Source organism: Lepisosteus oculatus, chromosome 2, assembly GCF_040954835.1.
Source record: "Lepisosteus oculatus isolate fLepOcu1 chromosome 2, fLepOcu1.hap2, whole genome shotgun sequence".
NCBI classification, from domain to species: domain Eukaryota; kingdom Metazoa; phylum Chordata; class Actinopteri; order Semionotiformes; family Lepisosteidae; genus Lepisosteus; species Lepisosteus oculatus.
Window position 1 is genome coordinate 60,596,593 of NC_090697.1, and position 144,179 is coordinate 60,740,771.

General features: G+C 35.3%; 1 protein-coding gene and 1 long non-coding RNA gene across 5 annotated transcripts; one reads left to right on the forward strand and one right to left on the reverse strand.

Moving 5' to 3' along the window:
* Positions 1-26,250: 26,250 nt before the first annotated feature.
* Positions 26,251-44,220, reverse strand: LOC102686516 (vascular endothelial growth factor A-A). Of its 3 annotated transcripts, XM_006625702.3 has the most exons (8): positions 43,584-44,220; positions 41,259-41,301; positions 38,473-38,669; positions 36,558-36,634; positions 36,426-36,458; positions 33,432-33,497; positions 31,562-31,693; positions 26,251-30,549 (listed from the first exon to the last, which is right to left on the reverse strand). In XM_006625702.3, the coding sequence occupies exons 1-8, from the start codon at positions 43,647-43,649 to the stop codon at positions 30,528-30,530; spliced, it is 636 nt and encodes a 211-aa protein (XP_006625765.1). In that variant the 5' UTR covers positions 43,650-44,220; the 3' UTR covers positions 26,251-30,527. The 3 variants fall into 3 exon arrangements, with proteins under 3 accessions (XP_006625765.1, XP_006625764.1, XP_015200906.1); XM_006625701.3 differs by lacking the exon at positions 33,432-33,497 and having other exon boundaries at positions 43,584-44,216; XM_015345420.2 differs by lacking the exons at positions 31,562-31,693; positions 33,432-33,497.
* Positions 44,221-44,256: 36 nt separating this feature from the next.
* LOC107077146 (uncharacterized) lies at positions 44,257-57,996 on the forward strand. Of its 2 annotated transcripts, XR_001478250.2 has the most exons (4): positions 44,257-44,334; positions 44,630-44,664; positions 56,350-56,462; positions 57,875-57,996. It is a non-coding gene; the product is annotated as an uncharacterized lncRNA (long non-coding RNA). The 2 variants fall into 2 exon arrangements; XR_011182312.1 differs by lacking the exons at positions 44,257-44,334; positions 44,630-44,664 and adding an exon at positions 45,477-45,683.
* The last annotated feature ends 86,183 nt before the right edge of the window (positions 57,997-144,179 follow it).

The window sequence follows — 144,179 nt, forward strand, 5'->3', positions numbered from 1 at the left end:
TTATCCTATTAAAAGCAGGCTGAGTGGGCTTGGGAGCCGTCTGGAAGGAATTAGAGCAAGCTACATCACTTGCACCTACCTGGGATTGGACCTGGGACCTTCTAGCCAGTAGCAGGACACCCTTGCCATCTGAGCTACAGTACCATGGCTCCCAGTACATCCACGCACTTTGCATAAAAAGCAGAATTCCTTCTGAATTGTTGAAAATTGGTCAGTGAGAATGCTATAGCATCTTCGGATTGCTTAACTTTAGTAAAAGAAAGAATTGTGATTCCTGCAAACTATCATAATAATCTGTGTATGGCCTCCCAAATATATAGAACTGTATAATTTGCCTTGGTACAATAAAAAATTTTATGTTAGTTGCTCAAATATTTCTGTCCCAGATCAGGGGGAATATTACTGATGTTCACTTTTTCTCCTGATCAGATCCTTTGAAGAGCTGTTTGATGTTAGTGATCTGCAAATGTCTGTGAAACATGGCAGCTACTGTATATAAAGATAATGTATTTTATGCTATAAAGAGGTTAAAAATAAAACAAAAAGTTAAAAAACATTTAAGAAATATTTTGCACATTACAAAGAAATTTTAGATTTAAGAATTAAAAAATAACAGATTGCATGTTTTTGTTATTTGTTTTTTTAGTTTAAAATGTTTAATTTTCAGTGCATATATAACTGTATACTGAGCCTGATGATGCTTAATATAAGCCATCCATACTGTAAAATTTGAACTTAATAGTATAAGAATATACAAATACAGTCATGTAGAGCATATCCTCAATAATTAATCTTTTAAAGAATACAGACGTTGAGCCCATAAATGTTTGAGTTGTTTTTTTGGTTTTGTTTGTATCGATTGCATTATGTATTTGTATTATGAGACATTTGTCTCAGAAATCTGACCTCCAGTTTTTGTCTTTGTTTAGCTCCTTGCCATTTTACAAACTAGGTTTTATTCGTTTTTAAACTTTTGAAAGAAAACACAATGCAGTGAAGCACAAAAAATTAAATGAATGAAGCACATATTATTTAAAATATTTGCTATTATTAAGATTTGGAATTTCAACTTTTTAGCTAGGCTGTTGCTTCTAAATTGTCCCTGTGTGCTTGGGAGCAAGTACGTGCCTTACATCAGGCTTGTCTTCTATCCTGGGTCTCATCTTGTATCCTATGCTTTCAGGATAAGCTCTAATTGCTTTACAAGGATTAAGAGATTTTCTGTTAACAGACAGATGTATAGTGTTTATTATGATTATGGAAAATACAAGCGAGAATGACACATTTTGATCAATATCACAAAGAAACAACACAATAAAGATGGACTTTAAGACAATAAAGATTAAAGAATAATAATATGCCTTTTTTGTTGCCGACCATGTTAAACATAACATAAATGACTCACATAAATGACTCACACCCATTTGTGCAGTATCATACAATATTTCATTTCATTTTTTAAATGTGAGAGGCTAGCTTGTGAGGGGTTAATACAGAACATTCAAATGCCATTGTACTGTATGTTATAGAAAGCAAGGTGGCTTTTCAGCAAGCCCATCTCATTGTGATGTATTAGGTTACACATATACTCTATGTTTTCATCTGTTTTATAAAGAGCCTTTGTACTGTATATAATTTTAGGGCTGAGTTCAAAGGCTATAATGGCCTACGGCTTTCGCATTTTAATAGATCTTTGCCTTTTGTATGAAGAAGTGAAAACAGATCATTTTTTTATTTTTATGTAAAGAGTCAATTTCCCACGAAAAAAATCTCAAATTTAAAACACTGACTTCATCCTATAGTGCTGAAAGCAACTCCAGGAATGCCATTTAAGCCATGAAATATTTTCATCTGTGCATACACAGCTATTTTCTTTAACTCCTGTAAATTCGATGGTGCATAACACTGGTCTTAGCTAAGACAGTTTCAAAGAATCTGAGAACTCCCCAATCTCAGCCAAGTCTACAAGCTTCAGAGGTGTAGAGATGTTAAGAGATCAATTACTATTTCTAAATTTGTTATTTGTAAACAGATTTTGTATTTATTTTCATTTTCTCAAACACAGAAAAATACAGTGCAGTACAAAATGAAAATAATATTATATAATTATATAATATAATAAGTCTTGAAAAATGTTATCAACCTGTTCAGGTTTGACAGAGTTAATTATTTTTACCTTTACCACTTCAATAAAAGCTAAATGATTGCTTTGTGTTGTTCTTAGTGCATGTAACCTTAGTTTGTGTACTGAAATTGTGAGTAAATAACCTCTAAGGAATTTGAACATTTCTTGTTTAAAAATTTTAGAATTACTTTTATTAGCCAATGTCAACAAAAATTTCACTTGTTACATTCATTTCAGGTTTGTCATATCGTTAAAAGAAGAAATATTTCAATTGAATTGACAACATTTTGGAAAAGAACATAGATACCATATGTCTTTATGTGCACCTATCATCTGGTTATTACAAACACATAATTCAATCATATCAGGTCATGTCATTTGCCAAACCGCTTTACACCATAAGGTTATTCTAAATCATATGTGACAATATTGATTCAGTCATTAAAAAAAAAACTACTAAAAACATGGAAAGCTTATAAGTATCTTTGTCAAAATAGTCACATTCATGCTTTATAATACATCTAAGTAATAAATATATTAATTTTCAGAAAACATTGTTGCAAATCAGTGACTAGTCTGGAATAATCAACCTCAGACGTCAACTGAAATCAACAGGGAATATAAATAAATTGTGCTAATAAGGTTAAAATGAAGGAAAGTGGGCCCTTATACTAGCTTTCCTAGCAAGTACTGTACATTTATAGAAGTTAAAGAAATAGGCCCTGATACCAGTACATTTATAGAAGTTAAAAGGCTTTGCCTTACTCAGGAAAAGTCACGTTAGGTCAAGTTGGTCCACAAAAAATAAATAGGTCCGCAAATATAAAAAACAACCACTTTTTTTCTAAATTTAAAGTGGGTTTCGATTACCTTGTACTGTAGGTTTCAATCATTCAACGACAAGGCTTAAGGTGTTGTTGCTTTTCTCACAGGGGGTAAGAATGAGTGATGATGGCTAAATTTGTGATATGTTCAGTTGATCTCCTGGATCTGCCATTTACCTCTCATCTAGATATTTAATTACTATATTATTATAGTGTATTCATTACCATAGTCACACAGTGTCCATATTTTCATACATCCCACTCAAACGTTGAGGCGTAGCATACTTAGCCGAATGTAACATCACTCCAAATTATCATGTCTAGACTAAACTAAAATGGTCTTGTAATTGAACTTTGTGGTAAACGTAATATTCATGGACTGCACAATAATCCATATATGTGTCCTTAATACCCCTGTGGCACATATCAAGGTTCTTGTTTAATTGGAGGAGCATTTAGTAAACTTTGGCTTTACATTTTGTGCATGACATACACAGGTAAATGAAAACTGTAAGAGAAAAATGTGCTACTGTAGCAAGCCCATGAGAGTGATGCAACATCACAACCCGATCACGATAATTCCATAATGCAGAAACAGAGGTGTTTTTATGTTTATGAAAAATTACAATCATTCTTAGGCTCTGTAGAAGACAAAATACAGCCAATAAAACCAACTAGACTTCATGAGAATATGAATGAGTATCAGCAGAATATAACGGGAATATGTTTTATAAATAGCGTCTTTTGATCATTGTACTGTATACTCATGCATTATCTAAGAAAGAGAAGTTCCAAAATTAGGTAAATTTTAAGTTTCACTTATAACACAGATATTAAAATTGTCCCCGGCAGCTGCCTTAGTTAGGGTTGTACTGTATTTTTACAGATATAGGAGACTAGGAAGTGTCTCTAGATAATGTGTGTAACATCTGACGGTATAAACAGTTCTGGCTTTAAAGCAGATAGATTCTTGCTGAAATGTAGGAGGTCCCAATCCTGTGATTAAAAACATTTGTTAAGTTTACCTGGGTTAACCTAGTTAATTACGTTGTGGGTAAAAGAGCAGTGCATAAACACACCATATAAGTTCACATTAAGACCACAGAGAAGCAGGAGAAAAAAAGAGAGGAAAAGAAAGGTCAGACCAGATGACAGAGGAGTCAGAAGCAGTTAGAACTTGAAGATTGCAACAGGCCAGATACCCTACTACAGTACATGATCATCCAGGCAAAACCTGATGGGGGCTAAGTATTTGAACCTTGCTGGAGAGAGCTTGCTATTCTATGTTTTAGGGAACTTGGATTTCCAGAGTATAAGATACATGGGTTAGAGATAGTCTTTCCTGCTTTTAAGTACATTTTTAGAATAGGGAGATAGGCTCCCATTTATTTTGTGGCATCTGGGTTTGCAGAGAGAGAGATTTAACTGCAGGTTACATTCCAATTTATTTTGGAAGACAACATATCTCTTCTTTTGCCTCTATTGGCATTATTTAAGAGTTGAACGCTTGGTAGCAGTCTGGGGTTTTCTGGGTGATTAGGAACACCTTGTCTATGCAGTACATATTGTATGAAACTAGTGTGTTGTATGTTTTTGTTGTGTGTTGTATAGTATGTGTATTGCCATTGTTAATAACTAATCATTTAACCAAATATTTATTATTACTATGGTATGGAAGATCCCCCTCTTAGATAGTGTGGCAAGGGGTCTCCACATGAACTGTAACTGTATCTTCACTGGATAGCAGTAGTAATAACCTCTCTCAGTTGATTACGGTTGGCCAGGTACACTCATTAACCAGCATCCCGACCCAGAAAACAACCGAGGCTTCTACCAGTTTTATCCTGTTATAAGTCTTCTCTGACTTGTAGTGCTTAACAAAACAATTATCTCTTAATTGTCTATTTGGAAACTCACTGTCTTACTAAACCAGGACAGTCTGTGAAAAGACAACCACCAAACTGCTTTTATAGGTAGCTAAAGTTACCAGGTGCAGCCAATTCAGTGATTTCCCCATGAGAATCCGAAGAATGTGATTCTCCTAAATGAGATGACCCCGGCCCTGGGGAATTCACCCATGTTTCCAACTGTTGCTTTGCTACATATGGATTATAACTCTTTTCACCAAAGCTGTGCCAGAGAACAAAGGAAAAATTAATTGGCCTTTAACTATACCAACAGCTTGAGTATATTCTGGAGAAATCACTTACAGGTTGGGGGTGATGAATATTTATTTTACTTATTGACTAAGCCACTCAGTCAATTCCTGATATTCAATATTTAAATAACCCCTTCATTTGTAACACTATTTTAATATACATTATTAATTTACTAATATGATGAAATTCTGATGTGGTTGTCTTGCCACATGTATAAGACAACCAATAAATGGCTCTTCCAATAAATGGCGATTAGTCCATGTAACATACTGTAGTCTGAATTTATCATTATCATGAGTATCATGCCACTCACAGCCCACAGTCTTTCCAGCAACGCAAGTTTCTTTTCAGTGTTTTGTCTGACATATGATGATATTTTTTTCATGGTACCTGGGATTTTTGTTATTTCGTAACTCAAGGACCAGACTCCCAGCCTTTGGTGACACCCTAAACTTCACAGGATGGTAGGAGAAGGTATGTTTTCCACAACCGAGTTATGACAATAATCTCCAACCATCAACTGCAAACCATAAAGTACTGTATAACTCTAACTGTTAAACTTTACTACTAACCATAAGCCTTTCATCTCTTTAACCATAAACCAATAACAAAAATGGTAAACCATCTGACCATACTTTATATGGTATATAAAAGAACAGATGTTTCTCTTTTTTGTGTACCCCCCTCTGGGATTATAGTTCCCTTCCCAGGGAAAAATCTAAGTCCTGCAGTGAGACAGGATTTCTTTTCTGGAAGGAATGCTGCCAGGATACCACCTACATGCAACCTTAGGGCTTATGAAATCCAGTATTCCTAAACAACTGCAATCACCACATTTACACTCAATGGAAATCTAAAAGCTACCTTATTATATATGTGGAAAAACACTATACGGACAAAATTTTTCTTGCATGGACATCCACGAGTTCTGGGATTTGTACAACATATAACCTTAAACAAATAACTCCCTTTCAGAGGAGAGAAAACTCAACCCTATCTTAAAACTAACCTTTCACCAGTTGTATAAATTCAACCATAAATAACCATAACTAGCATTAGCTCAGCCTTATCTGATCCTGATTCTTATCCTGTTTGGCTAGAGAAGCTAACCATAACTCAAACCTGTGCCACTGGTACTGCAGCAGTCAGGGCTGCTACTACTTTATCTTTTTTTGGATTGTTTAAGAACCCTTCTGCCCAATCCAGTGGGTAACAACACGGATTTCACCCAAGACCCACACCTTCCTTCTAACCATAGGGCAAGACTTGAACTGCTTACTTTTAGAATAAATCCAATGGGGAGGACTAAACATGTTAAATCCCTCCGGTCTTCCTTCCAATGACATGGAGCAAACCTGCTCTTCAGAGCTTGCCCTCGGTGGCTATTAAACATATCCCTACGGAAAGACTACCATGCTTCCCTTTTTAATCTAACCATCTGTGTCAATTCCCATTTAATCTTCACACCCAACAGTATAATTTAACATGCACTTCACAGAGGAGTAATGTTTTGGCAAAGGTATTGCTGATTAATTTCATTATGTAATCCAGTCTGTAAGAATTTTAGTATCTTGTGAAGTTGTTTATGCAGCCAGCATGCAAACTAAATGAAATCTTTCTCTTACCCTTGAGTGCCATCTTCTTTTAACCAATGTGTATTAACTATAGTGAATGGTGAATTAGTCCTTTGGACAGTTTTACCTGGTAAATCCTCTATCTTAATTTTGGAGTTGGTATACTGTACTACTTCCTTAATCCCACTTTTTAGTACCAAATTATATACTTGCATTTTGGGCAATAATTGACAATTAACAATCATTACAATTGTAAAATGATTTGCCAAGGCTGAAACAGACTTAGTAAAATGCAATCAATATGTGCATATGTTGAAAAACATCTAAACAAGAGATCAGGGGTTGGATAATTTACAACAGGCCAAATTGTGTGGGATCAAAGTAACCCTGAGGAACACTAAAATATACTTAAATTATGATCCTTTCAGAAAACAGTTCTTTCCGGTCCCTATGCGGACAACACGATCCGAAAGGTGAAGAAACAATAGGGAAAAATATCATGCAGGAGTCAGTCAGGAGACAGTGGGGCATCTCCGAGGTGAGCAGGTGTCCAGGGGAAGTGAGTCTGGGGCAAACAATCCAAGCATAAATCCAAAAAGGGAAATCCAGAACGGGAAGCGAAGTCCAACACCAGGGTATCCATCCAAAATAACTAAATACCAGAACCGGATCCTGACCGGCGGGACAGGGAATCAGGAACAGGAAACTAAAACCATAACGGAACCAGACGCAGCAGGACCCTTGGCTCTCACGAAACGGGATTAAATGAGAAGCCCCGAGCAATCGCCTGCCTCTGGCTTTAAAGGTGGAACTAAAGAGGGGCTGGAATAAGAAACAGGTGTGGGGAATGGATCAGAACGAGGAAGGGCTGGAGCGCCCTTAAGAGGAGGAGTAACGATCGTGACAGATCCTTACACTTATATAGTGCTTTTCTTGACATTCTTCTCAAAGCTCTTTACAGGTAATGGGAACTTTCCACGATCAACAATGAGTAGCACCACCTGGGTGATACAACAGCAGCCAGAGGGTGACAGTACACTCACCACACACCAGCTAGTGGGAAGGAGAACATAGTGATGAAGCCAGTTCATACAGTATATGGGGACTATTAGGAGGCCATGGTTGGTAAAGGCCAAGGGTAAATTTGGCCAGGAGACCAAGGTAAAACCTTTGCTCTTTTTTGACATGCCCTAGGATTTTTAATGACCACGGACTTTCAGAACCCAAGTTTTGTCTCATCTGAAAGACGGCACCCTTTTTGCAGTATAATGTCCCCATCACTATACAGGGGCATTGGGACCCCCACAGACTGCAGGGTGAGAGCTCCCTACTAGTCCTGTTAACAACTCTTCCAGCAGCAACCTTAGCTTTCCCAGGAGTTCTCCCATCAAGGTAGTGACTCACACCTATCTGTGTTCTTAAATGCTTACACCTGATAGAAATTTAAGGAATAAAATGTGAGAACCTGAGGCTGCTGCATTCACATATATAACATTCACACATATGATGTTACAGGAATACTGGAGATATGTCCAGGGTAGAGTAAGTTACATTGCAAGTAGAGTTACATGGGAATAAATCTAAAATAATTGAGTCCATGTTTCTTTCAGAAAGGGAGAGAGGCTATGTAGAACTTAGGTAGAAGGCATGATCAATTTAGACAAAATAAATATCTGCAAGAGAGGGAAATAAAGCAAGAGTACAATTTAAGTTTGACCTGTTTAACAGGAAAATTTTCATTTGGGGACAGCGGATGTATACAATAGACAAGTGACAATAGACAAGTGATTCACAGACACAACTGTCACAACTGCCTTGCAGTATAATGAGATTTCAAAAGATAAATTGCAAAGGTGATTCCCACACATAAATTGTTGCATGCAGTAACATCTATCCATGCATTACAAAGTGAGCTTTTGTCTTGGGTTGTATCGAATATGATCTATAGAATATAACCATATACAGTTTATAGATGTACAATATTCTATAATATATGCTTTATATATAGTCAAGATCATTTTTATCGTTCTTATGTGATGGATATGTATTTTATACTGCATTTGATCTCAAATCATCCTATTCACTTTGCTATGGAGGTATATACCAAATAGAAGTTTCAATTATACTAACTAGTGCTCTAGTTCTCAGGGGAACCTGAGAGCTTGATGGAAAGTGAATAGTTAAAAAAAGAAAAAAGAGCAATCAGCTTTTTTATGACCTATTTGCCATCCGGTCATATGTTAAACAATAACAAATCCTACCCAGTAAAAACATGAATGAAAAGTGAAAATCCTTTTTTTCTAATGCGCTGGTAATTAGTGTAATCTGGTTTCACACGTCCCATGTGAGCCCTCAGTCGCTCGATATTGAAACCTTCCCATTCAGTATTGATAGCCAAGCTAATGCAGTTTCATGTGTCTGCAGAGATTTTTGCTTATCTACTTAGGGTTAGGCAGGCTTAAGAAGTGGATTCTCTCGCTCAACAAGCAGGTTTTTACTTAAAATGTCAGTATCCCAGGCTTTGCATGGAGACACAAAAGAACACACAGACAAGGGAACTGGACATCAATGTTTTTTTGGAAAATGAATGTTTTCTGGCTCTCCTGGTCTAGTAAAATGTCACAGAACTGTACTATGCTGAAGGCCTTGTTTGGCAAAATCTTTAAATATTGTAATATCCTAATTCTAGTTTTCAAGCAATTTCAGATGTCTGGGATATCTAAAGTACTTTTTCACAGATTTATATTAAAGCAAAAGTAAACATTTACATTACATACAATGTTTGAACTAACAGGTCTGTTTTAAAAAGAAAACAATGTGCATGCAATGATTTCCTGTTATTTGTTTGCATATGATTCTCAAAATCAACTGTTTCTCTTTTTTTAAAAAGGTTTTTTTATACAGATTATTTGGAAGAATAAAGTCTGATAAGGACTGACGTCTGTAAGGAACCAATGCTTTCTAAAAGCCTACAGCTGCAAGTTGAAAAGCCCCAACGATCTGGTGACAGTGACCCCAGTGACATCTTGGGTTATTCAAATCTACCATCAAGAGTTTTGAAAGCATGGTAAACACAAACGTTAAGCAGGTTTAAGCTACGGTAATGTGTCAAAATGAAATAATAACAATTCCTTTCCATCTTGCTCCACTCTCTATGTCCACTATCCATTAATTTTAACTTTACAATAAGTATTCAATCTCCTGTCTTCTCCAGATAACTCTTACAGTGCCAACAATTAACACGGGACATAGACATGCATTTAAACGCAATGCACCTCCCACTCATTTAAATCTGACCAATCAATTTTTTGTAACTTGTATTTTTTGTTATTTGTTTGTTACTATTTGAATCTCAGACATGTACACATTAACAGCACAACACTCACACACCTGATCACAATTTTACTGGTATGCCAAACCGGATGTTTGTGGAAGAGGACAGTGGGATTCAGAAACCAGGTAAGTATATATTTATGTTGTCTAAATATGTTAAATAATTAATAACTCTATCAGAGCGTTTAATAATGGATTTGTCACATCAGTCTCAGCTCCAGCGCTACGGGAGGGGCTGATGTTACCATGGTAGGTGATGTTGACAGAAGCTGAGAGTAGACTAGAGCCTGATCACCTGTGTGCCATTATCAGCACCTCAACCTTAGATGGTGCAGGCTACTTATGGCCAGGTCAGACTTCACTCGGTGCTCTGGCAAAAGAATTGTGTGATCTGTTCCTAAACCTTGTTCTCCAGATCTTGTGATCCCAAGATCCTGTATTCCCCAGTTCTTGGTTCCCGATTGCCACCTCAGTTCCTCTGCTCCTGTGCACCTGAATGTCCCAGTTCCTGTCTCCAGTTCCTGTGTTTACTGACCTGTGCCATGAGTGGATTCCTGACCTGTACCATCCAGACTTGATCTCCCCATCTTGATGCCCCCTAACCGTGTTGATGGTTTCCTCGCTGTTTCCTTGGTTCACACCCTATCTGTTTCTGCGACTACTACTAATGTTACTCCTTTCGGATTTCCTCTTGGTGTTTTAGACAGTGTTCAGTTTGATTTCTCTAATTTTGACTCCCACTGGCACGACCAGGACTGGTTCAGCCCTAACTGCACAGCAGTCTCTCTGTTTGATCCAACCCCATAGTCTGTATTCACCTTCCACCCAAACCTCCTCCTGTCCGCCATTATTTCTCCATTCCTCTCTGTATTCCTCCTCAGCTGTCTCTGGTCATTCCTGAGCTCTCCAACTTTAGCGTTCTCTGCCAGCCTCCAGAGATCACCAAATCACTGCATTTGGATTGAAGCCTGTCACTAACCTGTGGCTGTAAGCATAAAATAATTAGGAAAATATGTAAAAGGGGACATGATCATCATGAGAGACTTTAATTTTGCTATCATGGAATGAGGTATACCTTGAAAGTCTATGCTGTAGGTACTGTACAGTGATCCAGGACATGTTTCAAGGAAAACATTTTATGAAGCATCGAAACCAGAGTTCACGAGGAGCAGATTGGGACAAAATTGATATTGTATTAGTACAAAATAGATGACAAAATTGATATATTCTGTTCCAGGTTTAAATGAGAATCATCACACAATTAAAACAACATCAAGTGGCAGGTGGCACCAATTGGCTTTATAAAGTAATTATAAAAAATAATGGGGGAAAGAAAATATGCTAAATATTATTTAAAAATCCCATCAATTTGAAATGAATATTATGAATTGAATGTAAAAAATGTTAAATTGTACAATGTATTTGTAAGATTTAATTAAGAATTTTGTACATAGTTTTGCCTACGTCATTATAGAAATTAAATTGCTCCTCTTTCCTTTTAAAGAATGTCTTGCAGTGAGGGACTAAAAGAACTGAATATTTTTTTTCTACAAGAAAGGGGGCGATGGGACTGATTAAGTGTTCAAAATCCACAAAGCCTCTGAGAAGCTCAACACAATAGACAAGAATGCAAACCAGAGGATGCAATTTGAAATTACGTGGAAGTATATTTAAAACAGAATTGGATTAAGCTACCCAGTTATTTTATCTAAGTTTATGTCCCAGCTTTTCTCAGGAAACAGCTGGATGACCACCTTGGAACAATTTGTTGTAGACAAACACGTTAGATAGTCCAAATTATTTACTCTTATTTAACCTTTTTATGTTCTTAGCGTATGTACAGTACAGTATGTGCTCATATTCACATTTGCTCATTGTCACCTTATGGCATTTGAGTTCCAACATTGCAATATCAGGGTCAGAGAGAAAATTGTCCTGATACACATCAGTATAATCACCACTGTGGAATATATCTGATCATAATCGATTGAACTAAACTGCCATCATCACATTGTAAATATTTTTACAATTGCAAAAAATTGAAATTAACTTATAGACTCAAGTGGGTTTAAGAAAAGTCTATATATTTCCAGTTACTTTGAGAGGATATCAAATTAAGGTGTTTTTAGACAGATATTTCATATTATTTGTAAAACATTATTTGGAAAAAAATGTGTCACTTAAAAATCCAATTTTGTCTTATTTGTATATAATAACTTATTAACATATATACATAAGTAAGTTATTATACATATCATAATTTATTAACTTATCAATGTCTATTTTCTTTTTTTAAAATATTGTTTTCTCTAAGTTATGAATGGACAATATCAGGTCTAAAGAATGGTAAGTGAGATTTCACAAAAAACATTAAATATGAAATTATCCGTTATTGCTTTAGGTCATTTATGGCTGGGAAAGTAATGCCAGGAAGAAGGTGTTTATATTAATACTTTTTTAAATAAAAAGAGATGATAGAATTACTATAGAAAACATTCTTACAATATGTCAGAGATGTTACATTAGCTTTGTGAATAATCATACTGAAAATGTAGTAATCCAAGACCTACTGTTCCTTGAGGCGTATGCAACGGTTTAATGGAAAAGCAATAAACTTTAAAATACTGAATAAATGTTGTTACAATAAATAAATAAAAGGATATTATTAAGAAGATTGGCAGATTCTTCAAAAAAGTAAAGGATCTTTGACAGGGCAACCATTTTAATGACATGCATATGTCCTTTGATAGAACAGTATAGTACAGTATAGTACTCTATATCCTGTTTTATATTATTTAAAATAAGTATTATTTTAAAATGAGTTTTGAATTCCCATGTTTGTTAATTCTGATTATTTTAGTTTGATCCTTTTATAAAATCTGGGATCAAGATTAATAGTAAGGAGCACCAATTCACTATTTTACCAGTTAATACCCTAAAATGTTTCTGACCATTTTAATAAGGTCTGACAAAAGAGTGATTTCTTCTGTTCTGAAAGGTAGTTGTGTTCCACATTTCTGATGTTTAACACAGTCATATCCACGTGGATTATAGCCAGTGGCTCTATTGCAATTGTAAATAGTAACAGTGAGAGAGGACAACCTTTTATGTCTTTTTATGTCTGAATGGAGTGAAAAGGATACTGGTTTATCTTGCATCATGAGAAGAGATGCCTGCAATGATGGTGAGGCAATGAGGGACAAACAAAAATTATTTATAGCAATTGTAATGGTAATGAAATGTGAAATGTCTGACATAATACACATAATCCAGACATTTGCATAATAATGCATATATGCAATATATATATATATGCAATAATGCATGTATAATGCATATAAGACCCCTATCACACAATAATATAATAATTGAGGAAATCTCCAATTGTCACGGGAATGCTTTATTGTCCTCAAAATATAAATAAATAAAAAAAATTATAAAATATAACTCAAATCCATTAAAGGCTGGCAGAAGGAAAAAGTATACATGATCTAGTATTGAAACTGAATTGAAAAGTCTGCAATTGAAACTTGTTGACTGTGTTATCTAATTTAGTCTTTATAATAATAAAAATAATAACATTTATCATTACAGTACCATTCAAATATTCATTTAATATTCTAAGAGGGATTAAATATTCTACAAATAAGTATGAGATCCAATACCACTTGTTGCATTTTAATGCATCTCAGTTTATTTAACATCTTTAGTGACTGCTTTTTTTTTAGCTGAAAAATATAGAATCCATAAAAACATACAGTATAGAAATATTCCTCAGGTCTGTCACAAATGTACCACTTTTTGATTTAATTTGATTTTATGTATTTAACTATTGGCTTGTCGCATTTACAAGTTTGTCTCCCAACTTATTAATGATTTAGCTTAATTTTGTATCAATTTTTTGCTGTGCTGGTAAGAAAATACAAATTTATTTTTCAATTCATATGCCCTATAACATTGTTCTAGTTTAGATAAAATCTAAGACTAGAGTCTTTGCTTCTTTGAAGAGGGTTTGTACGAGATTATATGACCCCACCCCCACTCCCTCACCTTGAAAGCTTCCCATAGGGTAGACCCTGGAATGTCCAAGGTATCATGTGTTTCTAGAAAGACAAAATCATTGAAGACGTGTGTTGATTAAATTCCATATCTGCAAGCACAGAAGTGTTCAATTGTGACTCGTCAATTTTACTTGTGCCACATCTTTGGGAGATATTTGGGTGCCACAGTTTATTAAGACATGATCTATGATTAGAATATGTTGGTGCGGTTGATCTTGTGAAGAGAAACCTATGTGCAGTACAATTATTCTTCAGTCTGTCTTTATACATGTCTGTTAATAATAGGTACTTCTTGACTGCTGTTAGTATATCTGGAGTAAATCCTAACAATTTCATGTAGCAGCATTCCTAGGCTGCATTACTTCCACCTTGCCGCGACATTGCTGTGTTTTGAATAAAGCCAGTGAACCTGTGTATTGTTTGTGCATCTTGCATATTTTTCATATGTGTGTTGTCATTCACGTGGGTTTCCTCCACTGCTCAAGTTTCGTTCCACGGCCAAAAGATATATTGGGAGGTTAAGTGAGTGTGTGTTAGTTATAGCTTATGTACTTTCACAAAAGTCAATTTGTTTTAAGCCCTCTGACCAGCAATACAGCTTGTGTAGCGAGGCATTGCAACTTGCCAATCATACAAAAACTCATTAGGTGCACTTTTACCCAACGAGGTCCAGGTGGAACACTAATCTGGTCACCTTTAAAAAGGCCTTAATTCAAAGCTTAGGTCACTACAAGAAAAAAGCCACACTTAGTTTTCTGTGCATTCCATAATGCCTCGAATGTCACCAGAAGCAAGGGAGATGGCCATTGGCATGCTGCAGGCAGTCAAGTTACTGTATGTGCCAACAGTCCCAGACACTATGGACTAAGCCAGTCCACTGTGTCCCAACTGCAGAGAAGATTTTAGTAGACCGGCAGGACAGATGACCGTCCAAGATCCGGTCGCCCTCGAGTTACCACATCAGAGCTGGACCAAAACATCAGTCTGGTCCATCTGAGAGATTGTTTCAGATCTGCTACCCATACTCCTGCTGAAACCACCAGCAGATACAATGCCTGCATCAGTGACAGGACAGTGAGGCTCAGTGCTGCTGGCCTTAGAGCAAGGCAACCTGTCAGAGGCCCTCTGCTCACACCTCCTAGACGTCACACCCAACTGGCTTGGGCCTGACAGAGCCTGCGATTGACTCGTCAGCAGTGGCATCAGGTCCTCTTCACAGATGAGTAACTCTTCAGCCTGAACCATGCAGACAGGAGAGCCAGAGTGTGGAGGAGGAGGTGTTGCGTTTCTTTTTTCCAACAGTATATATTATTTAGCTATTTTTGTCTTAAATACAATACATCCTCTACAAGTGCATTGAATAAGATATTGAGAATTGAAATTTTCACCTAAAGTACTTTAACATAATCCTTTTCTTATTTTAGCAGTAATTAAATAATCATTTTTGTTTCAACCTTTAAATTTCATTACCTTATTGCTCTATAGTTAATTGAGGAAACAATTAATTTTCATTGGAACAAGTAAAAGGTTTATTCCATGCTGAAAAGAGAAGAAAGGAAACACAACACTTTGGCTGTGAGGCCTTTTCTTAGGGGGCGGAGGGTTGGCTCTTTGGCTAAGGATCTGCACCTGTGGCTGGAAGGCTGCCGATTCAAATCCTGTGGCCAGCAGAGGAATCCTACTCTGTTGGGCCCCTGAGCGAGGCCCTTAACCCCAGCTCCTCCAGGGGTGCCGTATAAATAGTTGACCTTGCGATCTGACCCCAAGCTTCTCTCTCCCCGTCTGTGTGTCTGTGTGTCTCACGGAGAGCAAGCCGGGGTATGCAAAAAAACTAATTCCTAATGCAAGAAATTGTGAATGGCTAATAACGTGATCTTATCTTATCTTCTTAGCTTGGGAAGACAGTGATTAAAATCAACACACCTCATACACAAAAATCTACATTTCAAATTCATAAAGAAAAGCATATGACAATTAATTTGTTATTAGGCATGTCAAGTGAGAAGCATTACAATTAGAAACTAAACTAATTCAAAATGGGAGAAAAGGAAAAGAACTGTGTAGCAGTTGAGCTGTTTGTTAACTAACAATCTTTTCCAGATAAAGCCATTCTCTTATTTGGATACTAATATACAGTATAGCACTGTCCTAACCAGAAATAGGACTTTTTCCACTACCATTTCTTCGTTTGTCTGGGTGATGGCCTTACAGATACTGATCAAGGAGTAAATATAGGCCACACAGCTGTAACTGCTGAGTGCAGTCATGTGCTACATAGGTACGTGTAAGTGGACAGATACTACATGTCTAATTCCTTTTAAGGTTGAATGATTCATAGCATTAGGGTGTGCTGAATAAGTAAGACAATATAGGAACAAAGGTAAAGGAAAAGACAAACAAAACTTTCCAGCTCAACCATTTATTGGAACTACTATTGCATGTAGGTATAAATCATGAAGTCAACAAAAACATATATTTTAATATTTTATATATTATTTAATCAATTTTAGATGTGTCAAAAAAATTTAGGTCTTAAAAGTCTCACAGTTATACTTGCTATACGTAAGCAGGAAATTGCAAGTAATGATCATAATTTACAAGCCCAGATCTCTATGTAATGACTAAGAGGAAAAAGTTCAATTTCCAATAATGGTAGTGAAATTGATAACAAGTACAGCATTTTATATGTGATCTTTACCAGGAATTTTATTTTAATTTGTAGCAATTTACATCTGAGGACCCTACAGTACCTTAAAATAAGACCATGTTTTATAGTGTGAAGGATAGCTGAAAACTGTTCCAGTTCATAATCTAGGATTCCAAACTACAAGATCTATGTGTATGTTTCTTACTGTAAAATGCATTCAACACTCTCAGAAACCAAGATATAAACTCACAAGAGTGAGAGACAGTTAAGGGTTAAACTATCGTCTGTCTTAATTAATTTAACATCTGATCGTGTACAGTACATTACTGTCTTTACAGAAAAGAGTTCCCATACTGGCAGGTGAAGAAAAGAGTAATTATTCCCTTACATATCATTTATCCTCTTGTGTTATCTTAGGCAGCGCGTGCTATTTTAACAGCTTACCACATTACAACATGACGTGGAGACTCTACCTGAGAAGCAGCACGTCTGCTAGCAGGAGCGTGAGAAAACTGTGTCAGTGCTGCATCTTAAAGCTGCGGAACACATTCCCTTTTACTGCATAGCGTCTAGATTAGACTAAGGCAGGAGTGCCATAAGACGAATCATTGCACAGGCTTGTAGTCAATGATCCAGCTCATATAACGCCTAGATAACCCGCATCATACAATATCTTTTCAGATATGAAGCATTAAATCCAAAAATTTCCCTCAGGCTTATATTTCTCCAATTTCAATTTCAAGATTAAGGGAGGTCTAACTCTCACTACTGTCTATTTTATTTTATCAGCCCATAAACTAGTAATACATACAGTACATTTTGCACCTTTTAAAAAATGTTAATTGTTCTTTTTACTTATTGTAAACTGAAGCAGTTTTTGCTAACACATTTGATTACAAATTTATGAAAAGTGCCTATTGTACAAAGTGAGTGCATCTTTGCACAAAGTGAGGGGCCTTTATTAACCCACCCACGGCAGCAAGTTTAACAATTTTGAATAGGTTATTTTTTTACTGTAATACTTGCCTGTAATTCAACATATTGCATCACTTTACACAAAGGTGATGCCTGTTGGGTGTAATTTATTTTTTTAGTATGTCTTTCCAAGTTTCAAGAAAAGATTAAATAAAATATAACATTTGAAACATATTTCAGCTTGATAATCTGGTGTATTGATTTATTATGTATGCCATTACTCATTAAATTCTGGTCACTTGTAAAACAGTGACTTCACTTCACTGGGGATTGTCACAAACTTTCTGATTCTAAAAATTAGTAGCAAGAGAGTCCACATTGGTTACACAGTGTCTTACTGATACTTTACCACTCCAAGATTAGAACTGTCTGTACATTGAATCATTGGCCATCGAAATCTGCACTCAGTGTTCAACTTTATGATGATGATTTTTAAGTAATGACACATAAGGACAATGACAGAGACAATGATGATACATGTAAAGCAAGTATTTTTGTCGTAAAAGACGTTGTGCAATGTTTGATAACGTGTGGGAAACCAGAATCATGTCTGTTCTTCAATAACATGCACTAATCTTGAATAACACGTAAGTGCAAGGAAAAAAGCCTTATTAAGTCTCTACCTCTATGACATATTTAAGTGGCAGGATAATGATCTTTATTTTATAGTTTATGTAAAAAAATAAAATTCTTTATATTTTATACATTAAGCAATAATACTTTATTATTAGTTTAGTAACAATTAAATGTTACTTAAAGATAGCAAATTTTAATTTAAGTCATTTAACCATGATTAATAGTTGAATATTTCTATTTTACATTTAATTGAATCACATACATAAGCTATTGCCTTATTTTTAATATCATTTTGTATACATAATTGCAAAGTGGTTAATACGATGATTTATGTATTTAATACAATGGATCCTTAAAATCCTTATATCTGGCAAAGTACTCACAAATATGTAGAAGGTTCACATATTTTGTAAGTGGGTATTGCACTTCTAGTTGCAAAATCTCATTTAGCAACACCAGTGCAGGAATATCTTGCCAGATGATTAAAATACAATATCTCCTACTTAAACCCCATCTGTTAGGCAAGTTACAGAGAATGCAAAGTGAGTTTAGAACTATTTTACACAATGACTTCTTTCAGGCTGAGACATTTTTGATAACAGCCATCCAAGAATCAGGCCCTAAGTACATTACTTTGTAAAGAATGGGTACTGTATATCAATCAAATTACTGCTTAACAGGTTTAGATTAAACATCTGTGATTGAGAAGGAAAGACAAAAACAACTTATTGTTTTATATATTCATATTATATATATGGCTTTCATTAGAAAATTTTCCCTTTTCAAAATAAAATAATAAAATAGTACCAATTAAAAGTTTTCAAAATAGTAACATCAGGTCAGGTCCACAGAGATTTTACATAAATTCAGGCTAACATTCTCAACTCTTTCATTAAAGACTTTAAGATACCAGATTAATATTTGTGAATGAAAAAGGAACCGTCTTATGTTGAATCACAATGTTTAAAGTACACTGCATTATCTATAACAAAAACACTGAGTGTAAAAGATTCCACACCCTTTAAAACTGGATGTAACAAGAGAGGTCATATGGTCTGCATATACAAATGTTAATTCAAGGTTAGAACTAATTTTTCCATTTGCCCAGTTTGTTATTGTTATGTTGTCCATTCTTTTTTTATTTTTACATTGTTGATTTTGACACTACTATATCTTGGCATCCAATTTACCAAGTGTCCCTCTCAATACCAGTAACACCAGAAAATTATGTTAAAAATTCTGAACAAAATAAAATAATGGATGCTAGGAAAATGTGACTGTAACACAAAACTATTTAAAATACGTTTTTTCACAAGTCTTAAGAAAAATTGTAATCGTTGTATTTTCCTATACATCAACCATCGTGACTTTAATTCAATTAAAAACTTTAATGTTCTTCTAAGGACAATTAGATCTATATATATATAAATGCATGTTCTGACAAAGAATACTAAATAGAAAATACAGTATTTCCAGACTTCATATAATTAAAGATAACCACAATTTGTTCGTTGTAATGTTTGTATTATCATATGCCAATGTAAGACACATTCCAGAGGTAAAATGTCATCCCTAATCAGAGAAAAAACAGTTTTTCAATTATGTGGTTTCAGTCTGCTCTTATTTTCATTGTTATAGGCTGTCAATTCAAAACCAGAAGAAGTAGTAAAATGTACAACATTCTCAGAAATTACTGAAAATTTTCACCTTTGCTGTCAGGAAACTGGTTACTGTGCTTTGAGTTCCTGGATTTCCTAAAAGTACAAAACCTAAGCTTTACAAGCAGCTTACCAGGAGTAAGGGTTAGAAAATGATGATGATAGTTTATTATAATAGAGGATGCCAGCACACATGACCTGTAACAGAGAGACAGTTTACAATGCGGACATAGTTGTGTCTAATTTAGGCCCAAATATATACTATAAAATAAATTATTATTGTAAACACTGCTGGCCCACAAAACTGGGCTCAATTCCAGACCTGGGGTGTCATCTGTGCAGAGTTTGCTCTCCCCAAGCTCTCCTAGTGTATGCTCTCCCCATGTTCACGTGTGCTTCCTCTGGGTGTTCCAGTTTCCTCCCGCACTCCAGAAACATGCTGGTACTGTAGGTTGCCTTATGGGAAAAGTGGTCCAGGTATGAGTGTGTTTATGTCTGTATGTGCCTGTGATGGACTGGCATCCAATCCAAGGCATGTCCCACCTTGTACCCTTTGCTTGCCAGGAAAGGCTCCTGTCCCCCCCCATCACCCTGTATTGGATAAAGTGGCTAGAAAATGGATACATGGATTATTATTGCATTTGCTTTATTTGTATTTACCTTTTTGATTATATATTTATATTGATATAAAACATAGTATACAAAAGTATATGACCTTTGTTTGTAAGTATTTATGTACATACATTATTTGGATATTCCTGCAGATTCCTAAACAATAAACATAATAAATATTTATTTAGAAATTGTAGTCATCCCAATCTGATTAATAGCATCCTACAAAGATTCATATCATTCAGAAATTAAACCTTTTGTTGCAAAACTGAGATTGAAGTCCATTGCAGACAATTCTGTTAGTTTGCATAGGGCAAAATAAGCTTCTTCCCTTGAATTCCATTTTAATCAGAGATTAAATTATTTACAGCATTCTTGCTGTATTTATAACTGAGGGTGGCAAGATTTAAACAAGATTAGAATGTATTTTATGTATAGTTTAATCTACCATGTTAAAGTGATTTCACACAATTTCTTAATGCTAAAAACATTAGATGTACACAGAGGAGGTGAACAGCGTAAAAGCATTATTTTATTACTAAAGTCTCATTAGTATTTGTGTACTATATTATCTTACAGAGCTCATGGTTGTGGAATTATAGATAAACCATGAATATACTGTACTTCAGGTATATTATACTGAAGTTGCCTAAAGACCATTAATATATGTCGAACAAAGTTCTCATTTAGAGTTATGCTAATTATTTTGAAAGCTGTGGATTTCAGCATAAAGAAAAACCGAAGGTTTTATAATCTGAGTTCTTAAAAGCCTTTCCTGGCTTTCTTAGCTAGTCATACAAAGTTCATCCACTCATCCAGTGAGATCAAGTTCACTCATGTTCTCTAGACATAGTGGATTTTCAGTATATGGTTTAACAAAATCAAATTCTTTAAAAAAGGCCTTTCAAGGAGACGTAACTTGAGACTCATCAGCTTAATCTATTAGTGAATAGAGCATGATATTTGAATACATCGTTTTTATTACATTTATGGAGGCTTACAAGGAGCATAATGAAATAAGCTATAATGTCTGATTTTTACATGCAATGTCTTACATAAGCATTATATAAGAACTGTATATGTAAGAAACCTCTAAGAAAGGCACTCCACAAATATTTTTTTAGCTTTTTAGAGATTTCATATTGAATAATATAATCACAATGCTCAAGACATATTTCAACAAAGCATGTTCAACTCGGCTGATATTTTTTATCCAGTGTTATTACATCTCTACATCCAATATAATTCGTCTTTTTCAAACTACTAAGCAGCTAATCAAACAAAATATCAAAGTCATTTGACGTTAGGACACCACTACGTTAGGACACCAACAGATGAATGTCCTAACATAGCTAAAAAAATTGAAATTTATTAAATAGGTATTAACGTATAATTTATTACATTGATATGCATTATGTGGTCTAAAAAGTACTGAGCTACAGGTGTGTTTTTTTTTCTTCATTTTTTCAAAGCCATCACACTGCACCAGCTCCTAGAGCACTGGTTACATTGAGAAAGTTTTAAACTTGTACCCCATTTACATTGAAGTGTGCCGAATGCTGAACAGCAAATAATGGGGACTATTTTAAAAGCTACTAGGTTTTATGTTGGAAAAATTGTTATTGACAAAATGTGTCTATAAACGATATGTATATCTCCCTATCTACAGTATGTTGATGTCTCAAAGAGGACAGTGTATGTTGGCTTACCATTAGGTGGAAGATGATGGCAGTAAGCTCTGACATTGTAAAAAAATGGGCATTTTTAAACCCAAAGAGACAAAAAAGGCCTAGCTGCTACCCAAATGAAGGACTATCTTAAATTATATATGGGTCCTACTGTATACAAAGACAATTCCTTTATGACCCCCTTCAAAATATGGTGTAAATTAGTTTCAGTTTAGTAGTAACAAAGCCAAATGCCAAGGAATAGTATACATGCCCATTCATTCAGGATATCCAAGATACAATATATGGCTTTTTTAAAAGCATATGAAATATAGACAAGTATTTTAATGTGCCACTATCTATGACAATTTGCCAAAGTTAATCCTCACATACTGTATCAAACCTATTTTAAATTTAAATGTGAGTGGACAAAAAACACTTCCAAATGACGAAATAACCATTTATAGAAATTACTTAAATAATAAAATGTTATTTATTCATGTTCTCCAAAAGGTTCAAAGAACTGTTCAACATTACAAGTGTTCTACACAAAAAGGAAGTCAAGAAAATGTACACCAAATGAACCGAAAAAACAAGAGTGAAACTAAACTGTACGTTTAAAGCTATTAGGAAAATGAAGGCTTTTAAAAAATGTCAACAGCAGCAGAGTCTCTAATTGATTTGGGGTTTCCAAAGTCCATCCACTCATCCTCACCATACCACATGGACAGTACGAAGTACAGGAGGACTTCTTCAGTGGGTCCACTTTGAATACCGTGAAAGCCTGTTAGGATTCCTGGATCCTCCATACTCAGCAAATGGGACTCTGGATGCTACATTCACAACAGGAGGTGGAAGAAGATGCACCACCTGAAAGAGCTTGATGACTATTCTGGCAGATGAAGGCTTCACCTTCAGTCTCTATGGCATTAGATCAAGGTCACGTTTTTGTCAAGATACTGTATGTGTCTAAGCACTTTTGGTACAAACAAAAATCATGCAGAGGCATCTTAGATTCCCAGCATGTTCCCAATAAGTCCTTCAGCAACCAGCTAATATTGATAACAGCAGGAGAGTGAGATCTGGAAACTCCTAGTCATGATTTGGCACAGAGGTGGCTGTAACAGGATGGCCGTCAAGCACTTGGGTTGAAACAGTAGTGCATTTTGGCAGCTGTAACTATGACTGAGCCACTTTTTAGGATCTGCTCTACTAACCCTTTTTTTGAGAGGGGATTAGAACAGGCACCCTAAATTTAGTATGCCTCATCACTATTACATTTCCCAGAGGGATCACCTTATTAAAGTTGAAAAATCATTCAAATGAAATGCTTGACATGTTGCATTTAATATTATAAATCACAAAAGCTGTGTGCAGGCTGTTGAGTGCCAACCATATTTGTGACCAATTCCTCGAGGGTATGACTTTGCTGAAACTACACATTCCCAATAGGAAACGTTGCCAGACATATAGCTTGGTAAGAGAGATTGCAGCACTGAATGTAGAAATGGGGATGGCGCTACAATGGGATAAACTACGCTGAAAACAGCAGCAAGAGGACAACAATGGTAGTGGTGCCTGAATCTGGTACACATTCTCCAAGTTCAATCACTTTCCGTATGCCATGGGAATACTCTAGAAGAGTTTTGGAATGCCATCAGGAGAACAGCTATGTTTTTACTGACTCCAAAAATGTAATTTTCACTCATGGGGTACCTAATTCTTCCCATCGTGATAACTCACCTGCTATAGACTCTTCCACCTTCTTATTTATGGGCTTAAAACATGATTGCTCAGCCACTTAGCTGGCTCACCAAAGTCATTTGTCTTGATTATTTTAACTTCTGAAAGCTTTATTTTCAGATTTATATAAAGGCATTATATTTGTTTTATTATAACAAACAGTACAAAATGCCCACAAAATATTTGCACTGTGAAGCTTTGAAATTCAATTTAGTGCTCATTCGTTTTGCACATACAGTACTGTAGATAAAAAATTCTAAGGCATAATTATACAATTTGAGGCACGCATTTAGAAAGTGTATAGAGGATGTCACTCTCAGCATCTAGAAAACGTACAGACACAATAAAAAGCCAAATGCTAAGCTACATAGCAGAGTGTAGACAGAAAAGAGGTTATATTGACATTTTACAATGCACTACTTAGATTTTATTTGGAATACTGCATACAGATCTGGTCTCCACTTTACAAAAGTGATTACAAAATGTTAGAGAAAGTACAGACAAGACAGATTTTAAGGTTTAGGGAGATGAGTTATGAGGACTAGTTCAAAGAACTTGATCATTTCAGTCTCGACACAAGACTTCTGGAAAAAAAAAAAACACGATACCATAATTGTTCAGTCCATCAATTTAAACGGGAATTTTAAAGGAGCTCAATAAGGTTGATTCCAACAGGTATTTCACATTTTCAAATTTCAAGTTTTGTGAATAGAAAAAAGGGATTGGCAATTGGCAATTTGTTGATTTTGTACTATTAGAAAACACTTTTCAAAATTACTAATAATTAATGGAATGGAATACCAGGACACTTTGTAGAAGCAAACAAACTGAGTACTCTCAGATCTAGGCTTGATAATGCAATAAAACTACTTTTCAATAGAAAAATGATAAACCTGTTCTTGCTGAAAAACAGTTCCTGCTTGATAACCCTCTTTAAAGTCTGCTGAATTACTGGCACTGAGGACAGGGCTCACTGGTGTATGGCTCTTTTACAATGCAAACTCAAGGTAGCAACACATCTACCGTTGTCCTGACCATCATCAAAATCACTGTGCAGTTTAATAAAATCCAAGCCTCAGAACATGTGTTCAATGCTGTCGCATGTGCTCAAGCTGAGACGTTCCACAAGCAAGTTCCAAAATCACATCAGTACAAATCACACTTTGTCCCAGCTATAAGCTTGATAATCTGTGTGTAATCTAGTGCTTTGCCCAGTCTGGCCCTGTGTGTCACAAAGTTCACAAAAGCAGTAAACATTCCTCCAGCTAGTATGTCTGTTTTTCAAGTCAAAGAAGCTATAAAAAAGTGTAGAAGGTACAGTACATTTCATATATTTTAATTAACAGATTTTTGGTTTTATGTATTATTTTCCTACAGTCTTTCAAACAAAGCTTGGAAGGTTTTAACTGTGGTGTTGCATAAATCTGATTGCTAAACATCAGAACGTAAGAATGGTTGCCAAGGGGGGATAGCCATTCAGCCCATCTAGTAGAGTGAAATTGATTGTGATAAAATATTTATTGAGAGTTAATGAAAGTGATTTGCTGTGGTGCCATATTATTTTCACTTTTGCCAGACATGAATGGAAAAAGCAAACTCTCCTATACTATAAGTACTATAGGTAGTGGAAGGGAAAAATAACAGACCAGTGCTTTAAAGATGAAATTGAAAGGAGCGTGCTTATTAAGAAAAAAAGTGGAAAGTCTAAAAAACAGGGACCTTGAAAGCAAGTGTAAAGATGAGGTTTCTAAAATAGTACAAGGTGCACTGATGGGCGACACCTAAGGGCATAGGCTATACTGGAAATAAAATAATCCTAAAATATTTCTGACATGCATTACAAGGACAAACCCTATTTCACACTGAAGGAAAGCAAATGAGTGCAAAATCCCTAGGATAAATTCTCCTTGGGAAGATACATATTTTCAAGATGTTAAATGGAAACATTAGAAATTAATATCCCATTTTGAAACTCGTTCAATATTTCCATTCACAAGAACACAGCCAAATTCCACAATAGACTCAGAAATGTGTCATGTGAAATGGAATAAATGACTTAACTGCTGCCTTTAAATCCTCAATGATTAGTTGGGAATACTCAGGTATCTCCACAAGTAAAAATCACATTTACTCAGATCAGATGACATGGGTGGCCTAGTCAGCACTGCACCATAGACATCATGGAAACTATTTGAAAGAACTTATGTCCAATGTTTTGTGTAGAACACTGTCAGTGTATCATAAACATTAACTTTATGTACTGTAAGCGTTAAGTCACTATAGATTCCAAGTCCTGTTCATAACAAAAACTTTTTATTCATCTTCTTGAATTACAGCAGTTGATAAGATAGCCACATCTTCAAAAGTAAGATTCTCATCCTGTTGTTTACCTCGTGAAATATCTGTTCCTTTCTTAATATACAAGGTTTTCAATGTTTCTAACATGGTCCAACCAATAAAAAACTATTATTTCATAGCATGCAATTTCCAACTCAGTTTTCCCTTGAGTTTATTTTTTATGGGATATTGTTAAGTTCACTGAATTCATCTAAACCTGTGTTACAGATACTTCATCAGGCCGATTAGTGTCAAAGTTACTGGGGATTGCTCAATTTCCAAGACCATCACACAGCTGCCTGTAGTATTCCTCATTGAGAGGCACAAAAAATACACAGTGCAGCTAAAGCAGAAGGAAACGCACCTTTAGAAATAAACAACATTGCACGAGTAAGCATTTTACTTCTTTGGGAAGGTTCCAAGCCAGAACAAACCAGATCATAAGTCAAAGAGCACTGCTACACATGATGGAACCTTTTGAGACTGATTCTGTAGCCTATTTTAATTTTATGTTTATTTTTATCCTTGTTCAAATAAACATTGGTCTCTTTTCAGTTTTCAACCTTTAGCATTTTAACCAAACCATCTCCTTTCCTTTCAACTTCAATAAGATGATCAGTAGCGAGCAAAAGCCATGATGACCTCAGATGTGTGACAATATATGGACAGGTTGCTAAAATATAAAAAATATGAAAATATTTTAACATCTGATATAGTGCTTTATAGTCTTAAGGTTACCATGGATACCGACGCATTCATATAATTTCTAGAGAATGCATTAAAGAACTAGTACTGTACATCTCCAACATTGTGTGCAACTATAGAATATAAAAATATATACCTAAGAAAACAGCCAAATTTTACTTCTCTTAAATGAAAAAAAACTATACTGAACAGGGGCTCACTTTCATAGTCCTGTGGCATAGGACAAATTTCACCTGTTCATCAGCTATTAATGTTCCATTGAAGATTTATAACTTACGAAAGGTCATAGACAAGAGGAGTCCTATCTTCTTTGTTTGGTTGTTAGTGGCTAAATGATCAAAATAACATCAAGCCATTTTTATAAGGATACCACAGAATCAGCTTCAGGCTAATGTTGAGTACTGTATGTCTGTTCCAGACTATCACAATCCTGTGTACAAATGTCTCCTAATTTTCGTCATAAACCCTAAAACTTCAACCTGTGAGCATTTCCATATCTTATGTGAAAATAAATGTGATGTAAAGATTCTTTTTTAATTATATGGCTAATTAAGTAATTTTGTAAGTAATGTGACACGAAACACTACATCATATGTGAATAAGCACTTCTCACAATTAAATTATTCATCTTGTTCATGATATTTGTCTATTAAATAGGTTTCCCATCTTCTATGGTCAATCAAGACAAATTTCAAATAAAATTTACACTGTTGTATGAAAAGATTTAACAGCCCCTTAGTATGGAGTAAGCTACACACTGTACCCAAAGAATGCATAATATATGCACTGGTTTAAAAGACAGGCTTTCAAACTGAAATCAACTTTTTCTTCTTTAATAAAAAACAATATAATTTCAAAATAAATATGTTTATACTAGTTTACACTAAAACAGATGTTAATATTTAAACTTACCACTTTACAGCACCAATAAATATATTAATGTGACAAAATATACTAAAAATGTGGCTGTACAGAATAGGTACAGAAAGCATTTCTTGCAGTTTAATACAAATAGAATGTAATATTTACTCTGAGGTGCCAATCAAGAATCCTAGGCTCTCTTATGCGTCTGATACATACTTTCGTTACAAGTTAGTAAAAAAGCATGCAGTTTGATGACAGGCACTACAGCGTACAAGGTCACTGGTAGAACGAGAAACTGTATACATAGTACACAATTTCGTCAATTGCTGTGAATTCATTCAGTGTCACCTCTGGCTATTTTAGTAAGTAGTACAGGACATAGGCTCATGATCTTTAGGTTAAGCATGCAAGACTCATAAGAGAACCTGGGCTCTGTCTTTAAAGGTAGCAAATAATTTATTCAGTTGACTAATTTTATTACACAAAAAAGCTTTCAGGAAAAAAAAAATCAGGTATTGACTTTTATGAACAGAATTTCATTTTTTGTGCTTTACCTTAAAAGCAAAATATGGTTTGGGAATGTTGAAGTATTTCTTTCTTATAAAAAGTCAAAAAGCCATCAGTGATTTTTGTGTATTTCAGGGAGACGGGCTGATTGGCATCAACAACGTTTACAGCAAACAAATAGCAAAACATCTGAACGTAACACTGCATATAAATAGATAAAATTAAATACACAAAGAATACTGAAAATATTCTAAAAATTTAAATTAACTGTATTACATCATCTCGAAAGGGATATTAAGTATGTATATACAGATATTGTTTTTTTAATGTTTCTCATTGTGGTGTGTGCAATGCTCTCTTTGGAAAAAAAATAATTTAATAATAAATGGAGGCTTCAAAGGAGGCCTTACAGTGTTCCGTTGAATGCCAATGAACCTTGGCAAAATATGGAATCAAGTAATTAATTATATTTCCATATATACCTACAATTAATATCCCTTTTAAATTTATGCTTTCCGAGTCCTACTGGATGTTAGTCATTACAGTCGCCTTCTTGACACTCACCCAGAGGCCATATAATTGGGACCTCACAGAAGCAGGAAGTGAAATGATAAAGGGAGTTCTGTGGTCCAAATCGAGTGTTGGAACATTTGTCTCATCCCTTCAGAAAGTGTCTTGGTACTGTATATTTTCTTTATTCCCCCATACAAAAGCAGCCGTTTGTCCTGAAGGATTGAAGTACTCCATCATAAGTCCTGGTTCATGTACCTCTTATAATCATATTTTCTCATCGTTATCCACAGCAGACCCAAATCCAGTGAATATAATATAAAGTTCATTGTTTTTTTAAAAAAAAGAATCCCAGACATCTCATGCACCAGCATAGCTGGTGGCTTTAGCAGCAATACATATTCATCACTTTCTTTATATATTAATATTTCGAAAATATACAACAGGATGATTTCTTTAAAAAAAACAATCATTCCAGGGAATGCATCTCCAGAGAAAAATATCAGAATTCAAAGTGCTGTGCTATGTACAGGTAGTGGACAGAAAAATGGAAACAACTTGGTAAATGAGGGGCTTACATTGAAAGCCAGCGCTTCCATATAGGTGTGGCTTATTCTAACCACATCCTAATGCTTAGGGTCATTTATAATAATGCTGGACAGTACTGGCTGCCTATCATTATGGTTAGCACAGCTACCAGAGCTTACCTCAATGACTTTTAAATAGGGGTGATTGTTGAAGCACATTTGCAAATTTGAACCTGTGGTGCGAGTAGCCTTTATCAACTGTTTCACCAATAACTCCACAGAGTTGGACACCTTATTTGGGCTGCAGTGGACAAACCACTCATCACACATTTGTTTGTGAGTCCAGTGGTGCAAAGAGCACAGGCAACTGGCTATCGAGCAGTCAAGGTGGCAGTCACGGGCTCGGCCCCCGTACGGGCCAGCAGTTCCACTTTTCACTTTCCAAAACTAAGCAGTCAAGAAATGCGATATGATCAGATGGATCATCCTTCACCATGTTAGAAATAAATGGATGGATGCATTTGGGGCGCCAACCTAAAGAATTCTACAGTCCTGACTGCTTGGTTCCAGTAGTGGTGGTTGTATAATGTTGTCGGCTGCATTTTCCTTGCAATATTTGGGTGCACTCATTCCCTTAGAAGGCAAGTTCAATGCTTATTGTTACTTAATGTTACTGAGTGATCATCTTCACCCCATGTTGCAGCTTTTCCTTCTTGCTGGGAGGTGTCTATTCCAAGATGAAAATGGCCCCCATCCATAGAGCACGTGTGGTCGCCCAGTAGTTTGATGATCTTAACACCGATGTTATCCATATGCCATGGCCTTCTCAGTTACACATTTAAACCCAATTGAGCATTTAAGGCATATTCTAGATCGACGCCAGAGACAGCGGTTTCCACCTCCCTTCAACCAGGCGCGAGATGACAGACTTTCACTTGGAAGAATGGTGTCGCATCCCTCTTGCAGAATTTCAGACGTTGACTGACTCAAAGCCACGGTACTTACAGGCCGTTCAGGCCGGACATGGTGGCCCAACGCCCTGATAAGTGACCTTACTTTGGGGTTTCCATTTTTTTGTCCACTACCTGTATATCCTTCATTTCAAAGTCCATTTCACCTCCCCTCATCTTCTTGGCTTATCACACCTATAAAACAGAAAAGAATTACAGAGGTAAGTGAACACTGTGTAAAAATCAAAACCATGCTGGTGTTCCTCTCAATTCCTCAAAAGTTATTTTTTTAACCTTCACCTTTTATCATTATTACCCAGAAATCTAGCATAATAGATGCACTAAGCACTGAGAAGCAAGCATTAAAAACACAAAAAAAAGCTTTCACTTTGAGCCCCCAAGAAAATTCAAATCAAATGAAAAGTCCATGCTCAGATATTCTAGAATAAAAAGCATCCACTTCTTTTACTGAAGTATACCACATAGCCTAGACTGAATATTTTCAGTTTCAGACAAAAATCTTTTTAAAACTACATTAGCAGCACTATCTGAGTACAGATATCACCACTGTGTTCTATGTAGCAGGTGTGAAAACCTAACATTCTGAGAATGAATGGATTTATGCCAAGTTTTCACAAACCAATTTACTTAATGTCAGAATCTGCCTCCAGATAACATTTTGTGTACTAGCAGTGAGATTCTGTTAGATAAGAGCCCTACAAACAGTCATTTATGTTACAGGAAGAGCTTGGAAACTCTTGCTTATATGAGAACACTACTTTGCTGCAGGCAATCAAATGCACTCAAATTCAGTTTAAATATCTGTACAACCATCTAATTGAACAGCTACTTCTATCCCTATGACAGAAATTCCTTGTTCAATCTAGATGTTTCTAAACGTACAGGAAATACATTTTAGTATGGCAATGTGTACATTTTCAGTGATATCAAACACTGAAAAGTCTTTTAAGTCCTGTATTATTGAAAAGCAGAGCAAGCATTAAGGGTAAGGAATGCAGAATGCAAATGCTTGCAATAGCAGGGACAACAGAAAATAAAGCTGATGGCATATTCATTTAAGGCATATTCCTGGCATATCTCTTTTCTTCATTAAAAGCAAAATCAAAAAGCACTAGAATCCAGCAAGAAGCATACTTTTTATCACTAATATATTTACATATATTTTTTATTTTAATTTTAAACAAACCTGCAAGTTCTTTCGTTTAACTCAAGTTGCCTGGACTTGCAATGTAATTGAGAAAATTTGCAGGAACATTTACAGGTGTGTGGATCCTGTACAAACAAGCGTTTTCTTCTCTCTGAGCAAGGCTCACAGTGGCTGCAAAAAGGCAAAAGAGGAAAAAAAAAAGATATCTAAGCTACAGAGCTTTAGCAGAGAGAGAAATAACATGCACCAACCCTAAAACAACAAGCATACCTTCCAAAAAGAAAAGCTATGGAGAATATTTCTCCACTGATGTAGGTAACAAAGCTGCTGGACTTTAAACAGAGTGACTCCACATCATTGCTCTTTAGCTTTTTTGTTTGTTTTCTTATTTGTAAGAAATTATGTTGTTTATATCTAGGTCTACATTCAAATAGGTATACTGTTCCAGGTGGTGGAACAGCTATGGTGATTTTGCACAGTTTGTTAAAAGAGATCTTAGGAAATCAAGTTTCTAGCAGAGCAGCAGCTTATACACAACATTTAAATCAGCATGCATAAAGCAAGGTCAGTTTAAAGGTCTGAGTCAACAATGTAGTTGTGCGTATTTGTTCTTTGAAAAGCTAAAGTGCATGATGTGAACCATGTGACCTCTCACATCATTATAACTGTCTGGCAAATGCAAAGCATCCAGTTCTTGATAAATTAGTAACAAATACTTTTAAAGCTTGTGCATAGCTGTATTCCAGAAGCAGCAAGAACAAACACACCCCATCCGAAAAAACACGCGTACACTTTCTCCGTTTATTCTAGAAAATAATAATAATAAAGTTTTACTAAAAAAAGAACTACAAGCTTTCCCTTTTAATTTGTAAAAACATAATTCTGCAATCAAAATCTAGCTATGAAAGTTTATTTCTAATGCACAACTGTAGTCAAACTGAAAAATGTAGAGTCATATTACAACTTTCAGTGTAATCAAATCAATCATTGCAATTTCCTTTGTTATTTACATAAAGATCACCATGCTCATGATTAAATAAAACTCAAATATCTTTTTCTTAAAGATGCAGTATCTTTTATTAGGATTAATTGTTCACAGTTTTGAATATTAAGTAAGGAACTGGGAATTACAACTGTGGGGAAAAAACAAAGCAACACGAGCTATGAATAATTACAATTCAATTTGTTTTAAATAATCATTACTACTGGGCAGTACTTGTCTACTGCATATCAATGTAACAATGTCAATTGTCATGTGAAACAACATTTGACCAGAATGGACACTCAGAATACGCTTCAGAGTGTAGTGTACACATCATATGGATCAGCACTGTAATGTTATCAGATACATGGAAATGGTTGGTTAACCATATTCTTTATCAGAAATCTAACCGACACCTACTCTGCACCAACAGTGCCACACCATTACACCAAAACTATATAGTTCAATAAACCAAAAGGAGAGACCTAAACAAACCACAAATCAACACAAACCAGCCTGCAAGCAGTGAACCACAACAGCAAAAATAATTTTAAAATATAACTCCTAATGTTTTATTTGAAACCAAATTTTCAGAGACCTCAACTGTGGGGTTTAAAAAGACACCGTAGCACCTAGGCTGAACAATGCATCAGCTAATGTGATTTTGCATGTCTGTGATTAGTATCATTGTCTAAAAGCCATGCGTAGTGATGCCATTACCTTTCCTAATTCGTTTTTGTGGACCAAGAGCCACACCATTGCTCTAGTGGATTACAGAAAGATGTGTCGTAACCAAGTGAAAAAAGCCTCATGCCAAGTTCAGAGTCAATTTATACAACATAAAGAACTTCCTCCCAAATTAACTTAACAATCAAGAGTGAAATGCTCAAATGCAGTTGTGGCGTGGAAAATGCACAGCTGACATACGAGTTGAGCTTTTTGTCTCTGTTTTTCTTTCTTTTTCTCTTAAGGCCTTTGCCCTTCCTGGATTTTCTGGAAAATAAAGGAAGAAAAAAAAAACATCGCAAACATCTAAATTTCCTGGGACAGTAGTATAGAAACTTTATGGTCTGTTTATAAAATGAAAACTGCACTCTCAATGGAGGTGATAAAAAATAACACTTTCTCGCCAAATACAGTAAACAAGCTTTTTGGTTTTAGTCATGTTGAAATGACAAATGTTCCCAACACACTGCAAAAGTGAAGATTTATGCTACAGCTTGCATTCACCAAGGAATTCAGACAACATTTTTCATTTCCCACGCCACTTCCATCAAACATTAAAAACTCAGAAAATATTAATGTTATCCAACACAAAACCAATAACAAAATTAACTAAATGATGCATTAAGCTGTAAGCTTCTTAATCAGATGATCTGCAAGCCTATGGTGTATTAGTAAAGCAGTAGTAATGTACATGTCTCATAACCAGTTGTCCCAAGGTTCATGAGTTTCCAAATTGAAAGCACAGACAGGTTTAAAGGTGCCAGAACAGGAAACTGTAGTTGCATTCAAGAGCTTCAAACTTAAAAAAATGGCTTTCTTGGTCAGACACATCATGGATATAAGATGGATACATTTTGGATATCTATTAGCTTAAAGAAAAACAGTATTCCCCAAATATCAGCTTGATGTTACAAGATGTTTCGTAAAGAAGGGTAAAGTTTATTTAAACGGACTATCTGAACAATCTTCTCTTAGTCTTAAAGGTGTTTTCTTTGTGCCCACCCTCATATAAAATCCTATAATAATGTATATCCATTTTGTATTTCACTAATAAAGCAAAAATCACAAATTCAATAGCAACATGTCTTAAAGGTATCACTCAGCTTTAAGATGGTAAGACAAGTACTGCTTCCTTCATATTTATATATATATACAAATATACATATAATTGCAACCATGTACAGTAAAATATATCATTAAATTTTTTAGGTACAAAATAACAAACATCATATTTATAGTTCTAGATTCTGTATACATTTACAATGCAAAGGTATAGTCATTTAAGTAAAAGTAGATTTGCCTTCATCATAAATACTGAAATATTAGTTTTATTTTTTGGGAGTGCAGACAAAGTGCATAGTTAACACCTGCTCTTCATGGTAAAACTGACAAGTAGTTAATGTTGAACTAGGACATCCTAAAGTGCAAATGCATGGCTGTCTGAAAAGCATGGAATGCAAGTTCTGGGTTATAAAACATGAATTCTACTTAGGTACATACATAATAGAGAAAAGGCAGATTCAATCCAAAACTGAAAAAACCCTGTACATTCACTTCTATCATGACATTTTACAATGTCAGCTCTTACTATATGAACGACAATGAAAATCTAGACCAGCTCGAATGTATAACAATATCTACATGACAGAGGACATAGCAGACAAATACTGTTTGAAGTCAAGCAACACATTATTTCTAAGGATTTTTTTTGTTTAGAACAAAACAAAAGATACTGCACCTTCAACAACACAAGAAACCTGAACAGCTATCATGACAAGTGTCGTGCTTGCTGCTTCTCATCTCTGTAACATTTCTGAGTGCATGATAGCACAACAGATAATGGGAAAGGTCAGACTTAATTGGGTTTCAAGCTCTCCATATTCACCAAACCATTGCCTTTCAGCCTTCTGTGCAAATTGTTCATTTAATGTCATGCTAATGTGAAATATTCCATTCCTAGATCTGCCCAAACACCACATTTCTTGGTAAAAAAAACCAGACACATTGCTTTTTATCTGATCATGCAATGAAGTCTGGTCCCAGGGTAGCAGCAGGAGATTTTGCATGCTAGAGTGCTTTATGATCATGCCTGAGTGAGATGCACCTCAGGAGTGTTGTCTCTCTGCCTCAGTGTGAAAGAAGACTGATGAGTACAGCAGGTGCCACAGCTGTGCTGCTGAGAGGTGACAGAAACCAAAGCCTGTCATACTCTGTGAGGCAAAGGAATCGTGTTTTCTTTTTTGGTGTTTAAAATATGTACTTTTCTCCTTTTACTCTTAAAAACATGAAAATATTATTTGGCCCAACTCACTCACAACAGGAATTAAGGGAACACCTGTTCTCTACCCCCTTTTGTCCTCTGAAGCAGGGGCATATAGGACTTTAAAGTACTGTTAAAGAGCTGAAAACAATAGGTTAAGAATGATTTAATAATCTGAATACAAGCTTTAAACAGTAAAAAAACAGACACTTAGAGGACACTAAACATCTATTCTTGATGTTTCTGCATTTCTGTCCATGATATCGCTCAAAAGTTAGGCAGCTGACTCAGTATGACTATTCTAATCTTTATGACCACAAAACTTTCTCCATTTGAATAAGATCTGTTTATGATGTGACAGCAATTCTTTGTGAACAAGAACTTAGGGAACATAAAAAAATAATTCAGTTGCCATTCAGCCATCTTGGGACTTCTGGCTGCAAGTGGCTTGTTGTTCCTGAAATACCATCAGGCTGCTCTGTGAAGGACCCTGGCTTCAACAACATAGCTGGATAGCCTTTCCCAGAAAAGACTATCAAGTTTTTGTTGTTGTCCTTTCTACATGAGTTTAACTTTGTTTTGGATTTGTCAATGGCTTGGTTTCTGAATACTTGTATGAGTTTCTCACTTTTGAAATCTCATGACCTGTATGTGAATTTAACCTGTTCATCTAAAGAGCTGGACATCTTGGGCAGATTAATATATAAATTTCCTTTGTTTTAAATACATTAATACATTAAATTTAAATACACATAAAATGACATTAATAAAGAAAATTTCAGAGAAGCAAAGGAGATTTCCCCACAGAAGAAGCACAGGCAGTGTTTTTGTTAAATATGGAGGCTATGTCTTATCTCTAATTCATGTGGTAAATTATGTGACAAGAAATAATTCTCCCAAGTCTCCCATGGTAATGTCACAATATTTGTACTTACTTTTCTTTTTTTTCTTTAACATCGTTCTTTGGTCTGCAAAGATGAAGAAAATAATTATTTAGCATGATTTAACTATCAATTCTTTATGCTTAAAAGGCTGCCATGCTATTGTTATTTAAAATATATTCTTACCTGCATTCACATCTTCTGTGTTCTGTAAAACTCATTTGTACTGTATGATCAAAATGATGGGGCTTGATTTTCTTGACCTATTAAAAGGAAAAACATGCTGTTTACAAAACAAGTAATTGTAGTAAAACCTAATTGTAATACTGTGATCACTATCTTACTTTGCAGGTGGTAGCTTTATAAACTTTATATGCTGTAACATGCATGAGATACAAAAATTACTTCAATATTTAATTTTCAGGTTGAGTGCATGTTGTAATCTATATAGCCAGTTCTTATACTATGTGGAATATGTTTTTTGGTTGAGCAAAGTCCTTTGTAAATATGGATGGAGAATTAAAAAAACTGGCCAAATTGCAAAGGATGCAGACAATTTCAGCAGTCATTAGCTATTGTAAACAAAACCAGACAGCTCTGTCTCAATGCAGGATTTCACTTGTGACTTATATAAGGCAATGCCTCCAAATATTATGATGAAACTCTTTTGACACAACAGCATTGCATAACACTCGGTGCATGAAGTTTAGTTATAGAAAGCTCACAGAGCACAGATTGAGGGTGATGATTATAGTGAACAGTAGATCTGATGATCAACAACTTTTCATAATGCTCATTCTAATGGACAACAGCATCAAACATTGCTTATACATAATGATGCTGAATTGGAAGTTTATCATTAGATTTTTTATCTTACATGCTGGACTAAAGGTTAACACATAAGTACAATGCATAACGTTTCAATAAAAAGGACATCAGATGATGTCACTTGTTATACCCCCAGAATTTTTTTCCAATTAAAGTGAAATAGTCCAATTTATGAAGTGTACCTTATGGCGTACATACAAAATCCTGTAAGAAATTTAGTAACATTAAGGTACAACTCCTATTATTTTCCTAGCCCTCCGACAACCTTTGTCAAGGTTACAAATAATTACAAATATACAGTTGACCTCCGACAGTACACACATGGCAGTTTTACCTCAGTTTGACCTTAGTTTGTTTTTGACACTACTGATCACAAGATACTGGAACATTCTCAGCTCTGCGTACGTGCAGCGGTAACAGAACTAAATTGGTCTGTGTTACCTAAGATGGATGGCCAAATCCACACTGAACAAAACTACAGAGCACTACATTACAAAACTCTTAAGATTATACAATGACAGAAACACTTCAGACTCTTATGAAAGCAGACATCTATACAAGTCACAATGTTGAAGCAGCTACACAAACTTGTCAAAAAAATATCATGCTGTGATTGCTTAGTAAAATGTCAGGCTCAAATGGACAAAAGAGCCTATTCTGGATTTTTTTTTCTGTTCTTACATTAGGATGCAATAATGTGGACGCTATTGATGAATGCTGTTGATGAAGGATGCTTGTGATGAAAGGCCTGTTCTTTTAGAAAGTTATAAGTCGAAGGCCGATATTTATCTGCAAAACAATTCTGCAGGAAACTAGACAATTTCACTATGTTGAGGATTGCAGTTGCAATTGAAATGATTCTGTTTGGCAGCATGGAGTGAGTGTCCATTTTTGTGAGAATAACAAAGTTTATGTCAATTACAGACATTCCTAGAAGTAACTTAAATCCTTCAGTCAATTAACCACCTCATAATTTTAGATTGGCTGAAAGGCGTCTTCTTGTTTGTAACCACTCTTATGTTCTGAAGTCAGAAGTTATTTTAGAACTGTATTACTTTTATGTATTTTTTAGATGTAGACTTTTCTGAACCAGACTAAAATGTTTTTTTTTAAATAATTTTGGTCCTCTTACTGTACTCTAATGTGAACCAAGTGCTTGATAAATGATTCATTGGAAATTATTACTTGCATCCTCAATTATTTTGACATTTGGATTTTAAAAAAGTTATTGGAAGATTCCGCAAGAGAAAATGTTTAAAAGGTACGCCCTTACCACCATTGTAATGTTGTAAGTTTCATTTGGAACACACTCGAAGCTTTCATCGCTGCAGCAGCCCGCACATCTCATGAGTGGGACACATGAAGGTGCGAATATATATTCAATTTCATCAGGATACTCCTGGAAGATGTCTACTAAGGTTTCTCTCGTTTTACAGTAGCTCCTGTTGTACACTTCCAAAAACGGTATAACTGTAAATCATAATGAAAAAATAACAGATCAGTGCTGATGCATTACATTACATTGGCCCTGTCTTGAGCCAAACAGAAACATAACATGCCCCATTTATTAGTCTACTCTTGCGAAACAAATGCCAAAAGCATCTAAAGTAGAGATGCCCAATTCCGGTCCACAAGGGCTTCTGTCCAACTGCTTTTACATGGCTCCTTAAATCTCCAGGTTCTTAAGAACAAAGAAAGGTTTCAACTTGTCCAATTAAGCAAATAGTGAGATCAACTAGGTAATTAATGGTTCAAAAAGAAAGAAAACCAGAAACCTTCTGACTTACCCCTGGTCTTAAGGTAATATACATGTGCTAAAAAATAGCCTCGCTGTTGCAAATGGTATCTTAACAGTGTAATTGTATTTCTAAAGGAAAACTGTAATTTTGTTTGTGGTTTATTATAAAGATAATGATAGAAAAGAAAGCAGGTTGATTTATAGGACACAGATTTTACCTTTTAACTAGAGTTGGACACAAAACGGACGTTCTTTCTGTTATATCATTATAAAACCAACACATCTCCCTACCGTTGTCAAGGTAGACCACTTAACTAAAAACAAAAATATGTAGTATAGAATCAGGCTTAATAAATTGCTTAGTATTTGGTAATTTGTTAATGTTAAAAGGAAAGGAGCTAGCAGACTATGAGAACTTTCGAACTGTAAGATTTAGGGGTATAAAACAATTCTCAAAACCTTATGACAGGACAAATAAATTTGCCAACCAGACATACAATATGCCAAATGCCAATCCCAAATATAACACAACCCTCAAAAGTTTGGTTTAAATAAGATAGACAGGACCTTTTTATCTAAAAAGGCTCTACTGTGTCAGAGCCTTTAGGCATTTTAACTCTGATCCTAGGCTGAAGCAACCTGTTTGTATTCAGTGTTTTGTAGTTTGTACCCTATAGTTAAACATATGCAGCACAAAGTACTTAAAAAAGTGGAAAAGAATAGATGATCAACATTGGCATAATAACCCCTTTCAAAATAACCTTGCAACAGTCAAAAACAGAACACAGGTGACCTCCACTTTAGCAAGGTGTAGCTACCATTCTCATATTCAACAGCTATGGACAAAACCATAGTTTTGAGCAGTCCCTGGAAGAATAAGCTGGGGTTGTTCATAATTAGATAAAAGTATGTATGCATGTTTTGTCTCTGCATGGCAGACATTTCCTGTATAATAATGGATCACAAATGAAAGCATAGCTGATATCCAGTACTGTTGATCTAAAAGAAAAATCACAAAGCAATCTTTTGTACAGGCTGTCTTTATATATTCGGTTACATATTCACTTGCATGTCAAAGCTAGTTTCCGGTTCCCTCTCTTCATCTAAACAAAAACAGCATCATCAAATCATGACAAGGGTATTGGTCTTGGTCCTTGATCAAAACGTATGCAAAAGCTTTAAGAGAATAGTCTAGTCTTTCATAATTACTAAATAATTTTATTTACCTAAATAGCCATAAAATCCACCATTGTAACAACTGCAGTTTTTTCAGAAATTTTTTCACCTGAACAGAATTTAGACTAATCCTCAATTTATTCATTCTACAATAACAACCTGAATGTGTTTCTTAAACAGCTATAGAACTTGAGCACTTTCTTAAAATAAATAAGCATTGGCAATGGATATTAGAAGTACATAAGTTTGACTGATCAGGGATGTTTTTGTGATAAAAACATGAAACCTGATTCCATACTTTTCTTATCTCCTACAAAACTCACTTGACAACAATGTTAAAGCAGGGAAAATTAATTTCAATAATTTTATGTGTTAACAAAGGTTGGCATTCAAAAGCCAAACATCAAAGAAGTAATCTGAAGACTATCATAGAATCACATGATATAGACCTAACATTTAACATCACTGAAGAAGCAAACAAGTACCCATTCCCTGATAAAAGATAATTTATTGTTTTTTTACGTAAGTGGTTGATAAGCACAATTAGGCAGAACAGATGGTATTTGTTGACATATCACATTGCCATTAAACAAATAAAGATCTGAAGCTGAAGGTTACTGACTTAACTAAGTGTTCAAAACCAGTACTGTACTAGGATAAGTGTTTAGTTTATTCCATATCTGGATATTATAAATTTTAACCAACTAACAGAAACTACAAATGCATTTTTGGAGTGATTCCTGACTGAAAAAATCTGTGATTTCTAACAACAGATACTGTTTCACAATAGCATTTATTTTCCTGCAGGTGCATGTAATTGTAACTTAAATTCTGTTTGGGAAACTCAGAATTACCTATGATAAACATAAATAAGCGTGGTATACACTAAACTCTCACTAGGAGACTATAGAGCTTTTTAGCATTAACTAAGCTTCCCAAAACATTTCTATGAAAACCGGCCACAATTGGTCGTCGTTTAAGGTCATTTTGTACCATGAAATGTCTACAGAAACAGGACACAGCTCTAATCAGATTTGTTCCACAAGATGGCAGCACAACAACGTCTCTCTCCAGAAAAAATGCACTTCCCCCAATAAAACACTTAATTCCCATAACTCCTCATTGTCTTGCTGTAAACCACCTACCTTCATTTGGACTTCTCTCCCCATCTACAGGTATGTGAGCAGTCTATGGGAAATAAAAAGATACTGTGGCAATTAAAATGGCCATTGACATTAAAACTTGATACTTTAAAAATATTTTACACTTCAAAATGGACTATTTGTTTTATCGTTTAAAAGGAAGCATCATGTGGCAAGGGAAAAATCAATAATGATGAAATCACTTAACATATCACATCATACAGACACGCCTTCATTTCTTAAGAAGATACTCTTTTTAAGGGATCTCGTTTAGAATACATGGAAGTATCGATTTCAGGATATCCAAGATACGCATATGGTTTCCATCACTCCCATGAATATGACAAGGTTGTGTCGTGTTTAAAATGTTAGGCTTTAGTTTCACAAATCTGTAATTTTCGGAGCCGTTCTTTGCTTTTGGGGTGAAGCGGTATTAAACATGTAAATGCATATTTTAAATAAGGAAAGTCATGAAATCATGCCTCGAATAAACGTTCGTTTCACAATGTCTCCAAAGTTGTCATGAACCCAGACGTCTCTGAATGTCTCTTGCACACACGTTTTCAATATGTTTCAAAGAACTGAGTCTGAAACTGGCTGCACGCTCACTCCGACTGATGACGAATTTAACGCCTCAAGAGATTTCTATAATTCAGGTGATCATGTTTACTAATTAACGAATGACTTATTGAATCTTCCCGTGGAAACAAAGGGTAAAAACAGTCTAAATTCCAACAAATTTAAGCAAAGACTTATAATACTTATGAAAAGCATTGCAAATGTTTGAACATCCCCTAAACTGTAAATACCACGGAATTTATTGCATGCCTTCTGTATAATATTTGCATGTACCTCCACATTAGCCAAAAAGTTGCACAATACTACAGTAAATAGTTTTAAGACTAACACTGAGCAATATTAAGATTCTGCAAACGTCTACTTTATTGCATTTTTAAAAGAAAATGTAGCAAGCAAAAAAGACACTATAATTTTAGAGACGTTCTCTTTCAGGAAAAACGCCAACTTCAGAGGGTTTTTTTTTTCCTGGTCAGTGCTCCCAAGTCCCCACCCCGTTATGGTGTGATAAGTTTACACCCAGACGCTTTAAATGACACAGTTAAACGTTTTAAAAAAGTAATAATAAAGAGGGGGTATGATTTTCTAAAACGCCGACACATTTTACGAAATTATATAATTGGGACTGGAGTTACAGTGTTATCTATCGAGTCACTACATTCATTATGTATGATTGCAAATAAAAAAACGCAAGCACCGGTTCCTGGCACTCGAAGACTATGCAGATACAGCAGCCAGTGCCAGCGAGCTCAGAGTACTTGGGGACTGTTCTTTCGAACAATGGGTTTCTGTGCGCCGCCGGGTTTTGGATTAAGCGTGAATTAGAAAACTTCCGCATTGCCTTGAAATTGGGGGAAAAAAAGTTATTTTTTTTAGTGGAATTAACCGCTTACCGCGGTGTACATCTTGAATTTACAGATTTTGTCCTATATTAATGTAACCGACATTGGCTTTCCTTACATCTAACTACACCGCGTGTGTAATTTGACTTTAAAATGAATTATTCACCGGGGTCTTTTTCCGATTCTCGTTAATATAAAATGACATTTAACTTAATCGAGGTAATTTGAAATGTCATACCTAATGTAAAAGGTTGAGGCATATAGAATTCAGTTTTAGCTCTTTGTCACTGTCTCAGCAATATAAACTGAATATATATGAATGTTATAAATGCGGAAATATCGACAAATAAAAATACACCGCTGAAGGCAAAAAGTCATTTTTTTTCTAATAAAATCTTGAATATACTAGTCCATAATTCAAGTGCGTTAACCATTTAAGAGCAGAACGGCAATGCTTTCCACATTTTCTAAGAGGAAACACATTTCCATAAATCGCAACTACTCCGGCTTAACTACACTGAGCTCCTGGGTAGAGTTTAGGCTTGTCAGATGTAGACCTGAACTCCGAACTTCAATCTAAAATTGTTACTGTACCTTTAACTTAAGCGTCATAATTGTATGTGGCTGAGAAGGCCGTGCTGTATAGATGTGAAAGTTCACCACGTTTTCAAACGCAAACAAAAAGAAATAAGAACCAGAAATTTCACTTCAGATGACTAAAACCACAATTAAGCAATATCAAATGTAGCTAGACGGCTGCCTGTCTAAAAAAGCAATCTACCAATTCTGAGCGTTCGAAAATGAAGAATGACCTAGTAGGAGGTCTACAAGGACAATCTTTTCATTAATGAGAAATCAAGACCTTTCGGTTTATAAATGACTCTTTCTTCAAAATATGAAGAGAGCTTACCTTTACAGTTGATAAATATAGAAGTGCCGCCAAAACAATATTTATTATACTGAGAATAAAGTTCATGGTTGTATTCCAAGGGTGAATTTCGAAGTTCAGAATCTTTAGATAAAATGCTAATTTCTTCAATCATTTGCCGGTTGAAATTCTCTATTTCCCCCGCGAAGGCTATAGTGACATTGGTTCCATTTCCAACCCAGCACGATTTTGAGACGAACCACCTCAGTGAAACCCCTCAGAATTAATTTGGGCTAGTTTGTCAGTACTGAATCTGTTGGTATCCACAGAAACAAAAATGATCGCAAAGCTTACAGAAGTTCGCCTTATTTTGTAACAGTCCTCCTTCTTTAGAGTTAACTGCAATCCTCAACTAAGTGAAATCCCATGGTTCTGAGGAATATCTCCGTCGATTTAATGGGTGCTTGAAAACTTCATGAGACTTCCAACTTCACAGTGCTTGCTCTGTTAAAAATAATTACGTTGAAATAAATAATCTTTTCCAGTATAATAAGCCAGCAATTGCGTCCTTTAACGTGCAGAATACGTGTCCACTTATTTTCGTAAAAAAAGTGGGATCAAAGTCAGGACTATCCAGACACAGTGAACGGCAATCTTAATAGCTCAGCTCTTTTCCAGTGTAGCGTGCACTCTGACTTAAGATCTTTTTTCCAGATTCTCATTGGACCAACGACTGCAGGGGGGCTGGCTTGTGGTTCACAGAGGTCTTTCTAAACGCTCGATGAAGAAGAGGGTAAAAAATAGGAGACGTCTACGTGGGAATAAATTAATAGTTCAAAATTCTACATCTGTGCACTGTGGGATTCTAGAAACCGACTTTAAACCGAAATACATTAACTACAATAACCTGCTTGCTCATATAGGATTATTTGCAAATTTAATACAACGCGTTCTACACCCTTATTAATCACGGTGCACGATCCCAAGTCAACATAACATGTTAATACGTTTGATTAGGTTATACAAATAATAAATTTATTTTACATTACAATGTTTTGATTGCTTTTGTTTTCTTTTTTATCCCCTAGAGTGTTTATGAAATCAAACGCCGCAGGAAAAAAAGGTACCCTAGCTCATTGAAACATAATTTTAATATTCTTATGATCGGTTTCGTCATAAATTCTATTTCTACACTAGTCAAAATCTTGAGAAAAAAGCATCCAGCAGTTCCTGAATAGCACACAGTAGGGAGAGAGCACACGCAAGCATTACATCAACGAAGATGCGTGTGTAAAGAGGGAAACTATGAGCACATTCAGAAGACTACAAAGCAGACGTATGACTGTGATCGCCTGATAGCATTTTGTATCATACTTTTTTCCATTTAATAAAATAAAACTTTATTTCAAAATAAAAAGCGTACTTTGGCATAAGTCGTTACGTTTTCGTATTCGGTACCATTGTGCGAATCTAATAAATTGGAACTGAACAGGAGCCGTACACCGTAGCTACCTGCTACTATGGATATTGTAGAAATAAGACTCAGACGGAGATGTTTTAAGAGATTTGAGGTCGTGGTACGGATCTGTATTCACTGTCTTCTGATAACCGTGAAGACAAACACCCAGTGCTTTAGATTCTCAAAACACCGATAATATTATTGAAACCTGCGATTTAAACAACGGGAATTGTATTGAATTTAATGTCGACGTAATATCTGTTACCAGTGTTCTAAATATATACTCATCAAACTGAAATATACTTAGTTTAATTATAGAATATTACTGAGTGAATAAATATTCTTTGTTTTTAACGTGTTAACGTGAAATCATTCCCCTACCGGTTACTGGGCTATTTCCAAGCAAATTAAGCTCTAAATCTCTGTACAAACCGATAGCGCTTCGTGCGGAGACTCCACCCACATGAGGCAGTAGCTGCAAAGGACTCTGGAACCGTTTCTTTTTTTTTTGCAGTTGTTGAGCTGAGGCTACTGTGTCATATGCTTCATATTCCATGTGGATATGTACTTGCTCACGTACAGTATGTGATAGCCATTCAGCTGTGTGCGCTGCCACTGCTATCCTTCTCCTTGATATGGACAACACAGAGGATGATTACTGTAGGCGGTCCGACAGACGTCAGGTGCGTGAAGGGATATGGAATATAGGCACATGGCTAGCTTGTAATCTTCAGGTGTTCTGGTAATGGTATAGTCAAATAGTTTTGGTGCTGCCTGTGACTGTAGAAGAGGAATGGCTTTGTTTTGTAGCAAAGGTATGTAAGTCTCTAGCTAGATTTTTAGGCATCCAGAGATTAGGATGGTGTTCAGGACGAGGAGGTGGATAACAGGATTGTAAACCCTTAGGTGGGTGTAATACAGTAAATTGGGCAGTGCACTCTTACCATACTGTCTAGCTAGGATATAAAATAGAAGATTATGTAACCTGCACCATCTATATGTAAACATGTACCAGACAGGGGGTGATAGACATGTATCACCCTGGAAGTGAAGAGTTGGAATAAACAGAAACAACACTTAATGGTGTGGTACCATTTTATTATGTTGTAGTGCTCTATGTTTGGTTCATTTGGCTTCTACTATCCAGCCTTTAATATAAAGTGGCAGTAACAGTGTCTTGTGCATCAATCACGTATATGGTACACATTTTTAATTTGTGTATAGTTTCTATTTTTTCTCTAAAGAGCCCTTTGTTTAACTTAAATTAAACTAACTGAATTATATAGTTTCAGTATTGAGAGTGAAACAAAAAAAAGAGATTTAATTAACTGCCAATTTTTTTCACCATGTATAGTGGAGCTGTGGAACCTTAAAAGATGTAACTGAGTGATGAGCTTTGCTTAATTTATTTAATATAAGGATTTTGAACAAGAGCAAACTTGTGTTTTGTCACGGTAACTTTGATTTGCCTGCTTACCTATTGTTTGTCCTATTTTACTAGAGGTCATTAATTAAAACATTCATTTTATTTAATTGAGGATCAATTAATGTCATTGATACAGCCATCACAAAAAATCTCTTTTGATGTACATATAAGGTATAAAGACATAAACAGGAACACATTCCTTTCTGCCCTCTAATAGTCTAGATTTTGGTTGCTATTGAATGTTCTATTGTAACCAATGAACCGTTTTTGTAGTTATAAATCTTAATGTACTCTTAAGAGAAAGAAAGACCTGCTTGAAAAGCAATCACTTGTGAAGTACATTTTGTCCTAGAAGAGTCAAAAGGATGTTAGTTAGAAAGTACACACACTCACTATTTATTCATCTGTCTTTTAACGTCTTGTTCTGTTTACCTCAGTAGATCTTTGATATGAAATATGATTTTCATATTATGATAACACTATCATTTTTCCAGTGCCCTGTAAAAGTATTTGTTACCTTGCAGTTTTCCACTATTTTGTTTGACACTTTCAAGTAGTACTTTATTATTTAGATTCAACACATTGTGCTTCAAACTGATATTTTGCTAATTTTATGTAAATTGATGCACTTTTTAAAGAAGAAGCAATCAAGTACTCAAACCCTTCAGAAGTATTCAAAGCCTTTGCTACAGGAACCCAAAATTTGTTCACGTGCAAACAAATAGCTTGAAACATTGCACAATTCATTTAATGGTCTCTGTTCATGTGTAATGAAAGTGCCTTAATGTGACTTTAAAATAAATGCATATCTAAGTTTTCTGAGACAGACATCAAATTGCAAGCCTTAAATCACATAAAAAATCAACCATGAAAACAAAGTAGCTATTAAAACAAATCAAGCATTGCATAGTAGGGGCAAGATCAGGAAAATATTACTGATCTCATTGAGTTCATTCATCATTAAAAAGTGAAATATGCATCGTTCCAGGCAGATATTACCTAGATTAGGTCACTTTTCTAAATTCTGCTCCTGGGTAAGCAGGAAACTGATTAAAGATGCTACTGTAAAATAAACATTGACTTTGTAAAGTTTTGTTTTTGTGATTGGAGTCAATGTTCATAGATTGACAATATCCTGGTCCCTACACAAAACTGATCGGTGTGGAAGAATGGCAAGAAAGAAGTCTTTAATGAAAAAAGGCTCATCTTAAGATTTCCCCAAGATATTTTGAAGAATGTTTTATGGTCCAATATGACAAATATGGATTTTTTTAGTCTAAAAAAGCTCTTCAGGATAAAGGACAAAATGTAAGGTGCAAAATTCAGGCAAATTCTATGGAAAACCCGACTTGAATCTATCACAAATCAAAAATTAAGTCAAAAATTCACTTTTCAGCATCACAATGAACTTAAAAAGAACCCCAAATGACAATGAAGAAAGTGAATGCCTTTGAGTAGCCCAGTTCAAGTTCTGACTTATATGCAATAAAACATTTATGGTGCAGTTCAACACTTGCAGGCCCCAATTGATACTGTAAGGGAATTGTCATAACTGTAGCAATTTTGCCAGGAAGAATAAACATAACTTCATCATCAGTGTGCAGAGCAGGTAGAGACCTATCCAAAACTACTGACAGCAGCCAATTACTGCCAATGGATTTTCCATTCAGTATTGACTTAGAGGGTTGAATACTTATGCAATCAATAAATTGATTGTTTTATGTATTTGCAGGTTTTGCTGTTATTTAACACTCTCTACATGTAACACTCTCTACACGTGTTTAATACCCTCATATAACAATATACAGTATGGGCACAAAACACTATACTGTCATTAATGTAAAAAAATAAATTAATAATAGGTGAAATTAATATTATGAGTAGTATACAAAACTAATATATAGAAGAACAATCATTTTAATCGTTTTTCTGAAACAACATTCTAGCAGGATTCATGTTTTATTCTTTAAGAATAGTTTTTCTTATGTTTTAGGAAAATCTATCCAAATTTTATAGTGGACCATAATTTAATATGATGCTTGTAACTGCTTTAGACTTTTTGGATCATGTTTTAAACACTTCTGTTACTTGTAAGCTACACCACTCCAAACAGCCCTCCCACCCAATTAATAAAACTGTCTCCAAGACAATGTTGTCTTTATTTCTAGTCATCATTTTGTCAATAGACAAAAAGACAAAGGCGTATCTGAACTGCATTGGAGTAGGATTTGTTTCGGAGACTAAAGTGATTTAAACCAAATGACTTAGCAGAGAGTTTGCATTTCTTTGTAAGAAATGTGAGGACATCTTTTTCAAAACTGGAAGGTAGAGAAACTTTCAATAAAGCTTAAAGCTTGAACATGAATCAAAGCTTGGTGAAATCTTAGTACTGTATGTTCCGAAGTGTTCCTACTGTTGTGCTGGTAAAACTCATGGTATCAAAGAAATTATCAATCACTCCTTAATAACGTAAAATCTGTCCTTCTCAGTCCTATCCTTTGTCTGTTAATAACATGTTCTTTTTCATTTATTATCAATCATTGTCTTATAGAGATAAGTACACATAAATATACAGTATAACGATAAGTAGGGTCCTTATGTACTACAGTACATGCCATAAAATGTAGGTTTAAGCTACAGTCTCACTGTTTCAACCATAATCATAGCAGTTGCCTGTGAGAAATGCAGTGCCCACATTCTCTCAGACCTTTTGGTGCCACAAGCTGGTCTGAATTAATCTGTGTGAAAAATTGGCAAACATGAATAGAAAACCTTTTATGAATGACCATAAAATTTTGTGTAGAAACATACTGACTCAAAGATTCAAGAAGAATCTAAAGAATCAAAAAGAGCAAATAGTGTTACAATGACTTCAGATAACAAACTCTCCCTCATAACTAATCTATACTGAAACACTTTAGGAATGCACTCCCTGATTCAAGATAAACATTTGATGTTTTAATTTTATGTTTATTCTACGCATTTGTGCTGTAATATTATTTCATCATTTTTAAACAGGTTTCTGACAAGAAAGCTACAAAATCACATGTGTCACAGGGCATATGGTTCATTCAACTCATCAACCCCTGTATACTGTAAGTGCTCAAACATGGTGTATCTACCTTTTGCTCAAACACATGCAATTGATCAGGGTGCCATAGATATAAATACAGAGTACAGGGCTGTTCCTCTATTCACTCTGTAAAGTAACTATCAGATCAATATCACTTGATGATTGTTAATATTGATGTAGCTAGTCTGTCTCACATATGCTTGACAGGATAGACATCTGGCAATACACTAGGACAGTCCTTGATGTCAATCCCTGTTTCATAAGTCATAAGCGACTTGCCAAGTGGGGACCAGCATTATTTTATTTAAAGATTAAGAGATTTTCTTGACATTTGTTTTGCTCTAATAGTGGGTGAAACATGTCTCATAATACTGTCAACCTAATGCTATGCAGTGAGATTACAACTGACAACAAGCTGACTCTTCAGGTTGGTGTTAATGGAACACCAAACCATTACAATACTACCACAGAAAAGAATGTTGTCCTTTAAACAAACATGCCTGAACCTGTTGTGATATTAATTTATACACTTGCTCTGTCATTTCCATATGAAATACAGAACTGGGAATCATTGCAAAAAAACATCCTTTGTCAACATCCTAATTCACATGTTTTACAGTATATTATGTCTAATTGTTAGTAGCCACGGTTGTTTTGATTTAATTCCTTAGGAGGTACCTTCAGACCTGATTGTTGTGTTGTAGTATCATTATACTGTACACAGTTCACTGGGTTTGGGTAATGATGCTAGGGTCTGGATGATGGTGGATGGAAAGTCTAAGAATAACCATGCAGCTTAACATTACAACATTTTTAACAGCAAACAATTCAGAGCACCTATCTCCTGTCTTTCAATGAGGTGGTGAAATATGATTATACATAATACTGTTAATACTTGATTTTAATTTAAATAAATATGTTTTAAATTAATAAAATATGATAGATTCTTTATTACTCTTCATGATCACAAGCTCAAATAATTTTTCAATTTTTAATAAAGTCTTTGTGTGGAGCATTTTGTAGTAGAAATAACACTGAATTAAATTTAATACATTTAATACATTAAATTTGTGATGTACTGAAATCACCACATGTTGTATGCATTTTAGTATGTCTGTCACTTAAATCCAGACAATCAGTATTGTTAGTTACATGACTGTTTTTGTGCATTTATAGTGGCTTTGTTTGTCTAAGAATACTTTTCCATTGTTGAACAATTAAAGGATATATTACACCCTGCAGAAAGCTGACAGAAGTGTTGAGTTGCTTTATTTTCCCGTGTATGAGAAGGACAATATCTCTGTGTTGCACAAAAATAGCCTATACTATAACCCAACTAACATACTAAAATATTAATTAACTAGATTAATATCCACGTTTCTTGATCCAGCATTTTAAAATAAATGATATAAAATGTAGGCTGAAATTAGTAACAGTGAAACGCTTTAGTAATTCAGTATCAGTAACAAAATTATTTTACATTTTAAGGTACTGTATTAAGGACAAAAAACCCCAAAAGAATAAAGAGTCATGTGAAAGGTTTAAATTTCAATTTCAATCATGATGACACTGGACCTACCACGTTACCCTTCATCATGATATATGAAATCTTGAAATCATTTCATTCAGAGTCTAAAGACAGGGAAATAAACTGCATAACCCATTTGGCATTCTCAAAATTATTTTAACAGCTTATGGATTAAAATAGTTATCTAAACAGTTATGCGAAATGTGTGAGGAAAAGCTAGTCAGCATAGTGTAATTGCATTCATGGGCATTAACTTAATGTGCACAAAGTGAAGATTGGAGCACACTTAATATTTACAGCTGAACTAGAAACAGGAATGCTTTGAAGTCCAATAGAAATGGAAGGATTTTTATGGCACCTTAGTAATCTTTAACATTCTTAACTCTTTGTATCACTCTCAGAATCTTTGTGAATTATACAACTTACACTGATGAAAAAAAACTTATGTTTAGATGATGTTATCAAGTATGTTAAATATAGACTTCAGACAAAATAGCAGAAAATACAGCTACAGGAATCATGCTACATTTTCTGTACATTAAATGCTACACTGTCAAAATGAAAACACATTAAACAAGTTACGGCTTTAACACAACCCTGGCAACATTGATACACAGACCTGAGCAGCCACTAGATGGACTGTTCTGGAATATTCAGCCACTCTTCCTGTACAGCTGCAACCAGCTGCATGCATGTCTGCCTTTTCAGGGAAGTACCTGTGGTGAGTCTGGAGTGCCCCACGGTCTTCTCAGGAGTGGAAGGGTCAGAAATTCATGCCTGGAGACTAGTTGCCAATTAACAGAGAGGAAATGTGGGAGGTGCACAACACAAACCTTACTGTGCCCTGAGCTCGTGAGTTATGAGCCCGACTTAGTAGGAGAGCTCCTACAGAGGAAGAAAGGAGGAGAGCTGAACAGGGAAAGGAGCCCAGCCGATGGAGCAGCTGAGCTTACGTGACCAGGGGGGGTTACAGCTCTGCAGGCCCACATGTTCTCCAGCTGTTCAGACCAAGTAACTGAGATCCAGCAGCTGTGAACCAGAGCTTGGTGCTTGCAGAAACAGTTGGAAATTGAGCATGATGGTGTATTGGAACTGTTGCAGGCAGAAAACGCATTTGTTTGAGACTGCCTCCACTCTAATGTCAGACAGAGAGACACCAAGGTGCAGAGCTGGGAAAGCTATAGCAAGAGTGCACCAAATTGACATGTGAGCTGAGCAAGAGGAGTGAAGTCCAACAGGGTCACGAAAAGATAGGAAAGAGCCCGAAGTCCATGCTGGCTGCCTGTGAGACACAATTAGCCAGCTGCACCACTTACTGTTCAGTCAGGCAGAGAGTGAACGCTTACTTTGGAAGTAATTGAAAGAAATGAGCAATGAGCTGGAAAATTCTTAGAGGAGTGGCAGCAGCCTCCAGGCAGAGCTACCATCTCCATAGTAGCAGCATAAGTGAAGGACCAGGGGACTGGAGAATAGTTTTAGGCAGGCTGTTGCTGATAAGAGACATTTGGAGATCCTGTCTGGAGAGGTCCTGCTGGAGACTAGCCAAAAGGAAGAAAAAGGAAAAACCAAGGCACAATCTACAAATGGAAGAAGAAATTCGGGAACAAAATTCCAAATACTTGTTGTTTTGATGGAATGCTTAAAAACCATCAATACACCTCTGCTGATAAGAAGTCCAAAGAGAAATTAAGTTCTGCTAAAGCCACAGATGGTGTTGTGGAACAGCAGCAGGTTAGATTATTCAAGAGGGAGACAAGGGTTGCTCTTCAGATGTCTCTCTCTCATTCCTTCAATGCAGAACAGAAAAAAATGAGCTCAGGAATTCAAACAGAAATTGCAAGACATTGTCATCCAGTCCACTAGAGAAATTAGGCACCAGCTCAAGGAGGCAGAGGAGTCTCAGAAAACCTTATAAGAAGAGGCTTAGTAGTATGGAAGTGTGCTACCTACAACCAAAGGTATGCTGGAGGACCTTTAGATAAGCTTTGAGCAAAGGGAGCTGGTGTGGAGAACAAAGATGGGAGATTATCAGAGCTATCTGAAAATGGCCAAGCTTGAAACCCAGGAATCTGAGTGAGATACTAGAATACTAGCTTTGGTCAGGTAGGAAGCAAGTAAGTAGGAGCTAATTGTGCCCCAAGGCTCCCAAAAGGAGAGAGTCCCAATACATGAGGGAGGTACATCTCTTGTTGCCAGGAGCAAAGGAAGGAGAAGCACCCTGGACTGAGTCTCCAGAGAAGGGAAAAGGGAGTTATCATTCCTGTTCTGGTTTGAGCCTCCAGAGGACCATGGGAATAACAGCCTACTACCTTTTGCTGTTGTCACCTTGGCTTAAATACCCTGAAGAAGGGAAAGCTGTAAAAAGGGTCTCAGGTATCCACTGCAACCACTACAGAATAAGTAAAGTGACATTGTGAGTCAGTGCAGGGCAGGTCAGGGCAGAACTTTAAGTTTAGTAATTTCAGTAAAGGGAACTTTTCTGTTGTTGTAGCCAATTGTACTCTATATGGCTAAAAAAGCGATCTTATCTAGTGTCTTTGATTCACTGGAGTCTACTAATAATACTGCACTGAAACCTCCAGCATCATATAGTCTTGTCATTGACATTTTCTACATGTTCAGAACCTTGGAGACACTTCACTTAGGGATGAGACCTGTCACACAATGCTATTGGAATTACTTTCTGAAAAAGTTCAACTGAACTGTTGCATCATACCTTCAGTGATAGCCAGTGATTTACCTTTCCAGCCATGTTTTTGTGAAAAATGTACATAGTTCATAGGTCCCATTCGGTCAATTAAAACTTATTTAACAAAGTCTAATACAAAGACATGTCATTCAACCCAAACGAAATAAATCAAACACTTAATGTAGTTTGTAGCTGATAAATATCCACACAATCAGTAGATGGAACACATTCAAGTGTTCTGCTATAACTGCTAATTCTCTTTTGCAAGCACATTTGCTGCCCTCTGCCTCGAAGTGCTGAGAGTTGTTTTAGGCTATTAACACACATTGTAATAAACAGCATGAGTATTCATACACTTTATAGATATTTATTAAAACTTAACAAGATAACATTTTAATTTTCAAAGGCTGTTACAGGCCAAATATCAATCTTGAGTAATCACTGAGTTTATTAATAAAAAAAAATGATTGTGAAGCAAAACTATTACCCAAAAAAGTATTCAAACTATTTTCTTCATGATGAATTATAGCATGTGTTATTCAAATATCCTCTATTAAATAACTATAAAATGTATAACAATCATGATGGTCTAAAAATAATTACCAGGAGGAACAGACAAATCCAACAAGTACTTCAAAAAAATGCGAATAACAATGTTCAGTGTGGATTTCTGCCAGGTTCATACTGGAAGGTTAACTGGCCTCTGTACAAATTTGACCCTGGTGTGAGTGTGTTTGTGTTTGTGGCTGTGTGTACCCTACGATGGACTAGTGCCCTGCCCAGTGTGTATCCCGCCTTGTGCCCTTTGTTGCTGGGTTAGGCTTCGACTCCCCCATGACCCTGTTCTGGATAAACTGATTAGAAAATAGATGGATAAATAACCTGTGGCATAAGTTCCTAGGAGTCAAATACACACAAACACATGAAAGTGTTCTATTTATATTTTTTAATGTAAAAACGTAAGACTAATATCTGTAAAACTTGCAGCTGATTTTCTATGTATGATCTATGTAGAGGAAATGTAAAGGAATTCAATACAAGTGCAAAAAAAAGCAACAATATAACTTCAGGTTGTCGAGATTGAGCAAAGAATAGGCAAATCTGAGAAGAAACCTGCTTTGGTCTGCCAAACAATTAAAACAAGGACAGTGACTCAAAACACAAGGCAAAAGTGAAGCTATTGTGACTTAATAAGAAGGGATTAAATGTCTTGAGAGGCCCAGTCAGAGTCTTGACTTAAACATAAAATCTGTAGCAAGAGTTGAAAATTGCATCAACAATCTGTAGCCAAGACCTTGAGGAAAATGGGATAAATTGCCCAGTGTGCAAAGTAAGTAGAGACATCTTAAAAAACTCACAGCAATAATTTCTCTCAAAGGTGCTTGCACCAGGTAGTGACACAGGGGGGTGGATATTTATGTAATTCACATTTTAGTTAGTGATTTTCCTTTGCAGTTTTTGCTGACATTTACAGTACTTCTTTTAATTTAACACAGATTACATTAAGATTCCTCTAACCTTCTTTTCTGACAAGGGTTCATGCTCTTCAATCAAGATTTGATTATTTTAATTGATACAGAATAATTTTTATACAAGTTATACAAGGACAATGAAAAGAAACTGATTTGTTTAACAATTCAATTCAATTGAGATAATTTTTTATAAGCAAGGAGAACATATTGAATATAATTATTTTAATAAATGAATATATATGTACAGTATGATGTTTTAATCATTTATTAGGTCAAGCATCTGAATAGTTCTGGTGTGTAAACTAGTGTCAATGTAATAAATCATCTAACATGATATGGAAAATCCTTTTATATACATTTGAACCATAGTTCCACAGTTACAAACACAAAGGTATAGGTATTAATATTTTCACTTGTTAGCAGCAAATACTTAACATGTTGGATGCAATATGATATAAAGTGACCAGCTATGAAACTGACACTAAGTAAAAAACTCATTGGACTTTAGGGGGTGCTGTAAAAACATTTGGTATTTAAATGTACAGACAGAATTTTGTAGCTTTTACTGGTTTATGCTGTGAAATTCCAATAATAAAAAGTTTCTGTTTTTTTATTTACTGTGAGACTTCTGTCTTGTTTTGTGGAATTCAAAGATTGTAGTGTAGAAATATTGTTCAATATTACCCTCTTCAATCTGTGAAAAACTCAAATTGTGCACTAACGAGTAGTTTCAATAATACAGGAACAAGTAAAGATTTATTCCATGCTGAGAAGAATGGAAAAGAGACACACCTTTTGGCTGTGGAGCCCTCTTCAGGTGTGGATTTCAATAATACACTAAAACACAGATTCAACTGTTATGCCTTGGTGCAGAAAGGAAACTAAATTTTCATTGACAAAACGAAGGACTACTGTAAGTGAACACGTACAAAATATAGGTTATATTAGGTACAGTTTTTAGGAAAATCCAACTACTGTGTTCATGATTCTAGTCAATTCTGAACCAATTACTGAAGCAGTAATGCATCAGTGTAGATATCAGTATGTTCTATTTAATGTTTATTATTATCCTTATCATGACATTATCAGCCCCAGCTGTTCCACAGAATTCCTTCTTCATGTTGAATATTGTATTTAGAACTTTACTGCATTTCTTTTCAGATATGGATGTGTTCCATCATGACAGTCATCATCTCCAGGGTGTATCCTGCCTTGAACCCATAGCTTGCTGGGATAGGTCTAGAAAACTGATGAAAGCATTTCAAAAGTAATCAGTAAGTTCATTGAGTTGCAACTTGTGAATATTAATTTTGGTAAATCGATTTCTATTTATATATTGAGTTGTAACTATATCAAAAGACTAAAATATACTGTATAAAACAGTGTTAAAAAGTTAAAATAATGAGGAGGCCATTGGGCCCATGATAGTCAACTCAATTCCTGTAGATCATCAGTTCTCAGCCTGAAGCTTGTAGGTTGTGCTTGGCCTAAATGATATGCTCCAAATAAAATGTAAAGATTGCCACATGGTTTGTCGAGTGATACATTCAAACAATTGAACAGAGAGCGCCAGCAGCTGAACAAGATAGATGAGAAAAAATTGCTTCAGGAATCAATGAAAGTAAATATGAACATGACTGAAAAGAAGCATCACAGTTTGGCAGTAGAAAGTAGCATTGTACAGGATGACTGGAAGATGCTTGTGGTTGTACAAAGTGCCTGAAAGCCATTTTGTTTATTATGTTGAACAGCTCTCATTGTTTACAAACCACACAAAATACAGAGACATTTCGAGACAAAACATCAAGATTTTTAAGCGAAGTCCCCAAACAAATCTCAAGACAGAGGATTAAAAATTACTCATCTTTGGTAACTGAGTAGAAAGTGCGTGACCTGTTTATTGGAGCAGGCACTTTGGCACTTGCATCTTACAAAATTTTGTGGAAGCTTGCCAAATACCAGAAGCATTTACTAGTAAACTAGTAAGAACTAGTAAAAGCTAGTTTTAGAATCCATACTCTGTTACTCTTTAATGAGAAACAAAAGTGAAATAATACAAAGAATAAAAGAACACAATAATGCAGAGTGCCAACAGATCTCTGATCTTTCAGAAAATCTGATTACTCATCTTGAATAAATGATTTGCTTTAAAACTTCCACTTTAACAGCTAAATTTAGCAGTCAATAAATCAGACTCAGGAGACTTAAGTACTGTACAATTAAGTGTTTGTAGTTGTATTTATAAAATTTTTTGGATGCTTGCCAAATACTGGAAGCATTTACTTGTAAAAGCTAGTTTTAGAATCTCTACTCTATCTCTTTAATGTTTTGAGAAACAAAAATTAAGTAATATGAAAAATAAAAAACACCAAAATGCAGTGTGCCAACAGATCTCTGATCTTTTAGAAAATCTGACTACTCATCTTGAACAGAAGATTGGCTCTAAAACATCTGCTTTAATAGCTAAATATGGCAGTTAATAAATTACACCCAGGACAGTAAGTACAACTTTGTGTTTGTATTTGTATTTACATTGATACTGCCAACTTTGAAATGACCAAATATTTGCTTTCATTCCAGTGACTACATGTTCATTCTTGTAAAGATGATTTGCCATACACTGCTGTTCTCCAATCCTGTAGTGAAATGAACAGTCTGCTAAATTCAATTGTTTATTTTCCAACAGGTAGATCAATGACAACTTGGAGTAAGTAGCTTAAATGACAAAGGATCGGGCCATTTTTTTGGTATTTTACCATATTGTGCAGCATCAGGCTTTGTATAACATGTGTGAAGACAACGACATAAAGGGAATAATGGACGTTGTTGTTAAAGTAATTAAATTAATTCAAGCAAGACCTTTACTACATTGCCACTTTCTTTTTCTTGCAGCAAGACATTGAGTCTTCATATGGTGATTAACTGTGTGCTTTCCAAGGATAGAAATCTGGAATTAAAACATGACAGATGGAAGAAAGATTTCGCATTCCTTGCCAATCTCACTAGACATCTAAACAAACTCATTTTACAACCACAGAATTCAGAAAAATTTATAGATGAGTTAGTGTATAGAGTCCAGTTTTAGGAATAGGAATTAACTGCAAAAGAGGGAGTAAATTGTTTCCAACATACAGGGGGCTTGATACTAGAGATATAAGATATAACTGTACTAAATACTGTATGCTGAATGAATATTGTACCAAGTTTTACAATCCAAGATGTCAAGAACATGCTTCATGTCATAGCACTATCAATATTGGATCATCTTAACTGGCACTCAGGTTTTAGAGATAAAAATCAATAATGCTGTTTATACCTCTCTAGTACTGCTTCTGGGCCTAGTTTAGTGTATGCTTCTAGTATTTGTTCGGTTAATTAATTTAGAACATAAGAAAGGTTTCAAATGAAAGATCAAATGGCAAATCTAAATTTAGGTGCACAAATTTACCTTAATTTAATGAATTAACTAGTTGAGTGGCTTTTGTGTGCAATGATAGTGTTTCACATTATTTTAAATTAAAAACAACTATCTCTGTAAGGTCACTCAGTTACATGGTACATTTCTAGAAAAGATTAAAATATGCAGACAAAACATATCAAGTTATATAAGGGCACAGATCAGGTAAAGTTTATAAAACCATTTCAAAGACCCTCAATATCTCTATGAGTTTGGTGAAGTTGGTCGTTAAGAAGTGAAAGGCACCCAGTCACTTCTTAATCAGGAGGTCCCTGCCAGAGCAGCCAGAAAAAGGAGAAATCTGGTTACAAAGTTCAGTGACTGAGATGAGAGGAAATGTTCAACGGTCAGCAATATCCCAGTCACACCTCAAAGGGAGCTTGGATTGAACTAAAAAATCTCAATTCCTGAATGGAGTTTGTAACAAGACACTAAAGTGATGTAAACATGTGGTAAAGTGTTATTAGTCAGAATTTTAGGTGTAAATGCAAAGCATTACATCTGACACAAGACCAACATAGTGCATCACTTAGTCAACATCATCCCTACTGTCAACAATTGTAGAAGTATTGTGTTATACTTCTGTTTCTCATCAGCAGGGACTTGAAAGCCTATCAGAACTACATAGTGAACAAAGTACAGGCAAATCCTGGAGGAAAACCTGCTTCAAATCTAAAATTAGGACACAAATTCATCTTTCAGCAGGACAATGGTCTAAAATACATAAAAATAAAGGTGAAATAAAGGTGAAAGCTACACTGGAGTGGCATAAGAAGAAGAAAGTTGTCCTTGAGTGTCCTTGTCCTTGATGAGTTCTGACTTGAATCCTTTGCAAAGATTTGAAAACTGCTGTCCATAACCAATCCTTAAGGTCTTGAGAGACTTTAAGTAAAAAAAGTGAGCAAAATTATATCAAACGTGTGCAAAATTGTTGTTGAAGGTGCTTTCACAAAGTTGAGTTCACGCTTTAATTTTTTTTTACATTTGCTGTAACTTATCTTGCCCTTAGTCTTTAGTTTGACCATGCTTGTTTTAAAAAAAATTAAAGAAATATGAAAGCCTTGTAATTTCACAATATGAGACAACATAGGAAGGATCTGAATACTTTTGAATGGCAATATATGCAGTTTCAAATTCCATTCAGTGTGCATTGCTTGGATGGGAATTCTTTAAAACACATGGAACTATTATTGGTGCATAAGAATAATAATAGTAATAATAAGTCTCAGAGTAATCAAATGTTAAAAATATCAGCGTATTTCATTGTCTGGGACATTACACCTGAAAATTCATAGTGATTTTCTCAAGGAAGTGCAGTGGAACATTGCATCACTGTCTGGTCTTTCCTCAGAAGAACTTAAGGGTATATACAGTACATTGTAAACTGCCAACACATTTCAGTCAGGAAGTGGGCAGTGTCTCATTTCACCTCAGTGACTCATTAGATCTTACCCATTCCTCAGAAACAGGTACAAGAATTATAATTCAGTTTGCTGGGAGTTTTTACAGGCAAATCTTGTTTTTAGGGTTTTCTTAGTTCTTCACTTCAAAACACAAAACTGTTCTTAGATATGCATCATTGTTTTCTCATGATACAGCAAATATTATGTAAAGCTTTTTAAAGCTTATTTACTGTAGCAGTGGTTTGTATGTAAGGACATGCTAAATGTAACATGTCAGTTATTTGCATTATTCACTTGTAATTTTCTGTAATTCCAGTCAACTATAAAGTCAACTTTATTTGCATTTGGTGTCAATGGGAGGACTTCTCATCTTTTACTGTAAGAATGAGTTGGAGAAACTGGTATTTCTGGTCATACTGGTATTGATCCTCATGTATTGTTCTGTCATCGGACTGAACTCCTTTCCAGTTGTGTCTAGAACTTCAAGCCTATTATTTGTGTTTCTCAGTATGTTTCAGATAAACGTGTTCTATGTTTGGGTTGTATTCAGACCTTCTGGAAATAGCGTCTAGTAAGAATACTGTTTCCAACACTTTAATTCCTACCACAACCAGTTTGTATGTCAAGAGGTTGTCACTAAAAAGTTTGCTGGTTTCCACGGCTACATTTACACTAATAAATTGTTGTGAGAAAAAAAATACTTTTGACCACTTTCCAAATTTACCACCCTCATAACTTACCTTGTATCTGTATGTCAATCTAGTATTTTTTATGATCTCATAAATGAAAATCACATTCTAGTTTATTTTAGTGTAAAGAGTCAGTTTGCAGTAATGCATCTAATGCATGAAATAATAATTTCAATATCTGGAAGTCCACAGGCATCACCTGTCTCACTTGTAAACAACACTTGGATCACATTGCTTTTAGACTGATTGAGAGCAGATAGCCTTGATTCTCTTGTTGGGTGCACCTTATTAGTGCATCAGATATGTCTGATATAACTGTGTACTGGCAAATCCAGCTGCAAAACGAGTACAAAGTGAAGACCGTATTCATAACTAGTGATCTATGCATTACTTTGATATTATGTGAAATTAAACTAATTGTCCTTTTTTTCCTTAAAAATAGTTGGTTGAATAATATCAAGCTGTGAAAATGTCTTTCTCTTTAGTGATCTGGAATCATTCACTCCTTTTTCTATGTTATTTTTACTTAATACAGAATTTGTCTTTCTTTAGGCTGAGGCATGTCAATTTCTTCCTTGGTGAATGCCTGAGAGATTGCAATCATCTAACTGTCAGCCATTTCTTTTCCATAGTCTAGAACTCAGATGAGAGCTTTCCAATCCAGATGAGAGCTTTCTTCACCCACTGTATACTTTACCACCAGTCGTATTTGTGCTAAAAGGAATGAACATTGTTATGTTTCTTATATTTTATGTTCCTGAACTGTCTGTCGATAACAAAAAATACATTTACTGGGAAAAAGCCCTCCTATACTTTATGAATATGTACAAGGAAAATTTGTAAAGGTAGAAGTGGTAATTGTGAGAGGTTATTGTGAGGATAACATTTAAAGGATGTCAGCAGCTAAAACTGAAATGGTAGACTAGGCAAAGGTTGCTTCCTCACTCATTGTTGTCAAAAACTACCTCTTTGCTTTATTAAGTATTCCAAAGCTATTGATAGCTTTTAATAGCTGAAAAAGCAGGCAAGAGCTGGCAAAACATTTTTAATAAATAATATGTATTTTCCACTTCTGATTTACAATAGTAGTTATGAACAATTTACAGTTCCAGTACCAAATGCCATCAAAGCTACGCTAAGGAACATCAGCAATCTAGAGCCTAGAGATGTGTATTATATGTAAATATACCTAGAGCAAATATGTAAATACAATTTGAAATAAACACTGTATTCTATATTTACAAAATTCTGTAGGTTGAGTTGGGATTTCAAATAAATATAACAAAAAGAACATTGTAAAAATATAAGTATAAAAATAGTTATAAACCTCAATTAGACCTATTTCGTACAAGCACAGAAGGCAGTAAACTTTAACAGAAGTAACTGTCAACCTTTGCAAACAACATGCTGTAAAGACATCTCATCCAGATTGTTTTTTATTTCTTCTGGGATTTGCTTCATTTACTTAATCAAAAATGTACCCCTAACTACAGCTATAATCCCTTAAAGCTGACCTATTTTTGTTGTTTAAACAACCTAAATCCTCTTTCTAATCCTAGAGTGTCGTTTTTGGTTTGGATCTGAAGCTTGTAAGACCTCTCACATGCTTTCTGTGAAAATATTTAGTCTGGGCCTCAGGTACTGGGAAGTCATAATGATAACATGTGCATTGGCAGATCAAGGCATGACTGGGAAACCCATCAAAATGTACATTTCCCACTGCAACCCCCTTGTATGTGTCCCTCCAGTTGTGATGTAACCCAAGGAGGGTAATGAAAAGAAATCTTGAAGGAGAAAGTTTCAGGCTCTGGAGGAAGATACTCCTTTGTCTTCTAGTTTCAGAGTTAATTGAAAAATAACAAGGAAGTGCATCCGTTACACACAGTTTTGCTGATACAATGAAATCCTTCAACAAGGTCATTGCAAGTTTGTTGGCTTAATAAAATTTTGTGTCCTCCTTCAGGAATTAACACCTGGAGGACACTCACCCAAGACAGTTGCACACCACATCAATTATCTACAGTGCACAACAGACGGTGAACTCGGACAAAATACAGTGTATGTTCTGTAGTTTTATATATCTCAAGTATTTTAATATTTTAAGAACACAATGCATGTGTTCATACTGTATATACTGTATGTTAACAAGATTATAAATAAACTATATACTTTATACTTTAAAGTATAAAATGCTGACTGTAGTCTAACCACTTAACCTGCTGTTTATTATTGACAGTGGATTTATAAAACAGAACATATTTATGATGAATTAGTGACATTTTTTTTCTCCAGCAAACATTTGAGCAACATATCAGCTCCCAAATTAAAAAGAGTGACAGACCCAATTTGGTCTAACCTAATACTGTATCGATACATTGTGTTACTTCTAATAAAGAATACATACAATATATAATATATAATGCATGTTCTTAGATTTGGAGAAAAAAACTTCTTGTTACTTGATGCTGTAATGGAATAAGAACATCAGAAGGGGCACAACTGCATCAATTGTGGTGGTCTTGAAGAAATCTTGAATAAGGACAGTAGATCTGAGAAGGATATGAAGGAACCATTCCATTGTTGATCAACATCACATTGCTATGCTGTAGAGTTGCCTCTGGACAGACTGTTACTGCAGCTGAGCTTCAAGCTTTTTACAGCATATCATCACTTTACAACCTACACAGAAAAACATGAATGAGATGCCAAACATTAGTTCACGAAGTAGTACAGTATAGACATGACGATTGCAGCTTAAGAAACTATACCCTGAACCATCAACACACATATGAAAGATAATCAGGGGTTTTCATGCATCCAAAAAGATAAAACACAAACATTTCTATACAGTTAAAAGGGAACACAGAACCTCAAAGCAGAGGAAGAACAGGTTACAGCAGGTATTCAACTCCTTTGTATTGGCTGGAAATGAAATGAAATCAGTGACTATCCGTTTTGTTTATTGTTGAAAATAAATTCTGGATGACAATAAATTATGGAGGCAAAGATAAAACAGATAAACAGCAAAAGATTTAACAAGTCTTTACTATGGTGCCTTTAATATATCATCTACCAAGCTATTATTCCAATTAGCAAATGACAATTTCCTCTTCTATAAAAACAAAACACAATCACATTGGGGAAACCTAATCCTGGATTGGCTTTGGCTGCCAGTATAATCTAGTTTGACTGGCCATTATGTTTCACCAGATTTAAACGTGATTATTTGCTTGTGCGGCCAGAGGCGAGACACTTGGCATAATTCATCAAACCACCACGTGACCCAGTTGAGTTATGAATTACTGTTATAAAAGAATGCAGCAACCCTGGCTTATGTACTGAGGCATGGGTAGAGTATAAAGTGTTGTTGCCAGGTTGTCATGGACACATGAAATGCTAACTGTTTCATTGTTATTTTCAGAGTCCTCAAATGCCTTCTTTGGTGTTTGTAAATGTAACATCACATGATGTATTTCTTTTATGCAGGGTTAATGTCTATACATTTTGTTATTTATATAAATAACATTATCTTCCTGAATTCAACTATTTCCCAAATAAACTGATGAAAACACAGATTTTGAAATATAAATGAAGAATTATGAACAGGTTTATTATTTTTTAGTTTTTTTCTAAAAAAATAAACCTGTTTATAATTGTTCATTATAACATATAACATTTTTTCAGAAGTTACAGTGACTCAAATTGCAAAAACTTTCTCAGAGGTCCCAAACCCACTGCCCATTTTTAACATCATTTGTTTATTTCAGTCCTTCAACTACAGCTCCAAGGAGGACTCATTTGCCAAGAGGCCAGCACCTCTTTCCTGTCCACAAAAAATAAAATTAAAAGAGGAAGAAAGTACAGTATTCCCATACCATATACAATAACTTGGAAGTGATGTTTACAACCACAATTTTCTTCAGTTGACAAACTTGCTCTGCAAGCATCCAAACAAAAACTGTGATAATACAAAGTAATACAAAATAATAATTTCAAAAATTCTATTGACTCAACTGAAGGATATAGCTCTGTTGATTTTACATTTACTGAAGGATGACAGAGGAGATGTTCACATTAAAAGTTTAGATAACACATAAAAGTTATGAAAGTTGCTGTATTGTACTGAAGAAAAAAGCATCATACCAAAACCTTTAAATTACAGTACTTCACTTCATTGATCAACAGCTCATCCTTCAGGTAGCCATAAATTTAGATGTACCACCTTAGCATCATGGAGGTACTTCTGTTCTTTATGTTTTTTTCTACTCTCACCGTGCAGTGCAGAAAACGTTTCACCTAGGTGCATAATCTTAGAATACGATTTATTTTGCTTTACTTATCCAACCTGAAGATCACTCACAGTTGACAACACAAATTGTTTAGCATGGCATACAAGCACTTGGGTCTATAGAAGTTAAATAATTGAATAATTACAGATATAAAATATTAAATATGTATAATCTGTTGTATTTTGGAGCCAGCTTAAAGTAGTGGATAAGTCTTTGCCCTCATTAGTGGTAGGTTGTGGGTTCAAGATCCCACTGCAGACATGGCTGTTGCACCCTTGAGTATTCAGCTATATAAATGGGGATCAGCATTGCAGGAAGGTAATCCTGGTGATGGACCAGCATTCCATTCAGGGGTAGAGTCACATGCTCTCTAGTCTGCTTAATGCAATGGAAAACAGAATACACTCTTTCCTAAAAGGCTGCTGTTGCTCTTTTATGGAATTAAGCTCTTTTACCTTATTATCTTATTTTACCTAAAGTATTTCTCTGTTAATTGCCACTGATGTTTTTTGTGTTGATGTGCTAAGTTTCCAAGATGTGCATAGTTCTCCACTGCTCTCCTTAACCTCCTTAATTACTTCTTCTAGGTTTAATAGTCCACATTACATCCTGCAATGTGTGGCACTCACCCATCAAAGCTAAATGTTTAAACTTTTGAGAACTGTATGGACGAGTATTAAACTAGTCTGACATCTGTTAGTTTATGTAAAAATAAATATAAAGTCATTTCTCATTATTGAATAAAACAAAGGAAGTAGTTCTAGCAGTTGAAAGGAGAAAGCTGTTGGTCTGTAGGATCAGCTGAAATCCACCAGCTTGTTAAGGATATAAGCCATTTCTGTCATACAACCATATGAACACAAGAATGGTTACAAACTACTGGAGGCCTTTTGGCCCATATACAGTAGCCTGTAGTTAATAGCTAATTGATCCGTGGATCTCGACATAGATTTAATCCATGTTGAGAGGTGTTTTTTGAAGGAAGCCAGATTATCAGCTTCAACAACATACTGTAGCTGGGTAGATTGTTCTGTACTCTCACAACCCTATGGGTAGATTCCACATAATTTCCACATAATGGAAAGTCCAGCTGTAGAAAACATAAGCCTGTTAATGCTATCATTAAATTGTATTTTCAGAAGGTATACTCATAAATGTACAGATGCGTTAGACTTATACTGTAGGTGACAGCATACAGTATATACAGTATATGTACATTGAACATATAAACATAAATTTGTATTATTTTAGCTGAATTATCTAATGTTTCTATTTCATGTTGTACAAAAGTTTTTTGTAAACAAAACACTAATCACCAACAACCCTATACTCTTTTTAGAGGGATGGTGGGAAAAAAATAGTAATACAGAATATGGAATATGAAATGAATGTAATGAGGAATTTTGCTAACACTTGTGGTCTGGAAGCTTGTAACTTGCATTCAAAGACTATGAGACAGCCATTTTAACCTTTGCACATTATATATATGAGCTGTTTAGCTAGCATTTACATTACAGTATGTAAAAGAACAAGAAATAGGTTTATTCCATGCTGAAAAGAGAAGAAAGAAAACACAACGTTGCGGCTGTGGAGCCTTCTTCAGGTGTCAAAGCTCCATGGCCGAAGTGATGTGTTTTCTCTCTTCTCTTTTCAGCATGGAATAAACCTATTACCTGTTCCTTTGCAGCCTACGCATGCTGACGCAGCTTCCCACCTGAATTACAGTATGTAGCTGCTTATTTCCTAGTAAGCTTTTCTCATGCTATTCAGTGTGACATAAAGAAGTATCTGGAAATTCAATTAGAATGAATTCAGTGTCAGCAAGGTTGAAATATATACATTTCTCTGAGCCATCTGACAGTCATGCCTAAATATTTAACTTAAGTCACCTGCTCTATTCAGTCATTCAGTTTACTACAATTTCCTTTCATTGAGCTTTATATCAGAACAGTTTTACTACATTTTAGATCGATCATCTTTGAGACTTTCAAAAAGTGTGTGAATTTTTCCTTTGTTAGCCCAAGCACAATCTTATATTTAAACTTTATGCTGTTAAAACATACTGATCCACTGGAATTAAAGACTGTATAAGTCACTTTTCTCTTCTTTTCACTTCTTCGTATAACTTGATATAACTGAAACTGAGTTCTAATTTTTACGCAGAGTTTAAAGAAATATAAAGAACATCGAAAGGAACATCACCTTATTAATGCATTTACAGTATGTTTTATTTAAATATATTTATTTTTGTATATTGATTACAGCATATGTTGAAATATACAGTACCTGAATAATCTTGTTGCATAAGCACTAAATCATTTCATTATTGAAAGAGTTGATTGGGCTTAGGTGATTGAATCTGTTCAATATCAAGCTTATCTTGAAAATAAAGGATAAAAATTATAGAAATAAACCAAAATACCATGCTTAATAAACATTACCTTTGTGCCACTGGTAAGCTGAAATAACACTTCAGGTGGAACGAAGTCCCCTGTGGCAATGAATCAAGGTCTTGTTTAAACCACCATGATTGACATCAGCAATTGTGTTGCTGACATGCAGAGAGATATGCTAATTGTTGCATACAGCAGACTGATGGGAAGTTACATATGTGATGGTCTGGGTAAGTATAGTTAATAATTGAAACGTGACGGCAGAGTGCTGCATAGAAAATAGCTGGTGACTTCACTTCCTACACGCTCATTCTGACATGACCCTATTCCAGCAAGACAATGCACAGACTCTTGCTAGTCACGTACAGTAACAACAACTTGACATGAAATGACATCAGTTATCCCATGGATGCAATACTCAACAGACTTAAGCCATATTTAATGGTCGTGGTATCAGCTAGAATGATGTGTGTACCTAATTGATGAGCTGGCATATTCTTTTCTTGGTTCTACAGGATTTGTGGGGCAGAATTCTACAAGATACAGTAGTATTGACAACTTGTTATATATGTTATATTAAACGAATATTTCTTGCATGTTCTTGTATTTTCAATAAAATATCAGTGCACAGCAACAAAAAAGTTTTTTTTTCTGGTAACAGATTTCTGATTTGTTTGAGTTACGATATTAGATATATTTTATATTATTGTAATAAACTGTAATATACTGTATAATTTAAATTCACATTCTTCCAATAATGTTTAAGACCACTACTTAAAAAGGGCAGTCAATTTATTATACATATATTAAATTTAAAAGTTTTGAGTAATTCTCTCTTGGGTTTCCATTTTTCACTCTAAAGGATTCATTCTTGGGATGACGTGATGACACAATGGTTAGCATTGCTGCTTCACAGCACTGGGGCTCTGGGTTCAATTCAAAACCTGGAGTGCTACCTGTATAGAATTAGTATGTTCTCCCTGTGTCCTCTGAGTGTTCCAGTTTCCTCCCACAGTACCAAGACATAGTGGTAATTACTTGGCTTCTGGGAAATCATAGGCATGATATGAGTGTTTGTATCTGTGTGTGTTTTGCCATAAGCCTGTGGCTGCTGGGATAGGCTCTGGCTACTCCATGACCCTGTATTAGATAAAGAGGTTAGAAAATAGGCGGATAGATATATTCTCATTAGCAATAAGAGTTTTGTACTATGACCCATTTTAATTTTCATTTAACATTAATTAAAGCATTAATGAAAATGAAGAAAATGTTTATTAAAGAGCAGAATCAACATAATATCAGGCATTACTAGACAATACCTTGTTAGACAAAGTGTTGTAAGGAAAAAATAAACTTATTCAAAAGCAGTCACCAGCTGTGGTGAGATGACAGGCTGAAATCCCAGAGTTCCAAGAGATAATTGGTGGAAGTGAGACTGTGAGCGTTGAATAGATAGAGTAAGCAGGCAGGGTGAATGTTTGAGGGAGTTTAGATAGATGTGGAAGCTGGTTGAGGGCTGTCCAGAGAAAAAGACATGAAGTCCAGCAGGAGAGAAACCACCAAGCTTGTGGCAGTGGAGTGTTAGAGTGGAGGCGCTGTAGGGAGACAGACAGTGGGACCAGCTGGAAAATAGGCAAAGACCTGCGGATTATGACCTCAGAGGGCTGTCAAAAGCTTGTCCAGAAGAAGACAAATCTCTGCTGCATCAGTGATTGAAAAAAGATTGTGGAAAAGGCTTTTATATATGGCTAGAATGAGAGGATGCTTTTGCTCTGGAAGCTTAATGCTGGAGCACTGTTCTAGAGGAGATAGCTACCTAAATAGCCAGCCTAAGAAGATAATTTGGAGTTAGATTGGGTTCCCTAATTAGACGACAGGCAGTCTAATAGAAACATGGATTGATCTCATTTGCACAGGGTCGGATGAAGGCTGAGAACTGATGCAAATGTTTGGTTTGTCCCTGGCAACAGCAGAATTTGAGCCGCTCCCAGCCCAGGCCTAACAAAAACATAGTGTGAATATTATGTAAAATAAGGTCATTGACATAAGTACTATTTCATTGGAGCCAGTACAGAGGGAACATGGTCTGCACATACTTTCCTTCAAGAAGTTCACTGGAAAGGTACTTGCCATTTAGCCTTGCTTGGCCAGATTTTGTACTGCCACCTGGGGAATACTACTAACAGTTATCTGATTACACAAGCCTGGTTTGAACAGGAAACACTTGGATTTTCAACTCAACTGTTTTTGCCTCTTATTCTGCTAATATCTGTCCCTTTTTAAACCTACTGTATGAATTATATCAAATTAAATACAGTGTAAAAGGTCATGATCATGGTCATATAACAAACAAAACACATAACAATTTAGCTATAAACCAGTATACTGTATACTGTAGTAAAATAGTATGAAGAATATTTAAATCTTCCTTGAAAAACTGATATCGTGCATGTACTGTAAAACAGTATTGAATCACCAGTATTATTACACATCCTATCCTACTTGCTACCAACAGCAAGCAACTCTCTTTATTGCTCTGGAAGAGTTGTCAGCATGTGTCCTATGATATTGTTCACTATTCATCATCAATACAAATGATACAAGTCATAGTTTCTTTCAGGTCCATCTACAGCATTCCAGCTGGACTTTTTACATGAATTAATTGGCCAAATGATCACTATAGTAATTTTACTTTTTAGAAATGTTGTTTTTTAATCAGATCACTGGTGTGCTGAAATGTGAAGACACATTCAGTGAATCTGCAGCCAATATATGTCATTTCAGTCAGAACAATGTTTTGATTCTTTGCTGCATATGTTTCCTTCTGTGACACAATCCCTGATGGATACACCACAAATGACAGCAGAAATGACTTTATGAACCCCCCTTATTACTCTAATTTGAGTTATGTTGCTGATTGGAAGGTCTATCAATTTTTTACGCAATTTTCAGATAGTTCTTTTTCCATGTTTATTTTGACATCTTGTATTTAGGTAGATTTTTTTTATTTACAGACTTCAAAACAACTTAACTACAGTATTACAATAACTACTCTATTGACCTCAAAACAATTTAACTGTATTATTACTTTCACAGGTTTTTTTTACAGTACCTTAGCAATTGAATTAGCCCTTGATGATTAAAAAAAAACTGCTAGTGACCATTTCCTGCTTTACCCTCCAGTGCTTTAATTTAAATTTACTTTTATCACAGTATTTGTTGGTAATATAAACAGTTTTAAATATTCTATACACAAGGAAACAATGAAAACTATTTAGATTGCACTCAGCATTTTAATAGAGTAGCCATCCTTCAGTCAAAGAGAAAGAGAAGATCTTGACAAGATTTACTACAAACCTTTTCCCCGTATAATTTTTACATACTTATAAGCTATTTTTATTGTTGATAACATTTTTTAAAACCACCATTACCAACATTACCTCAATTCCTGGAAATTGAGGAATTGTGGAGTGAAAAAAAATTTAGTAAAGTAATGATTTATTTACCCTGTAAGAATTTAGTGGACTTTAAGGGCATGGGCAAAGATAAGGTTAGTCTCACACCTTTACAAAGCCTATATGAATGACTAAAGCTATTTAAGAGAACAGGATGCTCACTGTTTGACATTTTTTCTCTATAGGCAACCAGCCCTATTAGCTCAGCTGTGTGCACTTCATAAAATTATTTACTAGGAAGGACATTGTTAATTTTGTAGTCATTTTGTTTTCTAGACAGTAAAAAGTGTTCACCTTTTAGTGACATGAATTTTAGGTTTTGTATTGGAAAAGCAATTTATTTTTTAAAACAAATGGTAAACAGGAATTAAGTTAGTTTTATTTTAGCTTTACTCTGAAGGGAGTGAAAAAGCCCAACACGATTTTTAAAACATCATATTTCACTGGTAGCAGAAAACTGAAAATGCAAATAGTTTCTTCAACTATTGCAGCATCTGTCTGTTAGACACAGAAGGCTCCCCCACTGGATACTAAGCTGAACAGAAATGTATGTACTATATCTAACAACACCTACAGTAAGTGAGTCCTAATCATCCAAAGCATTGATCTACAGGCTGTGCTGGCCTTTTTACGTACTTTAACATGATTTAAGATCAAATAAATTATGAATGTACTTTCAATTATTTTGATTAATTCTTAATAGGAACACTTTAACACTTTTCCAATGGTATTAATAAGATGAAGCTTTTAAGAAACTTGAAACAGCCAGAATGTGGACCTCATGGACCAGAGAATAAAAGGTCCAAGAAGATTTTGTTTGGATTATGACTTCTGTCAATAAGGTTGTATAAAATTCTAAATTCCTGCTTCTATTTTATGCGGATGGCAATTTCCTCTGCATTTGCTTTGAGGGAGACATTTATAATACTTTAATCTTCTTTCATAGCATAGTTTGTGGTGACTTGTCAGAATTGCAATTTACAAAAAAGAATAGTATTTTAGCACTGGAATTTTGCTCCCTCTTAGGGTGGTCTAGAGGTGTCATTAACCTTTTCAGCATTGTACATTTATACTAAAAGAAATAGCCTCTGCTCCCAATTTGCTCTTGCATAACTGGGGTATTAAAATGCACTCTTCAAAACATTAGTTCCTCCCTGGAGCTCTTGCTGATTTTTTTGCTCACTCATTCTAAGAAGCCCAGCCAAATACAAGGTCATGAGTGCAGACTGAGCCAAGTAATCCCCAAGCACACTCCACCCCACCCAGCTTTGCCAGCTGTTATCCCATTATTGGACTACACATGTCATTTCCAAACACTCTTGGAAAATGTAATAACCTTTATTAAATCAGTCAATTTCAGTATGTATCCTGCATTTGGAGTCAAAGCATTCAATTCTAAAATACAAAAATACTTAATGATGATGACTCCCCATCTAAGACTCCAAATCAGATGAAGTAATTTTACTTTGCAGCCCTAAAACCTGTCTACTTTTGGCTAATAAACTCCAAATTAATTTTCATCTATTAAATAAGATGACATTATGGTTCTGACAATTTGTACTTTGGGCTATGATTTATTTATTCAAATAACTGTACTTCATTATCCATTCCTCCCTCTTGCCAAATCTCTGGAAATTAAATGTTTTGTTTTTATTAAATTCAGTTCGTTACGAAGAATTGTTGATTCACACAATACAGACATACAGGTGTGATACAAACTGCACATATCTTTATATCTTTTGCCGTTTCCACTGTTATGCCATTGCTTTACAAATTGCGAGCCAACAGCACAAACAGTACAACTGAGGTGTGACAGAGGCGACTGAATCAGTTCCCACTAATAATACTGCAGCCACAACTCCACAAGCAAACACTTTTGTGTGGCAGGTTGAAGAAAACATGAACAAATTCAAACACTCAACCTGGTTATACTCAACTTATTTTGCACTGCCCCTTGGATTATCCCCTGGGCAGCTAGTGACGTAAATCTGACTCACACAAACAACCTGTGGACAATAGGGCACAATTTGTGCTCAGAAGTGTTTAAGTAAAAAAAAAAAGTGGAAAAGATCTTTGTGTGCAATGGAAAATGGCATCTTTCCAGAAAAAAATATGAATATGAAAGTTACAATGGCTCAATTATGAGAAATCCAAAATAATGAGCTATTTCAATAATGTAATACAATGACAACACACTATGATTGAGCGTGAATATGAAAACATTATTTAACATTTGAGATTTGTATGAAGATTACCTTCATCATTATTGGCTTTTGTCTTCAATTATGATGAAATGCTTTTATTGTCCATCAATAATCACTCATTGATTTGGGGATGTACAGTATGTGATCAACTTAACTTATTTGCAGAATGTATGTATTCATTTTTGTATGATGAATGCTAATTTATTTTTTATTTTAATGTGTTTTAAAGAAGGTTGCTGGACCACCACATATTTCCTTCTAAATAGATAATGCAGAATTGGTTGTGTTATGTGAACACTTTAGACAAATGTAATTTATTTTCAATATCTAGAAATTGTTAAAAATTGTTTTGTGGATTGTCTTTAGGTATCTGGAGGAATTTGAAAATAAAAGCTTATTAACAATTCACAAATTGAAGAGTTTCTTAAACCTAAGCTAGGTGATACCTATACAGACATAAGATGCATTTTATTTTTTAAATCTTAACATATTTTAACATACATAATTACTTTGTATATTTACACATGTACATTATAAATATATCACACATTTAAAATACAATTTGTTAAACTTTGTTGATGACAAGAACTTCATTCCCAAGTATTTCCCCATTTTATTCGGAGACAGAAAGAACAGACAATGACTTCCTGTTGGTTTTGAGCCAGAACTGATACATTGTATGTCTACCCAAACACAGTCATGGAACTCTCTACCCAAGAGATTAATTATGCACAAGCTGCACATATTTTTAACCACTGAAAAGACGTAAAAGAGAATATGATTAATCATGACTATGGATTGTGACTGAAATCATTTTGTATTTTAAAGAGATAACACTAAAATGTGTGATGAATAAGTAGCCAAGTAAATAACAATTAAACAACTTAATGCAAAACATAAACTGCAGTGTATAAAACACAAAATATTGACTTTGAATCTTAATAAAAACATTATGTTTTTTGTAAAAATGCAGTTTTTCATAGTCATACAGTACATTATAATTTCATTATGTTTTGCTTTGCCCATTAATTTTGACAAGAGGTACTGTACAGCTCCGCAAAATATTGTGTAATATATTTGTTGTATCAATTGCTATTCTAGAGCCATTCAAATTAAATTTTGAAATAACATTAAAATTGAGTCTATTGAGAGAAGGTCATTTTGGATTGTGCTGGGTTGTTCTATAACTCAGTATTACAAGGATCTTCTGTTAGGAATTAGCAGTGAGGACCCTATGCAGAAAACCAGGGTGATCTCCAGAGGCGTAGTCAAAAGAGCAATCCGAGGTCCAAAAGCCGAAGGTAGACAAGCCAGTAGAAAACCACAAATGATTAGGACATTTGTTCCAGACACCTAAAACTCTAGGTTTTTAGATAAATTGAACTTCTATTTAATAGGTGGATGCTGCACATTGGTGGTGGTGGAGGGGAGTCCCCATTACCTGTAAAGCACTTTGAGTGGAGTGTCCAGAAAAGCGCTATATAAGTGTAAGCAATTATTATTATTATTATTGTTAATAATTTAAGTATTTTGAATTTCTGGTTGAATTTCATTATTAAATGCAGACCCAATATTGGCAAATCCTTTTAATATTTTTGAATATTACATATATTTGAATCACAATGATATGAATCACATATGTATTTTTATGTGCCACCTGCTCAAATTGAAAAAATTACCAATTGCTTGTACAGTATCTTGACTTTAAGGCTACAATATCTATACTGTACAGCAAGAATTAGGACCAGTGAATACACCCTTAAATCATGCCAAATCCATCAATTCATCTATCCATTCATGCAGTTTCTAAATAATTTATCCAAAACAGGGTCTCGGAGTAGCCCCAGTTGCTTAACAGGATACACCCTGGATGGGACAGCAGTCTATCACAGTGCATACATAGACACAAACATGCACACAATCGCACCAGGACCAATTTTGCCAGAAGCCAATTAACCTACCAGTATGACTTAGAACTGTGAGAGGAAACCAGAGCACCCAAATTATAAAACTATTTTTTGACACACACAGTACACTACAGGTCAGATATCACATATTGAAGAAGAGGTACATTACTTAGTGACATAACTTCAACTACAGGTGTCCTATAGGGTCCAGGAGGTACTGTTATGGCACAAACTGGTAATGGTATGGATTAGGCATGAGCAGACACATCTGGACTATAGGCCTCAATCTACTATAATTTCTGATCAAGTACCTCTACAAGTTCATTCTCTCTAGAACTCCAAATCCTTTGAGGATTTTTACTGTCCTTTAATGAAATCGTAAATATGCTATAATTTTCAAGTTAGTTATGTATTGGTTTCTTTAATTCATTTTCAGTGTAAAAACCTTTTATATAACAGTAATAATTTTATATAATGAAAAAAACTAAATTTATTAATTTGACCTTATAAGTGAACATTCAAACAAAAGCCTGACTAATGTTGGACTAATGTTATTATATTTTATTTACGAATGTGTTATATAGGGAAAAGTCTTAAGGGAGAAGAAACATGTAGATTATTTGCTGACCCCTAAAGGTGAATATTTGTGTAGACATGACCCAATGAAATAACAGCTTCATAAAATCTGTGTTTTCTCGATGTCTCTTTTTTATGCATCAAAGTTAAAACCAGCTCCAGTGAAAGAGGAATATCTGTGTGTTACCAAGGAATAACTCACCAATCCTTCTGGCCACCAAAGTGAGTCATGTCTATGTCTCTAAAGGACACAACCACAATTAATATGTGGACATCATTTCCCAAAGATTAAATGGCTTCTAGCCAAGGAAGTGACTAGATACATACAGTCTGATGGCAAACATACTAAACTTTCCTGGGTCACAGAACTATAATACCAAGACTTTGACCAATGCTATGTATTATGGTGGAAGTCTTGTAGTGTAAAACTACAAGAATGTAGACGAACCAAGAAGAAGAGGAGCTGTTGCCAAAATAATTAATTCCAAAGGACATAAGGTTTTCCAGATAGATTTTATCAGAGCAGTGTAAAAACCTTATTGAGTTAATTAAAAGTCCAAAGAATTTGTATTAATGAGAAGTTCAGAGCAGTGGAAACAGGAAATGGAACCTGTAATGAATGATCTTTGCTGATATACTGTACAACTCCATGTCTGTCAGGATTAGAACAATATCAGTTTAGTGAAAGAGGTTGATGGTGTGGGTTGCGCTTCATGCTCATGTCAAAATATAACCTATTGTACCAGGTAATCTAACTGCCCAAAGCGAAGTGGATGGGATCACAAAATGATCAGAGCAGATCTCCCTCCTGGTGCATGATGGATACAGACAGCTCATTTCCTTACAAAATAACAAAAGACCTCAGGCCTACATACCACAGTTAAGGTGGTATTCCTCAAATGAATACAGTGCTGAAGTGTTGAAATTCCTTCTTAACACGAATGTACTGTAACTGAGCTATTTTACATGTCTGACTAAGAAATCCAATTTGTAACTCAAAACGTCTTAAATACTGGCACTTGAGGATGTACCACAAAAATTTCATTTATTTAATTTACTGTAAGTATGTTTAGACTAAAGATAAAATCTGTATGTGTGCTATAAGTTTTTATAAGAGATTAATTTAAGACTTTAGAAGAGTAAGACATTTTAAAAATGAAGTGCAAAATGAATTCTTCACGCAAAATTTAAACAATTACTTTTCCTATGGTGTCCAAGTTTGTAAAATTACAAAATGATGAATACACATTTTTTAAACTTAATATTTTATTCACAACCTACATGATCAAATTGATGACTTCAAGGATAAGATAAGCTACAGTGAATGTCAGCAAAAAAGAAAGTGAAATACTTAAATACTGTATGTTGACTGAATACAGTACGTATTCAGACCCACAAACTCAATACTTGGTTATTTGGCAGCATATTTGGCAGCAATTACAGCTTTAATTAGTCTTCTGGGGTAAGCCTCTATCAACATTACACACCAGCTTTGCACAATTTTTGCCCACTCTTCTTGGCAGATTTGCTTAAGCTTCCTCAAATCAACCTTCACAGTTGAATCTTTGCTTGAAATTCAGTATCTGACTGAGGGACCTTACAAAGATAGTGGTTCACATCATTTTGGAATAAATACACCTACTATCCCACACAGAGAGAGCTCACTCAACTAATTAGGTGTTTCAATAAGTTAATTTCGTACACCTTCTGTAAATTAATTCTGGTTTGACACTGTAAATATACTTATACTTAAGCAATTATGGTTTTTGCATTTTTCTTTCATAAAAAGGGTCTATTTACTTGTTGTTTCTTGCTTTGTATTTTTGGAGCAAGTTGAGCATGTAGTAAATATTATATGCAACTGCAAATTGTCATGACTGCAAGCTACAAAGCAACAAAATATGAAAACTGGGGAGTGAATGAAGGAATGAATACTATTGCTAAACACTGTATGTTGTCTTGTGTCCGTCTATTTATAAGAAGCAATTGTATAACTGCAGGCATTAATGAGTACAATGGGCTGTTGTGCATTACTTGTAAAGAATCTAAAAGTACCACTTAAAGCTTTCCTCATATTTGTCACAAAAAATGAAGACAGTCAAGTTTAATTTGAAAGAACATTATGGTCACAAAATGTGCATAAAGTCTAGCAGTTAGAATAGCCTCTCCATAAAACTTGCTTAATACAATTAGAAGCTTTAGATTAGAAGGATAAAGGAGCTTTGAAGTGAATACAGTTTTATTCTAGAATTTACATTTTATGAAAAATCTGCACTGACTTCAAATTTAGAAGAAGCCAGAAACTGGACTACTACAGTATACCACTTAGAAATGCTAGGAAGAATCAGGAAACAAAATTAAGAATCTTATAACCTTTGGTGGGGCAGGCTGAATGTACTTTAAAAATTAAATAAATGAACTTTTAGTTAACAACAATTAGAACTACAGCATAATATTAGATTTTTTATAACATTACGGTCTGTAAAACACATTTTGTTTGCTGGTCACCTCAGCCAGGATGAGTCTGCACACTGGCAGTGTTCATATTGAAATTGCCCCACTAATGACTCTCTAGACTGTATCACTGGTCAGGTTGCTAGGTTGTCATGTCATTCAACAATGTTACACAAAAGTCCAACTTGACTTGGTTTTTCAGACTCTGTAATTTTCCCGTTCAAACTAAAAAAAAATGTTTCAATGGTTATTCCTTATACAATTAATAAATTGTGACAAAAAACCCAAAAGTGAACAACTTGGGGACTATATCCTATCATACATATAAGGTACTAGATATCGACTGTAGTCCATGCTGCAGTCCCATCTCCAACCCTCAGGGGATTATAATTGCTATGCTACCACCTTCTGTCTTGGAGGCATTCCACATTGCCATGAGAACCTATTGTTCCTTGTCCTTCTATCAGGCCTAATCTATGAATACTATTTCTTCAGTTATGGCCTTTTACCTCAGTTGGTGAAGACACATCCCATTAAACTCAAATAAAATGAGTTACTGTACAATAACAATGACCTGTGCTTCAAACATTCCTGCAGTTCCTGTACATGCAGCATACTATTCCGTTCCTTGTGTCTTGTGTGGGATACAGTCAGATTTTACATCCCTGGAGTGAGTGCTTTGGTGCCACAGGAAATTCCAAGGCCTACAAGTCAACCTACAAGACCGCCATGCTGTCAGATTAAGCTTTTCCAGAATCCCGTCCTTGCGTCCTTCAACCAGGTTTCTCAATTTGTGAAGAACCACAAGGAACATTCTCACTTGTGTGCAGCAACAAAAAATAATAACTGACTTAGTTTTGGTATATTATAATATTAATACCTTCTTTTTTGCAAGAGTTTTATGAGGAATAAGGATAAAATAACACAGAGCAGCAAGGCGGTCAGTGGTTGGCATTGCTGCCTCAGTACTGGGGTCCTGGTTTGATTCTGGACCAGGCGTGCTACCTGCATGGAGTTTGTTCACTCTATGCTCATGTGGGTTTCATCCAGGTGTTCCAGTCTCATTCTACAGTCTAAAACCATTACTAGTAGGTTAATTGTCTTGTGGGAAAATTGGTCTTAGGTAGGTTTGAGTGTGTGCATGTCTGTATATGCCCTGTGGTGAACTGCCATCCTGTCCAGGGTGTACCCTTTCTTGCACCCGTTGTTTGCTGGGATATGCTCTGGCTCTCCCATGACTCTGAATTGTAAGAAGCGGTAAGAAAATTGATTTATGGTTGTATAAAATAAGAACTAGTAAAGTTTTATTCCATGCCGTAAAGAGAAGAAAACGGGATCACACCCAGGGAAGACTCCACAGCCAAAACATTGTGTCTCTTTTCTTCTCTTTACAGCATGGAATAAACCTTTACTTGTTCCTTTGCAGCCAACTCATGCTGACGCAGCTAACTACTTGAACTAAAATAAGAACCAATGCATCTCCAATTTTTAATGTAGATTATAAATGATAAATACATGTATATGAATGTATAGAATAGGTAGTGTCTATAGCAAGTATGAATGATTTGCTATTTACATTTTCTGTACCATAATCGTCAGTAAATTGAACTATTGTTTTATTCAGTCAGATACAACAAATGCTATGTACAGTCATGTGGTTCTCCAATACAGGAGTACAGCATATTTCAGAAATCAAGGGTATAGAAAGATGTTTACTCTACTAATACCTCAATAAAATAAACTATCCTTTTTTTCACTGCTCACTTTTGGAAAAAAAACAATCAGTAAATTCGTATTATAATATTAATTATAATATTCTGAATTTAGTTAATTCCCTTTATATTATTAGCTTTGGAGAAAATGAATAATGAATATGAGCAATGAAACCCAAAACTAATGCATAGACCCTAAACACTTAAATCATTGTCTAACATCATACATGTTAGTGTTATACTGAATACTTTAAGGTTTTCCTCCATAACCTGAGAGAGCAACAGATATTCAGATCCTCATCAAAATGAACCAATATAACCCTTGATTCTGTCCTAAATTAAAATACTTAAAACTAAACCTTTTTCTTCCAGATTTAGTTGGTAAGGACTTTACAGTGTTTTACTGATTAAGTAACAGTAGTGTATGATAAAGATTTGATATGCAATCAAATTCCTCAAAGATTTAACAATACATGTTAAAAGTGTAAGCAATAGAAGGCTTGTCCTGAGGGAAATGTACTGCACTTGTAAAAATTGGTCTTCTGACTTTCGTGACTTCCAGCTTCAGGGTCTTCTAACGATTATTTATCACTGATCTGAGCTTTTTGCAGCACAGCTGCACTGTGCTCTGTACATGATACGTTTTTTTTGTAATTTCAAAGACCGAGTTCCTTGAAATAGAAAAACATTTTTCTAAAGATAGAGGGAAGTGGAGAAAAACAGCCACTGGCAGAAAGAGGAAGGGGGGAATCGCGGTTCATGCATTGTCTCCAGTAGCACTGGAGAAAGCTGCAATTCTATGGTTACCAGAAAGGAAGACAACTCCTTGTTTGTGGGGCCAGAGGTAGATCTTATGGGGAAGAAAGTGGAGCTTAATATTCCATGAAGGGTCAAGGAAATTTTAGCTAAAAGCTAAAAAATGAGTAGATTTAGGGTGCAAATTTCCATTCAGAAAGGGAAAAGCCTGACTATTGAAACAGTTGTAAGAGGGTCTCCTCCCCCAGGATACAAATACTGTACGTTGCAAAGAAGGACTTACCTTCCCCCTTATGCCTTCTCCCAGAAAACAAACTTAAAACTTGTGCTCCTCCTTTCCAATACCATCTTTTATGTACATGACAAATGTGAAAATGAAGTGAGATTAATTTATCAACAGGGAGCTTTCCAGAGAAGCATCAGGTATCTCAGAGTACTGTGATTGCTGTTTGGCACCACTGGCTGTATCCACACTGCATTTATTTCATGTTTTGCTTTTCATCGTCCCGTTCCAGGGAAGACTCTTTGTTAACAATACTAATGATAATTCCTTACACTTACAGTATGTACTATAGCACTTTTCTGGACACTATATTCAAAGCGCTTTACAGGTAATAGGTTTTCCCCTCCACCACCACCAATGTGCAGCCTCACCTGGATGATGTGACGGCAGCCAAATTGCGCTATCAGTGGGGAGGAGAACAGAATGATGAAGCCAATTCATAGATAGGGATTATTATGAGGCCATGATTTGAAAAGGACAGGGGGAAATTTGACCAGGACACTCCTACTGTTTTCAAGAGGTGCCCTGAGATTTTTCATGATCACAGAGAGTCAGGCCCTCAGTTTACATCTCATCTGAAGGTTAGCACCTTTTTATAGTATAGTGTCTCCATCACTGTACTGGGGCATTAGGCACCCCCTCCTGGTCCCACTAGCACCTCTTCCAGCAGCAACCTTAGTGTTTTCTAGGAGGTCTCTTATCCAGGTACTGACCAGGCTTACACCTGCTTAGCTTGTCAATTGTGAGTTGCTGGGTGGTATGTTAATGTTAGTTTGTTAGTGAAATGATGTAAATTTCCCTGTGAGTTGAATATGTAAATGATGTTATAATTAAATAGAAATGCATTTTACAGCTTCATGCCAGATAACTAATCTGAATGAAAATGAAATCTGAACAAGTACCACAAGGGTGCTGTGATAAAACAGAATAAAATGGCTGACATGAAGTTTGTATTTCAGCCACCCTGCCTTGTGTCAACTGAACTTTAAACTCAGACGCGATCCAAATTTCAATCTAATCTTCTCAAGTGACATAAGAACTGCTGTTTCACAATGATCCTGGAATAATTATGAGAGCAAGACAGTACTATACTGAATGAACTAATACAGACACTTGATATGCTTCTGTAGTAGAGGAGAAAGCTTGGTAATGGGAAAGGGAAGCAGAAAATGCACTAGAGGATGCAGAGAATGAGCAGAAGAGACCTGTCAGTATATCCTTGACCTTCTCTTACTGTATGTATCTAGAACAGGGACAAATGCAAAGCAGAATCAATTACTATAGTAAGAGCTAAAAAAATAACTAAAAGCTTCCTAAAAGACAGATGAAGAAGCAACCTTCCCCTGTCAGAAAATGGAGTCAGTCTGATATAACAACAACATCTTTGAATGTTTTTATGCTTGGGTCTTCTAGAATTGTCAAAATTCAGCGACAGATTTGTCCAACAAACCATGTCTACATTCACAAACCTGTACTACCAGATGGAAGCAGGCCTCCAACACAAAAAACTGGAGGTTGTCAAAAATGTTATCAACGTTTTTAGCCTTGGCCGAAATCCATAAGAAAACCATCTACAAGATCTTCCAAATCTGACACAATTATGAAAATGATTCCACAGAATTGTACGAGGTGTTGCTCAATGTAGCTCAAGCACAAAAAGGGTTGCCACCGAGTTTTCTCTTCCTTTGCTCAGGTCACTGAGTTTCAGAAAGATTTATTACTGAGGGAACAGAGGACAGTTAGTACAGGGCTATCAAGTGACAGTATAATTTTTATGCTGAATCCGTATTTAGCTGACTCTGCAGTCTCTGATGGAGTCCTAGTTGAGAAAACCAGTCAAGCAATCAACAGAGAAAGACAAAGCAGCAAAAGTATAAATTCACTTAGGTCAAAGCCTGGGCTGCTAACAGTATGTGAGAGAACGACTTTAATAAGAAGAATGAACCTGAAGGAGAAGCACTCTCTCACAGAGGGACTGACAGAATGGGGAAAATTGAAAAAAGGTATCAGCAGACAGAAGGACCCAGCTGATTTCACAAAGTATCCAAGCTGAATAATGTACATTTGGGAAATGCTGATAATGACAATCAGAACACATCAAAAGGGGACGAATAAATCAGTCTTGAGGTTATGAGTGTCGAAGAAGCCAGTATGGAACAAGCATGTGACCTTAATTTTTGTGCACACAAGCAGTCAAATGGTACTTGACTGTCAGTCAATCCTACACAAGTCAATGTATCATCAGCAATCATCAGATGAGGACAGTCAGCAGTTGACATCATTCATCACATTCAAGTTATATTAAAATGATATATGGAATATTACATAATGCTGTTATTGTTCAACCACAGGCTGAGGTCCCTAGGGAGAGTGGTATTAGCAGGAGGCAACACCAGAGGCAGCTCCAGTTCAGACATCGATGATGACCAAGAAGCCAGGAACAGCAGGCCCAGAAGAAGAGAAACTGACAGGGTGAATACTATCAGAACCAAAGACTGGAAATGTCATGTGATTGCCTACTGGTTAAAAAGTCTAATACTTGCTGAGATGAAGTATAATGGATACTTGGTGAAAAGGAACAAGTAAAGGTTTATTCTAGGTGGGTAGCTGGATCAGCATGCGTAGGCTGCAAAGGAACAAGTAATGGTTTGTTCCATGTTAAAAAGAGAAGAAAGAAAACACAACATTTCAGCCGTGGAGCCTTCTTCAGGTGTGATACATGGTGAGGTTGAGTTTACTGGCATATACTGTAAGTACGCAACAAAGAATTGATTTTGACTCTTCTTTTACATACAATGACCTGCTCACCTACAGTATGTACTCACTACAGTCAAACTGGACAGACCTAGCCAATTTCAACTTTACCAAATACCAACATGGCAGCATAAAGGCTTAAACTGATTTGATGTAATGCAAGACTGAGTGCTTGAAAAAAAGAAAACTGGCTAGTGTCTCTCAAGCCCCCACGAGATCTCTCAAGACTACATACTGTACCTAAAGCTAGTGTATATTGGCCTTCTCTATCTTGAGCAATGCAAAAAGCATTATTAGTACATACTTGTGTTAATAATAATAATAATAATAATAATAATAATAATAATAATAATAATAATAATAACAACATCACTTCATTAACCCTTTAAAATTTCTTGCATTAGGAATTGTCTTTCCACATACCCCAGCTTGCTCTCCATGAGACACACAGACAGGGAGAGAGCCTGGGGTCAGAGCACAGGGTCTGCCATTGTACATTGCCCCTGGAGCAGTTGGGGTTAAGGGCCTTGCTCAGGAGCCCAACAGAGTAGGATTCCTCTACTGGCTATGGGATTTGAACTGGCAACCTTCCAGGCACAGATCCTTAGCCACAGAGCCACCGCTCCACCCCAACTGACTAGTAAACAAAACCTTTTCCTAGCCTGATGTGATACAGTATGGCAATATCATGGTATATGAAGTGTAACTTATGAATGGCAAAGATTGATCATGAACCCTCCACTGCAATCCCGAAGCTTTCTACTGTTGCCCTGTAATTTTCATCTAGTGAAAAATAACATGACAAACAGATTATGCAGTTTGACCTCAGTAGGATATGAAAAGCAGAAGAAATGAAGGAGGGTTAGAACACCTACAGGAAGACTAGGAGAGCCATGCCGGTGAAAAACTAATTGTAAGCAGGGAATTAGTAATAAAAATATCTCAGCTTCACTGTATCCCAGATAATGTTTTTTCAATGGTGAGATAGGAAGGCAGTAGTATACCGTATCCATGCTGTGCCAGCATACTGACCATGCTAGAAGCTCACAACTAGAATGGTGACATGGAGAATGTCTTGCAGTCACTCACTAGGATAGCTTGGTATTATTGTTAACCACTATGGCTAGAAATGCCCAAGACCTTGGTGACATTAGTTGTACTGTTTGTAGTAGTGTGAAGGCCATGAGAGGACATTGCCTACAACAAAAGTAGGCAATGTCCTACTGATGATCAGGCTACTGACTGAGAGAAAGTCAATGATGAAAACTGAGCAGCAGCCTGACAGAAATGTTTAACAGACACAGGAGCCATTAAGAGGCTTAAGGTTGTTTTGGGGAAATTTTGAAAAAAAATCTGGCCGACATTTTTGTGGGGGACGTAATAGATCTATTCTTGCAAAAAACAATAGGAAGAGGTGGAAAATATTGTCAGACATCTACGACGATCTTAGTTACTGTATTGTCAGCAGCAGCACTGGGAACATCTACAGCACAATCGACTGAGAAGGCAGCCTGGCTGTATCTACAACATACTATCTTTAGTTTTTATAGTTCAATTTAATGTAACCACAGGGATCTACAGTATATTAGGACCACTGCTCTTCCCAATTTGTAGCAGTGAGTCTCATTTTAGTATAGACAATAAAATAATAAAGTTTGCAGACAATACCAAAATAAGATTGGAAAACAGAAGCAGCAAATTATTTTTGAGAAATATTTGGATAAAATTAAAGACTCGGCAAACACCTTGCAGTTGTTATTATATATAGATACTGTATCATAAACTGCAGTGTTTTGAATGCAGGTAGCTAACATATAAATTGTATATACATATAGGAAATACTCAACTTAAAGAGATTATTTATGAAAAATACATATTTTTGTTGACACATCATTTACATTCTCTAAACAATATGTGGAAGAAATAAAAAAAAATCTTAGAGTATACGGTTGAAAGCATGTAATGTAAATTAAGGAATATTACATTAAAATTGTATAATCAACTACTAAGACCTCAATTAAAATACTGTCTACAATTTTGGTCATCACGTTCTCAATTAGCTATCTCTCATTTGTAATCTTTCTAATGTCCTGTTTCAGGGACAACTCTTTCTCTTTTTTAATTGTATTTCATTTTAGCTTTCTGCATACTGCATAACACTTTGCATTTATCTACATTAAACATTATAGGCAGATTTTTTTCCCAGCCTTAAATTATATATATTAATTTCTTTTGCAGCTTCTACAATATAGCGTTTGGTAATTCTTCCTATTTTAGTTTACCAACTGTACCAGAACGTATTGTAGACAATATTAGGAAGAGTAAAGATCCTAATAAATTTCCATATGGTAAGACCTTTCATCTCTTTCCCTGTACATTCTGTTGTCTATCCATTAACCAGTTCTTAATTGAAATACATTAACTTTATCTAGTGTCCACTAACCACAATGTGAGAATTCATTTTAGGCAAGAACTGTCACAACCTGTGTAGTGCAGCCAAGCAGAACAGTGGGTTTGTAAAGTCTTCGCTCTAGAGAAATTAACATGGTGGAGACTTAATGTAATTACCTTTGTCACCTTTTATGGATGGGTGGTACATTAACAATTTTCCAGTCAATGGGTATCACTATTGAGTTACTGTTTAAGATTTTTTTAATTGCCTAAGAATAGATTTAAGTACAATTAGTTGAAAACCTCTAAGCTTTGAACATTTTAATCTTAAGTACTTTTATACTTTTTCTCTTGCTTTATACATTAGTTATGAAATTTTGGCTGTTCCATAGGTTTTCCGTAGTTTTTTAAAACTTGCATCTTTTCACATCTCATACAAAGTATGCTATTTCATTGCTTAACTTGAAAATAAATTTTAAAATAATTTAAATCTGAAATTATGTGGAAAAAGGTTTGGTTATGAAATGGTTTTGAAATAGATATTTACTGTATGGATTTGGTATTAAATGTAAGAAATACAAGAAAATCATTATCCAATGCAATCAAGTCTATTTTCTAGAGGGATAACTAGCTTAATGACTCCTGGACTCATTGATACATACTCCACACTCCAGAGGGATGGCCAGTTATCGGGGATGGGATCATGTTCTGGCTGATTCCATTCCCAGAAGGCCACATGTCATGAAGGATGGCTTTTGTATATTACTACTATCTCTGGACATTAAGTTAGTAGATAGGGCTGTGATGGTCAAGCCCTATCCTGGAAATAAGTCATGGAGGCATCTGAGGAGTCCCCCTGAGGGTTAGACTCAGGGCTAGATATTCAAAAAGCATCATTGTACTGTACGGTTGCTTATGGAAAATTGAAACCAATTGCCTGCTGCTTACAGGCAATCTAATATTTACTGCCACATAAAAACATCCAGATCAGAAGTATGGAAGCATCAAATATATAGGTGGAAATTAGTTCACTTATTCTTCTTCATTCTCATGTCTGGTTGAATATAGCATTTTCTCAATCAATGTAGGTTTGTTATCATTTATGCAATAAATTGCACAATGAATGGTTTGAAATGATATCAAATATAACTTAGGCATTACATGCTGGTAAAGGGCAATAACTGTAACTTTTTTAACATTTTATATAAGGTTGTGATGTTGACCTTTGAAATACTGAATATTCCTGTGCTGTACATCATGCAGGACAGTGAATGCCTCTGCTTTTGCTTTATTACCAGAACAAAGAAGAGTGTGAAACTTCTGTGATTTCAGTAAAGAACTCCACTTAACAAGATCGTGCTGCAATAAAATGCAGGCCCAGCAATGTGCTTAATGCCCTGAAACCTGTCTCTTTCAGTCTAAATAATATATCAGTCCCAAATGTTTTTTGTCCTTCATCATTTTGTTTATTTGCTTTTATAATTTGATCAACATATTCTTGGAAGAGATGTAGGAGAGGTACATTGGAAGTATTTTAAGAAAACTGCATTACAAATCATTTTAATTTTATACTTTCACACTCCCACAGTGGCCAGCTGTGCTGAACGTGTCACACTGCTGTTTTTTTTTTAATTTTTTAATATTTTTTAAATGAGTTCACTGGTGACCCTGCGTATGTCATTTTAATGTCCTCCATATTTAACCCCAATAAGATCTTTTTAACATTACCATGTTAAAATCCCATTATTGAAAATGAGCAATGCAATTTCTACAAAAGTGCTCAAATCCTTTCTAGGTATTATATTTTGAATTGCTATACAAAGTTTAATTTTTATTGACCTGTTGCCAGATTGCTAGTTAGAGTTTTAATGCAAAATAGAGTTTTAATTTAATCTTCAGAAAAGGAGTGAATAGGCTGTTATCCAAGTAAAATTTTCATCCCCATTTAGGTTATTATTCTTAAGCGAATCACTGTTGAGTACTAAATTCACACCTTCGCAACTATATTGGTTTCACATCCAGACTATAAAAGATTAAGGATTGATGAAAGGGAAGTTTTAATTGAATAAATCCTCACCACTTTAGGTAATGGGCCCCAACTAGCTTTGTAAGTAGAACATGAGACTTATAATCTCAGGGTAGTTGTCACGGACGTCCAAAGGGACTAGCCGTGGGGGGCAGGAGAGTGGAAAAAGACCTATATGCGTAGCGGCGAGACGGGAAAAAGGCCCGGGCTCATTAGTGCAAAGAGTTCAGGAATGCCGTATAGAAACCTATGCCCTCAGGGAGCGGACGTGGGGCGCCCTGGTGCTAGGCAGGTCTCAGGACATCCGAACATCAATGCTGAGCCAGGACAGAGTGCAAGACCCGGAAATATATAGCCCAAGGGAAAGAGAGAGACCGGAAGGACAGCAGACCGGAAACTAGGGACAGGACAGAGAATGAGCGCCCTCTGGCTGCAGAGGGCGTGACAGTAGTGGGTTTGTGTTCCATGTCGAGTGCCAGGTCCTCCATGTTGGTGGTTGAACACAAGGCTAACAACCTTGTCCCGTAAAAAACAAATGTTATGGAAACAGCAACAGGATGTTGCTGCTCCTACAGTACATGCTGGAAGGCATTATGGGCACATGTTCGTCCATCCAACCACTTTAGGTAATGTTCAATGTGAAAGGAAGGTCTCTGTAAATATAAATGATGAAAGTGAAGGTTTGGTTGGTCTCTTTTAATGTACTGTGGTAGATTTTTTAAAACTATGATCTGATCTTGCCATTGTTCCACATGATAAAAAACAACTATTAACTTATAAAATGCCTTTCAGATAAGTTATATTTCTGTTTGCCTTTTTCTGGGTATTATAGGCCCTATGGTACCAATACTCTTTTTAAAATTTGAAGATCTCTAGAAGAGGTCCTGCTAGTGCCAAGGTGCCCAACTACTGTCCTCAATGGCCGCCTTTAACAGCTCTCTTTATATCTCAAGTTTCTGAAGAGCTCAAAAAGTTAAATTAAAGCAAATGCGTTCCATTAGGTAATTAATGACTCAAGTGGAAGATCCAGAAATCTGGCCAACCAAAACTGAAACTGTGCACCCCTATACAAAAGAAATGGTTCTGAACCCTGGGAGCCCACTTTTGCTGCTTTATTAGTTCTGTTAAGCTCTTAATTACTGGCTGGTTAATTGATTTCAATATTGTATTTTAAGCATATTCATAAATTTGCATTTATCACATAAAATAATGAATGAACCAATTTCTGAGGTTTGCAATTCCTGTCATTCAGGTATATTCCCAGAAACATAACCAAATGGAATTAAGTAGAAAGAATAAGTCATGTTGGAAGTGTTTGATGTATTTTCATTCCCACCTGTGCCGGTTCATCATAAATCAATCGCCCCTTAATAGTTGTTTGTTCAGATTTAAGGTTAAGGAGAGAGTCTGCAATATGTTTTGGATGCAGACATTGGTTTGAATAATAATGCTGGTAGTCTGGTATTTATAAAATAATTATTTGCATTTATGAGTGACTTTGAATTTAATTGAGCAGTGTTTGCTAATTATCTAAATGCCAAGCATTATGTTACCGTTTTTGTTGTTTCACCTCAATATTCGCATGTTCATTGATGATCCATCAAAAATCCCTGGATATTATATTGAATATACTGTGATCCATAAATATTATACTGTATGTACTGTACACTGTATACCAAGACTAGCACCCTCATGCTCAAGATTCATTGGATTCATTCATCAGTCAGTACAAATATATTATGATATGTATATTATATTCTGTTACTTGTATATAATGTAAAATATAAAGTTAAAATGATTAAGGTTTATTAATATTATAAAAATATTTTTACATTTCTTAAAACCCAAGAGCTTAAAATACTGTGGTAAAACTAAATGCCACCCCATCAACAAAAACAAGCAGTTTGATAATACTGAGCACTATATGAAGTCATCACAGGAATATAATAATACATTTTAACACATTACTGAAAGTTATCCATTTTCCTCTCACTTTAAAGAATGCATTAATGCATTTAGCTCTAGTGTGGGTGTTTCTTGTGAATTAACAGAAGCATAATACAATTAATTTTATTAGTGAAGTGCTTTATATAGTACAGTGAACATAATAGAAATGCAAGAGCTTTTATTGTGAAGAATGCCTTAATACATGAAACTAACAGTTCAAAAATGTTTTATGAATACAATTTAAACAATTAATTTAATTAAAAAAATTAAATATATATATATATATTTAAGTGCCTGGAATTACAGAATTATAAATCACTTCAGAATTATAGAATCAGAATGATAAAATTAATATTTACAACTTATCCTTTTCAGGTATTATTTTTCTTCTAGTTTCTTTCAGCAATGTACCATAAAACCTTTGTAAAATTTCCATTTTGACTCGTTTTTCTGTTTTTACAAGTTTCTGTCAACTAATACATCACCAAAATGTCTAGTCATACTCACAAATCATATGTCAATATGAGAAACAAATAGTGGTTGCGTACCTGAGGACTTCATATTAAAACACTGGGATAAAATAGCTGTGTAAATATACTTCATAATACATTTTCTTCCCTAAACATAATAAAAGAACAAGCTTAGACCTATCTGATAATACTGCTTCTCAAATAACCTGCATGCCACTAGACTGACTCCTGAAATTCATATATCAATAGAGCTTTCCAATAAAATGTTGGAACCCCTTTAGATAAACTATTCAAATAATAAATTTTCCTAAAATGATAAGATTTCTTTGCAGTAATAACTTACCTTATTTACATTACTATAAATATGATAATACACTGTTGATATTGCATTATAAGAACATGCAAAAAATGCTTGACTGTATGCAACAAAAATTACAAAAGACCCCATGGCACATGCTTTTTGATTGACTACATTCCATGCTGAGTGGGTAATCTGTAGCAAAGCACAATAGTTTATTTCATAGTGTTCCTCACAAACATAAATGGACACTAAAACTCACACTGGTGCTTACACTTCATAAAAACAATCGATCCTGACTTATAGGAATTCCATTTATTTCATTGATATTTATATACTGTATGTGTGCACTGCTTTTCGTTTACGTGAAACGTCAAAGTCGAATATGGCTTGAAGTTCTATATTTTGCATCTGATGTTTACAGTGTAAATTATAACTGGAAAAATGATCATGCAGTTTTTTGCTACATAATGCACTTAAGGGAATTTCTAAAAGATAATATTGGCACCATCACAACTAAAAATTAAACTTTTAACTTAATACTTTAAATAATTGAATAATAACTTATTCAATAACTTACTGTGATCCTTAACCTTTGCATTTATCCAGGAGATGCTGTATCTGATGCAAGACCAGGTACTTTCTGATGCAATTGACTTTTAAAAAAATGTAGCAGGGCTGTGCCGGAGCCCCTCCTGTTTCTCTGCATTTCAGTGGTTCAACAAAAGGAAATACCTTAATGTTTCTGAGAAGAATACTGAAAATGCTAGACCTGGAGTTATATACAGTACAGTATTTTTTTTTTCTGTGTGTGGGTCACACATACTGTACAGTACATGACAGGCAAAACTGGGGCAAGGTGAAAAAGAAGATTCTGAGCTGTTGTAAGGAATTTCCTAAACTTTTTAAACTACTATGTATTTGTTTATTTGACTTTGTTTATACAAACATCTGTGACGCATACAAGACTGTTCCCCGCCCCCACCTGGGCTACTCTGACCACATCTCTGTTATGCTAGTCCCATAATACAGACTGCTGCTCAAACGTGTCAAACCGGTTCTGAAACAGATCAGAGTATGGCCAGAAGGAGCCATTTTAACATTACAGGACTGTTTTGAGCACACAGACTGGAATATTTTCAGGGGGGCTACTATGCATTGTCCTCGTCATAGTCTGGGCACAGGTCGTCGATGACGGTCAGCGGTGGTCTTCTGCCGCAAGGATGTCTTCAGAAGGGCGGATCTGGCTTGACTCCAAATTCTCCTGACGTGAGGCACGTCTGGAGGCAGGTAATATTCGAATCAGGGATAGAGGCCTGGAGAAGAGAGGGTTGGTATCCTAGAGAGCAATAGAAGGGGGATATCCCAGTGATGGAGGAAGAGAGAGAGTTATGGGCATATTCAGCCCAGGGGAGGAGAGAGACCCAGTCATCTTGAGAAGCAGAGACGTAAGATCGAAGGTAAGTAAGAAGGTCCTGGTTGGTTCTTTCCGTCAGTCAATTGGATTCAGAATGATAGCCAATAGCCAGATGTGAGAGATGTGGAAGTCCCAAGAGATTTGCAAAAAGTTCTCCAGAATCTTGAAATTAATTGAGGTCCTCGATCTGAAACGATATCCGCAGGAATGCCGTGAAGTCTGAAGACATGAAGAATGAAGAGGTCGGCGATGTCTTGGGCAGATGGAAGGGCAGGAAGAGGAATGAAATGAGCCGACTTCGAGAATCTGTCTACCACAACCATAATGGTAGTTTTGCCTTGACTCTCGGGAAGATCCGTAAGAAAGTCCACTGAGATGTGGGACCAAGGTCTTCTAGGGGTTGGGAGGGGTTAGAGTAAACCGGGCTTCTTAAGAGGGGAGGATTTGGACATGGCACAGATGGGACAGGCCTGCACGTACCCAGTAACATCAGTCCTCATAGAAGGCCACCAGAAATGTCTAGAGATGAATTCCAAGATACATTTGACAACGGGGTGACCTGCAAACAGTGAATCATGACCCATGACATTGGGGGGGGAATGGTTTGGTTGTGAAGTGCACGTTTGATTTGGTTCTCCAGGTCCCATCTAATAGCAGCCACGATTCTCTCAGGGGGTATAATAGGTTCAGGAGGGTCCAAAAAGCCAGGAGGATCATGGAGGAGAGATAGGGCGTCAGTCTTTATGTTCTTGAATCCTGGTGTATAAGTAATGAAAAAATGGAACCTAGAAAAGAAAAGTGACCAGCAGGCCTGGCGCGGGTTCAAACATTTGGTAGTCTGTAGGTAAGAGAGATTTTTATGATCCGTAATAATAGTAAAAGGGTGTAGGGCCCCCTCCAATCAGTGTCTCCATTCCTCCAGGGCAAGTTTGATAGCCAGGAGTTCTCAGTCTCCAACATCATAATTGGTCTTGGCCTGGGACAATTTTTTAGAGAAAAAGGCGCGGGGGTGGAGGATACCCTTCTCTCCATGACGTTGAGATAATATGGCACCGACTCCGTTGGCTGAGGCATCCACCTCGAGAACGAATGGAAGGTTGGGATCTGGGTGATGGAGGAGGGGGGCTGTGGTGAACAGTCTCTTGAGATGAAGGAAAGCTTGATCTGCCTCAGGGTTCCATCTCCCTTGATCAGGACCTTTTTGGGTCAGGGCAGTAATGGGGGAGGCGACAGCCGAAATTCCTAACAAAACGGCGATAAAAATTGGAAAATCCCAGGGAGCGTTGAATTTGTTTTAAATTCTGGGGGGTTGGCCAGTTCTGTATGGATTCAGTCTTGGCCGGGTCAGTTTCAATGCCCAGGGGAGAGAGGATGTAGCCAAGGAAGTGGATTCTGGGAACGTGGAAAGTACACTTTTCCAATTTGGCATAGAGTTTGTTCTGAATCAAACAGTGAAGAACCTCACACACGAGAGACATGCTCCTGGAGACTGCGGGAAAAAATTAGAATATCATCCAGTTAAACCAGGGCATATTTGTGCAAGATATCCTTAAAGATGTCATTCATGAACCCCTGAAAGACTACAGGAGCATTAACCAGTCCAAACGGCATTACTTGGTATTCATAATGACCATGGGTAGTAATTAATGCCGTCTTCCATTCGTCTCCCTTCCGAATGCGGATCAAATTATAAGCACCACGGAGATCCAATTTAGAAAAAATAGTGGCGCCCCGTAGTGATTCCAAAGCCGATTAAATCAGAGGAAGGGGATAACTGTTCTTGATAGTTATGTTGTTCAGACCGCGATAATCAATGCAGGGTCTGAGAGAGCCGTCTTTCTAACAAAGAAGAAACTGGTGCAGCCAGGTAAGGAAGAGGGGTGGATGAAACCAGATTCCAAAGATTCCTGGATATAATCTTCCAGAGCCTGAGTCTCCTCGTGGGAGAGTGAATAGACATGGCCCTTAGGGGGGTAGAACCCCTGGAATTAGGTCTACAGGACAGTCAGATGGGTGATGAGGCGGGAGGGATAGAGCCTTCTGTTTACTGAAGGCTAGGTGTAGATCCGAGTACTGGGAAGGAATATCGGGGAGGTTATCTTTAGATATACAGGAGACGGAAACTCTGAGGGAGCTGACAATAATACGAAAGGCAGTGGGAACCCCAGGCTGTGAGTTCCCTTTGTGACCAGGAAATGTGTGGGTTGTGAATCTGTAACCAAGGGAAACCAAGAACCAATGGGTGAGAAGGGGATTGGATGAGAAAGAACTGAATGACTTCCTGGTGGGTGGCGCCGATGCGAAGAGTAAGGTGAGGGGTCTGCCACTTCACCAGACCAGGGGAGAGGGGGGAGCCATCAAGAGTGAGGAGCCGAATGGGCGGGGTGACTGGCAACCGGGGGATATTCCAGGACGAAGCGAGTCCAGAGTCTAGGAAGTTCTCTTCGGAGCCTGAATCAACAAAAGCAGAGAGAGAGGTCTATCCAGTAGTTCATGACAGGGTGGCTTGGAGAAAGAGACCGGATCCGGGAGAGGAAGAAGTGACACTGGCCATAACAGCGGGTGGATAGTAGGGAGGAGGGCGACTGGGGCAGGTGTCTTGGAGGTGATCAGGGGAACCGCAGTTAAGACATCGTCCCTCACGAAGTCGGCAATCTCTCTCCTCAGAGGTCAGTCTATGGAAGGAAGGCAGTTGGGAGGGTGTGGGAGGGGTTTGATTGTCTGACCTTCGCTGTTGAAGCCTGACCTCTAGTTCAAAAACTCGAGAAATGAAGGATTCAAGTGATGGGAAGTCCAGGGGCAGGTGTACCATGTGATCCTTGAGTTAATCAGATAATCCGAGGCGGAAGTAGTGAATCAGGGCATTGTGATCCCAAGTGAGTTGAGCAACCAGAAAATGGAATTCAGAAGAGTAGTCCTGAAAAGAGCAAGATCCTTGAGTGAGGGAAGTGAGGTGTGCAACAATAAGGTGGCGAGAGTGCAACTGCCCAAAGGCTGATTGTAGAGCTGTCTGAATATGGTGGATGTTGGCAGTCTCAGGAGCGTTTTGAGAGAGGAGATGTGCAGCCCACTCCAGAGCTCGTCCAGATAGGTAAGATACCATAAAAGCATTTTTTTCTCTATCGGTGGGGAAGCAGTCTGGGTGGATGTGGAAAACCATCTGACATTGAGTCAGAAAGCCCTGACAGCTGGAGGAGTCGCCATCAAATTTTCCCGCGAGGGGAGGGGGTAGAAGATTAATTTGCATTTGAAGGGGGGGTGCAGGGGCAGGAGCTGCAGGTGGGTGAGGCGGTGGAAGTGCAAAGTGGTCAGCTAGTTGCTGGACTGCCATAGTTAGCAGGTCCAGGTTCCGGGAGTGTTTGTGGAGAATAGAAAGTTGACTCTGGTCTGCTGGATCCATTTTAATATGACTCACTATTCTGTCAGGGAACCTATAGGTGGAATAGGAGGATCCTTATGCGTGACCGGAATCCCACAGAACGCAGAGTAGCAAAGGGACGATCCGAAAGACAAAATCCAGGAGGCAAGGTCGAAAAGGGAGGACCAACCTGTCTCATGCCATCAGGGAGGCAAAGCGCACCTATGCACAAAAAATCCATGGCCACTTCCTGGACACCAGAGGCACACGGTGCATCTGGCAGGGCATCCAGACCATTACTGATTACAGGACTACCCCACGTGTCAGTGATGGTGATGCCTCCCTCCCAGATGTGCTGAACAACTTCTATGCATAGTTTGAAGCAATAAACGTTGTGCCTGTGAGGATAATCACACTTCTTCCCGACGATCAGGTGCTTTGCCTGTCTGATGTAAGGAGGACAGTAGCCAAAGTTAATCCACGTAAGGCTACTGGACCCGATAATATACTTGGTCGCGTGCTCAAGGAATGTGCAGTACAGCTAGCTGGCGTCCTCACAGATATTTTTAATATCTCCTTGTGCCAGGCAGTTATCCCCGTATGCTTCAAATCAACCACTATTATACCAGTACTGAAGAAGTCAGCCGTGTCCTCCCTCAATGACTATTGCTCCGTGGCACTCACACCAATTATCATGAAGTGCTTCGAAAGACTTGTCATGAGCCACATCAAGTTCAAACTCCCTATCCCTTTGCATCCCCTTCAGTTTGCATACCCTCCCAACTGGTCTACTGATGATACTGTATCTCTTGCCCTGTCCCACCTGGATAAGAAAAACTCTTATGTAAGAATGCTGTTCATTGAGTTCAATTCAGCATTTAATACAATCATCCCCCAGACACTGACAGAAAAAATGAACTTGCTAAACCTTAACACCTCTGTAACTGGATTCTGGACTTTCTGACCGAGAGACTTCAGACAGTCCGGAACAGTAATAACATCTCCAGCACCATCACAATGAGCAGTGGAGCAGTGGAATCCCCCAGGGCTGTGTGCTCAGTCCCCTGCTGTTCACATTGATGACTCATGACTGTACTGCCAAGCACAGTTCAAACTGCATCATCAAGTTTGCCGATAATCATAGAGATAATCATTGACTTCAGGATGGCCCATGCTGATCATTCCCCACTGCACATCAATGGCTCCCTTGTGGATACCACCTCCTTAACCAATAAATCACAGCAGCATCTCTACATCCTGCGGTGACTGAGGAGGGCAAACCTTCTGCAGCCCATCGCTGTTTGGTTTGGGAATTGCAATGCTTCAGACCCTACCACAAATTGTGGAAACAGCTGAAAAGGTCATTGGAGCCTCCCTCCCTTCCAATTCTGTCACCTATCACAAATGCTGCTTACACAGGGCCTCCTGTATATGAGATGACCCCTCCCATAAACTCTTTGTCCTCCTACCATCTGGGAAAAGATATCGCAATGTACGGGCTAGCTCCACCAGACTCTGTAACAGCTTCTTCCCACAAAGTGCTTTACAGGTAACGGGGACATGTCAGCCATCAGTGAGGAGGAGTACAACCTGATAGTTAGGCATGCATAAATTGTTGATACATGCAACGCTTGTTTTTAAAATAAATGTGTTATTATTTTTAACTTAATGATATAATAAGAAAATAAATGCCTACAGCAAATTGGTATTTGCCAATACTGTATATATTGTACTGTATATAATGTGCAGTATATACAGTATATAGAACTGTATGTTACAAAAATTAAGTCTGATTATTCTCCTTTTGGTATTTTAGTTAATTTTATTGGTTTCTCTCCTTTTTTATATTTCAAGGACATGGGGATGTTGAGTATGTACATTGTTGCAGGGATTTTGTTGTTGTGAGAATGCAATTAAAGGTTTTTGAGAATATTTTTTCTTTAAAAATGAGTTGAGTACAAAACAAAAGTGTTTCGTGCAGTATGGATACTGTAATAAAATGTCAGAAAATGTGCATAACAATAACAAGTAAGAGCTAATTCATTAGAATCTTTCAAGAGATGTAACTGTAGACAACATTGTTGCCAATAACCAGCATAAGTAATCATTTTACAGTACATCACTATTGGCTATCAAGATCTAATAAAAAGGGAATCACTGGTCTTCAAGCTTATGTGCCTACCTTTTTCTTTGGGGGAACAGGATGGATTACAAAGAAAACAGATTATTTTGGTAATGTCTTCAGATAGTGTTCAGATAGGTGGGATAATGAAAAAATGCTACATCAATTCTGTAGTCAGTTTCTTTGATTGAGAAGGAGATTTAAAAATATTTATGAGTAAAATAAGATTTTAATCCATCTGAATCTCATTTTGAGATTACACATCTTGTCAAGTGTAAACTGACCAATAGCATTTACAGATTTTTAAACTCTTTTAGTCAGAAACAGCTGCAAAAAGTTTTTTTTAGTTATATCTGTAAACCTCTTAACTCCTCAGTAGTCACATTTTATGAAATTTCCATAGTTAAAACATATGACCCTCTAGGCTACTGAGGAGCAAAAAAAGTATAGAGAATGGAAGGATACTGTAAACTCTGGATTATAACCCAGTGGTCAAAATGTGATACAATGCTTTAAATGAGTAGTTTATTTTGTGTTATACAGCTTTAACATTACTTCCTACATTTTACTTTGCATATCTTTCACTTTGAACACTGATTGTTCAGAAATGTTGTTCCTTTCAAGGTTTCTCCACAAGGTCATCACCAGGCTTTCCCTATCATGTTCTATGTGATCCAGTTGTATGCCAGTTTGTGTATTAAACGAACTAACAATTTAATTGTTATATCATTATGAAAGTTGTTTTTCCTTCTTACTTCTGTATGTTTATAGGTCAAAGTCAGAAACAAACAACAGCTTACGCTGAGATGAGGATGAAGAAGAATCAACATAAACACTTAAGTCTATTTACTTTGCTTAAACATCACATATTATCTAAGATATTTACTGTATATAAATCCAGAAGAGAGGCAGGTGTAAAACAGAACCCCCTTGACAGTTCTTTGTTCAATGTTATGTTCTCAGTTTACTGTGTACTCAGTGTACATTAACTTGGAAGTGAGGTACAGTTATACAATATAATGTACAGTATACAGTAGGTATACTGGTGATGTAGCTTATTAAAAAAATCTAACACATTCATTTAATAATATACATTGTTTTTAGCATACTCACATTAGTGACTTTTGCCTATAATGCTATTACTATATAGATAATGTTTTAGGTAAACTATATTGTTTTCAAAATAATTTTACAAATAATACAGGTACGATCAGTGGGTCTGTGGGTTTAATCTGATAGGTGTGATGAATAGATAGATAGATAATACTTTATTAATCCCGTAGGGAAATTGATGTGTTACAGCAGTCCAGCCCAAGACAAGCAAAACAGACATCAGAATAGTTATAAAACAAAAGACAAACAAGATCAATAAAAATAAATAAGTACATAGGTGTGTGCAAAATGTGCTGATCATAGTCACCTAGCCGATAGGACAGTAAGTATAACATCCCTTATTTCATTAAGTTGTACTAAGAAAATAGATTGTAGTCATAGTTTTTTTAATCGTAAGTGAAATAGCCATAGCTGTAACAAAAGTTGTCTCTGTAACTTTACAGTTGCTAATATATTAAGAGCATTTAATTAAAATCAACTACATACTAAACAATAATTTTACACCCCTGATGAAATAAGAAACAAATCATATAACATAATGTGTTGTTGGAGAATGAGTATAAGTATGGTTGCATGAATATTTCTAAAAATGTTATTGGAATTATAATAGATTAAAAAGCTGTAACACACAGGTTCTATCCAGAAAACACAAGTGTCAAATTGTTTTCTCCAACACAACACATTATCCAATCTGTACAGTAAATCTTTCTGTTATTTGATGTTTTTTTTCCTATTTAGTTAGGGGGCAAACAAACCTGCAGGTACACTGGTTAAAACCAGTTCAAAGAACTTTGTGTCCCATTGCAAAATTCTCTTCTGTCTATATATATAATATTTTACTGTAGATCTCTTTGAGAACAGTGACAGTATTGACTTGCATAACCTGTAAAGGTAGCCAACCCTGGTGATGTAAGCTAATCACAGTGAAAAGGATTAGAACCCAAAGAATGCCTCTACCAAATCTTGCTGCTTTAAATGAACAGGAGAAGAGGATATCTAGACTGTTCTCATGCACTGTGCATTGTTCCATGTGTTGTCTAATATGTGTAACTGGGGGTAAAATTAATCTCTCTGACAAAGTTGTCCAAAGGTCTCCAAGAAAATATTCATATATTATAGACTACTGTTGTTCATTTTAGCCAACACAAGACTGTCTTGGCTGACCTTGCATGACACAGGAAAATATAAAGTTACCATAATTCATCAAGACCTCTGAAAACTGTCCACAAAGTCTCCAGGAACAATAAGAAACATTTCATCACCAAGCCTAGTAGCATATAAAATTAATCCTCTCACACAGTGGATCTGCTTTAATTGCACTTATGATAAATAAGTAGAAATCATGTGTGTTTTTGAGATTTTATATATTATTTGAATTTTTATATCCTTGAACTCAATTCGATGCCAAAATTAAAGTGTCCTAAATAATGGAGCTCTCTTAAAATGAGGTTCTCAAGACAGAAAGGGCTAAGGGTTCCTGCTTTATAGTATTTCTACCATGTTTTGGAAAGAACAAATACCAAGACCAGTGTACTGGCATTGCCAATTAAAGGCAATAATGAAGAAAAATGTGTGGGAGAAGAAAAATGCCTTGACAGTAATTGCCTTAGTAAAGTAAGAAACAAGAGAGCATTATAAAGTGTTGACTAAGTATTAAGAATCTTGTGAGAGGATGCTGTTATTATTTTCTCCCTCGCCTGCGTCTTTGAAGTAGCATTCTCAAGGACACAGCTGAAGCGGCAACTTTTACAAAGTTGTAGAAATGTGTAGATTAACACTTTAGGTTGTGTTTTGTCTTTTGTGCTTTAAACAAAAAGCACAATACAGCGAACAATTTAAGGTAATGAAATAACAATGGCAAAAGCTGTTTTAAAGCATTAAGTAATGTGTATTTCAGCTGAGAAACAGGTAATCTTCAGTGTGCACACTATCACCGTACTTTTTTTAAAATATAGTATTTCATTAACCATTTTTTTATTTATGCTAACTTATACTTAACCTATGTAACAGCATTAAAAATATCATATTAATACATACGCACCCTCTGACATATTTTATAAGGGGCTATACATAAAAAGAGGAGGACTGATGCAGCTCTCATCAATAAAGCTGCAATCTCACAGGTGCTTGGGGAACCAAAGGCTTTGTCGTCCTATGGCAATAATCCCCTGGCCTGCCCAGGCCTTCAGAACATTTGTCGTGTTTCACCAATTGTGCTATGTTACAGGTGGAATTCTTTGTGATAGCTGACTGATGACTTAGACGAGACTTGAGCCTCATTCTTAATTATCTATCTAGAATTATTTACCCAGTGAGCTAAATACCCAATTAAAACATTTCCTCTTCTTTGATCACTTCTAGCTACAGTTTACAATACAAGTCTATGTGGCACTTTGCAAGACTGGTCAGAATAGATATAATATTTTGATAGAATATTAAATAGAATTTAATAGAATATTAAAGCTGTCCTGGTGAAGAATCTGGTGGAACAGGTGCATCTTGACCTTCACTTGAACTCCATTTTTTGTCAATGCCAATAGAAAAGAAGGGGATAGATCAAGTATTTCACAAATTATTTTTGTACCTGTAATACCCAAGACCAACAGTATTTTTTGCTAAGCAACGTTATTGGACAAATTAACAATTAAATAAAATCCCTCAGTATTCACTCAAAGGATCTTCTAATGCCCTAAATGTGCCTTTGTTTTATTCAACCAAACTCCACTATCAGCAAAAGTATTCAGCATTTCCCCTTGTTTCCTCCATGTTTTGCTGACAAATTGCTGATATTGACAATATGAAAGAGTTTCACTGATATGCCTGTACCATATTGTCTCAATCTCCCATCAGCCATTTAGCCATCTAATTGCAGATAGGCATGACTCAAGCCCAATTTGGTGAATGACGTCTGCTAACCTACAGTAGCAAACAGGTCACGAGTCTTGTGTATGGGTTATTTGCCACTTAGCTTTCTGTTAATTTGTATTCACCACAAATTATCCAATCTGGTTTCACAAACTAAAAAACGGGATATGGCCACAACTGGAACCTGGGTAGTTGTCATCTTATGGCACACAGAAATAGTGGAAACACCTTGAATGAGCTCATTGTATGCTCTCATTGTAGAAGATGTGTATGTTTTGATTTCAATAGGCTTCCATGCTGAAGTAGTCCGCTATGTGTTCACTCACCGCAGTAACTGAAGCACCTATTTCTACAGTACCTCAGTCTGCAGCTCTTCACTAATCACATACATTGTAACAACAATAGGTTCAGATTTGACAGCATTTGCATGATACAGAAGATACAGTGTGCATCTCTGGCATTGGTCTGTGACTGCGGTCCGAGTTGATGCAGTCAAATTGGTCTGCTGTTATGCCTTGCTGTTTTTCATTGTTCTATACTGTCAAGCTAGATATCCTTTCTTGTGGCAGTATTTGCACTTGTGAAGAGGAAATGTCACTGTATCACACATAGGATTCACATTTACCTCTATCTAGCTTCAATATTTTTCTCCCAATTTTGTCTACTCCTACAAATCCCTGCTGGTAATGCTGCGACAGTCACATCCTAGATCCAACTAAAATTTTTCTTCTTTTTTATAATGATATCTCTATACAATTACTAGTAAATAAAAAAAACTTGGCTGTGTGTTAAAAGTTGTATTTGTTTGCATCATACACTCGGGCTCCTTAAATCTTAAAACATCTACCCTCCTCAGTGATTTGCTCCATATAAGCATGGACCTTATTTTCTGAGCTTCTCATCTAATGGACTGGGAAACACACTGAAAAGTAGGAATGAGAGATATTTTACTTTTGTTTGACTTGGTGCAAAGCGCAATTGGCTACTTTTAGAATTCTTACAAGATTTAACATTTTATTACCAATAAAGAACAATAAACATGTAATTTGAATACAAATACATTTAATCCATAAAACCACTAGTAGGAAGCTGCAGTACAAGCTAAATAAAGGTTCCAGCTTGATAAATGACAAATATACAGTACATTTCTCTTCCCACCCTGCAATACCAAGGGACTACAAAGTCAAATATTCTCAGGTTCTATCCCGTCACATTTTTTTAACATACTGAAAGGAAAAGAGTGCAGCTCTTTTTTCTACGCACTGGCACTTTCTATAATATTTTGTATGATCTTTCTGAATTGCTTTGATACTTGCAGGAGGAAAGGATTGTACAGAAAATTGAGGATTTGATGTTACTTCATTGGAGTTCAGAGATGACCCAGACACAGTTGTAAAATTCTGTACATTCTATTTTCTTTCACTACTTTTCTCAATATATTTTTGACTTTCTAAGTTGTAATCATGTCAATTATTTTTGCACTCCTATTATTTGCTGCTTTCTTTATCCAAGGTGACTTACAAAAGGCTGCAAGAAGTTAAATTCAATTAATTATAAATTTAAATCATGGAAGAGTGGGTGAAGTTCAAGTTTAGTAAAAGTACCAGGGATTAGGTAATACATGACAAACATTGTAAGAATAAGAATGATAAAAATTAAGACATATTTGAGATATACATAATTACATATAATAAAACAATACAATTTGTACAGTAGAATGGCAGCCATAAACTCTCAATAGACTGCTGGTTAAATGGTCTATAAGAATGGCCCATTAAACTATTATAACAGGCATGTACTATTACTAGTAGTATTACAATTAGAACTTCATTATTTTGACATTATTTTGCTAAGGAACATCATACTTAAGGATAAATTCATTTTATTTTTTTCTTAGCATTAATAACTTCAAATTCAAATGTTATTATCTTTTATATTTTAAATAACATTTTGTTCATGTTTTGCTAGAAACTTAAATATTTGCGTTTCTGTTTGCAAGGCATTCCTTGATATTGCAAATGAAAAAAATGTACTTCTGTTATCAATGTTCCAGCCTTACAGTACATCCAAGATATAATCCCACATTAAATCAGACCATGTGCAATCATTTTGTTTTGTTTTGATCAACAAGGAATGCCAACCCCTAATAATGAGGTCAGATTCCTAAATTGGAAACGTAGAAAAATACAATGCTTAAAAGGCTTGCTATTCAAGTGACATGATTTAGCAGAAAATGTTTTTATTTCAGGTGGGTAGCTGCGTCAGCATGGATAGGCTGCAAAGGAACAAGTAATAGGTTTATTCCATGCTGAAAAGAGAAGAAAGAAAACACGTTTCGGCCATGAAGCCACTTCAGGTGTGAGCATTGTCTCCTTTAAGAATGTAGGTGGTTTCAGAGAATTAAGACATCACTATAACCCAAGCAAATGTACTATATCCCAAGCATATTTATGTTCACATACTGTACTGCAGCTACTATATATCACACAAATGTTATGCATTTATACTGCAGCAGTATGTACAATACATGCAAATGGGTTATAGACTGAAATATCCTAGATCAACCTCTATGATCCAGAATCCAGAGAAAACACATGAGATTCTCTCAATCTCTAAATTAATTTTTTAATTTTGTCACCTTTTACACAGTTTGTTGAAAAGTATTCTGAAAACCTGAATTTACAGCTTAAGAGTTTAAAACATTGTAATAGTCCATATTAATTAAATTGTTAATGTGAATTCTACCTGTATAAAATGTAAAGAAATGAACAGAGCTGAATGAAATGGTTACTTAACCAATGCTATTATACTGTAGGTACTGTACAATACTATGCAAAGCTTTTAGGCATCGACTTATCAGACACAATCGGGAGGTAGGACATATGTAAACTGTGTGAATAAATGATTTACTCAAAGCATTAATTAGTGTTTCTAATTCTGCTCTTATACAGTAACAACTGTGACCCTTATTAATTCAACTCACAACAACTCTATGAGCAGTAATGTTGCAGTATCACATTTACATCAATATCTTTTACAGTACTTATTGTTGGATATTCCTCATTGTTAATATTCTCCTTCTGACTTTAATATGTCCTTAAAGTTAAATGCAAAATGTTAGCCTTTTGTAGGCTGCAATAGAATTATGTTTCTGCATGATGAAGGAATAACGTGTCGAATGTGATGCTGTGGGATAATATTTAAAAAGAAAGTTATTGTGAATTTATTAAGCTTCAATGAACTAACAGGTCACACTTTCTAAGCTGTTACATCTGGACAATTGTTCAACAATCAAAAAATTCAACCAAAACACCATTTAAAGTTACTGAGCAGCATCATTTTAGATTTCAAACTTCACATTGTATATACTGTATAGGTTCTCATAAACAAATTTCACAATCAGTTGGACGTTTTAAAATGTAAATGTCATATCATCAAATGTTACACATTTGCTTCTGTAATTAGAACTACAGTATATATGAATTTTCTGTGACAGATTTGAAATTAACCTTATCTATTTTTAATTAATCTGTAAAATAATATTATTGTATTGGGTTTCAGTAGCTAAAAGTATTACAACGGGAAAAAGTTTTACAGGAAAAAAACTTAAATTGGGTTTATATTGTTCCATTAAAACTGCTTTATTTTGGGATAAGAAGTTACAAATGTGAAAACTATTGTTTCAAAGTGGAAATTGAACAAATATAATTTGCAGAAAATCAAGTTAAAATCCTAATGAGGGGTAAATAAAATAGTAATTCTTAAACATAGATACATACAGTAGATACAAATTACATCTCATTTTATTTTTTTAACAAACCAAAACATTTAAAGCAATACATGTTTTGTTGCTATAATTTCTTTAAAGCTATGTTTGTTGTTTATTGTACATTTCTTGAGATTTGTAATACACTTGCTAATAATTAGCTTGAGCAAATAAAACATAACATAAATAGAAATAAAACTTCATAGCTCACATGCCAAAAAGCTCTCCAAATAACCATGGTAAGAAGATACTATGAACCCCATTCAATCTTTATAGTGTTCTTAATACCAAAGGGAGGACACTTCTAATTTGGATCACAATGCATTTAGAACTGCGAAGTTCACTAATACGCCATTCATCTTCATAAATTATCTTTCTCGATCAGTATTGTTTTCTTAGAAAACATGTATTCTTAATCACCTGGGCTAACCCAGCACAGTATTAAGAGGCATACACTCAGACAATCTGAATTGAAATATCTTTACAGCTATTGGAATTTGTAGAATTATATCAATAGGGAAGATTTTCTCGTTAGTCGCTGCTGTCAGTAAGAAGCCTCTGCCCGCACCTTAACCACCCATCTCAACTAGCCAATTGGTGCTATTGTGAAGACACAGAACTTCCTACACCCTCCCCCCAATCCACGTGTGTGGTGCTTTCTAGGGGGAATGTGATACTCCCCCTGCTATGGCCCCTCTGTTAGTTATGACCTGACCCTGACACTACATTGCTGACATTAACTTCCTTGCCATCTCATTAAGAGCATGCAGCACTATGGGACTTTATACTGAAACTCAGACCATTAGTGGCAGCTGCTGGCACCTGCTAGACCTTCTGACTTGCAAAAGCAGTAGCATGAGTCTGGTGTGGTTGATTAACCAATGAAGGAAATAATCATAATAAAACCCTTTATCACACCCCAGGAGCCCAAACAGTTCACAACGGTGTTGAAAATAAGCCAACGACATTTTAGGAAGAAGATTTGTTTAATGTGGTGTAGATTGATGTCACAGAATTCAGTGTTATTCCTAGAAATGACAGGGCATGAAAACATAAGCATCCTATAGTAAATATTTCATCGCTATCAGTGAAGTAACAGCAAAAGTTATTTACATATACTGAATGTTACTGAGACACAAAAAGCCACATTCACAACAACTTACTGTACACTTTTTCAAAAGAGGGGATAAAATCGAATAGAAGACAGTAAAATTTTATCTGCCAAGTTACCTGAATTGTTAAAATCTTTACAATATGACCAGTATTTTGTCTTATTGAACCAACAAAAAAATAGTTTGTAGGTCATAATAATGATGAAAGCCATTTTTGCCATCCTGGGCATGCAATTACATGAAACACTTTGAGAATTATGTATAATTCTCATGTTGGTGAACACTATTTCCTTTTGTGTTCATACTGAATACACATAAAGAAAGCATACAGTATACACTATGAAGTCTACAATTATTCAGATTTTGGGGTTTCTCAAAGAGATTGTATAAGTAGCACCTTCTAAACATTTTTATGTTTTAGTGTAGTTAAAATAATACAATATGATGATTATTAGGATTATTAATATTCAAACCAATATGCTTAGGAGCCATTAATACATCTTTCTATACAAAACTTCTGAAACTAAATGTCGCGGAACACTTCTTTTTTAAAATTTCCACATTACATTTTAAATTGCCCTTCTGTGACATTTACAATTATCCATTTTCAGCTTACCCACTAGGGAAACAGTGACCCAAGAATTTCAAAATAAGATCTCACTCTTCTGTATAAATAAAAACAAAACAAAACAGGTAAAGTAATACATAGCACAAAATGTATTGACATAAAGAAAAATAAATATTTTGTTTAGAATTCTGTGGGTACTTTTTATTTTTGGCAGTTGTTGATGAGACTCTGCTCTAACAGATCAGTTTTTCCATGCTACCAAATGTGGAATGCTGGGTAGAAGAAGCAGAGTTAGAAAAGAGAAACAGTTAAAAAGCATTATTTTATTATCCCTCCTTTATCATATTTTGTAACAATAAACATCAATATGATCTTAGCTTCTTAGTCCATAGTCCTTAGCTTAGCCCATAGATGTTGAAAAACTATTGTAAATGTGTCACTTACTGTATTTGTACTCAGATACTGTATGTTCGTCAACATGTGTGAACAGAAAGGAACTTTGCAAGTGTACCTGAAAATGGATTGATGGCCTTGGTTTAGACTCTGTGTGAGTGCTATGCCCAGTGGGCTACAAGGGAGCACCACAACAAACTGATGTGAGAAATACAGTATTAAGCATCAAAATAATTGATAAATCATATTGAAGCATAATGCTTTAGATTTCTAACAGTGTCACTAAATCTGTAGATTCCTCTTTCAGGTCAGTGTCTGTATAGTGATATAGGGTAACATAAAAATGTATTTTTTTACTGTATTATACATAATCTAGAAGATCACATATGAAAGGGAGATTAGAGATGCAACAAAAAGCATCTCTAACGCAAGTAGGAAAGAGTACATTTGAGATATATATTGTAGTGTCCATTGTATAATAAAAATTTTAAAAGTCTTGATTTTTAAAGAAGTCACTTTGAACATGGCTGTTGCATGTTGCATAAAGCAAAATGCTTGTGTATTAGCTTACCCTAAGTAATTCTGATTTGGATGTATATTTGATCAGTCTTAAACTGTGAACTCTGTTGAATTAATGGAGATTAAAATAGAACAGTTGGTGTTGAATAACAGGAAAGAATTTGAAGACAAGTGAATACCAGAAAGGAAAGAAAATGCTGCTTTTTTCATTTAAGTGTTCCTTACAAAACAGGATTCATTGATAACTAAATTGCTAATAAAATGGTATTCAAGCAGTAACAACCTCTATTACACCCACTCGGCATTAGTATGTATCAACTGTTTACATTAATCCTGTGAAAAGAGTATTTTCCTGTCAAAGCCAGTAGGGCTACAGTTTTTTCTCAGCAGTCTGTGAATCACCATGTATATTCTGGTTGGTATGTTCTGTGAGTTTACAAAGCATGCCTGGTTCAATGAAACCTGAAGTGGAAAAAGGTTCTGCTTCACAACCTACTGCTACTTCACAAAGCAAGGAATGTAGGGTGGTTAATGCATAGATGTTTTTCTTAAAGAAAAGTTAGGACCTCCAAAATCTGAGGATGTCGCGCTCTCCTGGAAAAGAGAGGATTGCTCAATCCAAGTGAGGGGGGTGGGGCAGCAAGTAGAGGAGGTCAAGTATCTCGGGGGGTCTTGTTCACAAGTGAGGGTAGTGGGATTGTGAGATTGACCAGCAGATTGCTGCAGAGGCTGTAATAAAGTGGACGCTGTGCTGAACTGTGGTGGTGAAGCGGGTGCTGCGTTTTCAGACAAACTTTCGGTTTTCTGGTCAGTCTATGTCTTTATACTCACCTTATGGCCAGGAGCACTGGGCAGTGACTGAAAGAACGAGTTTGCAGGTATAAGCAGCAGAAACAAGGTTTCTTTACAGGCTGCTCGGCTGACTCTCCAGGACAGGTCGAGGAGCTCAGCAATCAGGGAATATCCTGGAGTAGACTTGCTGCTCCTCTGGATCGAGAGGAGTCAGTTGGGGAGGTTTGAGCATCTGGTGCAGATACCCCCCGGGGACCTCCCACTGGATATGTACCAGACATGCCAAACTGGGAAGAGACCCTGGGGCAGACTCAGGAGGTGCTGGAAGGCTGTTTCTGCGATGCTCACCAGGAGTTAGCAGTTAGACAATGAGATGAGACTATTAGCTATATTCCCGACATCTTAATACAACCATAAATATAAAGCATATACTGTAAAGTTATGTGAAATACTTTGAAAAACTACATGTGTATACTGTAGCTCTACCAAATCCATGCTCCCCATGGTAAATTCCTTATATACAATTAATGAGTTCTTCTAATAATAAATATAAAAAACAGCTTATGAGTTTTTCAGATTTGATCATGTACACATAGTGTATTGTATACACACCTGAAGAAGGCTCCACGGCCGAAACGTTGTGTTCTCTTTCTTCTTTTTTTCAGCATGGAATAAACCTATTACTTGTTCCTTTGTAGTGTATTGTATATACTGTATATAGCAGAATAAATGTGAATGAAAATAGTAAGCAATTAAGGTAATCAGAGGCCTGGTTTTGAGATAGCAGGTCATAGAGTTTACTTCAATTTTCACAGTACAGAGAAACTTGTCTTTATTGCCATCCCAATGGATTATTTACTGTTGATTTTGTGCTATCAAAATTACTCGATAAACGCAAAAGCAAAGCAGTTTGAAAAGCCCCAAGGTTAGGTGGTGTCAGCTATGTAAACTGTAAGACATGTCTCAAGTTGTTAAGACTTGTAGTGGCAGTCTGACTGGCACGGTGGAAAATGCTGTTGAATCACATCAATGAGTTTATTTCTAATTGAGGCACATTAAAGCAAAAAAATAAAACTGAGATGTTACACAATTAGGTACTATCTCTTTCCTTCTCCTAAACTGTCACTGACACGTAATAATGTTTGTAACATGTTGCGTTTAAGTTAAAAAGGCATACAAGCAATAGAAGGAAATAACAAGGGGTGTAAGCATCCAGTTGTGCTTCTTATTTTACCACAGAGAGTAAAGGAAATTTACTACAAGCGCATGCTAAAATCTCAACAACTTTGCTTATATTCAGAATTTGCCTTATCAAATATTTACATGCTACCAAAATATTAATTGACCCACAACTTATAACCACTTTGATCAAAAGCATATATTGTTCAGGAAAAACAATCAATGGTTTGTATAATATTATGATTACTGTAGCATTTTAAGTTACTAGACCGTCAATTGCGTTTTGTATACAGGTAGGAAGATATGCAAGTACCCTTTATCCATTTCATATAGTATTTTGTTTACACTAAAACTCTTTGCTTTACAGGTTGCTACAGTACCTTAAATTGTTTACTCTGAATAAGTAGATAGGTTGTAAGAAAGCAGCATCATTGAAGTAAAAAGTTAGTTTCATTGTACTGTAAAAACTGAAAGTTTATACATGTTAATTTATACTGTGCAGGAAAGCAGGTACAACAGTTGAATAGAAAATACATGTTCAAAAACTGCATTACATTCTGTACATCAACTTGCCCTCTAGCAAAAAGCTTAAAAAACTATAAGCCTACAAGTATGAATCATGGAACGTTGTGCTTTCTTCTTTGATCTTTTATTCACTTCCTTTTACTCATTATTCATCAAATACCTTGTAAAATCTATTTCCATAAGACGAGTAATGCCACTTCAGTAGAATACAAACAAATACACCGGCCATTTTCTTTCATACTAGATTTTGGCTAAGAATACATTGAAACATTTTTAAATACTACTTGTTTTTGAGGTTGCCATACTGTGTCTGAAGTATGGAACACATACTGTATGTAGCCACTAATAACAGAAGCAATAACTTCTACATAAAAAGGATCACACGGTTAATTCTTTGTGGTGTGGTTGTGCCATACAGTATGAGCCTATGTGTTTACATTGTGTGGATAAATCAAGCTACCTGAATTAATTCTTTGTGGTATTAATATCATATAATTTATCAGTTGATAGCAGAGTTTTAAACCACTGATTTTCTTTACTCTAATGTGATATTTGGGTACCTGGACAGGTAATGCTCTGTTAATCTTATGCTTTTTGAAGGGCTAAAATCTTCCTTTTACTTCTTGATTTACCAGGTAGAAAAGTTTCCTGATCGAGAGTTTATATTGACCTTTACAGCTCAAAACAACACTGGTTTGACTTTGGCTATTTTATTACCCAAACATGACAAGATTTCACAAAATTGTGGTATGCAGCTGGCAGAATGCTACTAGGGCTGAATGGGCTGTAGAAGGTTAAACAAAAAGAGGTTAGGCAAGTTGCTGATACTTATATGCTAAATTGACGGTGCAGTAAAATGAAGAAATTTACAACAAAGCTGACATACAATAAGGTCAATTTCTTGTAGCTAGTACAGACATGAATTTCCTTTACACCACACTTTTCAAAACTTGGAAGACTAAATTATTGTCAAACGTCTGTCAGTATAAATGTGAAAAGATATCTGTGTAAAACGTGAGGAAGGTGTTACCTGCTGTATTAGGAAAGGTATTTTATTCCCATCAAGAAATGACCCTAATTATCCTAATTCAAATAATTAATCTTTTGAAAACTTTATGCATTAAGTAAATGAGTCACAAAATACTACAGTACTTATGGTTGAAACACTAATGCTGACATCACAGGAAAAGAACCAGAAACCATGTCTGAGACTGCAATAGTAGTCTGACGTATCAAATGATGTCTGTTTAAAGTTGGGCAAGCACAAGTGAAAAGATGTGTTTTTACAATGTGTAAAAGTAATTACACATACCTCATTTAGCATTATTATGTCTATTAAAATGTATATTCCCATATATCCTCAATTAAAGTCTCTATGCAAAGAACCTTAAGTGTAGAGCTGCAAAGGACAAAGTAAATAATTCCAGGCTGAAAAATAGAAAGGCTTGTTTTTTTCTACTTTGCAGCATGGAAATATTCTCTACATGAACAGAATATACTGTAATTCATTTCTAAGTAAAAGTTAAAAGTTTTTAAACGTGTCAGTTTAAATATATTTTAGTCTTTACTATACCAGTGAGCCATATGATACTTATTAAAAATCCCTTTACAAACTGGAAGTTTTTCCTTCTTTGTTCCAAACGAATGAGTTTCTTGTTTCAAATTGAAATGACCCATATTAACTTTCACCAGAATATTGGCTAAAATCCTCCTCTCTGAGTTTAAAAAAAGCTGATGATTTCTGTGAAACTCTGATATATTCTCACCCTTCCCAAAAACGCCAACCCGCCCACGCAGAAACAGGCAGAGCCTGAGAAAAAGTCAGCTACCTGCAGCACACGGTAAGTAATTTACATAAATGCTTTAGTTTCCTCTTTATAAAACAGCCATAGGCAACATGTTTTATTTAGCAGTAAGACTATTTAGATTTTTCAATTAAAGGAAAGACCTTTTGTAAGATTTGATAGTCAGGTTTTATCAACTTGCTTATGATGTAAGAAATACCATGATTTAAAACTGCATTTTTAAAACTATTACATTCTTATTTCTTAATTTAGGAGTTGTTTATCTTTAAATGATTACATATTGCATATGTTTTACTGTGATTAGGAATGCACATTTAAATATGGCACTGTAACTTTACATAGTAGTAAGAGTAAAAAGACCAAAATGCATTTATATAAATTATTGAAAGGTAAAATATTTTACAGAAATTATATACAGGTTTTATGAGGGAAAGAGTAAGTAGTTCACACTTGATGACAGAGAGCCTCCATAGCACAGTGTCTTGAAATTAAGGGAAACAGATTCCGCACATACCCAATTCATAAACATATAGATCTTATCATTTTTTGTTGATTTTTGCATTTAGTTTTTTTTTGGTTCACCCAGTATCCCAACTCCCCTCCTTTTACCTTACGTGAGGAAAAGTGAACCTCTTTTGCCACTTGTCATGTCCATGTGCATTCATTGTATCATTTTTTTCATTCATTTTCTTTATTTTTCATTTGGAAACATATTGCGAAACCCCATGAGTCAGTTTGAGTAGTAATCCATTTCTCAGAACTTAATAAAGGATTGCGTAATTTTACAAATAACAGTACTGTAACACAAACTAATGTAAGTATAATTGATTTGCTAACTCCTAGTTAATTGTGGACAATGCCCTTGTGCCCTGTGAAAATCATTTCAGTATGAACTAGTTTCTATTTGTAAAAATATGTTAAAAAATAATGCATGGAAGTAAGGTCAAATTTTGAAAGTGATACCATGCTCTAAAATATTGGTTAAAAAAGTACAGCTGCCATTCCTAAAGGCAAGGGGCATTTAAGGCTTTGACTAATTTGAGTGCAAATGCCTTGTGATTAATTTGTTTACATTGACACTAGGTAGTACAGACACAAAGAGAAACATTCAAAGTTATTTTGACATAATGTGATAGTCTTTTCTAATACTATAAAATACCAAGATACAGAAAATGGATTTGTCTCTAAAATGTCAATAAAGGAATTTCAAGACTTTCTGCCATTGCAGAAAGGGCTTAGACTTTTTGAGCTTTTTAAAAAATCTGAGATCAGAACTCAGTCATCTGTGAGCAAATATTGCTGAGTTTACTCAAACTGACAAAACAACCTTTACACAAGTGGTGACTATTTATAAGCATTAAAGGTTATCACTCCCATGGAAATTGTTGAAATAAACTGTGATAAAGGCTTTTTGATGAAAGCTGAAAAAAATAAAGTTCAAAACGTAGTCTGTCCTTTGAATAATCCATTTGTGAATTTGTTCATTTGTGATTGGAGTGAAACAAAAAAATGGAAATATTTTCTCTTATTGCAACACATTAAACAAATGCTTCCCCTTTAAGAAGCAGGTCAGACATAATTAGCAGAAACACAGGGGGTAGTGGCTTGACCTAAAACACACATACAGCTTTATTCTCTTTTTACGACAGCAGTGGCTCTCATGGATTTCAGGAATGGCTTAGGGTCTTCTTCCTCACAAAGAGCCAAGTAATGTTCCATTGTAGAAATTGTTTCCAATAAGAACACAAATATGTACTTTGAGACCACTACAAAAGATTAAAGAACAACATTTTGAAACAAATTACTATATACGAAGTAGTTAGAGAATTAACTGTTAAAAAAAGCACATACAGTACACACCTTTGGATAGTGGAGAAAGTAAAATTCAACAATGACACAATGCCCTGTCATGCTTAAGTGAGGCTTAAGCTTTCTTAAGATGCAGGAGATTTACAAAAATATTTACAGCAGGAAGAATTACTTTAATGTACTGTACTTGGAAATACAATTTTTATAGAAATCCACCATTTTCTTACAAAATAGAAGACTGCAATATATCAATAATAACAACCCTAGAGGACTTTTATTTTGCTTTGGTATTTGAAGACTTTCACTTAACTCTTAAATCTGAAGACAATAGTTTGACAATTGCAGAGACCAGTGATGTTACTCAATTAAACCATAATTGCCTCAAATAACAGATGTTTTTCCCGACACTCTCTGTAGTTATCTCATGAGTCACAGACCTGCAGACTAATGTTATCTCAACAGGGTGCCATTTACAGGCGACAGACAGTGGGTAAAAGGTGGATGACCCTGTAGTTCATGGGCCTTGTACTCCAATAGCCTCAGATAAATAAAGTGCAAACAACTGGTGCTTTAGAAAGGTACTCTTAAATTTTCAACTTTTATCTAAGTTATGTTCACAAATATGCAAATGAAAAAACTGTATTGTTTATTTTCACTTGAAGGTGAAAAAGAATAATATGATGTCTCACAAGTACACTTTGCGTTAGACACACACCTGCTATTCTTTAAAAAAATGAACTTTCCAATTAAGGATCTGCTAAGAAGATTTTATGTTTAAAAAATCATGCACATGAAGATGTTTTGAGATAGACGCTATTAGATATAAACTTGAGGTACGATGCCTCTTTTATCTATTGATGTAACAGCAAAACACTGGAAATCCTGCTTGATGTGTCTGTGAGTGTGTGGATAGGTGGCAGCTGGTGCTCTCATCTTCATGTACACACAAGTTCAGACACGTTTGTAATTCCAAAATCTTTGTTTCCAAATTGGGGTCATAGATATTTACAGAGGAAGCAGTTTCCTCCTTAAGACCCACATTAGCTCTGAACCTGCTTCTCGACCAGGTGGTTAAAACTTTTTCCATAGGGCACTCTTACTCTCTTTTGGAGACAGCATCACTGTATTTCACAACTTATTTATAGGTGCAACTGTTTTGTTTTTTTGACCTGCTGTATGTGATTAACATTATGGACAAATGCATTATGTGGTTTATCAAATGCTATATGCTAAAGTGAATTTAATTTCAGTTCTGTGACTCAGGTTGCCCAAGATAAAGGCAGATGAAGAAAAAGAAGGAACAGATTTCCTTCTACCTCTAGGAAGCTTGAGACAAAATGCTTTGGCCAAGAATTAGCCAATCACATTCAGAAATTATACAGAATAATTAGTAAGTTTCCCCTTTTTATTGCACAATATTGTCTATTTTATTATTTTAAGATATAATTATATATTTTTTATTTTTATACATAGTAAACCTTTACATTGTTCTTATCTGAAATGATAAATATTTTAAATAAAAAAGTAATCATGTTACTAAAACTAATGTACTTTAAGACTGTTGTTATTTGAAAAACATTTATAAAATTAATTTAAGTAATGCGGACCAAAGTTATCAAAAAGTTACAGTTTGCTTCACATGGTAAACCCGATGTAGCTGTTAAGGGGATTCATTTGGACACTAATTTGACCGCACTGTCTTTTTTTGTGATCACTGTTCTGTCTGTATGCTTGTTAATATTAGAGTGCCCACTGTATGAGTGTGTCAGTTTCAAGGACAGAATAACCTGTTTTCCCCTTAAGGTCAAAGTAGCACCTTTTCTTATATCAATGTTGTTCTACTGTAGCATCCCAATACCCAGTTTTCCTTAATATTAAACACTTTAACTTATATAACTCAACTCATAGCTTTTCTTGTCCTGTCTGTCTGATACAATTCCTATCCCAAAACACTTTTATTGAACCTAATATGTTCTACTTCAGTAGAAAGAATGAAAATTATACTGGGGAACTAGGCAGCTCACTCTATATCTAATAATTGATTGTTTAATAACCTCACCTTACTACTGAGTTTGGAAGCTCACTCATCAGAGAGATTCCATCTCAAATCTGAAGCAGTCAATAGACTTTCAGAAGAGTGAGCTCAATGGTGATCTTTCCTTTATTCCAGCTTAAGTCTAAGAGGTAAAAGTGCTATTATTTCATCTAGACAACCCATCTACTATTAATTCTAGAATCTGCATGGATGCACTCTAAACACTTTAAGTCTCCAATACAGAAATGTCTTTTCACCATTATCCAACCTAACTGCCTTTCTCTTACAGATCTAAACCTGACTGCCTTCCTTTACCTACAGACGCCTTTTAAAACACCTCAACTAATAAGTACCAGCTGTGTAGCTTTCCAGCTTGATTCCGGCCACCTGCTGAAATCCATGTGAGAACGTGCGTTTTGATGCCTTGATTATTAGTCTCTAGGGCTATGCTGTCATCAGACCATCTTTTGTTGCTACACTACAGTTTTTAGTAGTAATTCACCTCATTCCCTATGACTCATGTTTGACAGATGTGCTAAAGCTAATTTTAATTGTTTTTTTTTACTTATTTTATTGCAAATACTGATTTAATTTAAGGCGCATACTGAATGAAAAAATACAGTCTACTTAATTAAATGAGCAAAATAATTTACTTCCCATAATAAACTGACAAGCAGGAAACTACAGTATGTGACTGTTGAGGAAAATGATCTTTACCACTCTTATTTATTATAAATCATGTTATTGTTTTTATTTCCAGTTGTGTTTTGTATTGAAAAACTTTAGTTTTGTTGAAAGTTTGTGGTAATGTGGCAATTCTTCTGAGCCTGTGACTCTTCTTCATTTCTAACTAATCTTTATGTCAAAGTAATCTCTTGCCATGTGTAGCTGTTAAAATTGCCATGTGTAGATTTTGGCACATTGTTGCTTTTAATACAGGTAGTGAAAATATTATGATTAAAAGGTTTTCTTTGTAAGGAAAACAGACATTAAATAGATCATTCAATTTGTTCTGTGAGCATATTTGTCATAATTCAAAGATGCATGTGAAATTACTGGAGCTAGAAATACAGTACTGACTACTATTTATACATTTAAAGACAATGGCTTTTTTAAGTAAACTCAAATTCTGACCAAAAACACTTATAATATGATTGTAGTAACAACTGAGACATACTGTATGGACAAGGAATTCAGGACCCCACTTGAATTCAAAGACTGCTCCATTGACACTGGCTTTTGGAATGGAGGAATTTAGTGTGATTAAAGCTGGAAAATAATATTAAAATGCAGGCTAAAATAATGAATTACAATATTTTTTCTAGGTCTACCACAGAACAAATAGTGACATAGTTAGTGTCTCAGAAATAATGAGAAACATTTAAATGAGAGGGAAATTGTTAATTTACTGAATGAGGATTTCACTTGTGTTTACTTACAAGAGGCAGAATTGTTATAGGGTTTAGAAGCACTTAAGATAAATTCCCAGGGCTTGATGGTACTCTACCAATTATAGTAAAGGAAATAAAGGGTTTATAGACCATTAACAAAGCTCTTTCAACAGTCTGTAAAGACAGAGGTAATACCCAGTGATTGGAAAATTACTAATGTAACACCCGCCAATTAAAAGCGTGAAAACTGAACCAAAGAACTCAAGACCAGTATGTGTTATTTATATTTAATATAAGATTGTGGAGACCATAATTAAAAATAAACTAAGGGATCATCTGTATGGTAATATGATTCTAGAGAATGCTCTAATAGGATTTAGAAAAAGTATGGTTTTTGTATTCTGTAGATCTCAAAACACAAAAACGTTTAACATTTTATGATGGTGTTTCAAGCCAGCATAGATGTGTGAATAGTGGGATGACCCACACACCCCATTCTTAATGCTTCACTAGCTCTTTTAGTTCTTGTGCACTGCAGGATTCTGGCTATAGTACTTAATGTTTTGCAGTATGACACCGGTTGTACCTGTAATGATTGGAACAATGATGGACTTTATTCATAATTAGTACATTTAGTACTTTGATCTCTAAGTTCTTATCCAGCTTCTATCTGGTCTTAATCTGAATGTTTGTGTATATTGTGATGCTCATATCTATGAGAAGTGTAGTATTCATTAGATGTTTTCTGGCCAAAGCCCTAGAGACAAATTGGTGAAGTGTTTTACTATCACCAAATTTTAAATCACTTTCGTGGAGAAATTTTATATTATGCGTTGTAGCTAGTGTTTGTACCACCCTTTTGGTGATATCAGAATTCTACCATACACTCAAGTGGACATATTACACACCTAGATGTGTCTGATGTGTTTGACGTGTTTGTAGGCATTCGGCAGAAGGTGAATCATTTCAGGCAGACTTCGAAAATGTTTGCAAAGATCTTTTACAGCTTTTTGACATGCTTCTTAATAAGCATTTTGTAGTTAGGAATACTAACATGGGCAGCACAGTATTGCAGTGGTTAACATTTCAGCCTCACAGTACTGGGGCTTGGGGTTCAATTCCTGGGATGCTATCTGCCTGGAGTTTGTATGTTCTCCCTGTGTTTGTGAGGGATTCTACAAATAGCTCCTGAAAAAATCCCCAGGAAAATCATACTTTTTGCATTTACTCCTTCTAATATTTTACTGTATGTCATACGAATAATTCATTCCACTTTGAATGGGCAATCATATTTGAATCATGGGCAGTATTACTCTAAAACTTTCCAATTTTACAAAATTATTTTGCAGCTCTCTCTCACACACAAATCTATAGATAGCCACTGTTCCGAGACCAGATCACTGCTTTTGTTGTGCTATAGCTGGTGTAGAACCTTAGCAACAGTCATGCTTGGATTGCTGGAACTCAATTGTCAAAACTGTAAGAACAATTCCTTGTGGTCATATCACAGTATTTTTGCAAACATCAATTCAATTCAACACTATTAAAACATATTCAAATATAAAATATGAAGAGCCTGCTATTATTCAAGCATGCTCTTGAAGTGCCTACTATTATTACTACTGCTGCTTTCTACTAGTAAAAACTATTATGACCAGTAAAACTACCCTCATTGCTGACCATAACATTATTAGAAGCAAATACCTTTTGCAACTGTTCCAGATTCCATGCATTTAGTTTGTGTATACTTGGGCGTGCAAAGTCCAGCACTTCCATGTAATATTCTTTTAAGATCTATACATCAATTGACAGCTTTCTTACCAGCCAATTAATGATAAAGAGTTATCACCTTATCTCATTGAACTTTTAAACTTTTAAAAATTTTTAAACCCCAACATTAAAAATGGTCTTCGATGCTTCATTGTTAAACTTTTAGTACTTTATATTGCAGTTTCATTTTCCAATTCACACCTTGTTTTCATTAGTGATTGAATCCTAAACAAATTATGTACTCCTGTTTGCGTGTGTAACTTGATTAGATAATTTCCTTATGCAAGCTTACTGCTCATTTGTTGGGTGAAATTAGTTGTTAAAACTTTGAAGTACCCATGTTTTAAATTATTTTATGAAGCAGGACTGAGTTTGGGGAAACAAGATTTCAGTCACTCATACACGATGACCTATAAGCCTATTTATTAATTCAACACACAGTTTAAAGGTGACTGGAGTTCATGTTCAATAATTGTACTGTTATGATGACAAATACTGTATTACAAACCGTGTTATTTATTGTTAAGCTAAGATTTACAGTGTGATACAATACTTTTAAAAAGAGTGAGCCAAAACTCAAGTCCCATTTGTGGAACTGGTAAAGATGGTAATGTGACAAGAAATTAATTTAAATCAGGTAGTTAGGCAAGGTGGTAATTAAGATTTGAGAATCACAGAATGGGCACCCCTATATTTAAAGTAACTTGAACAGCTGAAGTTCGAGAAGATGTGTGTGAACAGCCAATGGAAACAACAGAGTAAAAGAGGAATACTGAAGTAATTAAATATGAACTATTAAAGAAGCATTGCAGAACACCAAATAGTTGTGCAACTTGTTTAATTGTTGTACTCTATAACTTCCAGTAAAATAAAATCTCATACCTTAAGTAAAGAAAACTGTTTCTACAAACCTTTTAGAAATTCAGTTACATCAAATTGAGTAGTGAGAAAAAGTTGAATGTTTTGCAGTTGTATTCTAGTTGAATTTGTTGAAATTGCGGTTATTACGAAGAGATACTGTATATAGAGTTCCATGGACAGGCTAAATGAAAAATCAATGTTATAAGTGTTAATTGTTGTTATAAATTGTGAAATTGAGCTAAATTAAATTGCCCATTTGGAAAATGGAGACTAAACATGGAAAGTGGAAAGTATCTCTGAATGCATTGAAGATTGGATGCAGACAAAAGCTAGACTCCTTCTCAAATACCAGTCCAGGAAGTATGTAAATAAAAGACATTTCTTTTCTGTATACTAAAGAAGACATGGGCAGTCTGTCATCACGTACCAATCCTCTCCAGCTGACCAAAGGGACAGCTGAAATACAAGCGGTAAGATGGTATTTATTCAAACGATCACGAGCACCCATAGAAACTTTTAGCTTCTTTTCAAAGAACTCTATGTCTTTCCAAAGCCTAAAAACAATCAATCAGGCCAAGGAAGGATGGGAACTGAAATGGAAAGAGTGATTGGAATTTAAAGACCCTCAGCCTTAACCTTTCACTTTGTCAAGCACCACTGCCACTGGAACCCTGCATTGAACAAAAAACACTCACATGAGAAGGCAAATGGCTTCCAGCCTCATAGCCCCACACCCACCCCCTTTTTAAGTGGTCAGTGGGTCATGGCTGGTCTTAAGGCCTTTTTACTCAAGCAAGAGAAAAGTTCTAAAAGAGTAGTTCAAACACAGAGTTTAAATAAAATAAAATCTGGGTCAGGAACACCAAACAATATTGTTCACCTTTGCAGCAGTTTAGAAGCATACGACACAATTCACACCATTTCTGAGGGCTATAGTCTCTTTTTAAAATAAAAACAAAGTACATTTTCCCTGAATAAAGAAAAATCAAAGTGATTTACTACACTTATAACAAAGAGCAACCCCTATGACCTATGCCACTATTTCCATGCCTGAAATATTTTGTAGGTATTTATCTAAAATACACACATTCCAGTGCTAACTGATGAAACCTTTTGCAGAACAGCTAATGTGTGTTTCTCCAAAGCTTTCACCAGTCAACAACTTCAAACAACCCCCCCCCCCACCTACTTTGGCATTTCTAATATGCTTGACTGATGGCTGACATAATTTGAGCAAGAAAATAAAGCACAATTGATCCAAAAATACAAAAGATGTGAAAGGGAGTGAGACAATGGTAACTACCATGTTGTAACATCAGCATTCTCACATTACAAACCATCCATTTTTTAATTCAACCAATTCAGGGTCACAGGGGAATAAAGCCTATCCCAACATACATTATGCACAGGGCACGGTACACCCTGGATGGGATGCCAGGCAGACATAAACACACAATTCACACCAAGGTCAATTTTCCCAGAAGTTAATTAACCTACAGTACGTTGGAGCTGTTCCAGGTACATCCCACTGGGTGGAGACCCCGTGGCAGACCTAAGACACGCTGGAGGGTATATATCTCTCGGCTGGCTTGGGAGCGCCTGGGGATCCCCCAGGAGAAGCTGGAATCTGTTACTGGGGACAGGGAAGTCTGGGTTATATAACTGTAAGCAATTATTATTATTATTATTATTATTATTATTATTATTATTATTATTATTATTATTATTATTATTATTATTATTATTATTATTATGCTTCTGAGTGCCCCACACACAAATTCAATGGTTCTAATTTAACAGATGTAGTTCTGGTTACCTTCAGCAGCAATCATGGATCAAAATCGAATCATTGGTGCTCCCCAAGTAAGCTTCTTCTCGCACTACCACAAGAGGACAACTTGAACAAGCTCTGAATATGTGATATATTACATATTGTCACAGTTATTTCCCTAGCCAAATGTGATCTAGCTAACAATTTTCCTTTGACCCTCTTTCTGTAAAGGCATTCACAAACTCATTAAATAGATTTTTAGAGGCACATTTTTGCAATAGTTTTTGGCACAGTCACATCTATATGCATGATTCTCACATACAGTACATGGTATTGGGTGAGAAAAACATCGATCTTTTGGATTATGTGATGTCCTTATAGGAAAAGGGAAAATGCCATGCTATTACAACTGCCTGCTATGCTCCAAGCAATATCAGTTCTGCTTGCAAGACCTTGGCTTTTGCAATGGCTTATACTTCATTTCATTTGATAAAGTTTCAGCTTTTGAATCTAATCAAAAATGTTAATTAAAATTACACAGTTATAATATTAATAAAACAGTTTAATTTACCTTTTAAGTTATTTATATATATGTTTACGTTTTATGTGATCATTTTGAAAGTGGGGTTTTTAGAACAGCAATATTAACATTTCTCTACTTTAATCTATAATTCATAACTTAATTGTTTTTTACTGAATAATTTGCTTTTATAAAATTTGAATATGTTGTAAATTTGGAAGTAAAGGTGCAGCAGAGCAAGGCTACTAAGAGAGAGTGAAAACAAATACACAGACACATGGAGACAGAAAAAGAGAGTAAGAGAAAAACAGATAATGAAACAGAGAGAGTACCATGAGTACCTGCTCTAGCATACATTTCATGCACATGAGAGCTGATTGTACACAATATAAGTAAACTTAATAAGGAAGGGACTAGAGACCTGGTGGTAATTATATTGAGTCAATCAAATCAAAGTGAAGTATTGAGCAGAAGAAAAAAGCGGTGTTAATCTGTAGATATGAGGGGCTGTGTGGAGTATGAAATACACTGTAAAGCTCAAATCAGCCTTTCTCAGATTCTGAAATGTGCACATTTCATTAAATATTAAAAACATAACAAGAATTAAATACATAAGTCTAAGAACATGTGTTGTAGACCACAGGTTGGTACTGTAGGTAAAGTGTTGAAAGGGAAATATTTACTAAGATCATTTACCTCTAAAATAACATGCTTGTTGAGAATTTCAGTTTATGTCTTAGATCAGACCCAGACTGCTTCAAAAGTGCTGTCTTCCTTTGCTGAAAACATATCCAATATCCGATAGTCGCATCTCCATTCCTTATGTAAGACACTATTCATTCTTTTTACACATCCACCTCATTTATTCTTGCATGTTTTTTCATTTTGTTTGTTCGTACATGTACAGTACAATGATATTGTGATATTGGATACTTTTGCGTGTGCATCATCTACATTTATCTAATCATTTATATCTTTTTATTTCTTTTTGAAACTCAATATGTGCAGTTGATCACTTCTCAGATTAACATTAGTATGCAAACCAAGAGTGCTCTTAAGTATGCTTAAAGTCTATTAAGTGTGATTAAATATCTGACAAAGCTCACACTAATAAACTTCACTCAGGGAGACTAGTAGACCTCACAAACCTTTCCTCAGAATCAGCTAAATGCTAACTCCCAAACACCTGATCTACTGTACATACAAAATCTTTTTTAAACACTGTGCTATCTTGCAATGTCCTAAGCAGCCATTTATGTTTATATACTGTATATTTACACATGAAAAAGATATTAAAGCCAGAAAAGGTATTTCCCACCTTAATTTGTATTTATTCACACAGAATCAGTGATAATGTGGTAAACAGTCAATAGAATATAAATACAGTTTTGTAGTACCTTACCCTGGTATTCTTCCCTCCAGAACAGTTTTAATCAGCTCAACATTCCCACATGTTAACATTATAGTTTTTTTCTCTTGACAAGATATCTCAGGTTATTAAATTCAAACTGAAACATTCATGATGGATTTCACATCAAATTTTACAACTGCTTTTCTTCCCAAAATCACTTTTGCCACACCCTATGTTTTCTGATATTTTCTTCAGTTCAGCCCTGTCGTAAGGTTCAATATTTACATTTTTGGAGAAAAAAAATATCATCCAGTTTTGCTTTTCACTGGTAATATCCATACTTCAGCAAAAATTAAAGAATTTAACTTAGAATCTATTTTGCCCTCAATAATATCCAGTTATCTAAACAGAATTTAAGAGGAACAGGTATTTCTCCTTTAACTTTTGACAGTTATTTAATATTATTTATGAACAATTCCCTGAAAAGACATTTAACTGGGTTGAGTGAAATTACTGTTTTAGTATTTAGCAAATATTAAATAGCATTTATGGTTCCATCTATTAGGTTAAATAATTGTAAATATTGTTAAATAATTGGTTGGACCAATGCTTCAGTCCAGGTACCATTGTGAAATGGGTGCATGATTTTAGTAGTGGATGAAGAGGTTTTTTTCATATACCGTATATACATATAATATATAATTATATATTTATAATAAGAAGTTCTGATAGGTAACTGCAAAGGAACACAGATCTAAACAAGGCTCCACGAAACTTGGTGTTTTTTCTTTTCCTTTCAGCATGAAATAAAACTTTTCCTGTACCTATATTTATGATATATACACAATTGTATGCTTTGTGATGGAAGTTCCTATGATTATTATTCATTATATTTCATATCCAGCCACTTCTGTGCCTTAAACACCTTTTATTTGGGGGATAGACATTTTCTAGATCTTCTGAAAATACTGCACAATAAGTTAAACCTTGCCAAAAGTAAATCACTTGCCATTAATGCTTGTGCTATTCTATATCCTCTTCATCAGGGGTGTCAAAGCCTTGGTTGCGATCCAAGCCCACACACAAAGCAAGACTTTCACACACTTCTCTAAACCCTTTCTCCACAGTTTTGGAGCAACCTCAAAATTTAATCACCAGCATTATTTTCACTGAAATCGAACCTGGTGGTATTTCTTATGATATTTTGTACAGAAGTAATAAGTGCCTTTTAATTATGTTATAAAAAAACAAAGATTGTCCCTTTTTGTCCAAAATTCCCTTTTTGTCCTTCATGTTTGTGATTTTTTTCACAAAAGTTACAATCTTGATTAAATCCTGTGCCACTTATCTCCCATTTTATTATTATGACATACTAGATGGCATTTTTCCAAAATGCAGTTCAACTGCTTGACATTTGTAGCTCTTCTAGCCTGGTGGCTTATCCTACATAAAAAATGTTTTTGTATTGTTTCCTTACTTACTAAGTTTCTATATTTAAAATCTAAGAATTTAAAATAGATTGGAAAGAGAAGATAAGATTCTTTAGATTGTTGTGGTCAACCTGTTGAAACAAATACAAGGTCAGTAGTTTTGGGGATGAGGGTTAAATTGCCATAAATAAATGCAATGAAAATGCAGTTCTACACATACAGTAGGTCTACACAAGATTCACAACCACTTTTCACTGACAGCATATTAAATGAAAATGTTAAATTCCTGGCCCTATAACTATGCTACTTTATTAATAAAAAATAATTAATTGCATGAATGAATTTAAATTAGGTTTAAATTAAACCTGTTTTTTTAGGATTATCTCACAGTAGTAAATTGTCAGGTAAATCTTTAGCTAAATTAACTGACTGACACCTGAATAAATGCCTGTCCAGAATGACTGATTAAAATTATTACACAATCAAAAATATGTTGCATTGTCATTGCATAGTCTGCTTCATTTTGAACATTTCATTTTTTAGGGCTTTATCCAATGTGTTTGTTGGAAGACTTCCTGATTCTATAAGGAAAGCACTAATTATTGCAAGAATAAATTTGAAACTAATGTGATTACATCTCTAACTAGGTTCACATTGTTTTGGTATTGTTTGTATCAAGCTCTTGACAGCACAGGGGCCTAAACATTGATGCATCCAATTAAATTATGGACAGAGTTCCAGTAAAGAGAACAGCATAATATGTAGTAATAGTCAAAATAGGACTACAGATTGGGTGATTATACATGTAGGATTCAAAGAGAATAAATCGCTGCTGCATATCAATTTACAGTATATGCCCTGTCAGATGTGGGAAAGTAAATCAAGCAGAATTAAAATCAATAACATCATTTCAACAATGTTTGTTTTTTTTTTACAAATTGTGTAACTCTACTACTCTGTAACATTTCAGTAGATATAGTATATGGAATTCTGGGAATAGGGCTTTGGGAGCAAGTTTCTATTTGAAATGTTTTTGATAGTAAATTTAGGGACACTGTCATGCAGGAAAATGTAACTATACCTATAAATTCATCCATGGTAACAAAAGATGCATTCTTTTATCAATTCAGCTGTTATTTACCCCCATTACAAAAATATTAGGCTAAATATACATATGCATTATGTATAATATTATTTGTTATCCTTTTCTACAGATCGTAGACCTTTCATTGAAACTTGTATTTTTGTAACAGTTGCGTCATCCTGATTCTGTCAAGATTCCTGTACTCTGATTTTCCAGCATACAGTATGTGGTTCAGTCTTTGGTTTCAAATTAGTGCATAGCTTCTATCAATCATAGTCAAACTATCCATCACCTACAACTTACTCTATCTTTCAAGCTCAATTTTTCCTGTCATTTTTTCTTTCTCCCCAGGTGCCTTGTTAAACGTTTAAAGGAGAGTGATAAAAATCATGCCTTTCGACAGCCCACAGGCTTGCTTTCAAAGCATGTTTATTTTTTTCTTTAAGAATACATTATAATAAAGTGGCCCCTTCTTACTCCACTCCCCATTTTTGGGTCACCAGAAAAAGAGAGGTTCTGTAGATAAGTTGAAAAATGAGTAAAACTGGAATTTGTAAAATAAAGTGCAAAGTAATGGTCAGGAACTCCAGAGAATCTACACAGGGAACATCTATTTAAAGACAGATTAACGTTTTATCTGCCTATGTTCTAGTAAGTACAAAACATTTGTATACTGTAGTGTTAGTTTTGTGTTTCATGCAAACTTGTGCCTCACTTCTGTAAACTGATTGAAAACTGATTATTCTACCCAGTTTATGCAAGATTAATGAGGCTTTGTTGAAGCATAATGACCAATATTTTGTCCTTGGGAAGGACCTTTTTGTTATGTTCTCACTAATTTCTACAATTTTCTTTCAGAATAGATTTGTCGATCTATGCCAGAAACCACAGCCTGGCCAACCATTTTTGTGCAGTTTTTTTCCATGCAGATTATAACTTCTTTGGCACACTGTGTTCTGTATTCCTGCAGAATACACTCAAAGAATCTGTGGAATTTTCCATTTCTATAGGTTAAAATTCAGAAATATTTGTATAACACAAACTCACCTACAGTATAGTAAGTTTGGGTGTCCACACTTTTTTAAAGAAATTAAACTTTAAAAATGTAAGAAATTAAGAGTTTCTTGGACTTTTTTTTTATTTATTTTAGATGTCAAATACAATACAGCCAAAACCAATATAACAAAAAAAATACCAAGTAATTAAAATGCCATGAATATGTATACTTCTTAACAAGATTGTATTTTCTACATATTTATTTATATATGTATTCTGTTTAATATTTTGGACTTTCAGTAAGCGTACAGTTTTAAATTTCATGTGGAGGTACAGTTACAATCATGGTGTCAAAACAACCTTCAAATAAAGGAAATGGGAAGGTTTGGTTCCATTAATTTGTCACATTCTTGGACAGACTTCAGGGAATTCCCAAAATGCTACAAAGAAATAGGAACTTAAACAGAAAATCTAAGCTTCATTTGAAGAAAAGGGCTGGTGGAAAATTACTAAAAAGGAAAATGTTGGAGCCCTGTTTTATAGTTTAATCCTTTAGATACTGTTTATTGTACATGCTTTTTCTAGTAAATAACACAAAATTGAGACAATTATTTGCATTCATCTGAAAAGACACTTTGTCATTCATAATAATCATACATAATAATGATATCATTTTAAAGACAATTAAATTAATGCAATTAAAAAATCTCTTATTTAGTCAAATGAGCTCATGCAGTTAGGTACAAGTGATTACTCTGCACAGTGCATAGCTGTCTCACAGCTCTTAGGTTCTGAATTCAAGAAAACTTTTTATAGTTTTCACATTGGTTTTTATTGGGTGCTCTTGTTTCCTCCTATCTTCTAAAAACATGTTAGAAATATTACTTGTTATCTCTAAATGTTGTGCTTGTGTGCAGGTTTGTGTACTATGACTGAATGTTGTCCTGTCCATGGTGTAGTCTCTCCTTGAATGCTATGCTTCTTAGACAGGCACTAAAATTCCACGACCCTTAACAGATATATGAGGTTTTCTATTTCTTCTTTCTAATAACAGATTGTAGACTTAGCACATCACAGTTTTAAATGTCATTCTTTGCCCTTACAACTTTACATTACATTATATTACCTTTGGTCTTACTGTTTGAAGTACAGTATTAGTATTATACAAATTGTAATAAAACAAGACTCAACAACAATGTGAAATTTATTCATGGGTTAATAATGAATTTACTGTCACACCTATCATTTTGCTTAATGTCACACTTTCAGCTGTGTTTTTTTCTGTTATTGTCTGAAACATAAATATAATTGTTAGCAGCCCATTTGTTGGCTTTAGCTGTTATGTGTTTTGGTTATTTGTATTGGCTTTAATCCTTTAGTGCTCTCTGTAATTCCTTTTGGACATGTTTTAATTTAATCTAAAAAAATAGCTAAATATGCAATTTCAGGCACTTGGTAAGATGCCCAGTTATTGTGTGTAGAACTGTTACAGAGGAATGTGGGAAAGTCAGCGATGAACAGAAGTACCCGCAAGAAAATGAGCAAGCTGGTTGTGGAAACAGAGGGCTTCATCTTGCAAACCTTGGAGCAAGATAAATGAGCAAAGGTGTTCTTTTGAAAGTGGAAGACTCCCCACTAGGCAGCAGTATGACCTTATCTTACTCTTCCAGTGTTAATCTCATTCTCATACCTATTTAATAGTTTTACAGTATGTTCTCCATTTCTTCACCTTGAAAGTTTTTGAAAATCTATTCCAAATTTAATTATTTAGCAACCTAATCCTTATATTACAATTAAAAAACGGAAACAGCGTTTTGTTAAACGGCATCTTTAAATGCATTTCTCTCATTGATGCAATATGGTGTTAATACATACAGATTCTAATTTTAATGACAGTGTACAAATGGACTGTTAATTATATCTTCCCCTGTACCAGCATCATGCACAATAATATTCAGAATCAAAAGACAATTTCCAGTTCTCTTGGTGTTCTCTCTGCATTCATTTACAGAGAGAAAATAACAGTACAATTATTCCAAATACAAATCTAGAACATAGGATTTGTTAAACAGTAGGTGAATGATATACAGTACATGCTGTATGTAAATCAACAACATGAAACGTGCTTTGTATATGTGACGTATACATACATAAATGTCATACATACATGCTGTACAGTATATACTGTACAATACCATACGAAGTGTTTATCCTTTTCACTAATGATTTTCCAATCCAAATTTGCTGAATTACAAATGATTTATACATATTTTATTTAAAAATATTTCAATCAAACCATTAAATCTCATACTGAATGCTTTTGTGAGTGACCATTGTCCAATGTCAGTAAAAACTGCAAAGAAAATTCCAAAATATACTGATACTAGTATTAGCCCCTCTTAGTCTATGTGGTGGAAGTACCTTTGGCATGTTAATGCTAGTAGTAACAGCGTTACTATATGGAGAAGCCTGGGTGCATATTTATACATAATCTCCACAACCAGACATACACTACTAATTTGCAGATGTTTTATGCCATAATCCTGCTCAAAGTAGTGATCTGTCGAAATACATTCAAAGACAGCTGCTTAGTCCACCTTTAACATCCACGTAAGTTGTGAAGGATATGTAATGAAAATAAATGAGCATCTCAGTTTCAAATGATATGTTAGTGTTTGTTCTTTAAATGTTATTTTTACTAATCTGTCAATTATAAATCACTGTAGATGTGTAAAAGACATTTTGTGTGGTAGTCCTGTCTATACACAGGAAATAAAAACACATCTTTCTTATTTTTCCCAGTTGAAGGGCATTTGAGAATGGTTATCCTTATCACAACTACCTTCCAGGAAAGGTCATCAGTTTGAAAACCCAACGTGAAAACTTGTGTCATTTCAAATACCACCCAAGTTGTTGTGCTTCCTGACTGGAGATAGTGACAGAGATTTATTGAACCACATGTTGTTTTATTTTGTTTCGTCTGAGAAAACAACATTTTCTAGCTTAACAAGACCTTGGTTCCTCTGTGGTCTTACCTCCTGTTCTGGGTCAGTGCAAACGATCTCCAATAATTCAGAAAGTCACTCAGTTTACACAAGGGAACATCAACTTGGTGATGGAGTCTTTGCTTCTGTTAGAAATTTTTATGGTGTATTTCTTATTTTTATAAATTGTCATTGTTGCTTGTACTGTTTTATCAAGCCACTTCACACAAGCCAGATTGTTTAAAAAAAGATTATGTTTATTTATATAAGGAAAAAATACAGATTACAAATAAATAAACATTATTGTTATTATACAACTAAACAATTAGAAAAGACTTAATGTAAAGTGGACCTGGGGAAAGGGTGTGTGTGAGAGAAATTGCTTTAGAAATAGAATGACAGAGACATTTAGGGAAGACAGACTGTGTGTACCTGGAGTAGAATTCAAGCAGGGCACCAGAGTTAACACTCCTTCTCTTTCATAAGTGCCACAGCAATTTTAAAGACCACAGCGTGATGACCTCAGTTTAAGTTCACTGAAGGACAGTGCCGCCTGCAACACAATGTCACTAGCCACCACACTTAGGCATCGTTTGGAAATTCTGATCTAGAGAGAAGAGTTCCAACTACCGGTCCACCAACACCACGCCCGTGTTTTCCATCCAAGTCATTGGCCAGACCCAACATTGTTGAGCTTCTAAGGCCTAATGAAATCATGTTACAAAAGTGCTAACAATGCTGCTGAAATACAGTAGTGTAACAATGTAAAATCGAATATCTTTGAAGTTTCAAAGTCCAATATGTTTATTAATACATTGCGTTTTGGATTAACTTGTTTTATTTCAAATTGAGTAAAGTAGTAGATCGCTTGGGACTCCCAAGTCCAAAGGAGAACAGGTGTTTGTTGGGGACACAGATATTACTGTTTGAAATATGTTTTAGATCATTATCCATTTCTAGCTTGGAGTTCTCTTAAAGGTAACAAGTATGGCCTTGCAAATGTTAGTGTTAGGTGATCATGTCAATTGCTTTGCTATGCAACAGCCTCTGCTGTGTCTTATTTTATGTCTGTGAGCTTGTAGCGGTTTCAAATACATTTCATTTGTACTCAGGTTAAATTTCAGCGTAAATGATCGTTTATTGCTGTTTTAAAGGTAATGTGTAAGTTTGTTTTGAAACTGGTCTTTCTACCACAGAGAAGGGAATTTAATTGAAAATATCAGGAATTCTTAAAGACCTATATTTAAACATAATGTATACCTGTGCATTATATTCAGTAAAATATTAAAAAAATATATCATTTTTGTTTTTAGACATTCTAGCAATGTCTACCTAACTGGATTTGCTATTTGTTAATCAGTTTAACATTAGTGCAGGTCTATACACTGACCTGTATTGTCTTTAGTGTCTAGTTTAGTGATCCTCTTTCCCCTACAGAATACATTAAGATTGTGCACAATTTCCTCCACTATTTGGCATTTATCACACTGTTTGTACTACATTTCAGGAATGTCAGACAAATCTTGTACAAATAAATACATTTAGAATGATTTTGGTTTTAGCCCCTTTTGACTGAAGGTGCAGAACCATCCAGCCTTTAACCCTCCAAATACAGCGAACTGTGAAAGGTGAATGGGCTGCTGTGTTGGCAGTTTAATTGGGTGGTGGAGGGTGTTTGAGTGTTTGCAAAATTTGCATTGCAATCTTTTATTTTCAGGAACACAAGACTAGTGGAAATAGCGGAGCTTGTGTTCTTCCCTAACATTCATTATTAACTCCATTTCTCACAAAAGAGGCATTAGCGCAGATTAGTGGTTAAGGCTCTGGCTTTATAACAGGAAGGTCCTGGGTTCATTTTTTGGGTAGGGCACAACTACTGCACCCTTAAACTTAGAGTGCTTCACTAAAATTCCCTGTAATATAAATTGGTACGTATGTACTGTTAATCAATTTGGATGGGCATGTGAGTCAAATTAATTATTATTAAAGCAGCCCGTGAACAAGAAAGTCTTTTATACTAATAATCATCCAAATTAACTCAGTAAAGATTCCTTCTAGCAATTTCTCATGCAGTTCCTAGTTTAGTACTAAAATACATTAAGGTATAATTTGTTTTATTTTCACTTTAGATGTCCATGTCAAATTAATATTCACTCTCTACTCAGGGGTATTTCCATGGAAAGTGGGGTAAAGATCCATTTGTCTTTTAACACTGTACAGTATTTTCCAAATTAAGAGAAAGAGTGTACAAATTAGTGATTAATAGAGCCTAATAAAATAGCAGATAAATACCATAACCTATGTTTTTTATACAGTATATAGAACCACATTTGTACACTCTGAAGTGTCATTATACCAACTATTACTTTAGAATAAAATATTAAAATGTATTGTGAAATATTTGTTGTCACATACAATTAATTTTAAATATATTGATGGGTGACATGTTGTTATTATTCTTTTTTGACTATACTATAAAATTCATTAATTGACTTTTAAAAATCAAACTCTGGTGTAAGAAATAAAATGTTTAAATAATCAAAAAAAATTATAGAACACGTCTTTCATGTGTAATCTTAAACTGTCTAAAAAGGGAACAGGTGATATTATAACTTTGTTTCAGAAGAATGAGCCTCCAAATACTATCTATCAACAAATTCCTGTGCTTCGGTATCCCGTGACAATTCATAGCCAAAGCAGAAACAGCACACAGTACAGCAGCTGGGCTATTGCGTTGAGACTTTTATAATCCTGTTACAGGGTTATTACTTATGTAAATAGCACAAGCTAGTGAATATTTTCTCATGACACTGGTGTTTTCATTAAAACAATGTCTGGGATTTTAGGTTTTCCCTTAGAATTGAAGCTTAAATTAAATGATTTCTCAAGATCTATTGAGTTTGACTGTAAACAGCTTTTTTGTGAGCTTTCCTCCAGCACAATAGCATTGTCACTTCACCTTAAACTGGCACTTCTCTGTTCTCTGTAGCCAATATTAACCATTTACAGCATGTCAGTGGTGCACACATACAAAAAAAAAAAGCAGTCTACATGGATTTACATTTCATATAAAAGAGGCAGACAATCCATTAGATAATTGCAGAAATTCCATGAGACTGTTTCAGCGACCTTATGACATGTTTCTGTGCTGGGCCACACACATTCTGAAACTCCTTTAAGAAGTCTGTTAAAATGAAGCAACTGCCATACCTAATAGAAAATAATGAAAAGAATCTCATCTCTTCTGTGAATACGAAAGTTGCCATGGCAAAGTGTGAAACTCGGATAGGAATGCAACTGTCCAATTCATTACACGCAGAGTCAATTCTTATTAATTATGTAATTTTCGATATTCTTCTCTTTATCATACTAATTAAAGTTTTTGACAAAAGGTTTGTTCTCTAGGCAAATATGTAAAGCAGGTATGATCAAGACTGTGAATATTCTAGTAAAATGAGCAATATAGTCTTATGGTAGATGGTAATCATTAATGCATGAATAAAATATGCAAGTAATTATTTAAAGTCTAGAAATCTGTCTGTTAGATTATGAAAAATTTGATTATACCAAGACATCTCCTTATTGTAAGTGTTTTGACCAGCAGTTGTGTTACCAGACAAAATAAATAATTTAAAAAAATTAAACCTCTTTTTGTCATTTCCAGCCATAAAAGCTTGGTAATTTGTGAATCACAATCAAAGTTTTAAGTTCAAGAGAATTTAAAAGTTAAATATAAACTTCTATAAGTTCTATAACTTATAACTACTAGTAACTACTGCAATAGGAAAATATCACCTTGCCTGTTGTAATTTGTGGTGGACATCTAAATTAAAGAGAATCAGTGTTTTTAAGCGGAATTAAACTAAAAAAGTATATGCTTTACGTCCTTTAGTATTTCAACTCAGTTTCTAATTTGGGTTGTCAAAGATGTTGACTACGAAGGGAAATAATACAAGTATTCAAAATCCTTAAAGGTATTGACAAAGTTAACCTATTGAACTTCTTCAGAATTGACAGAAAATCATGAACACAAGTAAAAACTATTTGTAAGTGCATTTAAGACTGACAACAGGAGGCACGTCTTTATGTAAATAGTTTTGGGAATAAGGAATAAATTATCAAGTTATGTTGTTGAATATCTTGACTTCATTCAAGAAACAGCTGGATAAATTCTTCTTGGATGAATCAACTACCTTATAGGCTACATGGGCCAGATGTCCACTCATTTGTAAATGTTGTTATATTGATGATGTAACATCAATGAAGTAAATGTAAAATGATGAATGGAATTCATCATGTACTCTTTTTAGTCATATATCAAAATCCCCCCAGAGAAATAGGGTTTTTAATATCCTAATCCCCTAGGTGGAAGACACCAAGGTATTCTATACTATGTGGCTTTGGTTCTACAGTAATGCTAATAAAGATCAAATGGATTCATCAATAAGAAAACAACAAATCTGGTTACATGTTATATGATTAATCATTTTAAATTAACACATCTTTGGAAAACAAATATTGAGCTCTATTAACCTACATAAATCACCTGGGTCATGACAAAATCCCTTACCTCATGCTATGGTTCTGACAGAAGCCATACTAAAGCTGAACCTGAACATGAGGAAAAACTAAAAAAAGGTTAACAGTGATGGCTTTCCAACAGGGTATGCCCAACCATACCACAAGGTAAGAACACAAATGTTACCTTACATTTATTATTACAAAATGAATAGGTCTGTGGGAATACAGTAGGCTTTGCAAGATTACCAGAAACTCTAGTAAATAGAAGTCACAGAGGCAAGGACTCACTCATCACATTCTATTACAATCAGATGCATAGATGGGATTTAAATAAAGCAGATTTTATCATTGTTTCAGTTTAAAGTGTTTACAGTATAATAAACTGTAAACACCTGCACGCACAGACAAAGATATGGCTTTGTCTTGCAGTGGCTTGGAATGTCTTAAGGTGGCTGACTCCAAATGATTGGCTTCAAAAGGTTTGTGATTATTTATGATATTCTGTTCACATAAAAAATATAAACATCAAAAAGGAAGCCCTAGTTTCTTAAATGTGAAATAAGAGGTCCCTTCGGTTTTTCACTTTGTCATATTTAATTTCATTCTTCAAAACTCTCATACAGTATATTATTAAAAATTAGAATCATGATACAATAATGCTGTTAATAGACTTGCAAACCCATGCTAACTATTTGAACCTTATTGAAGGATCAATATGTCTTAAGTTAGCTTAACTGGAAGGCAAGGGGATCTACTTAACTCCAGATAGTTATTTATCCTGTTCAGGCCCTTACATGTACATTATAATCTATAAGGTAAAATACATGATCATGCTACACAACATTTCTCAAGTGTTGCACATTCAATTTTACTCACACCACACACCAATTCGCAAATTTAACACAATCAATTCTAAAAATATACAGTACATTCCTATGATCAATATATGTGCTGTACATACTATACAGTATATGTCTACAAGTTCTTTTATTTCTCAAAGATCAATGAAGAAACTACCACTGCCTCTGCTGCTAAGCTAGGCTGATAAATAATTCCATTAAATGGGTGAGAACAAATTGCTTCATTTTAAGTTTCTGTTTTTTTCCTATGCCAAAAAAACATGTTTAATAGTTACGCTGCTAAACTGGGACATATATCAAAATCTTCTTCCATCTGATGTTATTTGATCAGAAGCCTCCTTGTCATTTGCACCATAACCTGAATTGGTTATTGAAACATGAGTAACTAAATAAAGCCAAGGGTGAAGTAAGTCACTCTTTGGGTTATGGCCTAAGAATGCCTGTAGATAAAGCGTTTTGCCTTGGGGGTGTGTGTACTGCATTTTATGAAGTATACTGAGAAAAGATTCATAGAAAATTAAATACAGAATGAGATGTTTATTCAACGACAGTAAAAGCTGAAAAATTGTATTGGAGGAAAAAACTTTGGAAAATGATTATTTTAGAATCAGATAAAAAAGTATATTATGGAAAGATCTAGGAAATAAGTTACAAACACAAAACTATGTTACTTCTGGGGGAAAGGTAGCATGACATACAGTACGAAAGAATGGCTTTGACTTCTGAATACTGTAATACCATGTAATACTAGTATGTTGTTGTTCTTTCTACGTACAAAGGTTGTTGTGACAAAATAGAGGAAATATTTAGTCTTATTATAGAAAATGTGAGCTTTAGCCTACAAACTATCTTCTCATACATTCATTGGTTTAAAGCTAGAGTAATACAAAACAAGTGAAAAACATTCACTTTGCCTGGAGTTTTTACTTGAAAACCTATATTGGGACTCTTGCCGGTGCAGATGAGTACTGAAATCACTGAGCATATTCAAATAACACAACACGGCTTAATGCACTCAGAGAGTTTTGGTAATAATGTGTGGATATTGTAACAGAACATTTCATTGCTAAATCCACTTGGTTCACGGACAGAAGCCTAAGGGCACTATAATTGAAAATCCCCATGTGAAGATGTGAATTGGTTGCTATCATCATTAGGCTCACTTCACTATATATCCTGAGTATAGAAGCCTAGAACTGCAAATTGTTTTTACAAAATTACAAGTGACAAAAGCTTTTTTATAATAGCTACACTAGTATGTTATTGAACATAATGTAAGAAAATTCATGGCATTGATTAACATTTGCCATCAATAGACTTGATCAACAGGGATTTTACTGAAAGCTACAAGGTAGTAAAATGTGTGTCCAATGTTGGAAGCAATACTAGCTGTAAATCTGCAGTGCATGTTTCACCGCAGGTTGCAGATGTCTTTTGGGAATCAGTTGTGTGGTACAAATTCAGAAATGTTGTAGTATAATTTTAATTAATTTTTAAAAAATGAATATAAAGCTGTATATACTGTAGATAAATTATTCATTTACCTCTATTTATCTGCTCCATGCTTTCTTTTATGTGCTCCACTGGTTTCTTCATTTATTGTCCTATTTTTGGACAAATTCTACTATAGTCTCCCACAATCTGGACTACACAGTGTTCACCCTAAATATTTTTCCATAAACCCAGTTTATCATTTCTCTGCCTGATTTGAAACAAGAATTTGAATTTGACATAAATATAGGAATTTCCATAAGTTATAGCCTTCAAAAAGTTGTAGACATCTGAATAGATGGTCATTTTAGATCAAAAGCAAGATTTCAAAAGCCCTTGGTATGTTGTTCTTGATTTTCAATTAAGAATTGAAATATTTTGTACTTTAAAAAGGTTAGCATTTACATACCAGTAGCCCAATCAAATTGTGTTAATTTTATAGTATATCAAGACCTGCTGAGCAACTAAAAAAGAAATACAACTGAATATGTGGATTTTCTCTGAATTTGTTTAAATTAAACATCTCAGAGAAGCTGTCATGGTGTAGGGAGCTAAAGGAATTGCTATTTGGACATTGGCATTTACATAAGAGTTATTTGAGTTATGTTTCAGCTGAACATGTTAGTATGATAAAGCTTATCGAAGCTGGTATTTGGAAAATAATGAGCGTAACATACACAAAAAAGACAACTGGGTGGCTGGTGAAACAGAAAAAAAATGTAGGTCTAAACCTTATAAGGAATTGCCACAGAATTTCTAAATGCATTTAATCAAATATATTGTATTGATAAGAAGGCCCAAGAAGGTAAAATCTGAAGTATGTAGGTAAACCAGAACCGCTAGAAATTTTATTGAGTAATGCAAAATAAGCAAACAATTTTTATTACAACACTACTGCAAGTTTATCCAACACAGCTCTGTGAAACCCTAACTGTATTCATTTTGATGATTTTTCGTACAGGTTTTGCAACAAAAGTATACATAGTGTGATGTATTTCAGTTTAATGCTGTAGTGGATGAATGCAAAAGCTGGTATAGTACTAAACCAAGAAGAAATGGGCAACTAATGTAAAGCATCTCATTTACAATGGCTTGGTGAAGATATGAGTCTTTCTGATGTGCATTACAATTAAATCAATGTGTATATGGATTAATATCTTACATTAAGTTATTGTCTATACTGAAAAAATAAAACAGTTTTGTGGATTTCCACGTGTAACATGTAATGGGAGTTGTGGGTGATTGGGGCAATGTGAGAACCATATTAAAATTTAAGTAACAAAGGGATATTTGAACAGATTGTCACAAATGAATGCACAGAGGCCAAAGAGTGCATTCATTTGCACATGGAAGCAGCACAGCAGCCTGCTTCAGCTGTCACTCATTTTGTGGTGTCTTTAAATATAGTTGAGACAGGGACAGATACACAATGAGAAACACAGAGGAAGAACACACACAGAGAGGGTGCCCATAAACATCAGTCTCTGGCTTGGAGAAAATCTCCCTCATAGAAAGTTGGCAGCTGTCTCTTGGTTGTGGCGAGTTAAATGGGTTAAGACACGGCTTATTAGGATGAAAGAAGGAGCATGGTTGGCTGTCCTGGGGGATATGAGGGATATGCCTAAAACACTACCCAGAGAGCAAAGAATAAGTGGACTTCAATATGGAAGAGAAGACCAGAATCAACAGAAGCAAATGTTAACTCACCACATTAGGTTAACTCCAAAAGTTTAGGAATTTAAAGGCTTTTTGGAGAAAAACTCCAAAAGGTTAGAAGCTCCAGTCTTCTTGCCTTATGACTACATAAAGATGGAGCAGGTATAGCTTATGGTTATTGTCCCTAGCGAAACAGGATCAGTCAGGTAGGGTTACACTATTACTAGTGTTTATTAAAGGTTATGTTTTTTAGTGGTAATCAATGTTTAAGGTTATAAGAGCTAGATAGGATTGAGAGAGAAACTGTTACTTTCCCCAAGAGGAGCATACTGTAGTTAATGGTTATTTGGTTACAAAACCTGGATGTGGTTTGGGTTTTCAGGGCTTCCTGACCCAATGGCTGACTGGTCCCTAATTCCACAACATGTGTAGAGGCAGCTTCAAGGGTTACCTTAATCCAAAGTGTGCTGGTTGGGTGCATAGAAAACTGTCCTTGGGCTGGATTGAGGTAATTGCTTTGACTGGATTACTGCAGTCTTAGAAAGGTATTGTGGAAGATGAGATACACCTCTGATTGGCTCTAACACTCCTATCAGGAGCTATGTAGCCTGAAGCATGTCAAAAGATGAAGAAGACAGGTCTTCGAAATTCTTCCCATGCAGATACAAGAAGTGTTGCCAAATAGATGAGCCTTAAACAACTAGCAATTTCAAATTGTGGAGGTATGATAAAAATAATATTTGGCAATTTCAGATTAAAAATGCAATTTAAAAATATTCAAAAGTCATATCAGTGAACACTATATAAAATAAGCACAAATGGTGTAAGAATTCTAATACGTAGAGAAAAACTCAAATTGTTACCAAAAAGAGTAAAAGGTGGAAGTAAGCAGCTGGTTTTAGAGTTCAGAGACCAAAAATAGTGTGTAACTGAAAAGGAACTATGCAACTATGAACTAAGGCTAAGACCTAAAGAACAGTATTGCAAAGAGGAAACCAAATATCCTCAAAATACACTCCAATGAAAACAAAATAATGTAACATTCAGAACAGCAAGGTTTCTGCAATAAAACAATATGCAGCTGATAGCTTTTGAGAGAGAACAGGTTTAGAAATTGTTAAACTGAATTGCTGAATTGGGTGGCATACTGTAGCAATTAGTGCTGCTTCTTCACATCTACAGGATCATGTGCTTAATTCAAACCTCAGGAGTCATTCAATAAGGCTCTGTTAATGATTGGTCTTCCCTCCATAGCTAGAGTCAATGTGCTTTGGGTTGCCTTGTGCCCTATTCCTCTGGGATAAGCTCTGACTTGCCATATCCTTCACCAGGATAAGCAGCTTACTGATAATTGCTGGGTTGTTACACAGATAAGTGGATAGAGAAGATATGTATACCAACATTTTCATAAAAAAAGCTACAGTGTGTCAACAGAATTCATAATATTGTTGATAATAACTTCCACACCTAACTTTTTTACTATTTTTCCAATTTTACCTATTTCCCATTTGAAGGAGAAAAACTAATGCATGTATGCAAAGCAGAAAGCTAGTATTTTATTTAGGGTGCTACTGGATGAACTTTTATTTGCAATATAAAGACTGCGTTCATTCAGTACATTAGGTGATGGCAGATAACACTGATGTTCCCAAAACAGTGCCAAGTACATTTTAGTTTCAGTTAAACCAACCAACTAATCAAATATTTTTCTGCCAGTGTGAGAATCACTAATATCATCTAGAGTGTTAGTGCAAATTTGAATAGGGAATAACCCTATTTAGAATACTGGACAAGTGGGAAAAGACTAACTTTCAGAACGTCACCAGTGGAGACTCCCAAAATGTGTAAAGAAGTTTCCATAGAGAGGAATGAAATGTTTCTGAGTTTCTTTTAATCCTTTACCCACTTTCTCACAGCTGACTTGTCAGTTTACAAATCATGGCATTAGCAGCATTCATTTGTTTAGCCTTTTTTTAATTGTAGCAAAATCTTTATTTTTTGCTTCTACGGGCATGTTCTCTTTGTTGTGAAATATTCATTTCTCAGAATGTATGCACTCGATTCTACACAATTTAAGCACAGATCCAATATCTAAACCTATGGATCAAATAAAGCACAAATGTATCCTAATACTGTATATCCACACAAAATGAAATAAACTCATGTAAACTCATAAGTTTTATAGGATCCAATCAGCAAACAAGCAGTTAAAGCACTAAATGTGTTTATAATGCTGTGACAAAGTGGAATATTTTGACTGGTACTAACTCATTTTTAAATAAATCCCAGTCCCAGCCAGTTTTTTTTTCCAATATGCAGAAATGTACACCACATATAAATAGTGTACATTTATATGTTAGATGTCTTTTACAAATGGCCTTACCATACTTAAAAAACAGTATTTTATTATTTGGGATATAATTTATTTGTGATGAGCTGGCCCTATGTTACATTGTGCGGGAGTATCAGTATTAAAGGAAAACACAAACTTGAAATGGTATTTAGTTTTATGATGTGACAATTAGTCTTGGACAATTTGTGAAAAATGGCACACCAAGGTCAACAATTATGCAAAAACTATGCAGAGGATGCATTCAATAAGATGAAGAAAGTCATGTCACATCCTCCCTATGAAATAGAATACATGTTGCCGCCCACTGACACCAGTGACAGACAAAAAAACAAACAGCAGAAAAGGTTCACAGAAAAGGTTAAAATGCTATTAGCATTAGTATACTGTATGTAAGTTAGAGATAAGGGGTGTCTAATAAGAATGCTTACAAAAGGAAGGAGACTATTTGGTCCACATAGCCGATCTGGTTGTAGATAATTTATCTCATCAGGTTGGTTCTTGAAAGAGGATTATCGACTTCAAAAACACTATCACATAGTTTTCAACTTTGTCCTCCAGTTTTATTTCACTGCCGTTGTCTGGGTTTGGCTTTGACAATGCCTTTGAGGATTTTTAATATTTGGATCAGGTTCCCCAGTAGTTCTCAAACTACGAGAATAAAAAATATTGTACATTACATTCTAAATCAGGTCTCACTGGTGCAATGTCCAATTTCAAAATAAAATCCTTTTATTTAAATTTTACAGTTTTAACTATATATCCTATTTTTTGCCTTTTTATTGCTTCCCCAGATTGTCTATTGTAGATGCAAGTGATGTATCAACATAAACACCTCAGAGTTCAGCATTTCCCATTTATTTATGCATTTCTAATGTATTTATGTTTTACTACATGCATCTTGTCTACTTTAAATGTTATCTGCCAGGTATTTACTCAGTCCTGAATTTGATCTTTTTTAATTTAGTTTGCTTCTTTTAGTCTTTGCTAATTCCCTTTACTTTAGTTCTGTCAAAAGATATCAACAAGGACGACAAAATGTATAGGTATAGCATATTTAATATTTCAAGATTTGATGTTTCCTGACTGAGGAATTTACAGCCTGGCCATAAGATTAAGGTGAACAAGATCCGCAAAAAAGAAAAAAAAAAAAGAAAACCTTAACATTGATTCAATAAAACTACCGAAATAGGCTGGAACTGAAGTTGAGTTGTGTTTAATGTCTGAACAGAAATGACAGAAAGGGATAAAGAAGAAGGATCAGGGCCAGTAGAGTGGAGGGTAAGGAAAAAGGGGGAAGGACAGAGAGGAGAGAATGCATCTATTATTGTTCCAGAGTTCCAGAGAGGGAGAATATGACTCCTGTCCTGGCTAGGAGAGGGCTTACAGTTTTTGAATCTCTGAGTCTTCCTCCTATGCTAGGAAGGCCAGCAAGCCAGAGAAGATTATGGAGTTGGAGCCTTGTGGGAAGTGCAAGAGACGCAGGAGCAGTTACAGGCACACCGGGATATCGTTAATTAACAATTAACATTCCATGCCTAACCTGCTGTTTAAACCTGTCTCAGTCCACACCTCGGCACTCGGTATTATTGTAGTCTCCTCTGTCTCCTGAGCTCACCTGCTACTAACGATACGCCTTGGAAACTATAACTCTAAGTGACTGCTTTGGATCCCGACTCAGCCTAGCCCTTTTGGAATTGCTCGCCTTCTCCATTTTCCTAACGAGACCAACCTGCATAGGGTTCTCCTTTTAGGCTCGTAACAGAAGCAATACGAAAAAGCTAAGGTCTAGTAACCCTGAGTGCAAGAAAAGATGCACATGAACAAAGATGTATGCAAAGGGTCCTTAATAGATAAGATAGATAAGCAAGTGGAAGTGCAAGACTAAAATTAAAAATACGCACAAGCTTTTGTTTAAAAAAGACTTCATATTTTGCTATCATCTTGACTAATCTTCTAACTACACCTGAATCTAGTCATTGATATACATTAAGAAGTATTTTTTATAAAGATCCCTTGTATCCCGTATACTGCACATAACATCACCCTATTCAGAACACTCACCCCAAAATATGAATGAACTAGTGAAACACCACACAGTTGTGGTGGATGAACTGAGTCCCTTTCCATTTATAAAGTGTTATATCCTTATGTATAATGCATATTTGGAGTGTGTCGTAAGGAAAATTATGTTTTTTTTCTTATTTTTTGATTACCCCCTTAGTGTAACTGTGACAAAGTTTTACTTCTTTGAGAGTAACCCTAGAGGGATTCTGGACATTGCCTGAGAACTACTGAAAACACCAGAAGGACTGTGTTGCTTAGATCCTGCTTATAGACTGAGAACATATAGAAAAACTCAATAGAACTAATAGCGACATTATAACCACAGTGCCTGGGTGTGGAAATTCCTAAACAAGATGGGGCTTTATGTTTCAGCAACAGCTTTAGGAAATAAAATAAGATCTTCAAAACAGATGTATATCCCATGTCTTGAGTAGCAAATAAGTCAGGGAAATGCCAAGTATGTAACAACACTTGACTAAACAGAAGTTCCCAACCACCACATTGTAGACTGGTTCCAGAGTTTGAGAGACCGATTGCCAGTATAAGCTTTAAACACTGCTAATGACTTTTCTATGGCCAAGCCACGCCTACTTCCTACTAATTAGCTGAACTAGAATGTTCTTATTTGGTCAATGACTCTAATCTGAGCTTTTGAAAATGAACATTGGCAGCTGTGACTAGTTTCAGCTCTGTGAAACAACTGTTAAGAAAAGCCAACTTCAATGGACTGATTTTTTGTGCTTCTGAGAAAATGCAGTGGTGGTCTGAATGACTGGGAGACATACTGTGCAAACTAGGTGATTCAAAAGGGCTATGTATTACAAATGTATACATGAGCAACAAAGCAATGGATCCTTCAAAGTCTTCAGCAGTTACAGGCCAAGCTTCCTGCTCTCAAGAGAAAATCTGTGATATTATAAGACAAAAAAAAAAATTGTAGGGCAAACCTATTTCTTCACTATACCACTTACACAAATGCTTTTAGCTTTAAGGGTGTCATTGTTAGGGATTTCCCAAAGATCCAAAACTAAAATGCAACTTACAAT

Coding starts and splice junctions, on each gene's coding strand:
- LOC102686516 (XM_006625702.3), bottom strand. CDS start 43,649: ATGAACTTTATTCTCAGTATAATAAATATTGTTTTGGCGGCACTTCTA. Junction 33,498..36,425: donor GTTAAAGAAAAAAAAGAAAA/GTAAGTACAAAT, acceptor TTTATTTTCCAG/AAAATCCAGGAAGGGCAAAG. Junction 31,694..33,431: donor AGAGACAAAAAGCTCAACTC/GTATGTCAGCTG, acceptor GCCTTTTTGCAG/CCACTGTGAGCCTTGCTCAG.